The 123,400-nt window shown below is 42.7% G+C and overlaps 12 protein-coding genes across 17 annotated transcripts in view; 5 read left to right on the forward strand and 7 right to left on the reverse strand.

Moving 5' to 3' along the window:
• Window positions 1–6,457, forward strand: part of plg (plasminogen) — a 13,245-nt gene extending 6,788 nt beyond the window's left edge. The window contains exons 11-19 of the mRNA XM_020455205.2: window positions 2,781–2,974; window positions 3,081–3,229; window positions 3,456–3,549; window positions 3,691–3,805; window positions 3,934–4,008; window positions 5,407–5,547; window positions 5,643–5,749; window positions 5,912–6,057; window positions 6,208–6,457. Coding sequence (XP_020310794.1) covers window positions 2,781–2,974; window positions 3,081–3,229; window positions 3,456–3,549; window positions 3,691–3,805; window positions 3,934–4,008; window positions 5,407–5,547; window positions 5,643–5,749; window positions 5,912–6,057; window positions 6,208–6,372 — 1,186 coding nt within the window. The 3' untranslated portion in view covers window positions 6,373–6,457. The remainder of the gene's footprint in view (window positions 1–2,780; window positions 2,975–3,080; window positions 3,230–3,455; window positions 3,550–3,690; window positions 3,806–3,933; window positions 4,009–5,406; window positions 5,548–5,642; window positions 5,750–5,911; window positions 6,058–6,207) is intronic.
• Window positions 6,458–15,430: 8,973 nt separating this feature from the next.
• Window positions 15,431–16,843, reverse strand: LOC109866146 (solute carrier family 22 member 1-like). The gene is made up of 2 exons (XM_020454706.2): window positions 15,668–16,843; window positions 15,431–15,532 (listed from the first exon to the last, which is right to left on the reverse strand). The coding sequence occupies exons 1-2, from the start codon at window positions 15,884–15,886 to the stop codon at window positions 15,446–15,448; spliced, it is 306 nt and encodes a 101-aa protein (XP_020310295.1). The 5' UTR covers window positions 15,887–16,843; the 3' UTR covers window positions 15,431–15,445.
• A 5,169-nt stretch (window positions 16,844–22,012) lies between these two features.
• Window positions 22,013–25,981, reverse strand: LOC109866508 (solute carrier family 22 member 2-like). The gene is made up of 11 exons (XM_020455206.2): window positions 25,198–25,981; window positions 24,979–25,082; window positions 24,601–24,755; window positions 24,259–24,427; window positions 24,041–24,155; window positions 23,795–23,895; window positions 23,447–23,661; window positions 23,243–23,351; window positions 22,897–23,009; window positions 22,587–22,686; window positions 22,013–22,436 (listed from the first exon to the last, which is right to left on the reverse strand). The coding sequence occupies exons 1-11, from the start codon at window positions 25,618–25,620 to the stop codon at window positions 22,334–22,336; spliced, it is 1,707 nt and encodes a 568-aa protein (XP_020310795.1). The 5' UTR covers window positions 25,621–25,981; the 3' UTR covers window positions 22,013–22,333.
• Window positions 25,982–28,893: 2,912 nt separating this feature from the next.
• On the reverse strand, window positions 28,894–62,838 carry igf2r (insulin-like growth factor 2 receptor). 2 transcript variants are annotated; one of them, XM_020454704.2, is made up of 48 exons: window positions 62,427–62,838; window positions 61,150–61,289; window positions 55,823–55,947; window positions 55,182–55,280; window positions 54,527–54,659; window positions 54,304–54,415; window positions 54,007–54,112; window positions 53,656–53,815; window positions 53,264–53,459; window positions 53,048–53,151; window positions 52,772–52,939; window positions 52,398–52,544; window positions 52,050–52,199; window positions 51,758–51,895; window positions 51,496–51,646; window positions 51,156–51,333; window positions 50,892–51,007; window positions 48,921–49,080; window positions 48,439–48,615; window positions 48,207–48,308; window positions 47,790–47,891; window positions 47,513–47,687; window positions 47,171–47,344; window positions 45,868–46,017; window positions 45,381–45,556; window positions 43,298–43,385; window positions 42,968–43,177; window positions 42,718–42,848; window positions 42,510–42,613; window positions 42,251–42,381; window positions 41,865–42,061; window positions 41,628–41,754; window positions 41,307–41,438; window positions 40,760–41,022; window positions 39,895–40,110; window positions 39,601–39,750; window positions 39,248–39,406; window positions 38,918–39,119; window positions 38,531–38,683; window positions 38,185–38,419; window positions 37,913–38,049; window positions 37,299–37,416; window positions 36,725–36,871; window positions 35,983–36,167; window positions 35,553–35,739; window positions 35,180–35,323; window positions 34,978–35,047; window positions 28,894–30,869 (listed from the first exon to the last, which is right to left on the reverse strand). In XM_020454704.2, the coding sequence occupies exons 1-48, from the start codon at window positions 62,567–62,569 to the stop codon at window positions 30,429–30,431; spliced, it is 7,509 nt and encodes a 2,502-aa protein (XP_020310293.1). In that variant the 5' UTR covers window positions 62,570–62,838; the 3' UTR covers window positions 28,894–30,428. The 2 variants fall into 2 exon arrangements, with proteins under 2 accessions (XP_020310293.1, XP_031656349.1); XM_031800489.1 differs by lacking the exon at window positions 55,182–55,280.
• A 395-nt stretch (window positions 62,839–63,233) lies between these two features.
• On the forward strand, window positions 63,234–66,071 carry lg21h1orf198 (linkage group 21 C1orf198 homolog). Its single transcript, XM_020455252.2, has 4 exons — window positions 63,234–63,562; window positions 64,400–64,450; window positions 64,557–65,231; window positions 65,457–66,071. The coding sequence occupies exons 1-4, from the start codon at window positions 63,257–63,259 to the stop codon at window positions 65,511–65,513; spliced, it is 1,089 nt and encodes a 362-aa protein (XP_020310841.1). The 5' UTR covers window positions 63,234–63,256; the 3' UTR covers window positions 65,514–66,071.
• Window positions 66,072–66,790: 719 nt separating this feature from the next.
• clec11a (C-type lectin domain containing 11A) lies at window positions 66,791–68,678 on the forward strand. The gene is made up of 4 exons (XM_020455447.2): window positions 66,791–67,021; window positions 67,275–67,374; window positions 67,471–67,662; window positions 67,782–68,678. The coding sequence occupies exons 1-4, from the start codon at window positions 66,911–66,913 to the stop codon at window positions 68,180–68,182; spliced, it is 804 nt and encodes a 267-aa protein (XP_020311036.1). The 5' UTR covers window positions 66,791–66,910; the 3' UTR covers window positions 68,183–68,678.
• selenol (selenoprotein L) lies at window positions 68,526–73,275 on the reverse strand. The gene is made up of 9 exons (XM_020455444.2): window positions 73,067–73,275; window positions 72,624–72,702; window positions 72,081–72,134; window positions 71,920–71,965; window positions 71,695–71,822; window positions 70,253–70,367; window positions 69,594–69,716; window positions 69,317–69,454; window positions 68,526–69,133 (listed from the first exon to the last, which is right to left on the reverse strand). The coding sequence occupies exons 1-9, from the start codon at window positions 73,170–73,172 to the stop codon at window positions 68,999–69,001; spliced, it is 924 nt and encodes a 307-aa protein (XP_020311033.1). The 5' UTR covers window positions 73,173–73,275; the 3' UTR covers window positions 68,526–68,998.
• Window positions 73,276–73,454: 179 nt separating this feature from the next.
• Window positions 73,455–90,261, reverse strand: LOC109866392 (tetratricopeptide repeat protein 13). 4 transcript variants are annotated; one of them, XR_002251685.2, is made up of 23 exons: window positions 90,024–90,215; window positions 87,894–87,988; window positions 87,714–87,789; window positions 87,561–87,631; window positions 86,548–86,613; window positions 86,207–86,299; window positions 85,783–85,899; window positions 85,569–85,679; window positions 85,371–85,453; window positions 85,099–85,240; window positions 84,143–84,317; window positions 83,276–83,432; window positions 82,935–83,065; window positions 82,521–82,653; window positions 82,263–82,355; window positions 82,042–82,125; window positions 81,438–81,522; window positions 80,417–80,523; window positions 77,459–77,668; window positions 76,986–77,065; window positions 76,743–76,821; window positions 76,487–76,566; window positions 73,455–74,635 (listed from the first exon to the last, which is right to left on the reverse strand). XR_002251685.2 is itself a non-coding variant. In XM_020455044.2 (23 exons), the coding sequence occupies exons 1-23, from the start codon at window positions 90,187–90,189 to the stop codon at window positions 74,521–74,523; spliced, it is 2,478 nt and encodes an 825-aa protein (XP_020310633.1). In that variant the 5' UTR covers window positions 90,190–90,261; the 3' UTR covers window positions 73,455–74,520. The 4 variants fall into 4 exon arrangements, 2 of the variants coding, with proteins under 2 accessions (XP_020310633.1, XP_020310634.1); XR_004204669.1 differs by having other exon boundaries at window positions 80,417–80,526; XM_020455044.2 differs by having other exon boundaries at window positions 77,459–77,594; window positions 80,417–80,526; window positions 90,024–90,261.
• On the forward strand, window positions 88,557–98,189 carry arv1 (ARV1 homolog, fatty acid homeostasis modulator). The gene is made up of 5 exons (XM_020455046.2): window positions 88,557–90,469; window positions 90,826–90,945; window positions 91,105–91,258; window positions 91,492–91,713; window positions 95,768–98,189. The coding sequence occupies exons 1-5, from the start codon at window positions 90,377–90,379 to the stop codon at window positions 95,893–95,895; spliced, it is 717 nt and encodes a 238-aa protein (XP_020310635.1). The 5' UTR covers window positions 88,557–90,376; the 3' UTR covers window positions 95,896–98,189.
• A 7,866-nt stretch (window positions 98,190–106,055) lies between these two features.
• Window positions 106,056–110,174, reverse strand: LOC109866473 (protein FAM89A-like). The gene is made up of 2 exons (XM_020455159.2): window positions 109,575–110,174; window positions 106,056–108,331 (listed from the first exon to the last, which is right to left on the reverse strand). The coding sequence occupies exons 1-2, from the start codon at window positions 109,824–109,826 to the stop codon at window positions 108,071–108,073; spliced, it is 513 nt and encodes a 170-aa protein (XP_020310748.1). The 5' UTR covers window positions 109,827–110,174; the 3' UTR covers window positions 106,056–108,070.
• A 2,921-nt stretch (window positions 110,175–113,095) lies between these two features.
• Window positions 113,096–116,836, reverse strand: LOC109866585 (sprT-like domain-containing protein Spartan). 2 transcript variants are annotated; one of them, XM_020455331.2, is made up of 6 exons: window positions 116,574–116,836; window positions 116,136–116,452; window positions 115,850–115,949; window positions 115,590–115,718; window positions 115,191–115,509; window positions 113,096–115,066 (listed from the first exon to the last, which is right to left on the reverse strand). In XM_020455331.2, the coding sequence occupies exons 2-6, from the start codon at window positions 116,444–116,446 to the stop codon at window positions 114,078–114,080; spliced, it is 1,848 nt and encodes a 615-aa protein (XP_020310920.1). In that variant the 5' UTR covers window positions 116,447–116,452; window positions 116,574–116,836; the 3' UTR covers window positions 113,096–114,077. The 2 variants fall into 2 exon arrangements, with proteins under 2 accessions (XP_020310920.1, XP_020310919.1); XM_020455330.2 differs by having other exon boundaries at window positions 116,136–116,836.
• Window positions 116,837–116,871: 35 nt separating this feature from the next.
• Window positions 116,872–119,705, forward strand: LOC109866505 (exocyst complex component 8-like). Its single transcript, XM_020455203.2, has one exon. It carries the CDS (start codon window positions 117,284–117,286, stop codon window positions 119,351–119,353), a length of 2,070 nt encoding a protein of 689 aa, XP_020310792.1. The 5' UTR covers window positions 116,872–117,283; the 3' UTR covers window positions 119,354–119,705.
• Window positions 119,706–123,400: the final 3,695 nt, after the last annotated feature.

Below are 123,400 nucleotides of genomic sequence, written 5' to 3' on the forward strand. Positions count from 1 at the left end.
TGTTGTTCTGGAATTGATTTGCACTTTTCGCACCAAATTACACTCATCTCTAGAAGACAGAACGTGCCTCCATCCTGAGCAGTATGACGGCTGCGTGGTCCCATGGTGTTTATACTTGCGTACTATTGTTTGTACAGTTGAACGTGGTACCTTCAGGCGTTTGGAAATTGCTCCCAAGGATGAACCAGACTTGTGGAGGTCTACAATTGTTTTTCGGAGGCTGATTTATTTTGATTTTCCCATGATGTCAAGCAAAGAGGCACTGAGTTTGAAGGTAGGCCTTGAAATACATCCACAGGTACACCTCCAATTGACTCAAATGATGTCAATTAGCCTATCAGAAGCTTCTAAAGCCATGACATAATTTTCTGTTTAAAGGCACTGTCTTCTTAGTGTATGTTAACTTCTGACCCATTGGAATTGTGATATAGTGAATTATAAGTGAAATTGTTGGAAAATGTACTTGTGTCATGCACAAAGTAGATGCCCTAACCGACTTGCAAAAACTATAGTTTGTTAACAAGAAATTTGTGGAGTGGTTGAAAAACAAGTTTTAATGACTCCAACCTAAATGTATGTAAACTTCCGACTTCAACTGCATATTTTGGGGGGCAACTGCACGCAGATACATAAAAGCGTTCATCTGACTCCGGGGAAGAAGATAAAGGACCTCATTGCCAAAATCCTAAAGTATCCCATTAACTTAACTAGCGGTAGTTGGCTGTACCTGCTCAAAACCTCAGATATTTCTCCTTCTCTAGATTGATCTTCTTTTTAACTGGTGAGCGATGTTTTCAGCACTTTTATTTCCATGACTGATTGTTTTGTAATGGCTCTCTCTTGTCCCTCTGCAGCAGACATGGTGAGCAATATGTTTGGAACATCGAATCGCAATAGAATTGCAGTATTGAATCGCAGTACATACAGAATCGTGAGAATCGCAAGAATCAAATTACATATTGTATTGGCACCTACACTACCGGTCAAAAGTTTTAGAACACCTACTCATTCAAGGGTTTTTCTTTATTTTTACTATTTTCTGCATTGTGGAATAATAGTGAAGACATCAAAACTATGAAACAACACATATGGAATCATGTAGTAACCAAAAAAGTGTTAAACAAAATATATTTGAGATTTGAGTTTCTTCAAATAGCCACCCTTTGCCTTGATGACTGATTTGAACACTCTTGGCATTCTCTTAACCAGCTTCACCTGGAATGCTTTTCCTACAGTCTTGAAGGAGTTCCCACATATCGTGAGAACTTGTTGGATGCTTTTCCTTCACTCTGTGGTCCGACTCATCCCAAACCATGTCAATTGGGTTGAGTTCGGGGGATTGTGGAGGCCAGGTCATCTGATGCAGCACTCCATTACTTTCCTTCTTGGTAAAATAGCCCTTACACAGCCTGGAGGTGTGTTGGGTCATTTTCTTGTTGAAAAACAAATGATAGTCCCACTAAGCCCAAACCAGATGGGATGGCATATCGCTGCAGAATGCTGTGGTAGCCATGCTGGTTAAGTGTGCCTGTGGTTCTAAATAAAGTAGTTAACACTGCGGATAACACTGCCTGTGATTTTAAATAAATCACAGGCAGTGTTACCATTAAAGCACCCCCACACCATAACACCTCCTCCTCCATGCTTTACAGTGGGAAATTGACATGCGGAGATCATCCATTCACCCACACAGCGTCTCACAAAGACACGGCGGTTGGAACCAAAAATCTCAAATTTGGACTCTAGACCAAAGGACAAATTTCCACTGGTCTAATGTCCATTGCTCGTGTTTCTTGGCCCAAGCAAGTCTCTTCTTATTATTGGTGTCCTTTAGTAGTGGTTCCTTTGCAGCAATTTGACCATGAAGGCCTGATTCACACAGTCTCCTCTGAACAGTTGTTATTGAGATGTGTCTGTTACTTGAACTCTGTGAAGCATTTAATTGGGCTGCAATTTCTGAGGCTGGTAACTCTAACGAACTTACCCTCTGCAGCAGAGGTAACTCTGGGTCTTCCATTCCTGTGGCGGTCCTCATGAGAGCCAGTTTCATCATAGCGCTTGATGGTTTTTGCGACTGCTCTTGAAGAAACTTTCAAAGTTCTTGAAATGGTCCGTATTGACTGACCTTCATGTCTTAAAGTAATGATGGACTATCGTTTCTCTTTGCTTATTTGAGCTGTTCTTGCCATAATATGGACTTGGTCTTTTACCAAATAGGGCTATTTTCTGTATACCACCCCTATCTTGTGTTGTGACAAGGTAGGGTTGGTATACAGAAGATAACCCTATTTGGTAAAAGACCAAATATATTAAGGAAAGAAATTCCACAAATGAACTTTTAACAAGGCACACCTGCTAATAGAAATGCATTCCAGGTGACTACCTCATGAAGCTGGTTGAGAGAATGCCAAGAGTGTGCAAAGCTGTCATCAAAGCAAAGGGTGGCTATTTCAAGAATCTCAAATATATTTGGATTTTTTTTAACACTTTTTTGGTTACTACATGATTCCATATGTGTTATTTCATAGTTTTGATGTCTTCACTATTATTCTACAATGTAGAATATTATTCTACAATGTAGAATAATAGTCAAATTAAAGAAAAATCCTTGAATGAACAGGTGTTCTAAAACGTTAGACCGGTAGTGTAAGTATGATGATAATATCGTATCGTGAGATCCCTGGCAATTCCCAACCCCAATTTTAAGCCAAACAAGGTAATATGTCATTATTCAGTGTCTGAGGACATTAGATGACATGTCTTTTACCTATGTTTCACAGCGATTTGAGAAGAAACCTGTGTAGGAACCCTGATGGAGACCGTGCTCCATGGTGCTACACCACTGACCCCTCTGTTCGTTGGGAGTTCTGCGCTGTGGAGAAATGCCCAACGCCTCCCAAGCCTACTTCTAAGCCTGACAAGCCTGACAAACCCGATCAGCCCAAACCAACACCCGATCAGACACCCTTAGATGGTCATCCTTTTTAATCCTTTAATCCATCCATTCAATCTACATTGTCAATGTTCAGGGGAGCAATTGATTATATTATATACTGATATCATTTTCTGTTGACGTTCAGATTGCAAGGTGGGCAATGGGGGGACATACAGGGGTCCTACTTCTATGACCATGTTGGGTGTCACATGTCAGAGGTGGAGCTCCCAAAGCCCCCATCAGCATGCCAGTTTCAACCCTGAATCCCACCCTGACAAAGGCCTGGAGTCCAATGTAAGTCCATGGAATTTAGATGTACTGTATTTAAAGGCTCTTTTTGACCATTTTAATTGAAAACAATCACAGTAAGCTACTTAATTGTTACCCAGAGGTTATTTGATATTGAGCTGCATTGGGCCTTTAAATAATGTCAAACAATACTGTGGAAGTACTGCATATGATAGAGGAGACATTTGGGAAGATGTACTTCAATTAATTCAGCGTCTTTTTTCACTGTTAGAATTGCAGAAACCCTGACAATGACGTGAATGGACCATGGTGCTACACCACAGACAGAAACAAAAAATGGGACTACTGCCAAATCCCAGATTGCGGTATGTGGCCTACATAGAAATACAGTTTCTGTTAATCATTATACATATGGCTGTGCTGAAACAAACGTGTTACATCCAGATCAATTTGGTTACTGTGTACATGGTAGAATGCACAAATAAAACTGTCTTTTTGCTCTTCAGCTGGCTTGAAATGTGGGCAGCCGGTTACAAAACCCAAGAGGTGTTTTGGTCGCATCGTTGGAGGCTGTGTGTCCAAACCCCACTCATGGCCCTGGCAGATCAGCCTGAGGACCAAGTATGGAGGATAGCATCCCATTCCCTTTCATGAATTGTATTAATGTATTGATATTTCCATCCAGACAGATAAAACAATATATCTCTTGGATAACTAACTTCTTCACTCTTCTGTCTGTCCTCCTAAAGCACTGGTGTTCATTTCTGTGGGGGAACTCTGATCGCCCCTCAATGGGTCCTCACCGCTGCCCACTGCCTGGAGAGGTGAGAGAGCAGTCCGCATTAACTCAGTTGTCTTGAGGTTTATTACTCAATAAATGTATACCAACAAGAAGAGCAGCTGTACATACACTATACTGTCAAATCAAATCAAATCAAATTTTATTTGTCACATACACATGGTTAGCAGATGTTAATGCGAGTGTAGCGAAATGCTTGTGCTTCTAGTTCCGACAATGCAGTAATAACGAACAAGTAATCTAACTAACAATTCCAAAAAAACTACTGTCTTATACACAGTGTAAGGGGATAAGGAATATGTACATAAGGATATATGAATGAGTGATGGTACAAAGCAGCATAGGCAAGATACAGTAGATGATATCGAGTACAGTATAACATATGAGATGAGTATGTAAACAAAGTGGCATAGTTAAAGTGGCTAGTGATACATGTATTACATAAGGATGCAGTCGATGATATAGAGTACAGTATATACATATGCATATGAGATGAATAATGTAGGGTAAGTAACATTATATAAGGTAGCATTGTTTAAAGTGGCTAGTGATATATTTACATAATTTCCCATCAATTCCCATTATTAAAGTGGCTGGAGTTGAGTCAGTGTCATTAACAGTGTGTTGGCAGCAGCCACTCAATGTTAGTGGTGGCTGTTTAACAGTCTGATGGCCTTGAGATAGAAGCTGTTTTTCAGTCTCTCGGTCCCAGCTTTGATGCACCTGTACTGACCTCGCCTTCTGGATGACAGCGGGGTGAACAGGCAGTGGCTCGGGTGGTTGATGTCCTTGATGATCTTTATGGCCTTCCTGTAGCATCGGGTGGTGTAGGTGTCCTGGAGGGCAGGTAGTTTGCCCCCGGTGATGCGTTGTGCAGACCTCACTACCCTCTGGATAGCCTTACGGTTGAGGGCGGTGCAGTTGCCATACCAGGCGGTGATACACCCCGCCAGGATGCTCTCGATTGTGCATTTGTAGAAGTTTGTGAGTGCTTTTGGTGACAAGCCGAATTTCTTCAGCCTCCTGAGGTTGAAGAGGCGCTGCTGCGCCTTCTTCACGATGCTGTCTGTGTGAGTGGACCAATTCAGTTTGTCTGTGATGTGTATGCCAAGGAACTTAAAACTTGCTACCCTCTCCACTACTGTTCCATTGATGTGGATAGGGGGGTGTTCCCTCTGCTGTTTCCTGAAGTCCACAATCATCTCCTTAGTTTTGTTGACGTTGAGTGTGAGGTTATTTTCCTGACACCACACTCCGAGGGCCCTCACCTCCTCCCTGTAGGCCGTCTCGTCGTTGTGTAGTAGTGGCTGAGTGATAGCCTCTTACACAACAGAAGAAGAGCATTACTTTTTAGTAATGTTTACTGTGAGGCTCTAATTATGGATTAAATAAAAGTTTGTCTTTCTATGTTTGTGCGTATCAGATCAAAGAGGCCATCTGCCTACAAGGTGTTCATGGGAACCCACACAGAGAGGGCAAATGAGGCGACCAAGCAGGAGCGTAACCTGGAGAAACTGATCCTGGGACCTGACAGGACAGACATTGCACTGCTGAAGCTAGAAACGTGAGTGAGACCAGAAAAACTCAATAACATTTGTCACATTTGTCTTGCTGTTTGGAAGTCAGAGGCTGTAAAAACACTTGTGTGATTGGTTGCAGCCCTGCACTCATAAATGACAAGGTTTTACCAGTATGCTTACCCGAGAAGGATTACGTGGTACCACCTGGAACAGAGTGCTATGTGACAGGATGGGGAGAGACACAAGGTTCAAGAGTCATGCATGTTTTTTTACCCTTGTGATTTCTCTCATAACATTAGACAGAATTAAGTAATTCTTCTGTTCAGGACTCCATTACTTTTATTGTTGCAAATGTAGCAATTATTTTCTATATTTTCTGACATGAAACATTGATCTTTGTGTTGGTAGGAACTGGTGGAGATGGGCTCCTCAAGGAGACGGGCTTCCCTGTTATAGAAAATAAAGTGTGTAATCGTCCTGCCTACCTGAACAACAGAGTCAAGGACCATGAGATGTGTGCTGGGAACATTGAAGGGGGAACAGACAGCTGTCAGGTATACATGCTCAGCAACAACTAGTAGTCATTCAATATCAGTGAGGACTGTGTGGTTGGTTGTAAACTGCAGTTTCCACAGTGATTTTAAACATAACTGTTTTAGAGTGATGATGATAATGGTGGTGATGATGTTTTTGACCTCTTCCAGGGTGACAGTGGTGGCCCTCTGGTGTGTCATGCCCAGAACAGCTTTGTCCTCCAGGGAGTGACATCCTGGGGTCTGGGCTGTGCCAACGCCTTGAAGCCAGGAGTGTACGCCAGAGTATCAAAGTTTACGGATTGGATTAACAGTCAGATGAAGATTCATTCTTAACTCCCTACTGTGTCATTTGAGCCACAAATCTAGTTTTGTTAAGAATTGAAAGTACAAATTAAATACTTGTGGTAAGTGTCAGAAATTGCAAGGTTCATTATTTTTGTTAAGAAAACAAAATAATTCAATTGTTTAGCAATGCAATTATGTTCTAGCCTGGAAGACAGCGATGGTGTTCGGCCACAAAAATATAGAGAGGAGAGAGGAGAGAAGAGAGGAGAGGAGGACCAAGGTGCAGCGTGGATATTGTCCATATTTTAAATATTTTAATGAACACTGAAAACAAAACAATAAACAACCAACGAACAGCCCTGTAAGGTGCAACACAACACCAAACAGAAAATAACCACCCACAAAACACAATGGAAAACAGGCTACCAAAATATGGTTCTCAATCAGGGACAACGATTGACAGCTGCCTCTGATTGAGAACCATACCAGGCCAAACACAGAAATAGAAAATCATAGTCCGCACCCCCCAAAGGTGCGGACTCCGGCCGCAAAACCTGAACCTATAGGGGAGGGTCTGGGTGGGTGTCTGTCCGCAGTGGCGGATCTGGCGCGGGACGTGGACCCCACTCCACCATAGTCTTTCTCCGCCTCCTTAACCGCCTCCGTGGCCTCTTAAGAGACCACCAACCTCGGACTGGGGACCCTCGCCACGGGTCCCAAATGGACGGGAGATTCCAGCAGCGCCGGACAGGCGGGAGACTCCGGCACGTCGGACAGTCAGGAGACTCCGGCAGCTCCGGAGTGAAGGGCGATTCCGGCCTCGCCGGCGTGACAGGCGGCTCTGGCAGCTCCTGGCTGACTGACGGCTCTGGCAGCTCCTGGCTGACTGACGGCTCTGGCAGCTCCTGGCTGACTGACGGCTCTGGCAGCTCCTGGCTGACTGACGGCTCTGGCAGGTTCTGGCTGACTGACGGCTCTGGCAGCTCCTGGCTGACTGACGGCTCTGGCAGCTCCTGGCTGACTGACGGCTCTGGCAGCTCCTAGCTGACTGACGGCTCTGGCAGATCCTGGCTGACTGACGGCTCTGGCAGGTCCTGGCTGACTGACGGCTCTGGCAGTTCCTTGCTGACTGACGGCTCTGGCAGCTCCTGGCTGACTGACGGCTCTGGCAGCTCCTGGCTGACTGGCGGCTCAGGACAGACTGGCGGCTCTGGCGGCTCAGGACAGACTGGCGACTCTGGCAGCCCAGGACAGACTGGCGGCTCTGGCAGCTCAGGACAGACGGGAGACTCTGGCAGCTCAGGACAGACGGGAGACTCTGGCAGCTCATGACAGACGGGAGACTCTGGCAGCTCAGGACAGACGGGGGACTCCGGCAGCTCAGGACAGACGGGGGACTCTGGCAGCCGCTGGAGAGGAGGAAGGCTCTGGCAGCGCTGGACAGGCGGGAGCACCTGTAGGGAGGAGACAAGAGAGACAGCCTGGTGCGGGGGGCTGCCACCGGAGGGCTGGTACGTGGAGGTGGCACCAGATAGACCGGACCGTGAAGGCGCACAGGAGGTCTCGAGCACCGAGCCTGCCCAACCTTACCTGGTTGAATGCTCCCCGTAGCCAGGCCAGTGTGGCGAGGTGGAATAGCCCGCACTGGGCTGTGCTGGCGAACCGGGGACACCATGTGTAAGGCTGGTGCCATGTACACCGGCCAGAGGAGACGCACTGGAGACCAGATGCGCTGAGCCGGCTTCATGGCACCTGGCTCGATGCCCACTCTAGCCCGGCCGATACCAGGAGCTGGGATGTACCGCACCGTGCCTGCCCGGTCCCTCTCTCTCTCCGGTAAGCACGGGAAGTCGGCGCAGGTCTCCTACCTGCCTTCGCCACACTCTCCGTGTGCCCTCCCCAATACATTTTTGGGGCTGCCTCTCGGGCTTCCAGCCGCGCTGCCGTGCTGCCTCCTCATACCACCGCCTCTCAGCTTTCGCTGCCTCCAGCTCAGCCTTGGGGCAGTGATATTCTCCAGCCTGTGCCCATGGTCCCTTGCCGTCCAGAATCTCCTCCCATGTCCAGGAGTCCTGCGATTCCGGCCGCTGCTGCCCGTTACCATGCTGCTTGGTCCTTTCTTGGTGGGTGATTCTGTAACGCTTGTCGTCTGGAGATAGAGAGGAGGACCAAGGTGCAGTGTGGTAAGTGTCCATATTTTAAATATTTTTATGAACACTGAAAACAAAACAATAAACAACCAACGAACAATCCTGTAAGGTGCAACACGACACTAAACAGAAAATAACCACCCACAAAACACAATGGAAAACAGGCTACCTAAATATGGTTCTCAATCAGGGATAACAATTGACAACTGCCTCTGATTGAGAACCATACCAGGCCAAACACAGAAATAGAAAATCATAGACAAACTAACATAGACAACCCACCCAACTCACGCCTTGACAATACTAAAACAAAAGAACTAAGGTCAGAAAGTGACACCCGGTATGTATAGTGAAACATATATTTAAATACCAAAATTGCAACAACAAAAAAATAGGATTCACATCATGTTTTTGGAAACAACAAATGCAACAAACATATTGTAGGATGTAGGCTATGCTACATAGATTCATAAATATGGTATAGGAGGAAGACCAATCAGATGATTGTGGATTCTGTGTTGGTTGCCATGTTAGTGGGCAAGAGATTTGTCAGCTGTTGACTCTTCAGGTGATTTTCTTTGTTTCTGATCACCAATGGAATATGTAAATGAATTAATATTCCCCATATAACTTTCTAAAATGCAACTTAGTGTAGTTTGAACAATGTTGAAGTAATCTCACCTGTTTGGGAACTCAATGTCATCAATGGTACGCTATTGCCCCTATGTGGTACGTACAACACAACATATAAACACATTGAGTTTCACCCAGCATCTTATAACAGTTTAATTCGTGTTTTAATTATGTACTGAAGATGAGTGGCAGCTCCAGCCAGATGGCAGCGAGTCTGTAGAGCAGGAACGGGGCCACGATGCCTCCGATGTCACACAGAGTGGAGCACACTGACACAACCAGGTTCCTGAAGAAAGAAACAGTTGTCGTATTTCCAAGCAGTTTCCATACATTTTGTCCTCTCTTAGTTATTAGTTCTCCATTTTGAAATGCTACCTCTTCGTTTTGTATGTCCCCCTGGTTACACTTACCTGACAACAGTGTGGTATAATTCACTGTTCACAAACATCACCATATCAAAAGCCATGGTGATGCTCAACCGGCCTATGCGGGCCAGAACTGTCTTGACCCATGACCCTGAAATAACCTGTTAGAGAGACATTATGTACCGTATGCACACTGCACATTAAATAAGATGGGGTACTGTATTAAATCAAATCTAATTTTATTGGTCACAATCGCTGAATACCACAGGTGTAGACTTGACAGTAAAATGCTTACGAGCCCATTCCCAACAATGCAGAGTTAAAAAGACAAATATTTGTCAAATAAAAAGGAAATTGTTACACAATAAAATCAACGAGGCTATATACAAGGAGTACCAGTACCGAGTCAATGTGCAGGTGTAAGAGGTAGTTGAGGTAATACAGTATGTATAGGAGGGTAGGGGTGAACGTGACTAGGCAATCAAGATAGATAATAGTTACAGGAATTAAATTGCTCTGTTTTAACACCCAATTAAAATTAAACACTGTCACTTCATAAGGATTTGTAAGACCCTTATTCTATAATAATGGACAGAGCCCAGTCTTAAAGTCAATCAGCAGAGTTTATTCACGAGAGTACTGAACACGATACAGGTTACCACAGGTTATAAACTGAAAATGACGTCATTAGTTCCAGTACCAACCCGTCTCTTCTCCCACCCTGGTACAAAGGCAGTATCTCAAGCCTTCCCACATCGTCTCCCTACCAATTTAATATAATTTATGAGCCAAGGTCTTCTTGTGTAGATAAGCATTCTAGCCAGTCTGAAGATATCGTTCATTCATTTCTACCAAGGACCAGACAGTCATTGTTCTAATTCTTGATTATATTTACACATTATATTCAGTACTAGAATTAAGAAAGAAAATTCATACATATACAGTAACATAATAGTATTCTGATTAGTCAGTCCTGATTGAAATGTATACATAGTCATTATTGATAAAAATTCCCTTAACAGATACAGAGTAGCAGCACTGAGTGTGAAGTGTGAAAGTGAGTGTGTATAGCATGTGTGAGGGTGTGAAGCATCAATATGCTTGTGTGTGTGTGTGTGTGTATTAGAGTGTTAGTGTAGTGTGTGCATAGAGCCAGTGCAAGGGAGTCAGTGCAAAACAATTAACCTTGTACTGTAGTGGGATAAGTCAGGGTCACACAGAGTGTTTCTTGGTAGTCTTAAACAAATCTACTTTGAAACAAAAGTATTACACCTCACACACATGGTTATTGGCTTTAAAAAAATAAGTGTCACGCGGAACAGGTGAACCCAAGAGCAGACTCAGACGAGGAGACTGGGATGAGGTAACCAAGGTATTTATTGAAACACCAGGGAAGACAGAGTGCAGGCCAGGGGAAGCTCGGGCGGGTTGCTGGAAACGGGTGCGGAGGCTGAGACTGGAGCGAGAGGTGAGGGGACAGGCTAAGCAGGTCAGGAGGGGAATCCAAGGGAGTGTAGAGTGGGGAATCCAGGACAGAGTAGCAGGACTGACGAGAAGCCGGACTGGAGACAGGGACCAGAGTCAGAGCAGGCAGAACTGTAGCGGAGAGGAAAACAGCATCAGGCAAGGGAAAACAGGAACAACTGGCTAGAAACATGGACTGACTGAGCAGAGATTACGATCTGGCAGTTTGGAAGTGGCAGGATAGAGTATTTGTAGAGGTCTTGATTATGGAACAGGTTGCAGCTGGTGGGGATCTGCTGACTCCAGCATACCGGTCTCTGCCCACACAATCACATACACACGGAGAGAGAGGGAGAGGGAGAGAGCACTGGCTGCAGATCAAGGAGACCCTGGATGAGCACTAGAGGGCTTGGCAGGAGCAGATGTGACAAGACACCTGTAGCATGTCAGATATAGAATAAAAATGTATTACATTTTGAGTTTGCATCCCAATATTACACTTTATATACTGTACATCACAGAACACTGAAATATAACAAAGCCGTTTAACATAGAAACACCAGATTTGCGACATGAATACAATTATGTTTATTAATTATGAAATTATGAAAAATATTAATAACATTCCACCCACAAGGCCACTAGGTCATTTGGCTGCAGGAAAGGGCTACGATAAAGAAATCAATAATAAAAGGGGGTCAATGTAAATTGTCTGGGTTGTCATTTGATTAATTGTTCAGCAGTCGTACTGCAAGGGGGTAAAAGCTGTTCAGGTGCCTTTTGGTCCCAGACTTGGCGCTCCGATAACGCTTGCCATGCGGTAGCAGAAAGAACAGTCTGTGACTTGGGTGTCTGGAGTCTTTGACATTTTTAGGGCCTTCCTCTGACACGCTTGGTATAGAGGTCCTGGTTTGCAGGGAGTTCGGAAGTAGTGATGTACTGGGCCATACGCACTTCCCTCTGTGGCGCCTTACGGTCGGACGTCGATCAGTTGCCATACCAGGTGGTGATGCAACCGGTCAGGATGCTCTCGATGGTGCAGCTGTAGAACTTTGAGGATCTGGGGACCCATGCCAAATCTTTTCAGTCTCCTGAGAGGAAAAAGGTGTTGCATCCTCTTCACGACTGTCTTAGTGCGTTTGGACCATGATAGTTTTTTGGTGATGTGGACATCTTGAAACTCTCGACCTGCTCCACTACAGCCCTGTCGATGTGAATGGGGGCATGGTTCGGCCCTCCTTTTTCTGTAGTCCATGATCAGCTCCTTTGTCTTGCTGATGTTGAGGGAGATGTTGTCCTGGCACCTCCTCCTTATAGGCTGTCTCATCGTTTTTGGTGATCAGGCCTACCACTGTCGTGTCGTCAGCAAACTTAATGATAGTGTTGGAGTCGTGCACAGTCGTGGGTGAACAAGAAGTACAGGAGAGGACTAAGCACGAACCCTTGAGGGGCCCCTGTGTTGAGGAGCAGCGTGGCAGATGTGTTGTTGCCTACCCTTAACAACTGGGGGCGGCCCGTCAGGAAGTCCAGGATCTAGCCTTTAGCTTGGTGCGGATGTTGCCTGTAATCCACGGCTTATGGTTGGAATATGTACGTACGGTCACTGTGGGGACAACATCATCAATGCACTTATTGATGAAACAGGTGACTGAGGTGGTATACTCCTCAATGCCATTGGATGAATCCTGGAACATATTCCAGTATGTGCTTGCAAAACAGTCCTGTAGCGTAGCATCCGCGCCATCTGACCACTTCCGTATTGAGCGAGTCATTGGTACTTCCTGCTTTAGTTTTTGCTTGTAAGCAGGAATCAGGAGGACAGCATTATGGTCAGATTTGCCAAATTGAAGGTGAGGGAGAGCTTTGTATGCATCTCTGTGTGGAGTAAAGGTGGTCTAGAGTTTTTTTCCCTCTGGTTGCACATGACATGCTGGTAGAAATGAGATAAAACGGATTTAAGTTTGCCTGCATTAAAGTCCCCTTCCACTAGGAGCGCCGCTTCTGGATGAGCATTTTCTTGCTTGCTTATGGCCTTATACAGCTCGTTGAGTGTTGTCTTTGTGCCAGCATCGGTTTGTGGTTGTAAATAGACGGCTATGAAAAATATAGATGAAAACTCTCTTGGTAGATAGTGTGGCCTATAGCTTATCTTATCATGAGGTACTCTACCTCAGGTGAGCAATACCTCGAGACTTCCTTAATATTAGACATTGTGTACCAGCTGATATAGACAAATAGATACCCCAACCCCTCGTCTTACCAGACTTAGCTGCTCTGTCCTGCCGATACATGGAAAACCCAGTCAACTATATATTACCCATGTCGTTGTTCAGCCACGACTCGGTGAAACATAAGAAATTACAGTTAATGTCATGATGGTAGGATACTTGAAAAATTAAAGGAGAGCCGCACACTCTAGGTACTCAGATGCAATAATTTTATAACTAACGTTTCGACAGACAAGCTGCCTTCATTATACCCTGATCTCACGTAGGTATTTGTCACAAATCTCCCCGAAGATGGTGCCTCTTCCTGTTCAGGCGGCGCTCGGCGGTTGTCTTCGCCGGCCTATTAGCTGCCATCGATTCCCTTTCCGTTTGTTTCTGTTTATTGGGTTTAATTGGGTACACCTGTTTTGAGTTAGTGTTGTTTGGAGGCTATTTAAGGGCACTAGGCCCGCTGGGTATTTGTGCGGGCTTGTTCTCTGTTATTTTGGTGTATAAGTGTTCTCATTATTTTCCGGACAGTTTTAGTCCTGTGTATTTTGGACGGGTGGTTTCATACGCCCTAGTGTTGGCATGTCCATGTCTCCGCTGTCGTTGGAACAAATAGATTCACGTATGATATTACCTGCTCTCTGAGTTTGACTCCTCCACCGCACCATTTATAGAAGTCGTAACAGTATTCCTTTTGTCCAGGTGGGAAATGGTAGTGTGAAGTGCAATAGAGATTGAGCCATCTGTGGACCTGTTGGGGCGGTATGTGAATTGGAGTGGGTCTATGATTTCTGGGATGATGGTGTTGATGTGAGCCATGACCAGCCTTTCAAAGCATTTCATGCCAACAGATGGGAGTGCTACGGGGCGGTATTACCATTTTATATCAGGCTCTCTCAGATATTGCACACTTACCATCTTTGATCATAGCTGGGATGAAGCAGGATGCTCAACATGAGTATTTTAGAATCATGCAGTAAAGTAGGGCATTGCCCATGGACAGCAGGCCTTAACGATATATATCCTTACTAGAAGTAGGACAGAAAAAAATAAGTATGACACAGTGAAGGCCATCTGTAGCCAGTGGCAGTCAGTGATGAGGTAGGCAATGAGGGTCAGGATGAAAATGCACACACTGAAGAACATCTGTAAAAGCACACCCACCATCCTCATCTACTCAACTCCCACCAGCTCAGTGACTGAGGAGACAGAAAAGAAACTTACTTTATAGTAAAGCAAGTAACTTTAATCAAGCAAGAGTTATTACTAAAACATACCGTAATTTCACCATCCTCCTCAGTTGAATGTTGTATAAGAAATCAAATATAACTTAATATTTGCTAAAACAGACTAATTTGCTGTTAATTATTTATCAAAATCATATACTCTGTAGTTAATCTATTAACTTTTACAATATATGCCATTTAGCAGACACTTATCCAAAGCGACTTAACGTTATGCCTGCGTGCATTAACTTGTGGGACAAATTGTGTTTTTCCTACTAAGCACATATCCAGACATCCAGCCTCCCTTGACAGCAAAGCCAAAGATTGTGCAAAATACAAGCATACACTGAACAAAAATATAAATGCAACATGTAAATTGCAGGTCCCATGTTTCATGAGCTGAAATAAAAGATCCCAGAAATGTTCCATACGCACAAAAAGCTTATTTCTTTCAAATGTTGTGCACAAATTTGTTTACATCCCTGTTAGTGAGCATTTCTCCTTTGCCAAGATAATCCGTTCACCTGACAGGTGTGGCATGTCAAGAAGCTGATTAAACAGCATGATAATTACACAGATGCACCTTGTGCTGGGGACAATAAAAAGCCACTCTAAAATGTGCAGTTTTGACAGGCAACACAATACCACAGATGTCTTAAGTTGAGGGAGTGTGCAATTGGCATGCTGACTGCAGAAATGTCCACTGGGAGCTGTTTCCAGAGAATTTAACATTCATTTCTCTACCATAAGCTGTCTCCACTGTAATCTTAGAGAATTTGGCAGTACGGGGTGCTGAGGAGTATTTCTGTCTGTAATAAAGCCCTTTCGTGGGGAGAAACTCATTTTGATTGGCTGGGCCTGCCTCTCCAGTGGGTGGGTCTCGCTTCCAAGTGGGCCCCACCCCATGGCTGTGCCCCTGCCCAGTCATGTGAAATCCATAGATTAGGGCCTAATGAATTCATTTCAATTGACTGATTTCTTTATATCAACTGTAATTCAAGAAAAACTTTGAAATTGTTCTGTTTACATTTTTGGTCAGTATAGTTTGGAGCCACTGCTACAGGTATTCAAGCAACCCCATTCAAGAGGTTGAACATCAAGAAGCTGAATGTAGCTTGGTACTTCACCCAGGCATCATTACACACCAGGTCAAACTGAAATGAACAAATACCTTATAATTTACTGCCATTTGAATGTCCCAATACATTCAATTGTTCAGAGTTGCATAACAATACAAGTTATTGTCTAATCAGAAAATCGTAATCTCACTGAGTGAGTAAAGTTCTCACCTCAGTCACAAAGGACTGTCTCCCCTTGTAGTCATACTCCCATCCTTCCTTGCAGGAGGTCATGGGAGCTTTGCTGCGAAGGGCGTCAGTGAGGTCAGACTCTGGGTTGTCACAGGTCAGACCCGTAGCATTCCAGTCCAGTTCATACTGCTCACACTGGCTGTGGACCAACACTCCTGAGGTGTTGACCACCGGGACCGTGATCTTTCTAGTGTCCATCAGGTTCCAGCCACAGCTCTTCTGGATCTGACTCACCCCTGAGTCTCGGCACCAATGCTCTGGGGTGAACCCCTAGAACACAATTTTCACATAGACCCCAGAAAAAGGCAAAGACAGTACACACCAGAGAAAATACGCACTTTTGACCAAAATTCAGTGCCTGCTCCAGAATTTCATTGAAAGTGGTCATGGTTGCACAGTTATGTGTCAGAAGCAGAGACACTACATGTGAGACTGCAGTGGGATCTGTGCCGGGGTTTTAAAATCACAGATCAGATCAAGAGTCCAATCGAGAGGTTGATCAACGATGCACTGAATCGCCAACTGACTCAGCATGTTACCCTTTAAAGAGCTGGCTGCCGTTGTCTGGCTGAAGAGCTAGAGATGGCTGAAGTTATGCAATTCCACTGTGTAGCATGTCTGTATATAAGACACATTCTTACTGTTTCACTAAGAAAGAGAGCCCTTAAACTCTTAGACTTATTTACGCAAAAAATAGTTTGACATATTTATAGTATGCTCTGTCACTGAGTGTACTTTTATTATACAAATACTTTACTCTCAAAAAGTGAACTTGGAGCATAGTTTATTCCAAGTTGGGTGGTTATTGTGCAAATTGGACACTGTGGAATTCTGGGTATACTCCTGCAAGATAATAAAATAAAATAATTGTCGTGTGTGTGTGTGTTTAAAAAAACAAATAGTTAAACCTTTTAAATAGTATTAGAGTTACCATCAGTAAAGATACACATCTTAAATATTCTCTGCTCACACAGCATAATGTAAATTCACAGAAACAACACAATCCATTGACTTCTATAGAATGGCATGTAAGTAACTCAAAAATACACCCACTGTTACAGTGCATTCAGGAATGTATCACACCCCTTCCCTCTTTTCACATTTTGATACATTACAGCCTTATTCTAAATAGGATTAAATAAAAAAAATCTTATCTACACCCAATACCCCATGAGTGACAAAGCAAAAACAGGTTTTTACAAATGTTTGCAAATGTATAAAACAAAAAGAATATGAAATATCACATTTACATAACTATTCAGACCCTTTACTCAGTACTTTGTTGAAGAAACTTTGGTAGCGATTACAGCCTCAAGTCTTCTTGGGTATGACGATATAAGCTTGGCACGCCTGTATTTGGAGAGTTTCTCCTATTCTTCTCCGCAGATCTTCTCTCTTCGCCAGGCTGGATGGGGAGCGTCGCTAGCTATTTTCAGGTCTCTCCAGAGATGTTCGATCGGGTTCACATCCAGGCTCTGGCTGGGCCACTCAAGGACATTCAGAGACTTGACCCGAAGTCACTCTTGCGTTGTCTTGGCTATGTGCTTATTGTCGTTGACCTGTTGGAAGGTGAACCTTCGCCCCAGTCTGAGGTTCTGAGTGCTCTGGAGCAAGTTTTCATCAAGGATCTTTCTGTACTTTTCTCCTTTCATCTTTGCCTCGATGCTGACTAGTCTCTCAGTCCCTGCCGCTGAAAAACATCCCCACAACATGATACTGCCACCACCATGCTTTACTGTAGGGATGGTGCCAAGTTTCCTACAGACATGACACGTGGCATTCAGGCCAAAGAGTTCAATGTTGGTTTCATCAGACCAGAGAATCTTGTTTCTCATGATCTGAGAGTCCTTTAGGTGCCTTTTGGCAAACTCCAAGCTGGCTGTCATGTGCCTTTTACTGAGGTGTGGCTTCCGTCTGGCCACTCAACCATAAAGGCCTGATTGGTGGTGCTGCAGAGACTGTTGTTCTTCTGGAAGGTCCAGAAGGAACTCTGGAGCTCTGTCAGAGTGACCATCGGGTTCTTGGTCACCGCCCTCACCAAGGCCCTTCTCCCCCGATTGCTCAGTTTGGCGAGGCGGCCAGCTCTTGGAAGAGTCTTGGTGGTTCCAAACTTCTTCCATTTAAAAATGATGGAGGCCATGTGTTCTTAAGGACCTTCAGTGCTGCAGAAAGTTTTTGGTACCATTCCCCAGATCTATGCCTCTACACAATCCTGTCTCGGAGCACAACAGACAATTCCTTCGACCTCATGGCTTGGATTTTGCTCTTGAAAATAAAAGAGCCGAACACTCTAGGAGCTCAGATGCAAAAACCAACGTTTCGACAGCCAGGCTGTCTTCATCAGGTTATAATCACAAACACTGCAGGATGACTCGTTTATGTAGTGTTTGTAATCATGGCCAAGAGTGGCCTAATATCATTGGTTAATTTTTAAATATTAAAATGGCATACAAAGAACAGCATACAAACAACAAATGGATAGCATACGATCATAAATACCTTTTAGACTACACAAGCTTACAAACAATTACAATGGCAAAGTCACAATAATGGCTTCAGATCAGTCTACGTTGAGACCGAAGGGAACAAGGGTCTTTAAGTTAAAGATCCAGACAGCCTCTCGTTTTAACAATAAATTATCAAAGTCACCCCCTCTCCTAGGGAGGGTGACATGTTCGATGCCAATATAACGCAGAGACGAAATCGAGTGGCCTGCCTCCAAGAAGTGGGCCGCAACTGGGTAAGTAAAGTTTTTACACCTAATGGTGCTACAATGCTCTGAGATATGTACTTTTAATTCGCGCTTTGTTTTACCCACATAATTTTAACCACAAGGACAAGTTATAAGATAAATAACTGCCTTAGTGGAGCACGTGATAACACCTTTGATTGGGATCGATTTCCCTGTTTGTGGGTGTTTGAAGGATCTACATTTGTAAGTGCCATTGCATTGAGCACAGCCATTACATTTGTAATTTCCATCCAGTAGGGGCGCAAATAGACGTTGTTCAGGAATATCTTGGGGTGGTAAATCAGAGTGTACCAATTGGTCTCTGAGATTTCTGCCCCGCGAGAATACGACAAAGGGAAGCTCCGAAAACACATTACCGAGACTATCATCGGATTTTAGAATGTGCCAATGTTTGTGAACAATCCCCTTAATTTGTTCAGAACGCTTTGAATAGCGGGTAGTTAGAAGACAAGAATGCGTCTTTTTGCGGGACTGACCTTGAAAAAGGTAATGTCTCATTTTGTTTTGAATTTTCTCAATGGCAATATTAATCTGATATTTTTTGTAGCCCCTCTCCTTGAACTTTCTTTGCGTCTCAGCCATATTTCTGTAGAAATCTTTTTTTGCAAATTCTTCTGATTCGACCGAATTGGCTGTAGGGCAAACTATTTTTCAAGGGAAGTGGGTGACAACTATCAGCCCTCAACAAACTGTTACGATCAGTAGGTTTCCTGTAAAGATCAGTGTATAGAACATTATCTTCACACAAGAGCAGAAGATCAAGGAAACTGATTTGATGTGTGTCAGATTGCATAGTAAATCTCAGATGCTCAGAACATGAGTTAAGAAAAACATGGAACGCCTGGAGCTGTTTTGCATCACCCCTCCATAGAACAAAAATATCATCAATATACCGTTTCCAAATAATGATAGGCAAGAAAACATTTTTGAGAGGCTTGAAAATAGACTGTTTCTCCATGTAACCCACATACAAATTAGCATAGTTAGGAGCCATGGGTGATCCCATAGCAGTACCCTTCATCTGAATAAAGAAATAATTTAGAAACATTAAATAGTTATGTGTGAGCACTATTTCAGCCAATGTTATAATGCATGCACTGGAAGGTAGTTCATTAGGGTCACGTTGCAGAAGAAAATGTTTCATAGCTACAATACCGCCCTCGTGTGGAATATTTGTGTATAACGACTCAACATTAAAAGTAACTAACAAGGTATTCTCAGGGAGAGGATCAAGAGATTCAATGATAGAGATCATACTGCTGGTGTCCTTTACAACGGAGGGGAGCTGATCTGCCAGTGGTCTAATAAAAAAGTCAACAAAAGTAGATAGAGGGGCCGTTACTGCATCAATGCCCGCTACAATATGGTAGGGTCACTTCTGAGTTTCTTGTAAAAGGTGTTGTCAAGCAGCTGTCTATGACACTCATGTACATAAAATGTCCTATCCATGAGTACAACTGACCCAGACATCAGTAGGTTTATAATTGAACACATTTATGAAGATTTTACACTATTGTGGAGAGATGTACTGTTTGGATTCTTTACATACAATAGAAATAAGCGGAATCATTTTTATGTAATTAATTTCATTATTCTTTTGGCCAAATTTCATATACACAAATGTAAATTTACAAACAGAAAACCACATTTTCGTACCCTACAAAAAGAAATTGAACTGTATTTTAAGACGGTTAAATGCTCTACTAACAAAAAAGCTGTTAGAATTGTAAGTATATGCATGTCCCTTAAGGTCCTTGTGTAATTGTAATGTGATATTGTACCCCCTAGCTCGATTGTCTATTATTTGTAATCTATGTATGCTTGTGTTCCCTCATGTGCTTTATGTATTGATTTGTTGTTAATAATAAAAAAATAAAAAATAAAATAAAATAAAAATTACATAAAAATAATTTTAAAAAATATATATATATATATATATTTATTAAAAAATTTGTACAACTGACCCACCCTTATCAGCAGGACGAATAAGGACTGACGTATCGTATTGTAAATCAAGCAAAGCTTGTTTTTCACCCTTAGGTAAATTATGGAAAGATTTGGACCCCTGTTTATTCTCAAGGAGATTTTCAAAATCTTTTTCCACAAGTCTGCAATTTGTCTCGATAGAGTGATTGCGATTTGCTGGAGGTATAAAACAACTCTTGCTTCTAAAATGAGTCGGAGTATGTGCAGGAGAGCCACCTACTGGTTCAATAGAAGTGTCAGAATTAGGGGAGCTAAAATATTCCCTTAAATTTAAACATGTCTACCGTAACATCAAAATCGTTGCACTGGGTTGTAGGCACAAAAGATAACCCTTTATTAAGCAAAGAGACATGGGCAGGGCTCAATATCTTGCTTGATAAATTAAAGACACTCAGTCCCGTGGGTTCTGGAACCGTGTGAACGGTCTCCTCTGCCTCTGATAGTCGTTTCTTCTTACCCCTTCCGGTGCGACATCTCGTCGATGCGCGTGCCTGCGGCCACCTCCGCGCTTCCAGTCTCTCGTTGAATAAAAAACTGGAAGCCGATGAAGCGCTGGTTGTAGAGCGTTGATCAGACTGGGGTGGATCGAAGTAAGCGGCACCCTCCTGCGTCTGCCATGGAGACGGGGAGCAGGACCTCCCTTGCCAGGGTTTCTCCAGAAGTAGACTTTATCCTCGGCCTTGTCTTTTTTGTTTTAGTTGAATTTCTTGATTTTAAGTTCCTTTATTTCTGTAGACAACTTGTCCTGGAGCGCTTGGTTAGTTTTCATCAGTTCATTGAATATGCCATCATCATTAACAGCTATTTGTAGAGCTGTGCGTTTGTCTTTAATCGTGTTACACATTTCAATAAAATCCTTCTTCAACTGGTCAACAATTAATGTCATTAAATCAATAGAGCATTTGTTCAGGATGGCACACCAGCGCTCCCAGAAATAATCTGTGCGCTGTCCCAATGATGGTTCTTTTTGCCACCTGAGGCCCGGTGGAATAATGCCTTGACGCACATAATCACTAAGAGTGACTATATGTAGATGCATTCTCGTCTGGCGCTTAGATACATTTAACAGTTCTTTCGAGATGTCAGAATTACCTCCCGGCATGTCAAAAAGCGTCTCCAAAATAATGATCTTATCACGCTCCCTTTGGCTACATTCAAAGTAATCTTGTATGGGCCTATGACCAGTGTCAGGAAAATAATTATCATTCGGCATCGTTTAAGAGTTTTTTTTTTGTCGGTAGGGTGCTGCTCTTTTGGATTTTGCTCTGACACGCACTGTCAACTGTGGGACCTTATATAGACAGGTTTGTGCCTTTCCAAATCATGTCCAATCAATTGAATTTACCACAGGTGGACTCCAATCAAGTTGTAGAATCATCTCAAGGATGATCTATGGAAACAGGATGCACCTTTCGAGTCTCATAGCAAAGGGTCTGAATACTTGTGAAAATAAGGTATTTCTGTTATTTTTCCGCTTTGGCATCATGGGGTATTGTGTGTAGATTGATAAGGAAACATGTGTATTTAATCCATTTTAGAATAAGTCTGTAATGTAACAAAATGTGGAAAAAGGGAAGGGATCTGAATACTTTCTGAATGCGCTTTATATGACGACAATATTACCAACATTTATAAAAAAGCTTGGGCAAAAACGACGACAAAAAAAATCTGTAAATTGCTTTAAACACATGATTAAAAAAAACAACGCGCATGATCTGAGAGGAAAATCATACTGTAACTAACTGATAAGTAAAACCAGGAAACATGGTAAAGGTGAAGGAAATCCTTAATTCGTATTAGAGACAACAAATGAAACAAACAGGTCATTTTAACATAAAATAATAAAATACTGCTCATCACTACTTTCTCATACTTTCATCACAAAACGTGAAGTTCCCAGGAAGGAATCAGACAGTCTCGGGTTCTTTGTTGGTCATCGTGGTGGTGGGTAAGAGCATTATCATCTCTTTCCTCCTCAGCTCTTTACTCCTCAGAGCTTTTTCTTCGCATCTGAGACGGTAAGAGGAACACATACATACTCAATTAATAGATTGTTCACCGCTGACATTTTATTGAAATATTAACCTTACTGTTTGAAAGCATGATGTTTCAACACAGTCACTTGTAGAAATAATAGAAACGGATGGTTAGACATCTCACTTTTCTGGAAACTCAATGTCATCGATGGTGTCAGGAAGTGGCACACCTCTGGTCTCAGGCAACAGCAAGACCAAAGCTCCAGCCAGAAACGCAAGGGCCCCTGTGTTGTACAACACAAAGAAATCACCATCAGCATATGAGTGCCTGCATTCCCTAAACAGCTTGAGGCTACATTAGCCAAAAGTATTAGTTTCAAGCTCAAGATATTGAGATACTGGTACAGTACATGATTCAACTTCTTACAGCGTTGCCGTGTTAAAATATTACTGACGCATGTGTATAATCATCTTCTAACATTGTAATTAGGTACCAAAGATGATGAGTGGCAGCTCCAGCCAGATGGCAGCGAGTCTGTAGAGGAGGAACGGAGCCACGATGCCTCCGATGTCACACAGAGTGGAGCACACAGACACACCCAGGTTCCTGAGGATGGAAACAACTGTCACTGTCTGGAATTTCAGCTTTAAACTAAACTTTCTGTTATGCGTAATGTCAGTATTCAGGAAAGGATTTTAATAGAAAAAAAAAAATAGCTTCTCAGGTCATTGACAAGTCATTGGAAATGGATGCCGTTTTTTTTCCTTCAAATTTTGAATTGTTACTTCAGTTTACTTCCTGAATTGACTGCCTTCAAAAGCCCTGCGGGTTACTCTTACCTGACAAACGTAGGGTACAATTCAGTGTTCACAAACACCACCATCTCAAAAGCCATGGTGATACCCAACCGGCCTATGCAGGCCACCGCTGTTTTGAACCAGAACATGGCTGTATGTGCGAGAAAGAACAATGAGAGAAAAGTGTAACACAAATTCAACCAGGCAGGTCATTGCCATTTGACATCGACGTTATCGTAGACTCACTCTCGGGGATCATGGCAGTAATGAAGCAGGCTGCTCCAGCTACAATGTTGGCTGTGGCAAAGGGAAGACGCCGTCCGATACGATCGATGGTAAAGAGGATGAGGAAGGCAGCAGGAAATTCCACCAGACCAGAGATGAGAAAGTCAATGTAGACATTTCCTCCCAGGATTCCTAGACGCATGATAAGACCCTGGTAGACGACAGCACTAGTGAACCTGGAAGAAAGACACCAGTTATTTACTGAGGGGTCTACGGTGGCTGTAAAGGCAATATTATAGTTGTGAGCTGTGACTAATAAGGCTATTAAAGTTCCAGTAATGTTCTTGCTGTTTGTCGAATAGATTTTACCAGTTGAAACTAAGGATGAAGGTGTGTTTTCTCATTTTTGGAGTTCTGATTAGGTCCATGAACGAGGCGGTTGAGGTATCGGCATTGTCGTCTCTCATCGTCTGTAAGTACAGTAGTATTATGTAAGTTACAATACAACCTACTTTACCATGAAACGGCATCTTTGAGTATCTGTAAGATACAATGGCCAAATGTGAGTCATTTTAAACTACATTTCAGTTACTCATTTCAGCCATAATTTCTCACCTCAATGTTCTTGGAGAGGGTTTTCTTGTTTTCTTTCGCTATTGCCTCAGTGATCTCCACAGCTTTCTTTGCATTGTGCTGAGAGAGAAGCCATCTTGGAGACTCCGGGATAAACCTGGAAGTCAGAACAAAAAACTCATTATAAAAAGCTTGAAGACATGAAACATAAACTTAAATATACCTGAATATCTACAGTATGAGGCAGTTCCAGGTCTTACCAGTAGTAGGACAGGAAGAGGATATAAGGTGCAGTGATGACCACCTGCAACCAGCGCCAGTCTTTGATGAAGTAGGAGATGAGGGGCAGGATGAGAATTCCAACACTGAAGAACATCTGGTAGACGACTCCCACAGTCCTCCTGTACTCTACTCCTACCAGCTCAGTGACTGAGGAGAGGGGAGAGAAGCAGGGCATGAGGACAGGACCCCGAGAATACATAGGGAAAGTGAGGTAGCTTCTGACATGAAGCTGAAATATTATCTCCACAAGAGCAAAACTACAACTTGAAATGTAAATATTACAATTTTAGACATTGTTTAAGTAAGTAATGTTGTCTTACTCAGAACATATCCAGCCACCCAGCCTCCCTTGACACCAAAGCCATATAATGCTCGGAAGACCAGCATGGATACCCAATTTGGAGACCATGCCACAAGAATTCCAAAAATCCCATTCAAGAGGTTGGACACCAAGAAGCTCGCCTTTCTGCCAAATCTAAAATGAAAGAGAAGAAGGTAAATACGGGGATGTAAATTCAAATTTCATGTTTCCATCTCCGAACATACAGTATTTCAGAAGTTTACTTCTTTGATTCAGGGTTCACTCTTTTAGAAAGTCCATTTCCCTTCACTTTGCTGTTTTTAAGTCCTTCTAAAAGTCAGTAAGACATCTGCACTGGTGGGATCTTCTGTCTGACCATCCACATAGACTTCCTTACCTGTCAGCTAGGTATCCAATGGCTATGCTCCCTATGAAGAAGCCCACGTTGAGTGTAGCCTGGTACATGTCCACCACCCAGGCATCAGCACACACCAGGTCAAACTGAAATGAACAAATACCTTGTCATTTACTGCCATCTTAATCTGTTCTTTGTTCTGACATCCAATTTAAATTAAATGTCTTGAACATTTTCAGGAATACTTCATGGAGTTCTCACCTCAGTCACAAAGGACTGTCTCCCCTTGTAGTCATACTCCCATCCTTCCTTGCAGGAGGTCATGGGAGCTTTGCTGCGAAGGGCGTCAGTGAGGTCAGACTCTGGGTTGTCACATGTCAGACCCGTAGCATTCCAGTCCAGTTCATACTGCTCACACTGGCTGTGGACCAACACTCCTGAGGTGTTGACCACCGGGACCGTGATCTTTCTAGTGTCCATCAGGTTCCAGCCACAGCTCTTCTGGATCTGTCTCACCCCTGAGTCTCGGCACCAATGCTCTGGGGTGAACCCTTGGAATACAATACCTACGTAGACACCGGCCCATGGCATGGAGACCATGCATAGCAGGGCAAAGATACGCTTCTGCGATCGGCCGAACTTGCCCGCCTCCTCTAGGATGTCATCAAAAGTGTATGAGTACATGGTAGCAGTTATTTCGGTCTCAAAGACATTTGTGACTGCTGAGGGACCTGTGCAGGGTTTTTAACTGTGTGAAGACATCAAGGGTCCAACAGAGAAGTTGACCTTCGACCTACCAGTGACCAACAACGCATTTAGACATGTTCACTAGAGCAGGCTGCAGACATGGGGAACTTTGAACATCATTTTAGAATGATTAGCTTTTGGTTTTTGGTAAAGTTTCCAATCCAATTACATATTCACTGATGGTCCATCACAAACCACAAAGGATATCCATCAGTTTTTCATTGTTACATTATACACTGCTCAAAAAAAATAAAGGGAACACTTAAACAACACAATGTAACTCCAAGTCAATCACACTTCTGTGAAATCAAACTGTCCACTTAGGAAGCAACACTGATTGACAATAAATTTCACATGCTGTTGTGCAAATGGAATAGACAACAGGTGGAAATTATAGGCAATTAGCAAGACACCCCCAATAAAGGAGTGGTTCTGCAGGTGGGGACCACAGACCACTTCTCAGTTCCTATGCTTCCTGGCTGATGTTTTGGTCACTTTTGAATGCTGGCGGTGCTTTCACTCTAGTGGTAGCATGAGATGGAGTCTACAACCCACACAAGTGGCTCAGGTAGTGCAGCTCATCCAGGGTGGCACATCAATGCGAGCTGTGGCAAGAAGGTTTGCTGTGTCTGTCAGCGTAGTGTCCAGAGTATCAAGGCGCTACCAGGAGACAGGCCAGTACATCAGAAGACGTGGAGGAGGCCGTAGGAGGGCAACAACCCAGCAGCAGGACAGCTACCTCCGCCTTTGTGCAAGGAGGAGCACTGCCAGAGCCCTGAAAATTTACCTCCAGCAGGCCACAAATGCGCATGTGTCTGCTCAAACCATCAGAAACAGACTCCATGAGGGTGGTATGAGGGCCCGACGTCCACAGGTGGGGGTTGTGCTTACAGCCCAACACCGTGCAGGTGTTGGCGGATGCTTTAGTCCAGGTCTGGGAGGAGATCCCTCAGGAGACCATCCGTCACCTCATCAGGAGCATGCCCAGGCATTGTAGGGAGGTCATATAGGCACAAGACCACACACACTACTGAGCCTCATTTTGACTTGTTTTAAGGACATTACATCAAAGTTGGATCAGCCTGTAGTGTGGTTTTCCACTTTAATTTTGAGTGTGACTCCAAATCCAGACCTCCATGGGTTGATACATTTGATTTCCAATCACAATGTGTGATTTTGTTGTCAGCACATTCAACTATGTAAATAAAAAAGTATTTAATAAGAATATTTCATTCATTCAGATCTAGGATGTGTTATTTTAGTGTTCCCTTAATTTTTTTGAGCAGTGTACATTAGTTTTTATACTTCTCTTTGTTTACTTGCTTGATTACCTGGTCTTGGGGAGTTTTAGAAGCAACAGCAATGTAGGCCCACCTCAAGTTTGCCATGTGAGGCCTCAGTGATTTATTACAATAGGGAAACGTGTAGTGACTTAGAAACAAACAGTACTGGTGTACAGTACAGAGACTTCTGAGTTTCTGTTTAATACATGCATCAATGTGTTGAGGTCAAACGGTTGACCTTCAAAAAATCTCCACAATCCTGGAAGTGATAAATTATGTTACTCTTTAAACTGTCAGACAGCTGATCTCTTTATTTATTAAAATAATGCAATATTTTTTTTTTTACATTTGAAATATGAAAAACAGAAAAATGCAGTAAAACACATTTGAGAACATACAAGAACAAAATCACATCAGAATGGAGCTCAAGGAGCCCCTTCCCCATGTTTCGTACCCAAATAAATGAACCAAGCAGACGTGCTTTGGTGCTTACAGCAGAGCTAGACATGATGCAACAAGCATTACTCGTTGCATCATTACCACACAGGATGAGTTTCTATCGCTCCAGAGAATGTACAGTAGCAAGTGCTCTTTCCCCATATCAAAGTACCCTTGTGCAGTTGTCACAAATTCAATTCATGATCTTGGAGGTGTGGAAACATGAAAATAAATACAAAATGTGAAGAAAAAAAAAGAAAAAAAAACATGGAAAATATTGAGGCTTTTTCTTCTGCTGCGGGGAGGACCACCTCAGCAAAACCTTTCTCCTATTAATAACGTGTACAAACCTTAATACCCTGAAAGGTGAACCATCATTTTTTGGATAAGGTCGCTATGTGGCCGGCCGTTTGCTACGGTGTGAATATTAGCTTCAACACTAGTGATAAAACACTGGCATTACAAATAAACTCTCCATCTTGAAGTCTGACTTGAAGTCCAGTCCAAGAGAGAGAACTTTGTCAAAGAATCATATAGTCAGACTTGTTATTGAGGTGAGTTCCACTTCAAAAGCATTTTCTCATTTCTATTCTGTACCACTGACATTTATGAGACACTGTCCCAACTAAAGATGCATGAGAGTAGAATTAGTGACTGCCTGTGTACATATGGTTTGTGTACTGGTGTGTGTGTGTGTATATGCCAACTGATAAATGCTAAATTAATTTCAAATAATCCATACAGTGAGCTCCAAAAGTATTGGGACAGTGTTACACTTAGTTGTTGTTTTGTCTCTGTAAACTTTGGATTTGAAATTATACAATGACTGAGGTTAAAGTGCAGACTGTCAGCTTTAATTTGAGGGTATTTTCCCAAATACCATACCCCCAAGACATGCTAACCTCTCACCATTACAATAAAAGGGAAGGTTAGCATTTTTTGGGGGTATAATTGGTCTTTATTCACGATCCCGTCAAGACTCTCAATAATCATGGTAGTATCCACATTAAATGTAGAAGTGTTGAGAAACATATTCTATTATAACTTACAATAAAAGTGACTCCAAAATACATTATTACCATTCATTTCTATTGGGCAAAAAATTATCTGAAACACAACCAAAACAAACCTCAAACGCATCCAACAAGTTTGTAGAGCCATCGTGTGCTAGGAATATGGGACTAAACACTTAACTTTTTAATACTTTAATGCACACAAGTGAATATGTCACAATATTTTTGGGCCCCTAAAATGGGGGGACTATGTACAAAAAGTGCGGTAACTTCTAAATGTGCTGGAGTACTTAGCTAAAACAACAACAAAAATGTGTCCCAATACTTCGTAGCTCACTGTATTTTCCTAGAAAAATACTCACACTGCGATTGCTGCTGTAACCCCATTCCATGGAGGGCCGGGTGCCTACGGACTTTCGCTGTCTCCCTTGTACTTGATAATTAAGGTCACTAATTAGTAAAGAACTCCCCTCGCCTGGTTGTCTAGGTCTTTATTGAAAGGAAAAACCCAGACACGAGGCCCTCCATGGAATGAGTTTGACACCCCTGCAGTAGAGACTGCATGGGATAGATACTGCTGAACAAGACTGAAAGGGGATCTCAAGCTCACAAATACATTTAATCATGGCACTACAGCGTTCCTTACTCCCATTTATGAGGGATAGCACATGCAGTTTGACAAAAAGGGGAGTTGTAGCTCGACAGAAAACTTCCCTTTTCAAATAAACTTAGGTCATGACTTTGACAAGGCAACATCTAGAACCCTCAAACTCATCTCTGGACCTTGAAGCTAGATCCACTGAATTCTTTCATTGTTCCCCTCTAATCAGGGACTAATTTAGACCAGGTGGGTAGAAGAGAAAACCCAGGCTCTGAACTTCATAGGGTAAGAGTTGAATAGCCCTGCTCTAGAAGCAGAGTTAATGTTTAGCACTTAACAGATACAGCAACTAGCTGTGCCTGTGATGCATATTTGGTGCGCAAGTACAAAACCCCATAATGATTTGAGGATCTCTGAATAATAAACCTAACAATCCTATTAACCAATGCTATGATTCATGAAATGAGCACCACAGTTTTCAGTCCCTTTTTCCCCCCAATAACTTAAGAGGTTTTTCCATATATGTATAGAGATTCAATGTGAAAATCAGTCCACAAAATTAATTTAAAATGTGAATAAGTGATTCTCTGGAAAATGCAAGTGACAAATTTTAAATCCATATATGCACAGTGTCTTCAGAAGGTATTCATAACCCTTGACTTCTTCCACATTCTGTTGTGTTACAGCCTGAATTTTAAATTGATTAAATTGAGACTTTGTGTCACTGGCCTACATACAATACAAAATTATGTCAAAGTGGAATTATGTTTTTATAAATGTTTACGACTAATTAAACATAACAAGCGGAAATGTTTTGAGTCAATAAGTTTTCATTTTCCATATTACATTCCCTTTGTGATTCTTCTGAAGAAGGCCATTGAAGTCCGAAACGTCAATCTTTTTAAACTTGTCCAATAAAACTCTGTATCGCACATTTCCCTGTCCAATTACACTATGTATTTCATTTTCCAAAAATGTGCAAAAATGTCTAAAAACATGTTTTCACTTGTTCATTATGGGGTATTGTGTGTTTTTAATCCATTTTGAATTGAGGCTGTAACAACAAAGGGTGGAATAAGTCAAGGGGCATGAATACTTTCTGAAGGCACTTTATAACATTACCTATGTACATCAACTAAATCAAATAGTCCAAATACAATTATTTGATGAAAACACCATTTGTCATCAGGAAGGAATCAACTTTCTTTTGAAGAGGGGACAAAAACAAATCTGCTTTTTAAAACTGTAAAACAGCCAACAGACATTCTGCATCGTTTTCTTTAGAAAAACAAGCCTCTAAGGGTTTCTGCTTTCTTGCGTTGTCATCGTTGTGTGGAGACATTCAAAGAGAGAGGAGAGAAGAGGAGAGAGATAATAGTTTAGGTGGAAAGGGGGAGGATGGAGAGTCCCTCACACTGTCAGCAGGTCCTCATCGCTGTCATCCTGGGGGTTTTGTTGTTTCCTGTGGGGGGGTCTGTTGTTACGGCAAGGCTTAGCCCTACCCCTCCTGTCCCCGTCCCCGTCCCCCAGGAGCTCCACCAGGTCCTCGTCAATCTCCTCCTCCAACAGGGCACTGCGGTGGGGCCCCGAGGAGCGGGTCCTGGATCCTGAGGGCCGCAGGGTGGTCCGGCCACCGAGGACGCAAACCCCGGGGACGGACAAGACCTCCTCCTCGCTGTCCTCCTGCTCTTCCAGGGAAAAGGAGCGTAGGGCGTCGGCATTGACGGGCTTGGTGGTGATGTGGCCGTTTTCCTGGTGCTCCTTCCCCAGGCGGGAGGACATGGCTGGTGCCTCAATCTCCTCCATTAGCCACTCCATCTCATCCTCCCCTCCCTCATCATCCATGTTCACCTGCAGGGACAGACAAGACAGACAGGGGTGAGATTTAGCACTGGGAACTCACCACACCAACACCTACAGTCGTGGCCAAAAGTTGAGAATGACACAAATACTAATTTTCACAAAGTCTGCTGCCTCAGTTTGTATGATGGCAATTTGCATATACTCCAGAATGTTATGAAGAGTGATCAGATGAATTGCAAATAATTGCAAAGTCCCTCTTTGCCATGCAAATGAACTGAATCCCCAAAATACATTTCCACTGCATTTCAGCCCTGCCACAAAAAGGACCAGCTGACATGTCAGTGATTCTCTTGTTAACACAGGTGTGAGTGTTGACAAGGACAAGGCTGGAGATCACTCTGTCATGCTGATTGAGTTCGAATAACAGACTGGAAGCTTCAAAAGGAGGGTGGTGCTTGGAATCATTGTTCTTCCTCTGACAACCATGGTTACCTGCAAGGAAACACGTGCTGTCATAATTGCTTTGCACAAATAGGGCTTCACAGGCAAGGATATTGCTGCCGGTAAGATTGCACCTAAATCAACCATTTATCGAGACCTTAGTGCTGCTTTTGATACCATCAATCACCACATTCTTTTGGAGAGATTGGAAACCCAAATTGGTCTACACGGACAAGTTCTGGCCTGGTTTAGATCTTATCTGTCGGAAAGATATCAGTTTGTCTCTGTGGATGGTTTGTTCTCTGACAAATCAACTGTACATTTCAGTGTTCATCAAGGTTCCATTTTAGGACCACTATTGTTTTCACTATATATACACATTTTACCTCTTGGGGATGTCATTCGAAAACATAATGTTAACTTTCACTGCTATGCGGATGACACACAGCTGTACATTTCGATGAAACATGGTGAAGCCCCAAAATTGCCCTTGCTGGAAGCCTGTGTTTCAGACATAAGGAAGTGGATGGCTGTAAATGTTCTACTTTTAAACTCGGACAAAACAGAGATGCTTGTTCTAGGTCCCAAGAAACAAAGAGATCTTCTGTTGAATCTGACAATTAATCTTGATGGTTGTACAGTCGTCTCAAATAAAACTGTGAAGGACCTTGGCATTACTCTGGACCCTGAGCTCTCTTTTGACGAACATATCAAGACTGTTTCAAGGACAGCTTTTTTCCATCTACGTAACATTGCAAAAATCAGAAAGTTTGTCCAAAAATGATGCAGAAAGATGAATCCATGCTTTTGTCACTTCTAGGTTATCCGGCTACCCGGATAAAACACTAAATAAACTTAAATAGTGCTAAATACGGCTGCTAGAATCCTGACTAGAACCATTTTTACTCCAATCATATTACTCCAATGCTAGCCTTCCTACACTGACTTCCTGTTAAGGCAAGGGCTGATTTCAAGGTTGTACTGCTAACCTACAAAGCATTACATGGGCTTGTTCCTACCCATCTTTCCGATTTGGTCCTGCCGTACATACCTACACGTACGCTACAGTCACAAGACGCAGGCCTCCTATTGTCCTTAGAATTTCTAAGCAAACAGCTGGAGGCAGGGCTTTCTCCTATAGAGCTCCATTGTTATGGAATGGTCTGCCTACCCATCTCAACCTTTAAGTCTTTACTGAAGACTGATCTCTTCAGTAGGTCCTATGATTGAGTGTAGTCTGGCCCAGGAGTGTGAAGGTGAACCGAAACTGGAGCAACGAACCGCCCTTGCTGTCTCTGCCTGGCCGGTTCTCCTCGCTCCACTGGGATTCTCTGTCTCTAACCCTATTACAGGGGCTGAGTCACTGGCTTACTGGTGCTCTTCCATGCCGTCCCTAGGAGGGGTGTGTCACTTGAGGGGGTTGAGTCACTGACGTGGTCTTCCTGTCTGGGTTGGCGCCCCCCCCTTGGGTTGTGCCATGGCAGAGATCTTTGTGAGCTATACTCAGCCTTGTCTCAGGATGGTACGTTGGTGGTTGAAGATATCCCTCTAGTGGTGTGGGGGCTGTGCTTTGGCAAAGTGGGTGGGGTTATATCCTTCCTGTTTGGCCCTGTCCGGGGGTATCATCGGATGGGGCCACAGTGTCTCCTGACCCATCCTGTCTCAGCCTCCAGTATTTATGCTGCAGTAGTTTGTGTCGGGGGGCTAGGGTCAGTTTGTTATATCTGGAGTATTTCTCCAGTCTTATCCGGTGTCCTGTGTGAATTTAAGTTTTTTTTCTCTCTCTCTCTGAGGACCTGAGCCCTAGGACCATGCCCCAGGACTACCTGGCATGATGACTACTTGCTGTCCCCAGTCCACCTGGCCCTGCTGCTGCTGCAGTTTCAACTGTTCTGCCTGCAGCTATGGAACCCTGTTCACCGGACGTGCTACCTGTCCCAGACCTGCCGTTTTCAACTCTCTAGAAACAGCAGGAGCGGTTTAGATACTCTCAATGATCGGCTATGAAAAGCCTACTGACATTTACTCCTGAGGTGTTGACCTGTTGCACCCTCGACAACTACTGTGATTATTATTATTTGACCATGCTGGTCATTTATAATCTCCACCCGGCACAGCCAGAAGAGGACTGGCCACCCCTCATAGGAAGAAACCAGGCTGTTTTGACCTTTCTAGGGAGTTTTTACTAGCCACCGTGCTTCTACACCTGCATTGCTTGCTGTTTGGGGTTTTAGGATGGGTTTCTGTACAGCACTGACATATCAGCTGATGTAAGAAGGGCTATATAAATACATTTGATTTGATTTGATCAGATTATCAAGAACTTCAAGGAGAGTGGTTCAAATTTTGTGACGAAGGCTTCAGCGCTCCTAAGAGTGTCAAGCAAGCGCCAGGACCGTCTCCTAAAGTTGATTCAGCTGCGGGATGGGGGCACCACCAGTACAGAGCTTGCTCAGGAATGACAGCAGGCAGGCTGCACAGTGAGGCAAAGACATTTGGAGGATGGCCTGGTGTCCAGAAGGGCAGCAAAGAAGCCAGTTCTCTCCAGGAAAAACATCAGGGAATGACTGATATTCTGCAAAAGGTACAGGGATTGGCCTGCTGAGGACTGGGGTAAAGTCATTTTCTCTGATGAATCCCCTTTCCGATTGTTTGGGGCATCTGGAAACAAGCTTGTCCGGAGAAGACAAGGTGAGCGCTACCATCAGTCCTGTGTCATGCCAACAGTAAAGCATCCTGAGACCATTCATGTGTGGGGTTGCTTCTCAGCCAAGGGAGTGTGCGCACTCACAATTTTGTCTAAGAACACAGCCATGAATAAAGAATGGTACCAACAGAGCAACTTCCAACCATCCAGGAACAGGTTGGTGACGAACAATGCCCTTTCCATCATGATGGAGCACCTCGCCATAAAGCAGAAGTGATAACTAAGTGGCTCGCGGAACAAAACATTGATATTTTGGGTCCATGGCCAGGAAACTCCCTAGACCTTAATTCCATTGAGAACTTTTGGTCAATCCTCAAGAGGTGTGTGGACAAACAAAACCTCACAAATTCTGACAAACTCCAAGCATTGATTATGCAAGAATGGGCTGCCATCAGTGGCCCATAAGTTAATTGACAGCATGCCAGGGCAGATTGCAGAGGTCTTGAAAAAGAAGGGTCAACACTGAAAATATTGACTCTTTGCATCAACTTCATGTAATTGTCAATAAAAGCCTTTGACACTTATGAAATGCTTGTAATTATATGTCAGTTTTTTTCCATAGTAACATCGGACAAAAATATCTAAAGACACTGAAGCAGCAAACTTCGTGGAAATTAATATGTGTGTCATTCTCAAAACTTTTGGCCACAACTGTACATTGACATAGAATCAATGGCTGTGAAAAAATAAACACTGAATTGAAAGAGAAACTATAGCATACTGTGAGTTAACATAGGAGCTACTCCGGATGTGTAACGTTTGCAGAGCATGCGCCGGCTTATCAAGAGACTCGTACTGCTCTAACTTATGCTTCGGTTCCATTTTCAAGATTTCAAAGTGCAGCTCACGCCTGAGAACAATAGGATAAAGTGGCTCATGCTAGCTTCCAGTGCCCCCCCCCCACCCTAGTGTAGCTCCCATAGGCCATACAACAGGATTCTACATCTATGGAAGTACATAGCTATGTTGGTTTGATTGGTGTACTATAGTATTTATTAACATGCATACCTTTGAGTATTTATAAGAGACAGGATTTCCTCTCCTACAACATCCAGTGATTTTCTGCATCACCAGCTCCCTGGAAACAGGACATTTGAGATTTAGGAAAAGATTATAGAGGAGCTTTTTCTATATTTTGTTTTCAAACATATAGATTTTGTAATAACAGTACAAAGCTGTGGGGAGGAAAAGAATGGTAGGTATCTCTTACCTCCGCTCTCGTTTGTGCAGTAGCAGAACCAGCAGACAGATGGCCACCACAACCAATAGCATGCTCAGGACCGCCCGTCTCCTTCCAGACAAGCCTGTACTGTCCTGCCCTCCATCGTCAGTAGTCTTCTTGGACACGGAGGTTCTGTATGGCACACCAGACAAAATGTCACACCTCTTTACTTTATACAGCATCTTTCATTCAAATTCCAATTCAATGAATGGAAGAAAGAGCTTTAAAGTGTAAGATGAAAATCGTAGCATTTTTATAGGACAACTTTAGGTAGTACTTCCTCTGTTTCAAAGCCCTTTCTCCTGTATCGAGACAACTGAACACTACCCTGATGTCCGTGTGTAAAGAGTTGTCGACTCACACTAGACCACAAACAGTGGCGGTGTGCCAGGTAAAGAGGTACTGGCATCCATCCGTCTCCAACAGGAACTCTGGGATGCCCTCTCCTGCTGAGGGGTTACAGTGGAACAAGATGGCCGACGACACCATCGTGGACTTGTCCCGCCCACACACAGACTCAGATGGGACCAGCACATCCAGGTTACCATCTGAGTAGAGAGAGAGAGTCCATCTGTCAATCACAAGCAGCTTAATGGAGTGAGCTTGTTGCATTACTTGATTGCCAAGTACTGTATCTTGTGAGTGATGTTGAAATCCATTTAAATCTTTAATAAACGCAAGGTGAGACACTGAGGACAATCAAAACTATTCCCCAAACCCACTCACACTGTATTACCCAAAAGCCCAGACCACTTTGGAGTAAACCTGTGTCTGGCACGTATGTCTTTTACCTTTGATGTAGTACTTGGCCTTGCTGGAGAAGCCGATCTTCCTCCTGTGGTCTCCATTGATCTTCACCTGGCAAATGTTGGCCCCCAGACACTTGGAGGAGGAGCTGTTGGTGATGCCTGACAGTTGGATGTCATAGATGTACTTGTCCCCGTTGGCACGGATGTCCCCAGAGGCCTGGTAGAGCCTACAGAGTGGACAGGGGGACAAAAAACCTGGTCTGAGTACGTTTATAAAAGGCTTATTTCATCTTTCCTCTAGTACATTGATAAATGTTTTCTTTTTCCTGTTGCAACTGTAGAGAGGTTCAACTGTGTCCGAGGAGGCCCACTGTTGTTGTGATAGGCGTTCATGCAGTTCTGACTATCTGATATAAGAGGCTTTGACCTGTGATCTCACTCTGTCTGGGTTCAGGAAATCCTGATGTGAATCCATTCACAGGCACTCCCGACTTGAGTTTGCATTAATTTAGCAAGTGAGGTCGTTATGTGATACCGATTTGATGCAAAGAAGCTTGTTTTGCAATATATAACCTCAATGACCTGAAGAAAAACAGGTTTTTGGCCCAGCACATGAACTTGACTCATAACAGGTTTCAACATAAGATGTTTTAACTCTGGCTGAATGATGGTTCCTGTATGTCAATATCCTCATTAGTGGATCTGAAGGGTGAATGTGATAATTGGCCTGGATTGCTGTGACAAAGTGAGTTGATTGAACTGTGTTGATGATGAGAGGTTTCACCTGTGGTAGAGGGCCCCCAGGCTGAAGTTGGCCCCTGTATCGGGGACTTTGATGGTTCCATTGACCATCACCACCTCATGTTGTTGAACAGCGCATGCCGCACGCGTCTCCCAGCCCAGCACGAATTCACACGAGGCATCATCCACGCTAGGCACAAAGAGACAGAGACACTGAGAGTGTGTGTGTGTGTGTGTGTGTGTGTACTGTATGTGTGTGGTACAGAGAGAGTTAACAAACATCCTTCAAAGAGTGACAAATTAAACCATGAGAGATGGAAAAGTTTAACTAGAAAATTAAATATGACCTTTAAGTGGTCAATTTTCAACTTGAACATTCAGTAACTTTTCCTAGTGTTATTCAGTTGGATACAGGTTTATTTTGCCCACATGGCTACATCATTTTGCTGGCTGGAGGAAAGTTGGCTTTCCTCTGTAGGAGAGGTAACCTGGTCCCAGATCTGTTTGTGCTGAATAGCCAACAACAATAAAAGTTGGTTATATAAGTCACAAAGAGATCTGGGACAAGGTTACAGGAGAGGAAGCTCTCCCAGGCTAGCTACTCACAGCTCACTCACCTCAGCAGCTTGGGCTGGCCTATATTAGGACCACATGTCAGCTGGACCACTGTCTTGGCCTGGAGGCCGTTCCCACACACAGTGTCTCCCATAGCGTAGCTCACTAGGATCTTCTTATCTGGGAAAAGGAGGGTTGGTTAAAGGGGATAAGTCTACCAGAACTAATATTACTGGGATCCTTAAAGGGGATAAGTCTACCAGGACTAATATTACTGGGTTCCTTAATGGGGATAAGTATCAGGACTAATATTACTGGGTTTCTTAAAGGGGATAAGTCTACCAGGACTGATATTACTGGGTTCCTTAATGGGGATAAGTCTACCAGGACTGATATTACTGGGTTCCTTAAAGGGGATAAGTCTACCTGGACTGATATTACTGGGTTCCTTAAAGGGGATAAGTCTACCTGGACTGATATTACTGGGTTCCTTAATGGGGATAAGTCTACCAGGACTAATATTACTGGGTTTCTTAAAGGGGATAAGTCTACCAGGACTGATATTACTGGGTTCCTAACAAAACACACAAACCTAAGAAGAACGTAAGACATTTCAGTTCATTACACAAACATGCAACTTGAAGTAAGTGTCAGTAAGTAAGTCTGTAAAACCCACCAGAGACTGCCATCTTCTGGGTGTAGACGAGACCCAGGGTCTGGGTCTTCCCATCGCTGGTCTTCCGGCACACCGTGGCGCCCTCGGGGCAGTCTGGCAGGCCCCCATGGATCCCCTGGCACAGGTTGATGTAATACCTGGAGATAGCAAAATGTTTTCTAGTGCCTAACCACTACTGTGCATGTTCAAGCCTCGTCAAGTGGTACAGAGGGAGAGGAAGAAAGGGAGAGGAGGAGAGAGAAAGAGAAGCAGTAGGGAAAAGCTAAACATACGCTGCTTTGTTGTGGCTGAACTTCCACGGCTCGGTGAGAGAGGAGAGGGTGCGCAGGTTGAAGGTCTGGTGCTGGTTCACCAGCTTACACTCCATCTTCTTCGGTGGGCACACAGCCATGGTTTTCCACTGGAAGGTGGCAGCGCAGCCCCCAGTCTCACTCAGCAGCTGTGGGGTGCCATGGCCGGCTGACTGGTCACAGGTGAACAGGATGGACGACTGCCTCTTCCCTGTCACTGAGACACGACACACACATCAGTGTTGAGCACAGCTACGCCCAGAGCCCCTAAGGAGACACACACTCAAAATCGTTTCTTTTTTTACACACATTTCAACACAGTCATTACCGTGAACGCAGAATCCCCATTTCTTGTCCTTGTCAAAGTCACTGGTGGTGGCACACCATAGTCTCCCGTCCACCCTGCCCTCGGTTGTACACACCGTATACGACTTCCTCAGGAAGTTGAAGGGAAAAACGCAAACCTCCTCATTCTCAGTCACTGAAATGGAGAAATGGAAACCATATAAGGCCCAAACGAGCTTCCGTTTGAGATACAGCACAACAACAGGCTGATAAACATCGAAGCATTACAGGCTGCACTCTTATGTGATACCCTATTCCCTATAAGCCACTGCTACACTGGACAAACATTGTGCAATATATGTGGCGTGAAGGTTGTCATTTGACTTGCCCATAGACACCAGGGTGTGGTACTGAGGATAGCCTGTCTAACCTGGAGGGCAGACGTCTCCTCCTCCGTACTGCATGATGACAGCCTGCTCCTCGTGTTTGTAGTCCATAGTCATGGCCTGGCTGATGCCGTAGGAAAACGCTGATCCGCCCGGCGACTGCACACACACTGCACTGTTCTTACAGCTGGGGTCTGCCACCTCCCCACACACATTGATCTTATAGGTCTCTGAGCCGACAGGCACCTGGAAGAGAAAGACAATGGATGAAAAGGCATCATGAAAAAGGAATACTTTCCACGTATAGCTAAGTAGAACAGAATATGTAGATATGTTGAGGGTAAGAGGTCGCATATATAAAAAGGTCTACCCACCTGAATCTCCCCAGAGAGGGGTGAGAGGTCAAAGGTGAACTGCAGCTGAGAGTCTGTCAGGGTGCAGCCTTTGGTCTGTGTGGCGTCAGAACAGACCACGGGAGTGGCCCACTCAAACACATACATACACTTGTGCTTCCTGATCATCTGGGGTGAGCCCTGGGGGGGGGACAGGACAGGACAGGAGAGTGGCTTTAATACCACAAAGACTAAACATGCACAAGCTTTCCAAGACGCCAAACCTGATTTTAGAGGGAAACTATTTCAACACAAGAGTAATCAGTGAGAAAACAAGACAATGAGAGGTCTCTAATATACAGACACGTCATCTGTGCCACTGATGTGGTACCGACCAGCTCCAGGCCCCTCTGGCAGGTGAACATGATGGTGGAGGTGTAGTTCTGGGTGGGGTCAGAGGGGCAGGCGGTGGTGCTGTTGAAGGTGATTGACACCTCATTGGTCACGCTGTTGAACTCCGGACCGGAGGTGATTCGACCAATGTCCTGTTAGCAAGAGAGAGAGACACAGGGAAATGTATAATTGAACATGTTGGTTTGTAAACACAGACGGAATACTATTGATGAGTGTTAATTTCTGCTGTGTGTGTGTGTGTGTGTGCGCGCATGTTTCTGTGTTTGTCGACTCACTATGGGGGGCCCTTGGTCGGGGTCCATGCAGACAGCGGCCCCTGGGGGACAGGTGACCCCAGGGATGGGGTTTAGGGGCTGGCAGATGTTGATGTAGAAGTCAGGGGACTGGTCCTTGTCCACCAGGTCCTCGTTGGTGGCTGTGTAGTAGCCCGTCACGTGGATCAGAGGGGTCAGGTCGATTAGGGTAGAGCCGTTCAGGACTGAACACTTGACCTACGGAACACATCACGATTGTGAGACAGACGAGGGGGCTAGCAAGGACAAAAGGCATACCTCAGGCAGCAAAGTTGAAGTTTAAATATTAAAGTCGCTATTACAAAAATGTACAGATATAATACACCTATCACAGTAAACCAATTCTAATGCAAAATTGACAGCTGTTAAGATTTGTACACCTACTGTACACCACATATGTCAGGTTAAACTCAACATACAAGTAATCTCTAATGGTCTACCATTTAGCAGACTAAACATGATGTATTCACATAGCCTTTTCTCTTCCACCTCATAGTGGTAACTAACAGTAGAGTCATTTACGTAAATAGCACATTAACTACTTTGTTTAGTTAGTCAACACAGACAGTGAGCCTCAGTGATCCGTTACAGTAGATGGGGCCTCTATCTGATGTCTACCACACTGCTACTTTATCAAGCAGCACACTGACTTGTTTGAAATGACTCTACATCAAGGACTCAATCTGTATGGCATGACTGGTAAGCACGGGTGAAGAAATCCCAGCTAGCGTATCAAAAGGCAAATTGCCATAATGGTTACATCTATCCAATTCATTCAGATCTACTAAGTTTAAGGGGTAGGAGGCTACGGGTTGTTTTGGAATTGGGAAGCGCCACTGGTCATTACCTGGTGTTCACACACCAAGGGCGTATGCCAGGAGAAGAAGTGTGTGCACGTGTTCTTGTCCGAGTCCACCAGTACCGGCCCCGTGCTGGCCTCACCGTGGGCCTTGCACACAAAGCTGATGATGCTCTTGTGTGTGAGGGCGGGGTTGGCGGCACACACAGCCCCTCCCTCATAGGTTAGCTCCACCACCTGGTCCAGGTATGACAGCTCCCTGCTGGCCCGCCCGCCACTCAGAGCACTCTTGGGCTCCTTGATACACACACCTGCACACACATCAAAACGACCATAAGTGACCGTCTTCGTTGATACATTTCAAGACAATAGGGACTACATTTTATGCAGAGCCAAAGCCCATTACATAACCCAGCTGCATGAACCACCATCTTCTTGAAAAGTGGGTTTAATCTTTAAACAGCTGTCTTGGGACCCATGTCTGGTCCATGGCTCAGTGACTGTCAAATGATTGCTGTGGGAATCAGGATTTTACCAGTAAGGGGCAGAGATTTCCCAGCCAAACCAGAGCCTGTGAGATATAACATTGTTGTACCGGTGTCTGGTCCACAGCCTGCGTTGGCTATTTCCCTACACACGTTGAGCCGGAACATCTTCCTAGGGTCCAGGTTGTCGTACACAGTGTAGCCTCCCTCCTGGCTTAGTCCGTTCAGGTCAAAGAGGTGGCCTGGGGTCAGGAGGGCAGCACAGTACAGACAGGTGTCAAAACAATAGCACATGGAGAAGTTGCTCACTAACTCTTTGCAGTGGCCTGCCTGACTGCACTGAGATCCTACGTTAATCCCATGTTAATCATACTTAATGCAAATACCTTTTCAGAATGCTAACATGGCCTAGTACAGGCAGTGTGACTAACCGGTGACTGGATTGGTGACTCTGCAGTCTCCATGCTGGGTGCTGTTGAGGGGGCAGGCGGCTGCAGTGAACCACACAAAGGTGTAGACACACTCCTCTATGGCCGTTATCAGTGTAGGCCTCGAGTCCTGGGGCAGGGACGGGAGAAACATGTTCAGTCTACTCAGCTTGTGTTACGTGTGTGTGTGTGTGTGTGTGTGTGTGTGTGTGTCTGTGTGTGATGTCTATGATCCCTTACCACTTTGTCCCGGTCACATTTGAAGCGTACAATGGTACTCTTATTCCTCTGTCCACCGGGACACATCTCTCCGTTGGTGTACTTGAGTACCAGGATGTTCTGGTCCCACTGTGGCGCCGACTCGGCCTCTCCCAGACTCACATAGTGTTCCCCGCTCTTCAGACAGGACGCTGCGTTGGACGGACACTTCCAGGAGCCTACAACATGAGGAGAGGAAAGAAATATGTTTCCCATGGTTCAGAAGGCGAGCATAATTGCACCACATTCAAACTGAAGACTTTACGAGAAGGTTGATGTTTGTTCACACAAATGGGTCAATTAAAGCTACACAGGAACCACCAGTGTCCTTCATATAATGGATGCTGGTGTTGAGGATAGGCACTTACCCCCCTGTTGCACCAGAGACTTGCAGACGTTGATGTAGTAGCGCTCCTGCTTCCCAGTGCTGGGCTCCACCACCCAGTTTCTGGAGTCCAGGGCCAGAGAGGAGAGGTCGTACGAGTTCCCATTAGAATCTCTGTGTGGGGAAAAATACAGAACAGTCAGTCGGAAATAACTGACAAAGGGGGAACTAGTCATTGTCTGGGAGGAAGAGGAGGTTGTGTTGGGAAGAGAGCTCCGAGAATGGAATAGGACTATCCATACTGGTAGGAGCAGCTGGTAGTCTTGACTGGGATACAGGCGAGAGCAGTACGCCAGGTAAACAGGTAGGTGCACTCCGCAGTCTCCTTGATGAACTCTGGCACCCCCTACAGGCAGAAACACCACAACAACCCAGTAACTCCCACATTCACTTTGGGACAAGCATAGATGTCATATTACACGTTTGCTCTGTAGCTTCACTTCGACTCACAGGGTTCATTTTAGGATGACAGGAGAAGTAGATCTCTGTGGATCTCTGGTAGATCTTGTGGCACGTCTCCCCACCAGTGTAGTTGAGGACGATCTGATCTCCAACATAGCTCAGAGTCTGTGAGGCCAACCCTGTGATGAATAATCAACCAGCCGTTTCTCAGAGGTTTTATCAATTACTACCAAAAGAACATCAACGCTTTATAAAGGAGTTGAACCAACTCTAGATATTTCTGGACAGATTTACATACCAGCGATTCTGTGGGTGCTGTCTTTCACCTGACAGGCTGACACCTGGTCACTTCCTGTGTCTTTGTGTGTGCAGATCCCTCTCTTAAGCCCCCCGCAGACAGAGAAGTGGTATTGGTACTGGCCACTCTTCACCATGTAGTCCTTCCCTGACAGGGAGCTCATGTCAAACATGTAGCCACTTCTGGGGTCCTTGACTTTACAGTTTTCACCTGCAGGAGTCAGGGAGAGGAGAGTTACCTTAAGCACGATGATGACACTGGTGGAGAAAAGTACCAGTCTTAGCCAGAGCCAGGACACTAAACATGGCAGCCTCCTCCTCCAAAACCTACCCTGAGCACTGGTGAGAGGACACGCCTCGGAGGTTCTCCAGATGAACACATACTCACAGCCGTCTTGACGGTCAAATACAGGAGAGCCCTGTTGGTAAATGAACCAAACATGAAAAATATACCGTACCAGACAAAAGTTTGGACACACCTACTCATTTAAGGGTTTTTCTTTATTTGTACTATTTTCGACATTGTAGAATAATAGTGAAGACCTCAACACATATGGAATCATGTAGTAACCAACTTTTTTTTAAGAAGGTTTTTTTTGTGTAATTTCTTTCCTTCTTAATGCGTTTGAGCCAATCAGTTGTGTTGTGACAAGGTAGGGGTGGTATACAGAAGATAGCCCTATTTGGAAAAAAGACCACGCCCATATTATGGCAAGAACAGCTCAAATAGGCAAAGAGAAACAGTCCATTACTTTAAGACATGAAGGTCAGTCAATCCAGAACATTTCAAGAACTTTTAAAGTTTCTTCAAGTGCAGTTGCAAAAACCATCAAGCACTATGATGAAACTGGCTCTCATGAGGACCTCCGCAGGAAAGGAAGACCCAGAGTTATCTCTGCTGCAGAGGATAAGTTCATTAGAGTTACCAGCTTCAGAAAATGCAGCCCAAATAAATGCTTCACAGAGTTCAAGTAACAGACATATCTCAACATCAACTGTTCTGAGGGGTCTGCGTGAAATCAGGCCTTTGTGGTCAAATTGCTGCAAAGAAACCACTACTAAAGAACACCAATGAGAATAAGAGACTTACTTGGGCCAAGAAGCACAAGCAATGGACATTAGACCGGTAGAAATCTGTCTTTTGGTCTGATGAGTCCAAATTTGAGAATTTTGGTTCCAACCTCTGTGTCTTTGTGAGACGCAGAGTACTGTAGGTGAATGGATGATCTCCCTACCGTGAAGCATGGAGGAAGTGGTGTGATGGTGCTTTGCTGGTGACACTGTCAGTGATTTATTTATAATTCAAGGCACTTAACCAGCATGGCTACCATAGCATTCTGCAGTGGTACGCCATCCCATCTGCTTTGCGCTAAGTGGGACTATAATTTGCTTTTCACCAGGACAATGACCCAACACACCTTCAGGCTGTGTAAGGGCTATTTGACCAAGGAGAATGATGGAGTGCTGCATCAGACAACCTGGTCTCCACATTCACCAGACCTCAACCCAATTGAGATGGTTTGGGATGAGTTGGACTGCAGAGTGAAGGAAAAGCAGACAACAAGTGCTCAGCATAAAGCCAACAAGTGCTCAGCATAATGGGAACTCCTTCAAGACTGTTGGAAAGCATTCCAGGTGAAGCTGGTTGAGAGAATGCCAAGAGTGTGCAAAGCGGTCATCAAGGCAAATATATTTTGATTTGTTTAACACTTATTTGGTTACTACATGATTCCATGTGTTAATTCATAGTTTATGATTTTTTTTTAATCAATAATGACTAATTATGTATACATTTCAATCAGGATTGACTAATCCGGATACTATTATGTTACAGTATAGATGTATGAATTTTAATCCTAGTACTGAATATAATGTGTGTAATTATAATCAAGAATTAGAACAATGACTGTCTGTTCCTTGGTAGAAACGAATGAATTTATCGTCAGACAGGCTAGAATGCTTATCTACACAGGAAGACCTTGGCTTGGTCATAAATTATCTAAATTGGTGGGAGACGATGTAGGAAAGCTTGAGAACTATACTGCCATTGTACCGGAGTGGAGGAGAGACGGGACAGTTCGAAAACTAATGACGTGATTTTCAGTTTATAACCTGTTGTATCATGTTCAGTACTCTCGAGAATAAACGCTAGTGCTCAATTTTGAGACTGGTCTCCGTCCATTTTAATCCTTAGAAATGGGCTGACTGTATTAATTTAATTGGGTATTAAACAGAGGAATTAAATTCCTATAACAGTGTCCAAACTTTTGACTGGTACTGTAGGGATTAGGAAGGAACATATATGGTAAATGGGATCAGCAACATCGATAAGTAACATTTCAAACAGATTCTTGCCACTCTACAGCCATAACATGGAAGAGCATTCCCATAGAGAGCAAGTGTAGGTCACTCACAGGGTTGTCGTCACACTGGAAGATGATACGTGTGGAGTGGTGGCCTTTGTCACAGCGGTCCCCGTTGAGGTAGACGATGCTGATGGAGCCGTCAGAGGCCACCTGGGGGCTGGACTGGATGTAGCCCAGGTTCACACCTTTACCCTCCAAGGTACCACATGCACCCAGGAGAACATCTGCAGACGGAGGAGGACAGTTAGCAAAGGATGGCATTAACAAGGACAATACCTCACACACGGAGAGACAAACTAATCGACTCCTTCGTGGTACAAACGTATAAAAAGACAAGACACTCATCTGTTCGTATACAGTCTGACTGAAACACTTAAACACGCTTCTATACTGTACACATGCATGTAGTCAAACGCAAAAGCTGAACATCAATTAATACCGATTGACGGATGGAACAGCACCCTTTTTATCCTCGTAAAGGCCAAGCGATGACTCATTGCCTGGCCTTCACATAGGCTAATTGCATGCGACTCACCGGGGCATCCCTGGACTGGGGGCAGAGGTTTACACACGTTGATGAAGAAGCGGCGATTCTTGGCCTGCTCAGACGTGTCGATGGCCACCCAGGGACTGTCGTCACTGTCCCTGCTCAGGTGACTCAGGTCATACACGTTACCGTGGGAATCTGAAAGAGTAGAACAACAATCACTCTGTGAATCCAGGATGAGAAGCTGAACAATATCTTTCAATGAATGTGAAGACCCATTTGTATGACCAGAGTTTTCTAAAGTGAATAAAATGATATGCCACGTTAGAGCCATACTGAAGACATCGATACCGTTTTGAAGAGATTAATACAGGGGTTCTCAAAAATCAAGCGATCCCAACCACGTGAAAGAAATATGTCACTAACAGCCTATGTTAACTTTTTTATTTGGGTAGTCAATTGCTAAAAAATTATAACAGTATTTCTGATTGTCTTCTCACCTCACTATCACATACAGTACATTTAATGTGGGGCTATGACAGTCAATTGCTAATTAGTCTAACATGTCTCTAATGCCGCGTTCAAAACAACTGGGAACTAGGAAATCTCAGACTTCCGAGCATTCAAGACAACTCGTAAAAAACAAGCTCCGGCTGGGAAATATCGTTTTGAACGGTCATCGAACTCGGAATTCCAACTCGGGAACTCGTGCCTTTTTCTAAAGTTCTGACCTGAAGATCACTGATGTCATGATTTGACCTAGATGTCTTGAAAGCACCACTATCTTACCACCACTAATGAGATGGGTGTGCTTGATGCATGTCACGTCAGAGCTTCTCAAAGTCAGGGGGCGTGGTCAACAGTGCGCACCGCATCTCTGCTGTCACATCCAAACTGGATTGATACTTGCTTTTAATGCAGACCTTAGATCTGAATCCAGCTTCAGACAGATATGAGCTGGCAAAGGGTACCATGGGTTTTAACGCTCTGTGGGAGGAGGCACGGTATTATGCCCTTTGAGTCAGGAACCAAAAGTCCTCTGTAGTGACCCGTGAAACCATTGTCTGCAGCAGTCGGTCACATGACACCTTGAGAGGCCCCACTTGACTTTGCGCTTGAATCGGAATAATTAAATCGGTCAAGTTGCGGCCTTTTCCCACCATCTAAGGGCTCTCTATGGTGGAATTGTATATTTTAGATTTCAATACAAAAACAAATCTTAGATTTTGAAGGTTAACCACATTACAATGATTTTGAGATGCATTTTCTTATACAAAATATGTTTTTTGGACCCCACATGGGTTTGCGACCCCTAGTTTGGGAACTGCTGCCTTAACAGTTTTGTTCCTACCAGTGAAACGACAGTCCACAGGGGCAGGGATGCATGCCAGGGCTGTGGAAAACTCAAATAAGACATCGTGTGTGACGAGTGTGGACGAGCTGAGCTCCTCTCGGACCAGTTTCAGAGTGCCAAGGTGGGCGTCCTGGTCACAAACAAAACTAATGGTGAAGGTGTCCCTGGTGCCTGGGGGGGAGAGGGAGGAAACAAGTTAGTGCTCAGACTAAAACATTCATAACCTGACTTTAGTGTCACAACATGCATTTCGTTCAGACTTCCATATTCCAGCAATGCTAATGGAGCCCCCAGGGTTAGCCCTTAGTGAGTGATGATGGTTGGATCCATTGAATGTACCTGTAGGCTTGTTCATGTCTCCTTTGTATGTGAGTGTGAGCAGGCCATCAGTAGAGTACTGTAGAGATCTCTCCACTCCCACAGGACCAACAACCAGGCCATTGTCCAGCTCACACCCAGCTACAGGCTTCCCCTGGTCCTTCCCACACTCTGCCACCTCGCCACAGATATTCACCTGGGGGGCAAGCCCGGAGAAATGGATTGGAAAATGCACATTATTCACAATTTCTGCTATTACCCGAGGCCACAACACAGAGAGTGCTTGACTGTGACTTACCACAAAGGTTTTCCCATTGCCTTCAGCCTTGTAGCCAGTCTTGGAGGCCAGAGGAAGCAGATTGAACTCAAAGCCAGTGTTGGGATCCCTCACAGAGCAGGTCTGCCATACAATAGAACGATCAAGAAAAATGATTGATGAGACTTATCTAACAGGTCTTTACAGACATCATGCGCCCATTTCAGGGGAAATGGAAAGAGAGCCTGTGACGCAACTTCCGCTTTTGGCCGTAACAAAGCGAAACTCCATCTTAACTCCTCCACATTTACTGGATTGGTTGAACAGTGAAGAGAACCTCCCCCGACAGTTACTAGAAAGAAACCCCACTCAGGCATTTATTTTACACCTGCTATGTTAGGTTAGACATCATGACAAACACTATAATGCATCCAGTTGATGTGGAATGTAACAGCTCACCATGTTCTGGTCGTCAGCAGTACTGATGGCACAAGCTGCCCCGGTCTCCCACATGAAGTTGGCAGTACAGTTCCCATAATTGAGGAAACGAGGGCTGGATGACTGCAAATACAGAAAAAGACAAGCACATCGCAGTGTTACAATCCTAGGCAGACATAATGACATAAAAGATACAACTAAATCTGATTTCTTTTTGACACAGGGCCCTAAAAAAATATGCCATTCCACTTACCACAAATCCTCTGGAGCAGACCAGGTGGATACGTGTGGTGTAGGTGAGTTTCAGGCCGTCTGAGATGCACTCGGAGCCGTCTGAGTACTCCAGCAGCAGGCGATCCTTCTCCTCGATCGCTGGACCTCTCTTAGCCAGGCCCATATTACTGACAGACACTGTTTCAGACAGAATGCCCTGATGACAACAACACAGAGAAAGTCCAGTCACATCGAGCTACAGTCCAGTACTAAAAGACAGACCAACAGTGGATGGCTACCAGAACCAGAAGAGGGATACTACCAACCTTACCTTCAATTTATATCAACAACTAAAATTGTAATATTTTTTTAGGAATAGTCTCTGAACTTTTTAAATACTGTTTATTAATGAGCTATTGTCAGAAATTGTGAAACTGACGTTCCATGACCCAAACAGTGTTTAGCACACATCCTAGTGTGTGAAACTCATCCTACAGGATATCCCACAGCTCTGACACTAACCTGCTGAGGCTGGTATTTCATCTGGCAGACAGAGGCTCGGCGGTCACAGCCCTGCACGGCGTTCAGAGGGCGACACACGTTGATGTAGTACTTCCTCAGGTTGTTAGGGTCAGACAGGTCCATGGCCTGCCAGTTCCTCCCTCCACTAGACCGGGAGAGACTGGGAGAGAGGACAGAGAGGAGGGATACACACATTATTCCTCAAATATTGCTTAATGTCTGCCTTCTACGGACTTAACTAGGACTGGGAGTTTTTCCATGACCTGACCAGTACCAATTCTAAGCCGTAGTCATTGACCACGTTTACATGCACACAGTATTCCGAATAGTAACTCATATCCCGCTTAAGGTCTTATTCGGGATAAGCGGTTTACATGCACCTTTGATATCCCACTCACGAGAATCCCTGTATTCATGAATAAACAGAATGTTCCTCATTTAAATTCATATGGATTAAATGGAACAGTAACTGAAATATTTCAGGGAACAGGAGTGGAGAAAATGTGAATGCACATATGTGTTATCTTTGACACTTATGCAAGCAGACAGTATTTCAAAACACATAAAATATGCAGCCAAGATAAGACTTCAGGTTATCAGTAAAGTGTTTTGTTTTCTCAGCTTTTCATTTCCATAACATATTTTTTATTTATTTATTTTTATATTTTATTTCACCTTTATTTAACCAGGTAGGCAAGTTGAGAACAAGTTCTCATTTACAATTGCGACCTGGCCAAGATAAAGCAAAGCAGTTCGACAGATAAAACGACACAGAGTTACACATGGAGTAAAAACAAACATACAGTCAATAATACAGTATAAACAAGTCTATATACAATGTGAGCAAATGAGGTGAGAAGGGAGGTAAAGGCAAAAAAGGCCATGGTGGCAAAGTAAATACAATATAGCAAGTAAAACACTGGAATGGTAGTTTTGCAATGGAAGAATGACATTAGACATTTTGCACAGGAACAATCTTTTGCACAACAAAACAATCTGTTTTGGAGTTGTTGCATTCCCTAAGTGAAACAGACCAGTGTCAACTAGATCACGAATATATTCATTTTTTCAATGTAAGACGTTATTCTGGTGAACACATCTTTATTTAGTCTTCTGGGGGAACAAGTTATGACAGAAGAGAAGCTGCATATATCTAACAAACTATACTGCCCTACCAAGCAAAAAGGCAGTAACTGCTCATAGTGAGGAACTGAGAAAAATGTATTTTATTTACCTAAAAAAAAAGGTAAATAAAAGTACCTTCACTTTATGCAGGTACTGTTAACATGACCCCCATTTTCTCCAAAACACAATACGAGGCAGGATACTTGTCCACGTGATTAAGCATGTATTTAATGTAGCAAAAATGACTAACTCATTTTCGACCAAATGAGCAGTTACTGCCTTTTTGCTTGGTAGGGCAGTATAGTTGACAAACAAATGGCCAACCAAAAGTAGGAAAACATAATATGGCCTACCAAATGTCGGAAATTATAAGCAGAAACATTCCTAAATCCAGGGGGAAAGTAGCCAGTAGGCTATACGGTCCAGTAGGGAGTATGAGAAAAGTATATTATTATGGTGGATATGCAGTAACTGCGCAAGTAGCCTACTTTAAGTTATTTGTTTGACAATCAGATTAAAACATCACACAACACCCACACTATGCAAAACAGAGCCTGTTCAGACGGCGAAAAACAAGATGTTTACATGCCACAGTATCCCGTTTAAGATAGCATATCCCAGGCATCTTATCCAGGTTTCTCATAACCAGGATACAAGCTTTTTTCAGGTTACTGTAAATGGGATATGATGATTATATGCATCATTTCAAAAACAGAATAATAATGGGATATTAGTGTGCATGTCAACGTGGTTACTGTCTATACCTGGAGTTTTCCCAGATCAAGCTTTATGGTTCGGGAAGATTCCCGGCTCTAGTCATAACATATCCTTGTGCAGGGGTCTCACCTGGACAGGTCATACTGATCCAGTGTGTTGGGGTCTGTCACCACACACTCATGTGGCCTCTCTGGGCAGACGTAGGATGTATACCACCTGAAGTTATAGGTGTACTTGTCCTCAACCTGTGAGGATCAATATGGTTATGAAAGTGGTATATTCATGGTAAATGATTTTACAGTTTAATCACCGCATAAGTGAACCATACGAGGAGCTACTTATTAGAGATTGGATGAGCTCTGTCAGCAGCACATGACAGGACCCAATCTGTACCTGGAACTCAGGCTTGCCGGCGCCGGCCTCTCGGTCACAGAGGAATGAGATCATGGTGGAGCGCAGTGTGTGCTGCACGTTGTTGTACCGAGAGCCGTTGCTGTAGGACAGCTTGATCATCCCATCATAGTAGGACAGCTGAGAGTTAAACTCCCCCAGGCTCCATGAGTTAGAGCCACTGTAGCAGACAGACACACCAAACAGAAGAACAGAAGCTAAAACATTCAGTCCACCTCAAACATATTTACAAAGCCCAGATACAAGCTTTTCCTACTACTGTTAGTGGGCATGTCCACCTCCTCTATATTCATAAGGATTTATTTAGTATGATAAAACATGCCTCTGGTCCACCTGACAGGCCCCGGCTTTTAGAGGGCATTTGGCTGCAGTGACAGAGCCACAGACGTTAATGAAGTAGTCATAATCTCCGTTGGACATATTGTAAAAGCCTCCTCCAGGTTTAGACAAGGGGGACAGGTCAAATGAGAATCCTGTAAAGAGAAGACAAGAGAGTGAGTAGTATTATTGCATTAAACAACCAATAGTGTATCATATCACCATCGCTGGTAGGCATCTGGGTCCAGTGGGTCCGTGTGACCTACCAGCTTGGGGGTCTTCCACCTTGCAGTTGTCCCCGACTGTCCTGGACATAACACAGGCTGCAGCCGTGTACCACTCAAACTCATACACACAGCCATCACTGGACATGTGCCGCATGATGGGAGCACTCTCTAGATCACCTGGATAGGAGGACAGGAGGGTTGGGGGGGGGGCACACAAAGAAAGTTAGGAGGAGTTGAACAAGTAGACTGAACGCTAGCTAGCTCCACTTTCAGGCACTTCCGTGTTCACCTTCAACTCTGCAGCTAACTTACAAGTCTATCTAACGCTCACCTGGCTTGCATTTCAGAATCATGATGCTCTTCACTTTCATGTTCTTCCTACATTCATCTCCCTCTGTGTAGACCAGGCGTATGTCGTTGCTGTCATTTCTTTTTGTCGGGGAGGTGAGGAATTTGCCCAAGCTGATAACTTTGTCTTTTCCTAAAAGAGAGGATTGAATACATGTTAAGGACAACAAATATCTTTGATTCTCAGATTTGATAGAACGCTGTGTATAGATTAGCGTCTCAGAGTAGGAAAACTGATCTTTCATCATTTAAATGGCTAAACTGATCCTAGATCAGCACTCCAACTCTGAGATGCTTTATGAAAACAGACCCAGATCTTCTCCAGACTTACCCACGGCGCAGATGGCAGCGTCCTCAGGGCATGTACTGGTGGCCCCCTGCTGGAGGACTTTGTGACACACGTTGACGTAGAAGCGCATTTTGTCTGACTCGGAGGCGTTGGCGTCCACAGCCTCCCAGTTCTGGGCCGACTCAGACTCTAAAAGACAGATAACACCATGAACAGAATGTTACGTGGTTTAACCTCCATATTTAAATGTGTTAAGGCTCGGATCACTTTCACTTCAAGTGTAAAATTGGAAGTCAGGTCCTGGGCATTTACATTGATAAATAACGATGTTCAACACAATGTTTCAGTACCATGTCTGCTACAGCCCATGTGCAACATCTCTCTGTGAATAGAGATTAACCAGGACTCCATCTTACCAGGGTAGCGTGTTAAGGGGGACAGGTCATAGTGTTTATACTGGCTGACCCTGCAGAGTAGATCCTCCTCCTCCTCCTCCTCGACACAGGCGGAAGCAGTCTGCCAGTCAAAGTAATAGGTGCAGTCTGTTTCACCAGCGAACACAGGCGAGCCTCTGCCGTCGTTTCCTGTGAATCACACAAATGAGGAAATGAGGAAGAGGAATAATGAGAATGTGATGGATAAGACTTAGGCGAGTGGCCTCTACGGAAAAAAGTATTGTTCATTATGCTCACCCGCTGTTTTGTTGCACTCAAAGTTGATGATGGTCATGCGCTGAAAGCCAGAGCTGCACCTGCTCCCATCTGGATAGATCAGTGTCAGGTCGCCATCGGAGTACCTGGGATAGAGCGAAACAAAACGTTGAGTAATGTTCCAAATTACAAAGAGAAGGAGAGACAAGCTGAGATGGCGAGAGATGAAGAGGAAATATGTATTCCTATTAAAACAACCTTAGTGTTTGATTGTGGTATCTCCCTGCGATCTTTCTGCTTTGATCTCCCGTTGCTTTGACTTGGCAAGCGGACACATAGTGCGGGTCGCCACCGCACTCTCCTGCCTTGATTTCCCCGCACACATTCAGGTAGTAGAAATAGTTGTCCTTCCCATCGCTGCTCTTGGCCTCAGCCATATAGGGGTCGTCTGCAGCTACACACACAGAACGTGACACAATGATATTAGTTACGTGTATCTCAACACGTTATCATTCACTGTTAGAGGAACTGGCTTCAACTGTGAATTGAATTAGTCAGTGAGAATTAGAAAGGTCACATGATTATGCATAGCATTGCATTGCGTTGTCAAATGTTTCGCAAAGCCTGTGTGTGGGGCTGGGCGGACTCACAGCCAAGGGTGAGGTGGGTGAGGTCTATGTTGATGTCGTGCTGCTTGCTGGTCAGGGTGCAGTTGTGACTCTCTAGATAGTCTCTGTGGCAAGCATACTCCGTCACCCACTCTACCTCATACCTGCAGTTGGACTTGGCTGTCATCTTGGGGTCAGTACCCTGTAATGACAAGGTCACAAACGCAACAAGAATTAAGGAGATATTGTACTTTAATACGTGTAGGTTGACATGCGGAGCATACTTCTATTTGATGAATTACCACTATTCTATGTGTTAATTCTGTAGTATGATGAATAGTATGGTTTGATCAATGGATGATCCCACGGGTCAGACACCCAGGTCTCTCTTACCTCCTGCCTGCGTGAGGGGCAGATGAAGGTGATGGTGACAGCAGGGGTGTGGCCGCTGCAGAAGTCTGGCGTGCTGTCTGGGGCTTCCTCGTATCGCAGCCTCAATCTGGCACGGTGAGAAAACGAGAGAAATCAGCCATTCAGAAAGGCAACGCAGCTCTGGGGCCGGTCGATAACCGGTCAGCATGAAGGTCGCACAGCAATTATCAAGCTTGAGGTACGCTAGAGACAGAGGATGCTAGCTAGCAGTTAGCATGGTCTTTGTGCGTGGACAGGTTAGCATTAGCATGGCTATACCTGTCACTGGATTCCAGCTCTAGCTGGGTGGTGGGTAGGCCCATGCTGAAGGAGCCCTTGCTGGTGGTCAGGCATGCAGCAGAGCCCGCGGGGCAGAGGCTCCCTGGACGGTCTGGGGAGGAAGCAGAGCCATTTTTGACACAATACGAAGCAATAAGAAAAACCACTGGCACTAACATCTTCAATTAATCATAAGATCATTTCTACTATTAAAGAAACGTACTTAGGCTTCTGCATATGTTAATATAAAAGTGAACTTCATCATCGGAGTCATCCACCAGGTAACCATCTGTGAGTTTGATGAGTGGGTTCAGATCATGCTTTTTCCCATCCGTGTCAAAGACATAGCAGGGGACCTAGACACAGAGTTAAAAAGGTAGAATTACAACATGACAGGAAGAGTTTCAGTGTGTTTTGGCACATAATAGTGGAATGAGTTGATATTTAAATTTAAACACATTTCTTTATTCTTTTTTTTTCTCTCTACAGGTACCTAGTGGTTAGAGCGTTGGGCCAGTAACCGAAAGGTTGCTAGATCGAATCCACGAACTGACAAGGTAAAAATATGTCGTTCTTCCCCTGAACAAGGCAGTTAACCCATTGTTAACCTAGGCTGTCATTGTAAATAAGAATGTGTTCTTAACTGATTTGCCTAGTTAAATAAAAGGTTCAATAATAAATAAAAATACACAAGAGACAGCGAGGGACTTTTCCACAGTGGAGAATGTGCCAGTCACAGACTCACCTCCCCCCACACATGGAGACCACTGCGGCCTCACACACTGCCACGCGCGCGTGCCTGCATACAAACCACTAAGAAGTGACGGTGACACACACACATCCTGTTGTGTCCACTGCACTTCACTATTCAGACATACCTCTTTATCGGGCTTGTATTTATTATTTTTGCAGGCTGCATATGTTCTCCATTCAAAGTAATGAACACACTGGGCCACAGTTACAAACTCTGGTGTTCCCTGAGGTGTGTGGGGGGGGGGGGGGGGGGGGTAAGAGCAAAAACATAGTTTTAGTTGACATATGACATGACAGTTAGTTTCATCTCCTCTCTGCTACAATACATGTGATGACATACAAGGAAGTCACTACTAGAGGAACTGGGCTACCATGATAACTGTTTTTGTTCTGTTGCAAAGCTACCATTCCAGCTATGATCACTGTCAATACTGCAATCACATGGTTACACACCACTGCTTATCAATAGGCAGGCCAGGTATTCATTCTAAAGATATTACATCACTATATGCTATTTAATATCATGTTTCATTCACGCTTCTGTTTCTAGAGAGAACTTAAAAATGTTCAATAAGAGACCACCACAGTATTTGTAGTTTCATTTCACCACCAGACTGACAAAGAACAGACATGCTTTGCGGTAAAATCCTTCTCAACCTAAACCCACAAGTGTGATCTGACAGGAAAGTCATAAGCAGCCTTCAATACGTATCATTTCCACGACTACTCTTCATTTGTAATGACAGGTGCGACTGGGTGACTTTACCATTGTCTTCCCACACTGGAAACTGATGCTGCTCTGGACATTAGTCCCACTACTGCCTGGGCACTTCTCAGTGCTGTTGAAATCTATCACGCTGCTCTCAGTCGCCTTCTTCAAGGACAGATCACCTGGAAATAGAAGTGGATGAGTGAGAAACGCATGCCTCTTTAAACATGCAAACACTAAAAGATGTAATATAATTGTTTATGGATTTATTTCAGTAGGCTATACTGAACACTGCACTACCTACAAAACAAACTGTTCACCACAACCCAGAACTTTCCCAGTGGTTTCTAGCGGATGATTAATACAGATTTCAACGGAATCTGAAGCCTCCACCAACTCCCACAGTCCCTACAGTGGTGGGGTCAAAGCATTACGGCACAGGGTCAGGGAGGTTAAGTAGTCGAGGACATTTTTTCTGCCGAGCTGTCTGGCTGTGTACAGCCCAGAGAGATAAACAGCATGGGAATATGACCCATTGGACAACACTGCCTATCTCTGTCTGGTCTGCCAACAGCCCGGCCCCTGGGCAGGCTCCATACATACAGTTAAACTCCAACTAGAGAGAGAACAGAGCAGAGAGAACAAACTTTATGACCAGTTCTAACCAGTTATTCCCCTCTAACCACATTGGCTGGACTTTCTGCTTCCCAGGGGCAGAATACAGAAAGGACTAACTGCTTTTCACGGCAGAAAACTCCTTCTCAGGGATAGGTGATGAGGTTTAGGGTGCAGCACCAACTGCAAAGCTGTAGGTAACCATTTAAACATGTTCTACCGCTTGTCCCAGATAGTACTGAATAAACAGACGCCGCTATTAGCTTTTATTGATTGTACTGTAATTGGATTGCAGTGACTGTATCCACCTCTGTGTTATTGAACACGGTCACACTCACAAGTTCCATTGTAAACCCCTTACTGCACCATACTTTATCGCTCATATATCATCAGATATCTGCCGTGTCATAAACGAAAGCTACTCAGCAGAGCCTGGAGCTGACAATTTGCTACTCCGCTGACCCAGTAACATAAATTACTAGAGGTGACCTAGATTGTTTTTTTTGTTCAATTTTATATATTTTTTTTCCCTCAAACCATAAATACCATACATCAACAAAAGACAATGAACAGATGCACACAAATTTCAACTAAAATCAATGACATCACACCTGCTCAAACCCACATGTTCCCTCCGCAAGCATACACATCACGTATCTCACAACCACACTCCATCTCATCCTTCCCCTGGAACTTTCCAGTAGTTGTAGCACTCTCTCTCCTTTAAATTGCATTGTTCTAGTTTCCTCCGTAGCCCACAATTTTCAATATTTAAATAAAACTACATTTGATTAATCCACTGTTGTAGTGATGGAAGATCATTTGATTTCCAGTTTTTTTAAGTATAATTTTTTTCAAAATCGTTGACGAGAAAAGTATCTCCCTGCACCCTCATATACCATGTCTTAAAATATGCAGTTAGAGGGATTAAAAGTAAACTTGCATTGTAAAACCTCTGACAGCCAACGTTCTAACTCCACCCATAGCTGTTGGACTTTATAGCACTCCCAGAAGGCATGAATTATTGAGTCATTGTTAGTTTTACACTTAAGACATGACTCTGCCGTTGTGCTGTAGAATTTGTATAATACATTCTGTACATTAGTTATACTGGATTAAGAGTACATTTTCGTTGACTGTAATTTCGTTAGTTATGTTCCAACACTCCCTCCATTTTGTGCCTATATCAGTTATTTTTAAGTCTTGATTCCAATAGTTTCTATATAGTTTTTTTATAAGAGATTGTCAGTTGGATAGGCTCTCTGAAAGGTTTTGTTTATCTTACGTATGATACGAGTAGCTTTATCGGAGCCAAATAGGATTCCCTCAAAATTGCTCTGATGTCCAAAAGCTTTCAGGCCAAAATCATGATTTACAACATTTATAGGTGCACTATGCAGAAATTGCTCCACCATTTCCTGGTTGCTAAAATTATAACAGTTTGCCACAAAACCAGCATGCATAGTGTAGAGAATCATTGTACGCTCTAAACTGCTGTGAAATATAGCTTGTGTTCAAAACCGAAAGTAAAAGACGCAAAAACGAAACACAAGAATGGGAAGCATAGAAATAGCGCACATAGAACATATATACTTCTTTTTAGAGTTGCTACAATTACAATGACCGATCAATAACTCACATTTCTGTGTGAATTTCGTCAAGCTGCCCAAAAAGTTGAATATTGAAGCTTTAAATTATATTTCCTATTATCATGTCATTAACGGTTTGTATGCCTTTAGTTTTCCATGTGGGCCAATTTATCGGTAAATTCATAAAAGCTATCCAAGGATTGTTCCATAGGGGTGTGTTTTTAGGGAGTGATATTGGTTCTTGTAAAAATCTGATTCATTATCTTCCATGTTGTTAACTGTGAAGTTGTTAATTATCTTAGCTCCATTCTTTGATAATCTACACGCGAAAAGATTCTGGGGATGAGCATGCGCATCATCAACACATACCCATTGTTAATCTTTAGTGCATTTAACAATAAATCACAAGTAAAAGCCTTGGGTGGCAATTTGATACAATTCGAAATATGCAAGGTTAAAACCACCCTCAGATTTAGCCATTTGCAAAACTTTCCTATTTATTGTATGAGTTTTATTTGCCCATTTGAAGTTTGTTATGGACGAGTATACTTTTTAAAATAATGTCTTCATGGGGTAATAAATATAAAACTTTGTGAGCCATTCCATTCTAAAAGAGATTTGTTCTACTTGTAAGATTTATCAGGAGGTTATTCCATTTAATTAGATCTGCTTTTGTGTTGTTGAGAAATGGGATAAAGTCATTGTTATATATTTGGTTGTTTGCTGTCCCTTATCAAGCATCCTATGTATTTAATATTTTTTGTGATCCACTTAAAGTATTGCTGTAGGTCATGAGTAATTATTTTTCTTATAATATATATTTTTTAATCACGTACATTTTATATCCTGATATTTTAGACTATTTCGAAAATGATTCAACAAGGTGACTTGACAATATTAGTCACGTATATCAGGAGATTGTCGGCAAATAAGTTTAGTTTATATTCATGCTTACCAATACTGATACCAGTTAAGCTTGGGTCCTGTCTAATTCTTTCTGCAAGCGGTTTAATTGCCAGTGCAAGAAGGGAGAGAGAGGACATCCCTGTCTCGTACCCCTTTCTTAAGCAACTTCATCAGATAATGTATTATTTGCATACATTTTGATTCAGGATATTTAACAAAGATTTTTATGACATGTATTATTTTAGCCGGAAAGATTAATGCTTCCAAATAATGAATGAAAAAGGCCACTCCTCTCCAACACATATTATGCAAGGTCAATTGCCTGCATGGAAGCAACCTGGTGGAATTCAGAGCAAAGCTATGCGAGATGATTTCTATGTTCCATGCTTATCAGTGCTTCTGTGTTCCATGAAGTCACAATCATGTGAACAGGCAGCTGCTTGGGTTCACCTTTAACCTCTGTTTATTCCTACACAAAAGACAGGTTAGTCCCTACAGTAGTTATCAGCATTAGATCCCCTTCCTGTCCTACTCTCACACTGAGAGATTTTCGAGTTGAGACCATGGTGTCATAACAGCTGCAGGCATTTATCGCATGTAGACTTTAATCATGAGGTCACACGACCCAACTGTTTCTTCCTGAGCGTGACGTAACACTGATTTGTCACTGAGCGAAGGTCATGACCAAGTGCCCCGGGCCGGGACGTATAGTCATCATGTTTTGGAATAGTCTAGCCCAGTAGCCCTGTTCTCTGACATGGTCTTCTTACAAATGTACATTCATTCATAAAGGTTCATTTGAGCTTTAAAGAAATGTATGAGTCCATGTAAACCACCAAAGATTTATAGCTGAAAGAGCAAAACCACTTCTCTGAAATGCTTAGCAACATCAGCACTAAAGTGAAGCAAAGCTAAGTGCCAATCTGTGTGATTCAATTAGTTTGATATCAGTGCTTCCTCTGTTTACAGCAAAAGCTGAGGATAAGGTGTTTTCAGTTCGAGGATTTTATGACATTCATTACAAATAGTACAGGAAAAGCCAAGCTTCTGTCATCATTGAGGAACAGTCTGATCAGATAAACTCCCAGTAAAAGGTAGCCTGCCTTTTAAGTTGTTTCACTGACCAGACCTTACTCTTGACATTTTATCATTAAAGCATACTTTGTCCTTTATCACAAATTGTGTCTTCGTGGAACAGCACTAAACCGACACTGAAACAAACAAACTGAATCAAAGGACATTATGACTTGACTGGCATCTGACTGGAAGCCTTTAAGGCCCACCCTGACAAGGTGCTCATGTTGCTACTGCTGTCCCTTACTGCGTCCTGACAGCAGCATCTCCTACAGTGATCTATTTTCCATCAGAAAAATATTCTGCCTGGTCAGCAGGGCAGCTCGTCAGATGCCAACCTCACTTAATGAACCATCAGCACATCCTCCTGACAGAGCCAGTGCCCTGTACTAGACTTTGGGCCAGTTCTTTAAAGTGCGACCAATTTTGGCGGGAGCAACTACACTACCAGGCAGCCGTATTTGACATGAAACAGGTAGCAGCCCAAGCTGGTCAACAGGCAGAGCTAATTGAGATAGAAATTTAAATGAACACAGCTTACTGCATTGCCAAAAAGGAGATGTCTTTTACAAAATTCAGGCCCATGTTACCCACCCAGAAAAATGATGGATTACAAATCAACCCGACATATGGAAAGTGTCCTGCAAAAACATTATTGGTACCATCGCAGACACTATACGGGAAGAAGGTTAGTGCTATCTGGGGTCCTTTGGACATCCCTACTCAAAACCCTAACAGCAAGTTGATTAGTTATTCTGAGGGGAGATTAAACATTTATTTAATTATCCAAGTATAAGTTCTGTCAGCATGTTTCCTTGTTACAACATTAATATTATTACACTGTTTTGTATTGTTAGTTTTATGATTATTAGTTATATTAGCTGAATGCAGTAATGGATAACAGTTGCACTTTTAAATACAATTAAGGTTGTTTTAATCACCTATATAAATATAGTTGCTATTGCACTTTTGAAAAGCCTTGCTCAATCTATAGTGATGCATTCTATATCATCAAGGTAACAACTGATGACAATTAAGAATGATAGGACAGTCAGTAGGACAGTCAGTAAAAAAAATATTATTATTATACCAGACCAGGAAAAACTCTGGAGCCTTCTAAGGAGCGACAAGGGCCTGTTCCCAGTTGGTCCTGACCAAATCACCTTATCAGGGAAAACTCCTGTCCCTAAATATACTCACCCACTGACTGATTCTTTTGACTGGTGAGGTTGCGGGCACAGACAGCACTACCAGCTCCACATTCTGTGTTAGGTGAGGAATCACAGAGCTTCAGTGTGTATTTCACTTTGCTGTCCCGGTCTATAGCCTCCCATTTGTAACTTGAGCAAAAGTGGGGGGAAAAAAGAAAAGAAAAAAATCAGATTTAGAATTCCTTTGTAAACATTCACACCATCTCAAAGCTTACACAAAGCACACATTTTACTGTTTAGTTGTCTATGTGTCCTCAAAATATGGACAAAAATAAATAATACTCTTCTTGGGGTCCAAACACAACAAATAAAATACATAGCACAAAATTTACATCACAATTTAGTCATTTAGCAGATGCTCCCATCCAGAGGGACCCACAGCTAGTGCATTCATTTCAAGATAGCCAGGCTAGACAACCACCTATCACTCACTACACAATACAAAATACATAAAAGTGTCTCATAATACCCTGATCAGCCAACTGACTAGAGACACCGACTTTCTATCCAAACTGCCTTGTCAAAACTGGACCAGGAACTACGCTTGCCTAATAAATCTGACTTTTAATACCAATTGGATCTTGGATACAGTCAAACAATACACTGCAAAATCGTGGGAATGTGCCTTACAAGATAGAATGTTGAATACAATTACATTTGAACTTACTCTACCGGTTGTCCTTCAGCTGCTCGACAGAAATGTCAAGTTCAGTAGGCCTACTGGCGCTCTAAAAAGTCGGGTAAACAATATTTTCATGTGGATATTATATCACCTGGCACATGCACAAACCAATGTTAAACACCTGTTAGTATGCGTGCATGTACATATTGCGCATCTACCTCCAGTCATGAGCAAACATCTTGATTGCCACATAAATATACCCGCGTTTTGAAGTTTGTTTAATAACCATTTCCTGTGGATATGTGTCTAATTTCGACTAGCTGAAAGACCATCACCACAGACAATAGACAAAGTTCAAATATAATTGTATTCAACATTCGTGTCAGACGTGCGTGGTGTTGCCTACACAATTGAAGACATCGCCACGTTTCGTGACTAGGGTTACAACAGATGAGGAGCTGCTGACAATAGGACACACACACACACACAGAGAGAGAGAGAGAGAGAGAGAGAGAGAGAGAAACATTGTACTGTATCACTCTAAATGCACTGTATAAGCTGCGTTTGTTGCTAAATACACTTTCCATTTGCTAAGAAGCTTTATACGCCCTTGTTTATTGCCATGAGAGCGAGCAGTGCCTTACCTGCAGAGGTCTTGGTACCACTGGCTGACATCAGAGCCCGTTGTATCCGAGGGAAATGTCACCAGGACCGTTGTGATCGACACAAGTAACGCTACAACGATTTTCCAAGGCACAGCCTTGTTCCAATTGCACGGCGAGTCCATGCTTTGTATTCAGTATTAGAAACTAGACTCTAGAGCACAATGTCCGACATCATTCAGCAGAAGTCCTCGGGTCGTCGTACAGGAACTAGGTGAATCACATGATAAACTCAACACACGAAAGAAGACGTCACGTGGTATGACCTTCCATGAGTCATCGTGAAAACATATATTTGAATTTAGAGCACAACAAATGTCTGGAGGAACAAAAGATAGCCAAATGAAGTGGGGTTAAAATCACAAGTCATCTATGCTCTGTTTGTATTCTCAAAGTGCAACAAAATGAATACTAGACAGTCCATCATCAGCCTTTGATGTTGCGCTGTTACACTTTTTCCATTGTGTTATTTATTCCTACCGTAGAACTAGCCCAACTGGACACTAGATGTCGCTATTACTCCTTATGGACTACCGTAGAACAAACATTTCTACAGTGCGAGATGGCTGAACTGCAATTCAGCCGCAGAGTTTCTAAATCTGTCTTTGGTGTAGCTTTAAATGATCCACTGTTTGTTGCGATGAATGATTTTGAGAAACTACTTCCTATCCTAAAATGCACATAGGGCATCGTTTATTTCTGGCGCCAGATGGCGCTTGCACATCCGTGAAATGATCATGTTTACATGCAAACGTCATCAATGACTGCTCCATTTCAACGCCCACGGAGAGTACTGTACAGCTGGTAGAGAAATGACTGCGCCGTCGATGGAAGGAGCCGATGTCCATAGGATGGAGCAGAAAAAGTTGGAGTATTTCTCATCCATCAACTCCATGGCCAGGAAAATAATGCAAGAAAGGGAGAACATCAAGGAGAGACATGGATCCGATTGGGAGAAAATGACACCGAATGAACAAGACAGCGCAATCGACAATGGAATGATGGACCCCCATATTAGTGCTCGATATGCTATGCATAGGGTTGACCGAGAAGAAGTCATTTGTTATCCTAAGTTACTCATTCAGACAGGACAGAAAATAGTCCATTTTGGTGACGAGGTATGGACTTTTGCCCCATTTGCATTGGTAGCCACATATATTAATTTGAGAGAATTAGCTACATTTTCTTGCACGATTCCAGCTAGGTAAAATGGCTAAAGTAGCATGCTAGCTAGCCACGACGAATATTTGGGCTGGTGGTAAACTGCTCGACATTTGAGACATAAATGTCAAGTTCAGTAGGCCTACTGGCGGTCTAAAAAGTCGGGTAAACAATATTTTCATGTGGATATTATATCACCTGGCACATGCACAAACCAATGTTAAACACCTGTTAGTATGCGTGCATGTACATATTGCGCATCTACCTCCGGTCATGAGCAAACATCTTGATTGCCACATACATGTACACGCGTTTTGAAGTTGGTTTAATAACCATTTCCCGTGGATATGTGTCTAATTTCGACTAGCTGAAAGACCATCACCGTAGACAAAGTTCAAATATAATTGTATTCAACATTCGTGTCAGACGTGCGCTAAAGTAGCATGCTAGCTAGCCACGACGAATATTTGGGCTGGTGGTAAACGTCACACCAACAACACAATGCAAGAGAGCGAGTTGGATCTGATGGCAATTTTCATCATGGTCTTTGCCTTCCCCATGGGAATAATTATTTTTACGATACCATGCGCTGTCTGATTTTGACAAAGCTGGGGAAATAGACATTTATGTTGTGTACTCAATTCGCTGGATTATCAAAATATTCAGACAGCCAGGTAGTACAGTCCTATAATCCAGTAATTTGACTGGCAGACTGTTTCTGCATGTGAAGAGTAGTGGTTTATCACGAATCATCACACTTTTACGATAACATCTGTTTTTGTGTTCAATTTCAGGACATAACTTGGCAAGATGAGCACTCTTCCCCATTCTCCTGGGAGACCAAGGTGCGTATGACTGTGTTTTCTTCTATCATTCACAAGATGACCTTAAATTGATGTAGGACTACACATTTAATTTTCTGTCAACACATCATCTCCCCTCATTTTACAGAGCCAGTTGGACTTCAACCTGACAACAGGTGAATCGGTGCAGGGCATCTCCTCTTCGACAGCTGATTACAAGCCAAGCAAAGTCACCCAGTGCAGCCAGGTAGGCAAGATGACCCAGAGCAGCAAGGTGTCCAATGGCGAGAGCCTTGGCAGGAAAGAGGAGTCCTCCTCCTTCTGGAAGATCAGTGCTGAAAGATCCAGGCTGGAGGGTGAACAGGCAGACTTCCACTCCCTAACCCCCAGCCAAATCAAGTCCCTGGAGAAGGGGGAGAAGCCACTGCCCTCTTATCTCCGTCAGGAGCCCACCCCCAAGGAGACAGAGGAGACTCCACCTCGAGTAACCAAGCAGCGAGCCACCAGGCCGCCTGCGCCTCCTCCACCTGTACCCATCAGTGTGCCCCCCCTAACAGCCATAAGTGTGACCCCTATGAGCGTGACCCCTACCCCTGCTCCTATCAGTGTGTCATCCACAGTGGCTGGCTGGGAGCGTGCTCAGAGCACCCTCCCCTCAGTCAGCAACACAGTGGAGGAAGTCTTCACTTCAGGGCTGGCCAACAAATCCCCGGGGCTGCCCACCAAGTCCCCTGCCCGCTCAGGCAACACTGCCAGAGACCGAGAGGAAAAGGCTGCTGCTCAGACTGAGTCGCAACTGGCAACCAGTCCCACCTTCGCTCAGGTGAGTTTCTGGAACAACCTATTGTGAGCGTCCACTGAATGACTAAAATATAAATGTTAAAACTGATTAAAGATATTTTGATCCAGATAAATTGGCAACAGCACTTACCTGTGTATTAGCAGTCTAATTACTCTACTAACAACATTGAAATAACATGTTACATAGTACATTTACTTCAAGTTGTGTGCGCAGTTCTAATTGAGATTTCCTATTTTCTCTTACCAGTTTAATACCAGCAGTAACCTCCTGAAGACCGGATTTGACTTTCTTGACAACTGGTAACAGCAGCTTCAAGCACCACAACTTGAGTGACTGGATCAACTCAACACTAGAAGGACCCTTGTGATCACCATTTTATGGAAAGCCAACTATTGAACTGACCATGTCTATTTATCTTAAAGTGGCTTGTTATGGCATATCAGAAGGACCCTTGTGATCACCATTTTATGGAAAGCCAACTATTGAACTGACCATGTCTATTTATCTTAAAGTGGCTTGTTATGGCATATCTCACTACATGCGTGCTTTTGTTTCCCCACTGCCAGAACCCCCACCTTTCAACTGTTTCTCTACCTTTATTACTCAGACCTTGTATTAGTGCTAAGCATTACAGTAGTGTACACTAATGAGAAGCACTCAAATTGGTATGTTTAGGTAAGCCAGCATGTTAAGTGATTTATACCACTTGCAATGTAGATCTACAACCATTTTACAATACTAGAGAGTACTATTTTACTGAATTTTGTATGTAAACTATATTCATTGTATCATAATATGCTATATTGCACTCATGCATTTTGAAAACACAGATTCAAAGCAAATAAATTAAATGGAACCAGGTCATTGTTCAGGGATGAAGTTATTTTTAGACACGGTGACAATATCAGTCCACCATGTGGCAGCAGAAAACTTGTGGGTTCAGTTGAGAGAATCTCTAAATCCACAAATAGAGAATCAACTGTGAACTATTATTGCAAAGGGCAAATGTTTCAACAGAACTTCCCTTGCCCTGATGAAATTGTGTAAAACCAGCAAAGCATCAGACCTATAGGTACTTTATCTCTATTGGTCAAGTTCCTCCAATCAGAAGTATATACTGTCAAAGACATGCAGACGGAGGATACTGCAAATCCCTTTTAATTTATTTTTTGTTGTACTGAGTTATTCTCTCACAGCAATCTGAACATTTCAGTTAAGCCACACACCCAGCCCTTTCAGTGTCTGGCTGTAGCCACATCCTAGCAGACCTACCTAGCTCATATCCAAGTCCCGGGGCCTGTGGAATGTAAACTGATTTGTGTGGCATTTTACCTGGTGTTCCTCATGTCTGCCATGGCTTCAGCACATACATTCACTCTCATTTCCCCTGCAATTTAATCACCACAACCCTGCCTCTATGATTTATTTCCATTGGCAAAGCCTCAAAGGTTAGCCCTAATAAGACCATTAAAAGTGGACTGTAGGAACATGTGTGCCACCAAAGGTCCTTCTCTGTAAAAGTACACTTAATACAAAGCGTGGAAGTGGGAGGTGATAGGAAAAACAAAGAGATTTCCTGTTGTTGGGGTGGTGCGCTCAGGACAAGTCAGAACGACAGAGTGTGGAGGGAGTGAGATTGAAAAAGAGAGGGCAGGACAGAGGAGGGATACTGAGGAAAAACAACGTTATTACAGAGGAAAATGGGAATAGCAGCCATCCTAGTCACCGTCTTGTGTATGTGTTCACTCAGCTTGAGTGCTTCGGACGGCGACACCAAAGTTGGAGATCCTGTCGATGCAACACCAACTGAGGTGAGTACTCGCTTGCAAATTTTGAGCTAAGACATCAAATCAGTTGAGGTACAGCAGCACCCTGCACATAAACACAAATAGAGTACTGTAGCATCTTCGTGATATTGTCATAATTACATGGAAACCCCTAGACTAGTTTTGTGTGTTTTTAACTCGTGTCTTTTTGTGGAATAAGTATAACAATCTCACCATTATAAAGACAATCATCAAAGGAGCAGGAGTATCGGTTCCACGGTTTCACTGTTTCCTTCAGATCCCAGAGACTCAGGGGAAACAGGCAAGAGGAGATGTACCGGAGGAGCCAGAGCCAACCAGTCCTGTCTCAGATTTTGACAACACATACAACTATATTTGTACGTCTGCACTCATCAAAAGTATATGCTACACACGGTACAAATGATTGCTGAGTTGTCAGACATTAACGTCTTGCGAGGTCTTCTCTTGCACAGTGTCCAGGCTATCAGCGATGGATCAGGCCATCCACAGGCTGAATGTGGGCCACTATACACTGGACGTGAAGGTGACCCAGCTGGTGGACAGAGTGTCCCAGCTGGACGGCACCATTGGGGAGGTACAGGACACCATGCAACAGATATCCCTCCTCACCAAGGAGAACCGCAAAGAGATTGGCCGCTTGGAGGGTATGTCTTCATATACCTCCCTTTTCCTCTGTTTAGTTGAAATGTTTTACAATGGAATACTGAGAAACAATGACAAAATCATGAAAAAGGAAAGGTGAAATGTTTCCTCCACTTCCTAGGATGTCAGAAGGGCCGGCGGGTGGGGTATAAGTGCTATCTGATCTACCGCACATATGAGACGTACCCAGGTGCAGCTCAGAAGTGCATGGAGCGGGGCGGCAGGATGGCCATGCCTCAGGACAGGAAGGAACAGGAAGCCCTGGCAGACTACGTCAAGGCTTTCTTCCAGCCAGGGAACTGGCCTGTGTGGCTGGGCATCAATGACCTGCGCTCTGAGGGACTCTACCTGTTTGAGGACAACACACGAGTCACCTACTTCCAGTGGCGCAAGCACTTCCTCTCCAGCCAGCCGGACGGAGGCAAGCGGGAGAACTGTGTGGCCATGGCGTCAGATGATGGGGACTGGTGGGACAACTATTGTGACAGGAACATGTATTACCTCTGTGAGTTTGATGCCTGATCCTTTTTCTTCAAAAGTATCAGAAAAACAAATCCAGCCATGCTTGACGACAACTTTGAGTGGATAGTCTATCATGGGTAGTCATGCGTCTTATATATTTCATGTAAAATCTTTTTCTTAAAGCAATAGGGGATGCCGCTGATTGACAAAGAAAATGTTTACTAGCTGATGGTGCTCTTGTTGAATAATAATTCACAACACATTTAACATACTGTACACAAGTTAGACAGATGGTGCTCATATTAATCCACACTGAAAAAAGAAACATACAGAACTCATTACTCACAGTAAACTAAGCCAGTCTCTTTGGCTGAATACTTTGGATCAAAGACTCACACAATTGTTTTTATTATCAATATATTTATTAAAAGGTATCATGATTAAAAGTATACCATTTACTACTGTACTTTTTCACAGTTAGTGTAAACCCAAGAACAGCATAGTTCTAGTACAAATATTGTGCAATAAAATATTTGAAAAGGCTCTTTTTTTTTCACATGATCAAGATCTGGATTATTTTTACTCAGTTAATGATTATCCTTAATTATGATTTTTAAGTTCGGAATTCATTTAAATTAAATGTCAGTAAACATTAGAATCTACAATCTTAGAATTCAGTCAGGCATAATAGCAGTAGCACAGCACTGATCCCTCAGAAGGAAGGGCAGTTGTCATTGGCTTGTGAGTTCCCATCAGACACTGCTCTTCATGAGGTCATGAGTGTGATCAGTGTCTTCATCCACATAAGCCAAGGTGGTGCACTTCCTCTGAGGGGTCAGTGCCATGTCTACTCAGATGGAGTTAGTCACTACTACATTAGAAGCTGGTAGGACGGCCAACAGATGAGATGGTAGCCACCATCTGTGCTACTTCAGGCCTGTCCATTGGATTTTTGCAGGGATGAGAGAGGATCACTGTCCCGCCTTCATCCAGGACAAAGTCCCCGCCCATCTGAAATCATATCAAAAACGGAGTTAGAATGAGGACATGGATTATACAAACCTATCCCAAAATAATTGGGCATTGTATGGATATTCTTAATGGAAAGAGGAAATATTTTATGTGTTTAATGTATAGCTACTGTAGGTCGTATCTTAAGTAGGATTAAATATGTTCAGTTATATATCTGAATACCTGATAGAAGTCTTCCAGGAAACGTGGTGGGATGTCAGGAAACTCTTGGCCTAACACAACATACTCTGCATATTGAAGCAAGGAGTCGAAATTCATCACATTTGAATAGGAAGATCCCAGGCCAAATGCCTTGTAAATCTGAAACAGAGAATATGTACCCAGTTGTCTAAACATTGGCATAACACTGAGTACATAAAAGATTTACATTCAGCTACCAGAGGTCAATAGGTCATGATCAACCCTGAGTGACCCTCTATAGTGGCAGCACAGCTCTTACCTTCCTCTCTGGGTCAAGCAGCATGTCGTACTTGCAGCCCGTCTGATCGAGCCAAATCTGAGCACCTTCCCGACAGCCAAAGGAGACCACCAGTACCCGAGCTGACTGAGAATCTAGAAGTCCCTGAAAATGAAGGATGGGCATTTGAAAGAATGTCTGTGTTTCGAGTGCTCTTGTGCAAATCATTTTATGTACTCAAGTACTCGCTTGTTAACGTATAAAATGGGTTTGAAATACAAAATAAGTTTGTGCTATGCTATCGGTTGTTCCAATTAGGTCTACAGGTTGTTCCGATACACACCTGAAAACGAAATGTAAAATGTTTTCATTGCATTTTACATACTCCACAAACAATAAACATCTTAGAGATTGACATTTTGTCAGTGCTTATTAATTCAACCTGCTAAATAGTTGCATTTGTACATTGAGTACTTGTACTTGATCATTAGCAATCGAATACAAATCTTGAATCGAGTACTCAAAAATATTTTAGTACTCGCGCCCATCCCTACTGAAGATACATAGTACAATAAGGGCACTGACACTAGGCTGCTAGAGGACGTTACAAGTTAAGGGCACTGAAAGAGGATAGGTGATGTTACATGAAGTCAGAAGCACTGAGAGATGATAGGAGACACGCTCCTCTCAGGTTGACTGACCTGTTGGGTCGCAAGCTCAGCCACGTGCTCGCGTCACGGGAGTCATCCAAAGTGTCGGATCAGGACCAGCAGCAGATTCTCCCCTTTCCCAAAGTACATTCCCAGAGTTACATTCCTGCACAACACAGAGGGTTTGTTGGGTAATTTCTGTCTAAATAGCAGACATGATTTTCTCTGTAACTTTCTCCTAGTTCTTTGGAGAGGTTATTTAAAAAATATATATATATATATATATATATATATATATATATATATATATATATATACTTAACAAAAATATAAACGCAACATGTAAAGTGTTGTCCCCGTGCTACATGAGCAGAAATAAAATATCTAAAAAAATGTTATATGCACAAAAAGCTTATTTCTAGTTTACATCCCTGTTAGTGGGCATTTCTCCTTTGCCAAGATAATCCATCTACCTGACAGGTGTGGCATATCAAGCAGCGTATTAAACAGCATGATCATTACACAGGTGCACATTGTGCTGAGGACAATAAAAGGCCCCTCTAAAAATGTGCAGTTTTGTCACACAACACAACGCCATAGACTCATGTTTTGAGGGAGCGTGCAATTGGCATGCTGACTGCAGGAATGTCCACCAGAACTGTTGCCAGAGAATTTAATGTTAATTTCTCTACCATAAGTCACCTCCAATGTCGCTTTAGAGAATTTGGCAGTACGTCTAACCAACCTCATAACCACAGACCATGTGTATGGTGTCGTGTGGACGAGCAGTTTGCTGATGACACGTTGTGAACAGAGTGCCCCATGGTGTTGGTGGGGTTATGGTATGGGCAGGCATAAGCTATGGACAATGAACACAATTGCATTTTATCGATGGCAATTTGAAGACACAGAGATACCGTAATGAGATCCTGAGGCCCATTGTCGGGCCATTTATCCGCCACCATCACCTCATGTTTCAGTATAATGCACAGCCCCATGTCGTAAGGATCTGTACACAATTCCTGGAAGCTGAAAATGTCCCAGTTCTTCCATGGTCTGCATACTCACCAGACACCAATTGAGCACGTTCGGGATGCTCTGGATCGACGTGTACAACAGCGTGTCCCAGTTCCCGCCAATATCCAGCAACTTCGCACAGCCAGGCATTTAAGAGGAGTGTGACAACATTCCACAGACCACAATCAACAGCCTGATCAACTCCATGCGAAGGAGATTTGTCATGCTGCATGAAGCAAATGGTGGTCACACCAGATACTGACTGGTTCTGATCCATGCCCCTATCCTTTTTAAAGGTATCTGTGACCAGTAGATGCATACCTGTACTCCCATTCATGTGAAATCCATAGATTAGGGCCTCATTTAATAATTTGAATTGACTGATTTCCTTATATGAACTGTAATTCAGTAAAACCTTTGAAATTATTGCATGTTGCATTTATATTTTTGTTCAGTATCTATCTATGGTGACTCACTCTCCACTCCTGGCATCTGTGAGGGGTGTATCAGCACTCAGATTCTGTGAAGTTGGGCCTCCTGTGAGCCGTTTGTCACTTGTCTTCAGCTCAGTGTCTATGCGGTCCAGAAAGGCATCCCATTCCTCCTTTAGGAGCAAAAGCACACACACACATCCTCATGTCTTTCCAAGGGTACACCTCAACCACATAACAATGGACCATTGTGCAGACTGGAAGACTAACCTCCAACTGCAGGAGCTCCTCTACTTGCTCTTGCACCTTGGCATGGCTGGTGAAATATGGGAGAGAGAGGTCTGTCAAAGAGGTGTCAGTTTCTTCTAAAATAACATTTGTTTTGTAGATTTGAGTCACACAGTTCTTTGATACTTGATCTTCAAACTCACTGATAAGACTTCTTCCACACGTCTTCAGCGTCGATCCTCTTCTTCACACCAATACTAACAAATGTTAACAAAATTATTCAGCAGAATTGAACCAAAATGACCCCAACCCTCAGTATGTCAGCAAAACAAATGAGGAAAATAAAATTAGGCCAAACTTCTCTAAAATGCACCCACCTGTTGTAGAAGTTGGCATCAAGTCTCTAAAATGCACCCACCTGCTGTAGAAGTTTGCATCACATCTCTAAAATGCACCCACCTGCTGTAGAAGTTTGCATCACATCTCTAAAATGCACCCACCTGCTGTAGAAGTTGGCATCAAGTCTCTAAAATGCACCCACCTGCTGTAGAAGTTTGCATCACATCTCTAAAATGCACCCACCTGCTGTAGAAGTTTGCATCACATCTCTAAAATGCACCCACCTGCTGTAGAAGTTGGCATCAAGTCTCTAAAATGCACCCACCTGCTGTAGAAGTTTGCATCACATCTCTAAAATGCACCCACCTGTTGTAGAAGTTTGCATCACATCTCTAAAATGCACCCACCTGCTGTAGAAGTTGGCAGCACAAGTCATTAGTCCAAATAAAGTTGTAATTTTATTTGGGACAAAATCTTCAATGGAACCTGAGGAATGACAAAGGAACAATGCAGCCAGCCGATTGTGCAAACGTCAGTGTTGGCAAACGCATGACAGGGCTTAGTTCCCCATTGTTCAATTATTAATCCCTAACACACGTTCTTACTTAAAGAACATGCCCTGTAGGCTACATGTAATGTATCAGGAGATTTCTGGGGAATAAAAATTAAAAAAAATTGATGGTAGCAAAATTCACTCTAGTGCTTAGACACCACACTGTCAATATTAATAGCTATTTATAGTCTACTGCTTTTGCCTTACTTTACAATTTTGCGTAGGTTACATGCGAGTTAGCTAGATAATGTAACAAGATAGATACAGAAATCCTGGTAGTAACGTTATATACTGTACCTGCTGCTTCTTGCTTGCCATTTTCAAGTAGGATTCTTCCCATAGTATTCAAGCCTGTTAAACCATAAATAAGAGTATCCTCTGCCTCACTAATATCTTCAGCCATGTATGGACCCGATCAGCCTCCTCCAGCAGAGCAGAATCACTAGTGTTGAACTGCTACTGTGCAGCAAGCAAGCGAACCATATCCTTGCTTATCGAACGTCACATGACTTGGCTAAAGGACGGTGGTTTACAGTATTTAGGAGCACTTGTGAGACATCTAGTGTGTTGGAAAGGTTAAGCAAGCAAGATCATTAAATTAAACATCTTTGTGGGTGATGTGGCACAACTGTAAATAAACATGTAATTATCACCTCTGGTTGAATTGAAATAAGAAACAAACCACTAATTTGTCAACCAATTGTATTGAACATACCAATTCCCCAAAATCTCCAGATTTCATTCCTTCAAGTTTAAAACTTCAAGATGGGACATATTGCTCACTTAAAAATCCACATTTGAGCTGTAATAAACATAGCAAATTCACCCAGTGCTAAAATAAAATAAAAAAATCCCAGCAATTCAGCACAATCATTGATATGGAAACATTATTAAACAGTAGTTCTGCCAAAAAAAGACAATTAAGCAGTGATCCCTGTTGTGATCCTCTGGAGCTCATTCAATAAGGACCCATGCAGGCAATGCATATTCTATCCTGTCATTAACAGTAAAAGGGTAAGTGGGGAACATAAACTGAAAACCAAAGCTTGTCCTGACATGAGGTTCTTCAGAGCAATTGAACAAAATCCCCAAAATGAATCCCTGAACGTTTGTTCTAATGTTGTGTCTATAAGACCATGGTCAAATTATTCAAACATTTTACAAAAAAAAGAAAAGCAACAATGAAAATCACAGAGGTCTCAAAATAAACCCAGAGGAATGATATCATGGCACAATGTGTTCTTTTCCCAAAACAAGTTGGACACAACCTGAAACCAACCCTTCCTCGTGCCCTTTTTGGGTCAAGATAAAAACAATTCCAGAAAATGGCAATGGCACAGAGCAACACTGTCCAATATCAACAAGACTAAATAAAAGGATTGCTTCACTTTTCTAAATGTTCAAGTATCCCAAGTGGAACTGCATAGCCCTGAAGTTAAGTTTACATCTTAGAATCTCATCCCACACTTTCTCTGCTTAGACTGAATAGCTGTGAGGGTTGTTAAAAACAGAATTGTGGCAATCACAATCGAGAGATTACCTATCATTCAAATGAATGTAATTAGTTACATTTCGTAGCTTTTACATACTAGACACTAGGGTTTTGCTGGTATTGCATACATAGGGCCATACCTGAACAACATGTAGTTGCTCTGAATCATTTTTAGACAGACATTGTGCTTTGGGGGTTGAGCTTGGCCAGAGACTATGAGCAGACAGACAGGCCCTTGTTCTCATCAGAAGAAGTGGTGTTAGGACTTCTTTGGACAGTGCGATGTGGAGTCCGTGTTGAGGACCTCAATCATGGTTCTAGTCGTTGGGAAGGTTCCTGCTACTGACGGAAGACTCTGGTACCACACTGGTAGGCTAAGAGAATAAATATTAAAAAATAAATATCTACACAGTACCACACCTACTCATTCAAGGGTTTTTCTTATTTTTTCTTATTTTCTACATTGCAGAATAATAGTGAAGACTATGAAATAACACATATGGAATCATGTAGTAAGCAAAAAAAGTTAATAAATCAAAATATATTTCAGATTCTTCAAAGTAGCCATCCTTTGCCTTGACAGCTTTGCATTTTCTCAACCAGCTTCATGAGGCAGTTAGCAGGAATTCATTTTCAATTAACAGGTGTGCCTTGTTAAAAGTTAATTTGTGGAATGGTGTGCCTTGTTAAAAGTTAATTTGTGGAATTAATTTCCTTCTTCATGTGTTTGAGCCAATCAGTTGTGTTGTGACAAGGTAGGGGTGGTATACAGAAGATAGCCCTATTTGGTAAAATACCAAGTCCATATTATGGCAAGAACAGCTCAAATAAGCAAAGAGAACAGTCCACCATTGCGTTAAGACATGAAGGTCAGTCAATCTGGAACATTTCAAGAACTTTGAAAGTTTCTTCAAGTGCAGATGCAAAAACCATCAAGCACTATGATGAAACTGGCTCTCATGAGGACTGCCACAGGAATGGAAGACTCAGAGTTACCTCTGCTGCAGAGGATAAGTTCATTAGAGTTAACTGCACCTCAGATTGCAGCCCAAATAAATGCTTCAGAGTTCAAGTAACAGACACATCTCAACATCAACTGTTCAGAGGAGACTGTGGGAATCAGGCCTTCATGATTGAATTGCTGCAAAGAAACCACTACTAAAGGATACCAATAATAAGACTTGCTTGGGCCAAGAAACATGAGCAATGGACATTAGACCGGTGGAAATCTGTCCTTTGGTCTGATGAGTCCAAATTTTAGATTTTTGGTTCAAACCGCTGTGTCTTTGTGAAATGGAGAGTAGGTCAATGGATGATTTCCGCATGTGTGGTTCCCACCGTGAAGCATGGCGGTGGTGGTGCGATGGTGCTTTGCTGGTGACACAGTCTGATTTATTTAGAATTCCAGCATGGCAACCACAGCATTCTGCAGTGATACGACATCCCATCTGGTTTGAGCTTAGTGGGACTATCAGTGGGACAATGACCCAACACACCTCCAGGCTGTGTAAGGGCTATTTGACCAAGAAGAAGAGTGATAGAGTGCTGCATCAGATTTTTTTAATTTAACTAGGCAAGTCAGTTAAGAACAAATCCCTATTTACAATGACAGCCTACCGGGGAACAATGGGTTAACTGCCTTAACTGTTCAGGGGCAGAACAACAGATTTTTTTACTTTGGCAGTTCGGGGATTTTATCCAGCAACCTTTCGGTTACTGGCCCAATGCTCTAACCACTAGGCTACCTGCAGCCCCCAGATGACCTGGCCTCCACAATCCCCCAACCTCAACCCAATTGAGATGGTTTGGGATGAGTTGGACCGCAGAGTGAAGGAAAAGCACCAAACAAGTGTTCAGTATATGTGGGAACTCCTTCAAGACTGTTGGAAAATCATTCCTTATGAAGCTGGTTGAGAGAATGCCAAGAGAGTGCAACGCTGTCATCAAGGCAAAGGGTTGCTACTTTGAAGAATCTAAAACATAACATATATTTTGATTTGTTTAACACTTTTTTAGTGACTACATGATTCCATATGTGTTATTTCATAGTTTTGATATCTTCACTATTATTCTACAATGTGGAAAATAGTCAAAATAAAGAAAATGAGTAGGTGTCTCCAAACTTTTGACTGATACTGTATATGGTTATCAATACACATAGAAATAAATAATTGGCCAACTTATGTGTTTAAAGGTGATGCAAGTGGATATGCCGAGCTACTCACCTCTTTAAATTCATCCAGTTTTTTGCTGTTTTACTAAAGCTGTCAGGACTGTGTGTTGTCATGGCTTCAAAATCAACCAACTGGAGGAATAAAAATAATAAAAATAATCATAAACAAGGAAAATGCTTAAAAACAGGCTCATTGATAACTACATATAATATACATGATTATGAATAACACATTTTCCACCACTGGAAAATGTAATGTATTATAATGATGTGGTGTAAAGTAGAGCAAAACTATTCAGCAATATTACCTTCCCTTTGGGGATTCTGCCTATCACCTCCTTTCCACTGGCCATCAGTGCTCCCATGACAACAGAGTATGCCACAACACTGTAAAGGGAAACGGGGACAAAATATAGAGAAATTAGACAGATTTCATAACTAAAAAAAGTAAAAGTAAAATCACAATTCAGACCGAACCAAACTGAAAACTGTGTCGTTACATCATGTCTTGACGGTCACAGCAGAAGAAAATGACTTGGATAACACCTTACCTAGACCCTCTGGAGAGGGGCATGAGATTACAGAAGTAGTAAACCAGGGAGAGAATTAAATTACACACTGCATCTGCATCCTGAAAGAGAGAAAACAAAACCAATTCATACTACAGGGTCCACGTAGAGGTAATATCATTATACAACAATGGGAAACTGATACTGCATGTGGGCCGTCATGATTAAGTCATGTCTGAAGTTTGTTAACTGAATTTTAACTTGGGAGGGATCTACTAAGTCCGATAAGGAACGGAATAATGTGCAAAACTGTCCGCTCCCAATTTTTCAGGGGTAGAGAGTGAATCTATCAACACGACAAAAGGACAGTTTTGGATTTACATCAGATAGTAGAGCAACATTATGGATCGGATTGTTGAGATGGCAATTCATTTCACAACTGGAAGCCAAAACTGACAGTCAGACAAAAGAAAAAACAGAGGCAATGGAAAACAAGTGATGGAGAGAGAGCATACCCCAAGTTCAGTGGACAGCATGAGAGCCTTGCCCTTGGCAGTCAGGTCTTTATAGATGGACTCAATCTCAGACTGGTACTGCTGAGTGCGTTCCTCTGTGGTCTGGGTCTCCACTGAGAACAGCATGTTGCCCACTCTAAGGCCACACAAATACACACCGTCTGAACAAACACTGTGGTCTGTAACATGGTCCATACAACCGCCGTGGTGCTGTACATCAACATTCATCAAGGGGCAGACAACAAGGTGCACTTTAGTGAAAGCTGAATCATAGTATATTCAAGCCTTGCATTCCAAGGTGTCTTAGAAAGCTTGAGCTGAATGAAAAAAAGAATTCATATCGGTTCAAATGATTTAACTAGGCAAGTCAGTTACAATGATGGCCTACACCATAGGGGCTAGGCTGTTTATACACTGCTCAAAAAAATAAAGGGAACACTTAAACAACACATTAACTCCAAATCAAACTGTCCACTTAGGAAGCAATACTGATTGACAATAAATTTCACATGCTGTTGTGCAAATGGAATAGACAACAGTTGGAAATGATAGGCAATTAGCAAGACACCCCCAATAAAGGAGTGGTTCTGCAGGTGGTGACCACAGACCACTTCTCAGTTCCTATGCTTCCTGGCTGATGTTTTGGTCACTTTTGAATGCTGGCGGTGCTTTCACTCTAGTGGTAGCATGAGACGGAGTCTACAACCCACACAAGTGGCTCAGGTAGTGCAGCTCATCCAGGATGGCACATCAATGCGAGCTGTGGCAAGGTTTGCTGTGTCTGTCAGCGTAGTGTCCAGAGCATGGAGGCGCTACCAGGAGACAGGCCAGTACATCAGGAGACATGGAGGCCGTAGGAGGGCAACAACCCAGCAGCAGGACCGCTACCTCCGCCTTTGTGCAAGGAGGAGCACTGCCAGAGCCCTGCAAAATGACTTCCAGCAGGCCACAAATGTGCATGTGTCTGCTCAAACGGTCAGAAACAGACTCCATGAGGGTGGTATGAGGGCCCGACGTCCACAGGTGGGGGTTGTGCTTACAGCCCAACACCGTGCAGGACGTTTGGCATTTGCCAGAGAACACCAAGATTGGCGAATTCGCCACTGGCGCCCTGTGCTCTTCACAGATGAAAGCAGGTTCACACTGAGCACATGTGACAGACGTGACAGAGTCTGGAGACGCCGTAGAGAACGTTCTGCTGCCTGCAACATCCTCCAGCATGACCGGTTTGGCGGTGGGTCAGTCATGGTCTTTGGGGGGCCGCACAGCCCTCCATGTGCTCGCCAGAGGTAGCCTGACTGCCATTAGGTACCGAGATGAGATCCCCAGACCCCTTGTGAGACTATATGCTGGTGCGGTTGGCCCTGGGTTCCTCCTAATTCAAGCCAATGCTAGACCTCATGTGGCTGGAGTGTGTCAGCAGTTCCTGCAAGAGGAAGCCATTGATGCTATGGACTGGCCTGCCCGTTCCCCAGACCTGAATCTAATTGAGCACATCTGGGACATTATGTCTCGCTCCATCCACCAACGCCACGTTGTACCACAGACTGTCCAGGAGTTGGCGGATGCTTTAGTCCAGGTCTGGGAGGAGATCCCTCAGGAGACCATCCGTCACCTCATCAGGAGCATGCCCAGGCATTGTAGGGAGGTCATACAGGCACGTGGAGGCCACACACACTACTGAGCCTCATTTTGACTTGTTTTAAGGACATTACATCAAAGTTGGATCAGCCTGTAGTGTGGTTTTCCACTTGAATTTTGAGTGTGACTCCAAATCCAGACCTCCATGGGTTGATACATTTGATTTCCATTGATAATTTGTGTGATTTTGTTGTCAGCACATTCAACTATGTAAAGAAAAAAGTATTTAATAAGAATATTTCATTCGTTCAGATCTAGGATGTTATTTTAGTGTTCCCTTTATTTTTTTAGCAGTGTATTTCATTTCTCAAGCGCAACTATTTATTTTTTTGATGATGTTCCACACTTGAGGAATCCTATACAATAGGTTTCTCACTGCAGCTCTTGCCTCTTGCAGTTTGTGTTTTTGTTCTGCAACCCCAAATGGACTGATTGTCTGGTTCTTTCCCATCACGGGGCTTTTTGGGAAAGGTAGATTTTATTTCCCTGTTCAACATGGTTTTAGCAAGGAAAGGATTAGTTGTTTCTACTACATAATGTAACTGGAATGCAATGTCAACAAACAGACCTAGAACATTTGTTAAAAAGTTCCCTGACAGAAACATCTGAGCTGTGAATTCAAATAACAAAAATGTTATTCATTGAAGCACAGGTAACTGCCAAAATAAAGGAAACACCAACATAAAGCGTCTACATAGGGCGTTGGGCCACCACGAGCCGGTGAACAGCTTCACAGCACCTCGGCATAGATTCTACAAGTGTCTGGAACTCTATTGGAGGGACGCGACACCATTCTTCCACAAGGAATTCCATCATTTGGTGTTTTGTTGATGGTGGTGGAAAACCCTGTCTCGGGCTCCACTCCAGATTCTCCCATTAGTGTTCAATTGGGTTGAGATCTGGTGACTGAAACGGCCATGGATTATGGTTTACATCATTTACATGCTTGTCTAACCAATCAGCGACCACTCGTGCCCTGTGGATGGGGGCATTGTCATCCTATGGGGGCATAGTCTTTGGTAGCCAAAATAATGGCCTGACAGCTGTGTGGAACCACCGGCTTTCAATATACTTTGTATCCCTCATTTACTCAAGTGTTTACATTATGTTGGCAGTTACATGTATTTAACTGCTTTCAACGAACCCAAGTTGACATACCAAACCCTGCCATTTTCACACAATAAATGATGTTCCATGATGGGAAAAATTCTCAAATTTCCATTTGATTGGAAAATCTTAGGTAAACCACTGATGGAGGTAGACTATAATGTCAAGAGCTCAGTTCTTTATTCATGTATTAGAACCAAATAAACTGACCTGTCTCCTGTTATGGTGATTGTGAAGCCGTCATATTCTTTGCCAGGGTCTTTTAGACTGGGCACTTTGGAGTTAACTGTGAAGCCATCTCTCGTTTTACTGTTAAACTGCTTCAGGATAGAAATGCAAAACAGCAGCAAATCAGACATTCTATCAGCGTTGAAACACAAGCCAAGCATTGACATTCACATTATGTTTACATTCTAAAATATGTCAGAATAATGTGGGCATTGACTGACTAAATACAGCAATAGATTATCCTGACACAAACACACTAATGAAGTCTGTCCATGTGGTAGCTTTACTCAGTCTTGCCATTTGAGAAGAGTTATTGAGGGGTTATTGTATCATGTTCTAAAACGAGAAAGCGAAATAAAAATGAGTACCCTTTGTAATTAAACGCTTTGTATGGAAAAGCAAGTTGTGGCCAACATTTGACATGGTCTCTCTTGCTCATAATGCTCGGCTTTACCTTATTAACGAAAGCAACAGACTAGCGCAACACCCGTCAATTGAAACAAACAAAAGCGGCAACATCTCTTAAAAACCGATCAGAAATTAAATCCCGGAATAAGTATATTGCTACAAGTGTCTGGAAGCATATTCAATGATTCCTTCATTGTGCATCGCAAATATTCAACCAAGACTTTAAACTTCAAAAGCCTTGCCTTAGCGTTTACTGGTGAGCTAGATATCATAACTTGGAACATCTTTCCTACCCCTACTGTATCACTGTCGGTCTTTGATGAGCTGCTCCACCAAACAACCAGCTGTTTGAGAGCTGTGCACCCTCTCTGCCTGACAAATTATCTAGGCTGTGCAACGCGCATGTGATAAATAATCAACAAACTAACAGCTTCGGGAATTTCGTTTTTTGAATCAATTATATAGCCTAGATTAAAAATAGCATTATTACAACAACAAAAATCACTAGCCCATGCGGGCCACTGACGGGTATTGTCGACTGGCCCAGAGGGTTTCCTCAACCCCCCCTGTATGTCTAACCCTGTGTTCTTATTACCTTCATTATGGGGAGAAGGTCTTCCACCGTGTTCACATTTTCCAGTGCTTGTCTGACTTCCAGTAGGCCTCTTGGGTTGTATGCCCTGAGGACAATGCATCAGTAAGTCAACATACAGTGCATTCTGAAAGTATTCAGACCCTTTCCCTTTTTCCACATTTTCTTAAGTTACAGCCTTATTCTAAAATGGATTATATTATCCCCCCCATAAATCTACACACAATACCCCGGAGACCGGAAAATAGCTGTGCAGCGTCCAAGATCTGCAGAGAATAATGGGAGAAACTCCCCAAATACAGGTGTGCCAAGCTTGTAGTGTCTTACCCAAGAAGACTTGCGGCTGTAATCGCACACAAAGGTGCTTCAATAAAGTACTGAGTAAAGGGTCTTGTATACGTTTACTTTGTATACATGTGCTTTGTCATTATGGGGTTTTGTGTGTAGATTGATGAGGAAAACAATTGAATCCATTTCAGAATAAGGCTGTAACGTAACTAAATGTGGAAAAAGTCAAGGGGTCTGAATACTTTCTGAATGCACTGTATATCACCGTGTAAAAAATATTTCTCTAATAAACCATCTGTATTTTCTTTAAAAGGCACACCTGTGGTAAACCAATATTCTGTCTTTGATGAAATTGAGTATGTTGTCAAAGTAGGCCAAGTATCTTATGTTGATGATTTGTCCTCTGTGGAAACAAACAAAACAGGAAAACCACATAATGAAAAGGAATATCTAAAAATACAACTTGACTCAACAGTTGTGTGTCAGATTTATACAGCGACTATCTTTGAGACGATTTGATGTCATTTTCCTTTAGGTTACCTGATGAGGTTAATGTGGTTATTGAACCCTCGGCTGAGACTTCTGGCAGGCATCTGGTCCAGCCACAGAACAGGCTGGTCTGGATCAGCGATCCTTCAGAGGGACAGAATACCACAATGACTTGAAACATGTACCAAACCTCCGACTGACAATACAGAAACAGACAGGGTGGTGATTGACACTGCAGATGCCCATTGTGGTAATAACATTTTGTTTAAAAAAAAGTTACTATAAAACAATCTCACACCCAAGCCTCACCTCCTCCATTTGACGGCAATATCGAACATGTCTCTCCACTGCATCTGCCTGGTTTTGCCGTTGACTCGCACCTTTGAATTGCTCCAGGTGCGCTGCATAGCCTGCATGACCTCCAGGGTTGCTAGGCCCATGGCTATTGAGGTGAAACACAGCACACATTTAATTTACTGTTATGGAGCTACTGGATTAAAGCCATAGGATGGGGTGAGACAATATGTATACTAGAAAGACCAACATGTACAATAGTTTGTTATGTTGAAATGAGTTCCAGCATGCACATTGTTTTTAAACAAAGGACATGTTGTTCAGGGCTGATAGTCATATTGAAACTGACAGAATTACTTCATCTGATTTCAGCCAAGAATGTACAACAGATTTGAGGCTGAACTCAAATGTGCTCGGGATCTCACCCACCTCTGTGTATTCTGCGATTGGGAAGAAATCCTGGTGTGTCGTATTGCATAAGGGCACCAAGGTGATCAGCAGCGCAAATGAGCTTCTGAACTTCAATGTTGTAGCTTTCAAAGTTCTGAGGTAGAACATCCCTACAACGGCAAGGCACGAAAAAAGATAAGTTGGGCAGGTTACAAATGGGTTGAATAGCACAAACACTCAGTAGGTCAAAGTCATCTACTGTAAATGAGCCTGCTCCATTACCCATCAGTTAGCCTATACTACTATTATACTACCTATACCTGGCAGAAAATACTGAACTATGTTCAGTCAGAAGCAGGTTTATATCCCTTTAAACTCACTTAATATGAGGCTGCAGTCCTGGCTGCTCCTCATAGTCCTCTATAAGGAAAGGAAGGTGTTTTGCCCAGTGGTTTTTGAAGTTCCCTGGAAGATCCTGATCAACATTGTATTCTGCCACAGGTTTGTCGAGATGTGAGTGCAAGTAGCGAGAGTATTCTGTGGGGGGGAAATGACATGAGGAAAATTCTAACCATATCTCCATAGGCAAGAAATTATCAAAGACACAACATTCCGCTCCAGATTGAAATGTTAGTTCGGGAGGTCACTATAGCTGGCTAAACTCCTCGGTGAAGGAAGTTTCTGATGAACTCCACCAAAGGAGTGGAGCTGAGACCAGGCTTTGTGGAATTCAACTTAGGCTACATCGACTCGCTCAAGGTCAATATTTACATTTCAATGATGAAATGCTTACCTTGTACCCATGTTTGTCCTCCGTAGTCACGTGACTTTCTTCGTTTGCTGAAATCCACACTTTTTCAATAAACAATCAAATACAACCGCCGACTGTTTGCTCATTGCTGTTGCTCTAAAATGGCAACTCAGCGCAAATGCGGCAATTGAATCTCAACAAGGAAACAGTCGGTGGCTGTATTTGATTAACGTTTACAGAAAAAGCATGAATTTCAGCAAAGAAAGGCACGCAACTACAGAGGACAAACATAGGTAGTACACATAGTAAGAATTTCATATTTTTTTAATTTCTTTCTCTTAAAAAAAAAGAAAAAAGAATTGACCTTGGGTGAATCGATTTTAGGTAAGCTGAATTCCAGAAAGCCTGGTCTCTTCTCCACTCCGTTGGTGAAGTTCATCAGAAACTTCCTTCACTGTGGAGTTTAGTCAGCTAAGGTCCCTAATGCTACGCTCACCTCGGAGGTATTTCACTTTGAGATATTCCGAGCTTGCCTTCTGGCCCAGCAGAGGGTCATTCAACATGACTTTAGTCTGAGCCTTGATGCCTTCATAGAACTGCCCCATGGACACGTGGCTCAGACCCTTCATGTACTGACATACCTCGTTGTAGGGCTCCAACTGTAGACACCTCTGAAAAACACAACACGGAGATGTTACACATCAAGTCCAATGACACACATAGGTGTAAGAATTAAAAAACGGAGGGAGGGAACCTCAAATTAACTCTGACTCAAAGTGGATGTCACTGCAGTCACTTAACCTTTCGGTGTTGACTGTGTGAACAGCCTGAGGCTAACAGCTCTAGCCTGGTGAGTCATGACCCCCACCAAAACACATTCTCCACAGGCATCCTGGGAAGCACATGACAAAGTCATGCAAGGTGATGTAACAGTAACCGTCATAGTAACGCGTGAGGCCTACTGAGTCGTCACAGCGGGGCTGCTGATGGGACAGTAGGCAAATAGGCAGGGCGTTTACACTGCCAAATGACATCATGGGGACAGAGAGAGGATTTGGAATGATGACGACAGTCAAAGTGTGGCCTACGTGACACGAGTCTGATCAGGGGCAGTTCGTTAGACTGCGATGCCATCAACCGCCTGATGCCACAGTGAAAACAAAGCAATCGCAGAATCGCTTGTAACGGCTGGATTGATATTATAAAGCGAGTGGGACAAGTATTGATCCGAAGGGGTTCTCTCTAGGCAGCATGCTTAGAAAAACTGATGCAAATGAGAATCATTTGAATGGCAGGCCAGCCCCACCCTAGCCAGTACTATTACACATACAGCCCACAGTAAAGCAGTCTGTTATCATGAGAGGGGAGATGCAGAATAACTAATTCAGCTGTACTGTAATTGGTAGACTGATATCGAGTCCGGAGAAAGAAGCTGTGCGACGCGGCCATTACCTTGAAGTTGCCAACTGCCTCCTGGAGACTGCCATGGTGGTACAGCATCATGCCTCTCAGCTGCAGAGACTGGATGTGGTTCTGGTTGAGCATCAGGGCTTTCTGGAAGCTCTCCATAGCTGCCTCAAAGTCTCCAAGCTCCCTACAGACAGGACACAGGGATCACTCACTGCATTGGCCCCATGAGTACTAAGGCCCTGACCTTTTCCTGACCAACGATGTGAACTGACCAGGTTGAAACCAAAGCAGGTCATAGAGCCTCCCCACTGTACCTGTAGGCCTGTCCGAGACTTTTGTACGCATCTATGAAGTCAGATTTTAATTTCAGGGCCTCCTTGAATGTTTCGATGGCTTCCTGAATGGGGGACAAGATTGTGTCGTAAACATGCAGTGATTTAACCAAAAAAAACAGGCTACACTGGCAGTACTCAAAGTTGAGCAACTATGATTTTCTACAAAAATGTCTATACCTTTAGCATTCCTCTGTGGAAGAATGTTAGACCTTTGTATAGCATGGCAATGGGCTGATTTTTCTTCAGATCCAAAGACTGTTGAAAATCCTCCATAGCTGCCACATAATCCTATTTGGGGAAAAACGACATCAGAAAACCAACTATGAGAACTTTATATATCAACACCACCAATCAGAGACCCCATATACAGATCATGGTTTGTCAGTCTGACCTCTGCGATAAAGAGCAGAGTTCCTCTGTGTCTGTAGAGGCGGGCGGAGGGCTGGAGCTGGATGGCTTTGGAGAGATCACTCAGAGCCTCACTGATCCTCCCAAGCGGAGAAAGGATCTGCAAGTATATTATCCAAAAGGTCTAATGGTCTAGTAACTAGACTACTTCAAGGCATAGCGTTAATACAACAGCAGTTGCCTCCTGTGTAAGATTTATTTTTAAAGCCTGCTTAAGAGAATAACACTGCCCTCACTCATTTGTAACCATTTTGCATGGGGTGACACAGAAACTTGCCCCATTTAAAAACAGACATGCAATTCAAGCATGATAGTAAACACCAATGAAAACCAATACCCTAACGCAAGGTATAACACAAACAGCGGGTTAACCCATGAAGCATTAACAGGCCTAGCATTATCCTCACCTCTGCCCGCTGTTCGTATACCTCAGGGCGGTTGGGCTCCAGAGTGATGACTCGGCTCAACTCGAACAGTGCCAAGTCTGCATTCTTGATGTCCTTCCATAGGAGAAAAGAAGAGAGACAGTGTGACCCCTATTGGACACACCAGGACACAAAAAAAAGAAAAAAAGAAGGCCACTCGCAGCCTTCATCAATCACATCCACTGACAAGCACATATACTAACTGCTGAGCATTGCAGATTAGATTTTTATTTATGATGTGTCATCCTGAAAACATTTGCTGTGAATAAAACTGCTGGTATCAACATTCTGTGAACTAGTATCATGCCGCTGTGATCACTTACCTGCAGACTCTTTTTCCCGTATGCTATCCCTCTCCCGTAGATGGCACTGACTACCTCTGGATCCCCCTAGTAGAGGACAACACACACTGATATGTCCTCCATTGCAAACTGCACAACATATTCAAAGCAGGGAGAAAAGAGGGGAAGCACTGTAACGTAAACAAGGCAACAGTAAACATGTCGTCCCCCACGAATGATGCAATTAGTGACAACAATTCAAAGCAGACTACACTGACAGTAACAAAATGTGTGCCCGTTATAGCGCCATGAATGTTCTCGTCGATATGAATGTTCTTGCATATGTTGTGTCTTGACAGTGTTTGCAACATGTGTACCAAATGTTGTTAAAGTATGATTATCTGTGACTGATTTAGATGCATTTATGTGCCAGACCACGCCCACGTGAATGTTCATTGGTCAATAGCGGCCATGTTATTTTAGGTACTAGTCTGGAAAATATTGCATTGAGAGACCTTTGTCCTTAGATGCCGCATAACAAGTTTCATGCGGATTGGTCATTCTTTGCTAGAAGAGTACCGTTTTAAGTGTTTAAAAAATTCAAAATGGTGGAAAAGCCATCATGGCGGGCCATAGGGGTCCCTGGGGCGCATTTGTTCCTTGTGAGGAGAGGGACCTACATACTGAATTTCATGACTTTATCTCAAATGGGGTGAGGGGCGTGACCTTTCAAAGTTTGCATTTTCAATCGCTTGTTATAGCGCCACCATATGGCCAATCAGTGTAATTTATTAAATGCAGGATCTCTACGGCAAGACGCATCATTCACCCAAGTTTAGTCAAAATCGCACCAGTGCTGTCTGAGAGATTGAGTGAGACGAACGGAGACAGATCGACAGTTCGGGGGCCGATGAAGTCTGTACGTCTGTCTCTCTACTATTAATATATTTGTCTAAACAAAAAAACATGCATTATTCAAAACTGTCAAGAAGGCCAGACCAAGACATGTACAAAGATGAGTGTTGTAATTCATGCATCTATGAATGTTAACCAACCTGTAGTAACAAGGAGAAGTGTTTGATGGCTTCATCGTACAGGCCATTGCCAATAAGAACATATCCTATAGCTGCAATGAAATGAATAATGAGAGTCAAGCAATGTATAGCTAACACTCCACAAACCAAACTCTTTCAGGAATAACTTCTTACCAAGCTCCTCATTTGTGTTGTGGTTGTCCACTGCAAAAGGGAATCGCTTCTGCTCTATGAACAACTTGGCTTGTCTCTGTTTGAACGAAGACAATGGTAGTTATTCCACTACAATAAGTCAGTCAAACAGAAATGCCCAGGCAAAAGCACTGAGATCTCAGTGAATTTGCTGCATCTCACCAGGATTTTCTCTGCGTTGAGAGAGAAGACAGACTCGCATGGTGGGTTGCTTCCTTCCTCACAGTCTGGGTCCTCCAACTGTAGAATAAAGGACTCTGTAGGGAAATATACAGCATCAGACAACAAAGCACCCAGACTGCTGCCAACTTGGTCATTATGGTGACACACACACAAACTCAGGTGTGATGTTCGGATGTACCGATCCTGTGCAAGTGTTGTTACACGTGGTCTGCCACTGCGAGGACGATCAGCTGTCTGTCCTGTCTCCCTTTAGCTCTGTCTTAGATGTCTCACAGTAAGGACATTGGGATTTATTGCCCTGGCCACATCTGCAGTCCTCATGCCTCCTTGCAGCATGCCTAAGGCACATTCACGCAGATGAGCAGGGACCTTGGGCATCTTTCTTTTGGTGTTTTTCAGAGTCAGTAGAAAGGCCTCTTTAGTGTCCTAAGTTTTCATAACTTTGACCTTAATTGCCTACCGTCTGTAAGATGTTAGTGTCTTAACGACCGTTCCACAGGTGCATGTTCATTAATTGTTTATGGTTCATTGAACAAGCATGGGAAACAGTGTTTAAACCCTTTACAATGAAGATCTGTGAAGTTATTTGGATTTTTACAAATTATCTTTGAAAGACAGGGTCCTGAAAAGGGGACGTTTCTTTTTTTTGCTGACTTTGTGTGTGTATAGTGTATATATATATATATATATATATATATATATATAAAACCACAGACACACACACACTAGTTTATTAGGTACAGCCATCTAGTGGGTTGGACCCCCTTTTGCCTCCAAAACAGACTGAATTTTTCAGGGCATGGAAATGTTGCTCAATTGGTATCAAGCGACCTAACGCGTGCCAGGAAACATTCCCCGCACAATTACACCACCAGCACTAGCTTGTACTGTTGACACCAGGCAGAATGGGGCCATGGACTCATGCTGCTTAGGCCAAATCCTGACTCCATCAGCATGACGCAACAAGAACCGGTATTCGTCGGACCAGGGCATATGTTTTTCCATTCCTCATCTGTCCAGTTTTGGTGATTGCGTGCCCAGGAGCTGCTTCTTCTTGTTTTTAGCTGATAGGAGTGAAACCCGGTGTGGTCGTCTACTGCAATAGCCCATACGTGACAAGGGCAGACGAGTTGTGAAAATCGGCATCTCGGAACGCACACCACTGTCGTACTGTTATTTGCCTGTTTGTGACCAGCATGTTAGCTTGCTCCATTCTTGGCCATTCTCCTTCCGTTTTCACCCACAGGACTGCTGCCGACTGGATGTTTTTTGTTTGTCGCACCATTCTTGGTAAACTCTAGACACTGTCATGCGTGTCATCTGTTTCTGAGATACTGGAACCAGGGCACCTGGCACCGACGATCATACCAAGCTCAAAGTCGCTTAAGTCACTCGTTTTGTCCAGTCTAACGTTGAATCAAACAGTAACACAATGCCTGCTTTATATAGCAAGCCATGGCCAAATGACACTGTAGAAGTGAACCATTTTCGTGAACAAGGTGGTGTACCCAATAAACTGGCAGGCTTCAAGGCTTCTTTCTGCCTGCAATGAAGGGACTGCTCATCAAATACTAATCCTGTATTGTTGATTGAGTCATAAAAGCCTCAACAAGTTGTGACAGTTCAGTGGGAAACCCATAGGATGATCTCATTCATTCATTCAGCAGGATATGTTTTATTCATTTGCAAAGTAATTTGATTTTCTTTCGCTACAATGCACATTCCAATACATAACCTGTTCCAACAAAACAATGAATGAGTCAGCGGGAGTTTTGAGTTGCGCTCTGGGTTACGTTCACGCTCAGGAAAGGCGTGTACTTGCTGACATCGTGTTAAAAACTTAGATACATAAGGATATCATAGCACTGCATTATTCGGGGAAACTGGGGACCTTGTCGAAGTACTTTCTGTTAGTCTTGAAAGATTAGTTGCGGGGTCTCTGATTCCACCCTGACCTTTACAATCAAATCCTAACCTCTACGAGTTCTCTCTCGCTTGCTATGTAACTTCCTGTTAACGGGTGCGGAAGAATAGGTTTGGTTAGTTTAGCTAGCTGCCTACACAGCGAGTTACGAGGACGTGGCAAAACTGTGTTAAAAGACCGCTTACCGCAATCCGTTGTGTATTCCTCCCACTCTGACGGAGAGCTGCAACCATGTTTGTGCAGTTCGCTATTGAAGAAAGTGAGCGTAGAGAGGTATTCCGTGGAAAATATAGCACGGGATAAGTACAGAAGTGAGAGAGCTACCACAACAACACTGCCAGCAGGTGCCATGTTGTGTTTGATGTGTAGGTGAGGAGCGCTGGAGCTTTGGTAATGTAGTTCCCGTGTTCCTACTCCCCACCGTGAACTGAACTACCAGTCAAACTGTAAACGACTACAACTCCCAACCTATCACGCACAAATCAAGGAAGTCAGGTTTTTCAAGCCGGTTTCTCCATCGTTGCCAACCTAAAACAGAATGGCAAAGCGGTTTAGATGTGTTGAATGCAATAAGGACGCCCACGAGCTTCACAGAGATTACAGTAATGGGATCTTGAAGATAACCATATGTGTGAGTTGACTAGCTGGCTCATGTTGATTTATTGGTTAAGATATTAGCTAGCTAACTGGTGATGCTAGGCTTAGCTAGAAATTAAGCCAAAGGGACCTGTGACTGCCAGCTGTGTAATTTAGCTAGCTGGGTTTCTCTGCTGTTTCTATTCAAGTTATGCCTGATGATGGATTGCTAGCTGAAATGTATATAGACTTAGTGGTTGGGTCTCTACCCTTATAACAGAGTAAACAGTAAGCTAGCTATTTAGTTTAGCCATAAAAGCTGAAGAAATGTTTTTTTTTCTTTAAAAATGTTTTTGAACCTTTATTTAACTAGGCAAGTCAGTGCTTGTGGTCTGTCTCTATTTATTTCAGGGATCCTGCCAAAAGCCTGTAGACAAGTACATTGAATATGATCCCGTCATTATTCTGATTGATGCCATTTTATGCAAAACTCAAGCATTCAGACACATTCTGTTCAACACTACATTGAACGTAAGTACAGTGAGACACTGAAAAACTATTCACTAGAGTCAGAGTACAGAGCACGCTTTAGACAATGTATGCAGCTTCATCTACATTGCATTGCATTTACTCTGCAGGACAGAGGACTCAAGAAATTATGCCATGTCTTGTTGATGGTTTCTTCCACAGATTCACTGGAAGTTGTGTGTGTTTTGCCTACTGTGTGAGGCCTACCTGAGGTGGTCACAACTTCAGGGATCTGAGCAGAGCAATGACCCTGCAGACATCATTAGATACACCAAGGAATGGGATTTCTATGGCATGTTTGGGGTGGCAGCTCTTGGTGGGTATATAAAGCATGGAAAAAGGACAGTCACATTATTATTATTATTATTATTATTACTACAACTCATGCATTGTCATATGCATGTTTGCTAATGAAATGTTAATAGCAATGTTATAACAATGTTTCCAAGTGTCGTGGAAGTGACAAATCCTGCTTTCTTTACACATTGATTCCATACAAATGACAGCCTTCTGATGGTTTGTACTGATTTCATGTTCATTTGTCCACAGAATTGGGTGCGTTTTCTGTCGGAGTGCTGTCCTTCCTGTGGCTGGTTCAGTGGTTGCTTGGCTTTGACTTTGAACTGAGCTTACTGCTGAAAGCCCTCCTGCTGTCCAGCTATGGCAAAGTCCTGCTCATCCCTGCAGTCATATGGGAGCATGACTACTCCCCGCTCTGCTTCAGCCTCATCAAGCTGTTTGTGCTCACATCCAACTCTCAAGCCATAAGAGGTACGTTAAACAATTCCTCCATCAGTGTTGAAATGCTCCCATTAGTCACTCACATCTAGCTCCATCTCTATTCTTGACAATTCAGCGAGGGCTTTGGAGGGGAAACTGATTGAAAAGTTCTAATTTCTCATTATTGATACTAGAATATAACCTATTTCATACGTGACACAGACCAAAAGTATGTGGACACCTGCTCGTTGAACATCTCATTCCAAAATCATGGGCATTAATATGGAGTTGGTCCCCCCTTTTGCTGCTATAACAGCCTCCTCTCGTCTGGGAATGCTTTCCACTAGATGTGTGAACATTGTCTGCGGGACTTTCTTCCATTCAGCCACAAGAGCATTAGGTAGGTTGGCCACTGATGTTGGGTGATTAGGCCTGGCTCGCAGTCGGCATTCCAATTCATCCCAAAGGTGTTCGATGGTGTTGAGGTCAGGACTCAGTCAAGTTCTTCCACACCGATCTCATCAAACCATTTCTCTATGGACCTCGCTTTGTACACGGGAACATTATCATGCTGTAACAGGAAATGGCCTTACCCAGACTGTTGCCACAAAGTTGGAAGCACAGAATCATCTAGAATGTCATTATATGCTGTGTTGTTAAGATTTCCCTTGACTGGAACTAAAGGGCCTTAGCCCGAACCATGAAAAACAGCCCCAGACCATTATTTCAACTCCACCAAACTGTACAATTGGCACCATGCATTGGGACAGGTAGCGTTCCCCTGGTGTCCGACAAACCCAGATTCACCATCTGCCAGATAAAGAAGCGTGATTCATCACTCCAGAGAACGCGTTTCCACTGCTCCATTATCCAATGGCAGCGAGCTTTACACCACTCCAGCCGACACTTGGCATTCTACATGGTGATACCCCTCATTTGAAGGGGTGTCCACATACTTTTGTATATATAGTGTAAAAAAATCACCATAGATATCACTTTTTCAATTAAAGGGTAAATGGACGGCTCACAGGGTATTGATTGGGAGGCTAGGAGCACTAGTGTGCACCAGCAGATGGCAGCTCTTACTCCTAGCTTGAATCTATGTTAGAACATGAATTTAGTTGTTCTCTAGAGTTACTAAAATAGGCAGTTTATAAATTGTTCCAAAACTGTCCAAAGCTAATCCATTAATTAACTGGCTTACTCTTGCATTATGCTTTTTTTTGTTGTTAACCAATCAGCCGTGCAAGGCAAGCATTTGTCTCTGTGTGCCGCTGTGATTTGTCACATTTCACAGGATAATGGCCTATTGGATTTTTGTATCTGTTTATTGCACTGATGGGTTATTCAGTTTCCTGACGATAATGATTAAATGGAACTATTTCTGCAATGGATTGGATAAGGTGATTTAATCATTCGACCCTATTTGTATGGGATTCGTTTTACTGGGGGGGACGTTGGGTAATGTAACTGTGTGCACGAGCACAAAACACCACGTATGTCATTTTAGTCCCGTCCAAATCTGCCGTGTCAGTAATTTATGGGTGGCAGGAGAGTAACAATTCCAGACAGAATAACCTACTGTTTTTTGGTCAACTCCAAAGTCCTCTGATAATACTAGTCCCTTGCGAATAGACGTCCCTGTGTTTTGAGAGTAATGTCTGAGTTTGACAGGTGTTGCTCACAGTTTGAGCAAGAAAACAATAACTGATTTGATAAATTGAACAAAGTGCTGCACATAGTTTATATATGAACGGCTTACATGTATCAACATTCACAGTGAATGCTTTTATGTACTATGCCTTCAGAAACTATTCAGACCCCTTGTTGACTTTTTCCACATTTTGTTAGGTTACAGCCTTTTCCTAAAATTGATTCAAAAGTTTTTTCCCCCCATCAATCTACACACAATACCCCAATGATAAGCAAAAACAGGTTTTTAGACATTTTTGCTAATTTATAAAAAATAAACTGAAATATCACATTTAAATAACTATTCAGACTCTTTACTCAGTACTTTGTTGAAGCACCTTTGGCAACGATTACAGCCTTGACTTCTTGGGTATGATGCTACAAGCTTGGTAGACCTGTATTTGGGGAGTTTCTCTCATTCTTCTCTGCAGATTCTCTCAAGCTCTATCAGTTTGGATAGGGAGCATTGCGGCACATCTATTTTCAGGTCTCTCCAGAGATGTTCGATTGTGTTGAAGTCCGGGCTTTGGCTGGGCCATTCAAGGACATTCAGAGACTTGTCCCGAAGCCACTCCTGTGTTGTCTTTCTGCAGCATGATGCTGCCACCCATGCTTCACCGTAGGGATGGTGCCAGGTTTCCTCCAGACGCGATGCTTGGTATTCAGGCCAAAGAGTTCAATCTTGGTTTCATCAGACCAGAGAATCTTGTTTCTCAAGGTCTGAAAGTCTTTAGATGCCTTTTGGCAAACTCCAAGCAGGCTGTCATGCCTTTTACTGAGGAGTGGCTTCCGTCTGGCCACTCTACCATAAAGGCCTGAATGGTGGAGTGCTGCAGAAATGGTTGTCCTTCTGGAAGGTTCTCCCATCTCCACTGAGAAACTCTAGAGTTCTGTCAGAGTGACCATCAGGTTCTTGGTCACCTCCCTGACCAAGGCCCTTCTCCCCCGATTGCTCAGTTTGGCTGAGCGGCCAGCTCCAGAGAGAGTTTTGGTGGTTCCGAACTTCTTCCATTTAAGAATGATCTGTGCCTCGACACAATCCTGTCTGAGCTCTACGGACAATTCCTTCGACCTCATGGCTTGGTTTTTGCTCTGACAACTGTGGGACCTTTTTATATAGACATGTGTCTGCCTTTCCAAGTCATGTCCAATCTATTGAATTTACCACAGGTGGACTCCAATCAAGTTGTAGAAACATCTCAAGGATGATCAATGGAAATAGGATGCACCTAAGCTCAATTTCGAGTCTCATAGCTCCCGAGTGGCGCAGCGGTCTAAGGCACTGCATCTCAGTGCTAGAGGAATCACTGCAGACCCTGGTTCGATTACAGGCTGTATCGCAACCGGCCGTGATTGGGAGTCCCATAGGGCGGCACACAGTTGTCCCAGCGTAGGCCGTCATTGTAAATAAGAATTTGTTCTTAACTGGCTGCCTAGTTAAATAAATAAACAAAAATACAATTAAAAATCAAATCAGAGCAAAGGGTCTGAATACTTATGAAAATAAGGTATTTCCGGTTTTTATTTGTAACAAATTTGCAAAAATTTCTATAAACCTGTTTTTGCTTTGTCATTATGGGGTATTGTGTGTAGATTGCTGAGGACTTTAAAAACATTTAAATCCATTTTAGATTTAAGACTGTAAAAACAAAATGTGGAAAAAGTCAACGGGTCTGAATACTTTCCGATGTTTTGGGCATATTAATTGAATACTACCAAATGCATCAGTTAAAAAATATTGTGCCTATTAAAAATAACCCTTGCTGTTAATAGATGGCAATGCAGCATACAACTGACCTAAACTTTTTGAAATTATACATTTACTTTTTCATCCATAAAACGCATCTCAAGTGCATGTGCACTGTTTAGCTCACGCCTGAAGCCTGGGGGGCATTTAGGACGACATCTACTGCAGATCGCTAAAATATCCGAATGATTATGTTCCCACTGCCTCAATTCAAATATTATGGCAACACTATACCAATGATGGCTGGTATGGTTTAGAAACTTGGGAACCAAGCTCAAGTTATCAGTGTAGCCCTGTTATGGCCTGGACCTATTGAAATATCTTCACACCTAGAAAAAAAAAACTCCAGGTTTCCATCATAACTGTCAATATATTGAAAAAAGAATTAAGAATTACAGGCTGCAGTTTGGAAAAAAACTAATCCTGTCCGAATCGTCCTCTCGAATAACGGACATTCTGTGGTAATAATTACATAATCAACGTTCTCTAGTAATACAAGTCCCGAGGGAATAGGGCTTTAATCTCATTCGTATAAATGTTTTTCTATTCTACACCAAGTAGGAGTTTAACATGATTCCAAAGATGTTCAGAAGAAGTACTTTTCCTGCATATTGTCATGTTTGTGTCCTTGTAAGACGTGATCATTTTCTCTCCTCTCTTTTCCAGTCATTCTAAACTGCAGCAGAAGACTCTCCCTGATGGCTGTGTGTGTGGGTCTGCTGTTAGAAACGTGCGTAGCCCAGGCGTTGCAGACGCTTCCATGGAGCATACAGGACATCCTGCCGTTCCAGTGACCTGTTTCAGGCCAGTCCTGAAGAACACACTGTTACAATGGCACCTATTACACCCTGGACCATAGTGGTGAGGAGAGACTGGCAGTGCTGTGTGGAGTGTGCCTAGTGATATACAGTGATTTCCAAAAGTATTTGGACAGTGACAGTTCTTTTTTTTGGGGGGGGGGGGATTTGAAATTATACAATGACTGATGTTAAAGGCCTAGTGCAGTGAAATAATTTTTTTCCTGTTTTGTATCATATTGTACAACAGCTGATGAAACTGACACTGTAATAATGTAAACAATTTTATCAGTGTTATTTCCTGATTTGTTTCTGGTTGGAAATAAAAATCTACACATGACCTTCTAAATCAGCAGGTTTGCATGAGCGGGAGCTTTGGCTTGCCTGGTGACATCAGCAGGTGGTAATTGGTTAATAAACCAACAACAAAGAATTCCAAACATTTCTGCCAGTAACAGCTAGTTTTCAGTTTTCTCTTCGCTACTCAGACCACTCCCAGATTGTCCTAGCACAATTCCTGCTTGAGAAATATTTGTTTGCTAAAAAAACTATTTTTGTTAATTTTGATGGAAAACTAATACAGTAAGGTACCTAATTGTTACCCAGAAATGATTTGATATTGTTATAAAAATAGTTGCATTGGGCCTTTTAAAGTTCAGACTGTCAGCTTTAATTTGAGGCCATTTTCATAGCAGTTGAACCGTTCAGAAATTACAGAACTTTTTGTACATTGTCCCCCCCCATTTTAGGAAACCAAAAGTAATTGGACAAATTCACTTATGTGTATTAAGGTATTCAAAACTTCAGTAATTGTTCCCATATTCCTAGCATGATATGACTAGATCAAGCTTGTGACTCTACCAACTTGTTGGATGCATTTGCCGTTTGTTTTGGTTGTGTTTCAGATTATTTTGTGCCCAATAGAAATTAATGGTAAATAACGTATTGTCATTTTGGAGTCACTTTTATTGTAAATAAGAATAGAATATGTTTCGGAACAGGTCTACATTATTGTGGATGCTAACATGATTATAGATAATCTTCATCGTAATTAATCGTAAATAATGATGAATGAGAGTTACAGAAGAACAAATATCATACCCCCCAAGACAACCTCTGAACATTACAATAATAGGGCAGGTCAGCATTTTTGGGGGGGGGGGTATGATATTTATGCCTCTAACTTTCTCACTCATCATTATTCACGATTCATTCAGGATTATCTGTAATCATGGTAGCATCCACATGAATGTAGAAGTGTTTAGAAACATATTCTATTCTTATTTACAATAAGAGACTCCAAAATGACACAATACATTATTTACCCTTCATTTCTATTGAAGCACAACCAAAACAAACTGCAAATGCATCCAACAAGTTTGTAGAGTCACAAGCTTAATGTAGTTAGTCATTGAGTGCTAGGAATATTGTACCAAATACTAAACTGCTGATACACATATAAGTGAATTTGTCCAAATACATTGGTTCCCTACAAGGGAGGGACTATGTACAAAAAGTGCTGTAATTTTGAAACGGTTCACCCAAAACATTTATAATAATCAAATAAAAAAGCTGATAGTCTACATTAACTGCAATTTAACCTCATAGTCATTGTATCATTTCTAATCCAAAGTGCTGGAGTACAGAGCCAAAACAACAAAACATGTGTCACTGTCCAAACACTGCTAGGAAAATACTGACACTATGGACCTGACAACAACCTCTCTGTTGGGATTAGAGTTACTGAGGCCACGGGACATTCCTGAGGCTATTTGTCAAAATATCTACCACTATAGAAAGCGAGGTAGCACATCGTGAATGTATTCTTAATTCCATGCAATGCCAAAAACCACAAACTGTGTATAAGCAAAACCTACTTTGATATGGAACAGGTGTGTGTGTGTGTTACAGAAAGAATTTGCATTGATGGGCTTTACAGTAATCACATTTATTGTCTTAAATCGTTTTGAATTTAAGCTGTAAAAAAAGAGCAATACTCTCTTGGTGATCAAGCCTGTATGATTACGACTAGGAACCGTGGAATGATAAGCATTTGACACACATGCTCACAGAGGCTGGCTTTATGTGCTAAGGCCCCTTGAGACCATCTAATCGGTAATGTAGTGCATAGCCAGATATCAGTCTGCATATTTCCTGACCAAAGCCAGCTGCTTTGTTGGTATTTCTTAACTGTATAAAGCACATAAATCTGTCCACTGGGAATGCTGTTGTTGTATGCAGACAGAGCCTAAAGTCAGTGTGAATAAAGTATATTTTTGATAACTCACTGATTTTTTTCCAGCAGGTCTCATTTGTTGTTTCTCTCTTCCTTTTTTTTACAGTGATAAAAAAGTATAAAAAAATACATGTTTCTCATTCCTGCCATAACTCGGGTTCAAATGTAATGCCAAGATGCATGGTGTGTTCACAAGTTGTAACAGGACTTTACATTGTTGAGTGAACTTTGCCTTGGAATGTTTTGTTTGGTATCTTTACCCGGAGATACCTCAACTGGATCTGAGCATCTGTCAGTCTGAATGGTCCAGGATGACAAACAGTCATTGTTTTTAGACCGCACGCCTTGCAAGCAAATGTGGAATGAGAGGAGAGAAGATTTAAAAGGTGTATCCTGAATAAATACTGAGTATCAGTATCTTATCCAATCAAGAAGGCATGTCAAGTAGAAGCTAACAACCTGTAGCCTGCAGTGCTAGAACAGAGACTCATCCCCACATGTTTTCAGGGCACATACTGTTAAAACCAATAAACAGAGACCTCCTAAAGCCTTGCGTGCTGACCCAGCCCAGTGCTTTCAAACAGTGGGAACGTGTTATGAAAGGCCTCAGGTGGTCGCGGGTAATTGTATATCCATGCTTTGAAAGATTCCACTGCTTGTGAAATTGACCGATGTGCCTTAAGGACATGTCAAAACTGGTTTTAAACCCCTGTAATAATCCTTCCAAATAAAAAACACATACCTAGCTCAGTGTTGGTAATTGAGAAAGTCAAAGTGTTCCAGCAAGCTGGTGGGTGAGATTAGCAAGCTTGTAGTGAGTGTTGTACGAGCATTATTCAACCTGAGGGGTATACTACAAAGCAGCATCAAGCAGCATCGAGTTAGCCAGCTATCTTGCCTAAATATTCTGATATATATATACAGTGTATTCGGAAAATATTCAGACCCCTTGACTTTTTCCACATTTTGTTATGTTACAGCCTTATTCTAAAATATATAATTTTTTTTATCCTCATAAATGTACACACAAAACCCCATAATGACAAAGAGAAATCAGAGTTTTAGACATTTTGCGAATTTACTCTATTTTGCGAATGAGTCATTAAAACTCATTTTTCAACCACTCCACTAGTTTCTTGTTAACAAACTATTGTTTTGTCAAATCTGTTAGGACATCTACGTTGTGCATGACACAAGTCATTTTTCCAACAATTGTTTTACAGTCAGATTATTTCACTTATAATTCACTCTATCACAATTCCAGTGGTTCAGAAGTTTACATACACTACTATGCCTTTAACAGTGTGGAAAATCTCAGAAAATGATTTCATGGCTTTAGAAGATTGGAGGTGTACCTTTGGGTGTATTTCAAGGCCTACCTTCAAACTCAGTGCCTCTTTGCTTGGCATCATGGGAAATTCAAAAGAAATCAGCCAAGACCTCAGAAAATAAATTGTAGACCTCAACAAGTCTGGTTCATCCTTGGGAGCAATTTCCAAACGCCTGAAGGTACCACGTTCATCTGTACAAACAATAGTATGTAAGTTTAAACACTATGGGTCAACACAGCCGTCATACCGCTCAGGAAGGAGACGTGTTCTGTCTCCTAGAGATGAACCTACCTTGGTGCGAGAAGTGCAAATCAATCCCAGAACAACAGCAAAGGACCTTGTGAAGATGCTGGAGGAAACCGATACAAAAGTATCTATATCCACAGTAAAACGAGTCCAACATCGACATAACCTGAAAGGCCGCTCTGCAAGGAAGAAGCCACTGCTCCAAAACCGCCATAAAAATACCAGACTACAGTTTGGAACTGCAAATGGGGACAAAGATTGTACTTTTTGGAGAATTGTCCTCTGGTCTGATGAAAAAAAATAGAACTGTTTGGCCATAATGACCATTGTTATGTTTGGAGGAAACGGGGGGATGCTTGCAAGCCGAAGAACACCATCCCAACCGTGAAGCACGGGGGTGGCAGAATCATGTTGTGGGGGTGCTTTGCTGCAGGAGGGACTGGTGCACTTCACAAAATAGATGGCATCATGAGGATAGAAAATTATGTGGATATATTGAAGCAACATCTCAAGACATCAGTCAGGAAGTTAAAGCGTGGTCGCAAATGGGTCTTCCAAATGAACAATGACCCCAAGCATACTTCCAAAGTTGTGGCAAAATGGCTTAAGGACAACAAAGTCAAAGTATTGGAGTGGCCATCACAAAGCCCTGACCTCAATCCTATAGAAAATGTGTGGGCAGAACTGAAAAAGCGTGTGCGAGCAAGGAGGCCTACAAACCTGAGTCAGTTACACCAGCTCTGTCAGGAGGAATGGGCCAAAATTCACCCAACTTATTGTGGGAAGCTTGTGGAAGGCTACCCTAAACGTTTGACCCAAGTTAAAAAATGTAAAGGCAATGCTACCAAATACTAATTGAGTGTAAGTAAACTAATGACCCACTGTGATGAAATAAATAAATAAAAGCTGAAATAAATGATTATTTCTACTATTATTCGGACATTTCACATTCTTAAAATAAAGTGGTGATCCTAACTGACCTAAGACAGGGAATTTTTATTAGGATTAAATATCAGGAATTGTGAACAACTGAGTTTAAATCTATTTGGCTAAGGTGTATGTAAGCTTCCGACTTCAACTGTAAGTATTCAGGCCCTTTGCTATGAGACTCGAAACTGAGCTCAGGTGAATCCTGTTTCCATTGAATGTCTTTGAAATGTGTCTACAACTTCATTGGAGTCCACTTGTGGTACATTCAATTGATTGCAGATGATTTGGAAAGGCGTACATCTGTCTATATATGGTTCCACAATTGACAGTGCATGTCAGAGCAAAAACCAAGCCATGAGGTCGAAGGAATTGTTTGTTGAGCTCCAAGACAATATTCTGTCGATGCACATATCTGGGGAAGGGTACCAAAAAATATCTGCAGCATTGAAGGTCCCCAAGAACACAATCGCCCCCATCATTCTTAAATGGATGGAGTGTGGAACCACCAAGACTCTTTCTGGAGCTGGTTGCCCGGCCAAACTGAGCAATCGGGGGAGAAGGGTGGTCAGGGAGGTGACCAAGAACCCGTTGGTCACTCTGACATAGCTCTATAGTTCCTCTGGAGATGGGTGAACCTTCTAGAAGGACAACCATTTATGCAGCACTCCACCAATCAGGCCTTTATGGTAGATTGGCAAGATGGAAGCCACTCCTCAGTAAAAGGCACGTAACAGCCCTCTTGGAGTTTGCCAAAAGGCTCCTAAAGACTCTCAGACCATGAGAAATAAGATTCTCTGAATCTTGACCTGAATGCCAAACATCACGTGTGGAGGAAACCTGGCACCATCCCTACAGTGAAGCTTGGTGGTTGCAGCTTGGTGGTGGCAGCTTGGTGGTGGCAGCTTGGTGGTGGCATATACAGTATACAGTAGCAGTCAAAACTTTTGACACACCCATTGTAGAATAATAATTGTGAAGACATAAAAACTATGAAATAACACATATGGAATCATGTAGTAACCCAAAAAAATGTTCAACAAATTCTTCAAAGTAGCCACACTTTGCCTTGATGACAGCTTTGCACACTCTTGGTATTCTCTCAACCAGCTTAATTTGAAATGCTTTTCCTACAGTCTTGAAGGAGTTCCCACCATATACTGAGCACTTGTTGGCTGCTTTTCATTCACTCTGCAGTCCAACTCATCCCAAACCATCTTAAACCATAATCTTACACAGCCTGAAGGTGTGAAGGTGTGAAGGTGTGTTGGGACATTGTCCTGTTGAAAAACAAATGATAGTCCCAATAAGCGCAAACCAGATGGGATGGCGTATCGCTTCAGAATGCTGTGGTAGCCATGCTGGTTAAGTGTGCCTTGAATTATATATACCCCCAAACCATCTCACTTCCTCCTCCATGCTTCATGGTGGGAACCACGCATGCGGAGATGATCTGTTCACCTACTTTGCGTCTCACAAAGACACGGCAGTTGGAACCAACAGTCTCAAATTTGGAATCATCAGACCAAAGGACAGATTTCCACCGGTCTAATCTCCATTGCTTGTGTTTCTTGGCCCAAGCAAGTTTCTTCTTCTTATTGGTGTCCATTAGTAGTGGTTTCTTTGCAGCAATTTGACCATGAAGGCCTGATTCATGCAGCCTCGTCTGAACAGTTCATGTTGAGGTGTGTCTGTTGTTTGAGCTCTGTGAAGCATTTATTTGGGATGCAATCTGAGGTGCAGATAACTCTAATGAACTAATGAACTTATCCTTTGCAGCAGAGGTAACTCTGGGTCTTCCTATCCTGTGGCAGTCCTCATGAGAGCCAGTTTCATCATAGTGCTTGATGGTTTTTGCATCTGCACTTGAAGAAACTGTCAAAGTTCTTCAAATTTTCCCGGATTGATTGACCTTCATGTCTTAACGTAATAATGGACTGTTGTTTCTCTTTGTCTACTTGAGCTGTTCTTGCCATAATATGGACTTGGTCTTTTACCAAATAGGGCTATCTTCTGTATACCTTGTCACAACACAACTGATTGGCTCAAACACATTAAGAAGGAAAGAAATTCCACAAAAGGGTGGCTACTTTGAAGAATCTCTAATATATATTTAGATTTGTTCAACACACAAGATTCCATGTGTGTTATTCCATCGTTTTGATGTCTTCACTGTTATCCTACAATGTATAAAAAATAGTCAAATAAAGAAAAACCCTTGAATGAGTAGGTGTGTCCAAACTTTTGACTGGTACTGTATATTTTTTAAGATAAGATTAAAATGGGTATGGTCTAATTGATAAAAAAACAAAAACATGTACACTATATATACAAAAGTATGTGGACACCCTTTCAAATTGGTAGATTTAGCTATTTCAGTCACACCCGTTCCTGACAGGTGTATAACATCTACCATACAGCCATGTAATCTCCATAGACAATCTTCAGACATTGGCTGGAGAATGGCCTTACTGATGAGCTCAGTGACTTTCAACGTGGCACCATCATAGGATGACACCTTTCCAACAAGTCAGTTCGTCTAATTTTGGCCCTGCTAGAGCTGCCCTGTTCAACTGTAAGTGCTGTTATTGTGAAGTGAAAACATCTAGGATCAACAACAGCTCAGCTTTGAAGTGGTAGGCCACACAAGCTCACAGAACGGGACCGCCGAGGGCTGAAGTGCGTAACGAGTAAAAAGTGTCTGTCCTTCATTGCAACACTCACTACTGAGTTCCAAACTGCCTCTGGATGCAACGTCAGCACAAGAACTGGTCGTCGAGAGCTTCATGGAATGGGTTTCCATGGCCGAGCAGCTGCCCACAAGCCTAAGATCACCATGAGCAAAGCCAAGTGTCGGCTGGAGTGGTGTAAAGCTCGCCGCCACTGGAGCAGTGGAAAAGCGTTCTCCGGAGTGATGAATCACGCTTCACAATCTGGCAGTCCGACGGACGAATCTGGATTTGGTGGATGCCAGGGGAACTCTACCTGCCCCAATGCATAGTGCCAATTGTAAAGTTTGGTGGAGGAGGTATAATGGTCTGGGGCTGTTTTACATGGTTCGGGCTAGGCTCCTTAGTTCCAGTGAAGGGAAATCTTAATGCTACAGCATACAATGACATTCTAGATGATTCTGTGCTTCTAACTTTGTGGCAACAGTTTGGAGAACACCCTTTCCTGTTTCAGCATAACAATGCCCCCATGCTCAAAGCTAGGTCCATACAAAAATGGTTTGTCAAGATCGGTGTGAAAGAAAATGACTGGCCTGCACAGAGTCCTGACCTCAACCCCATCAAACACCTTTGGGATGAATTGGAACGCCGACTACGAGCCAGGCCTAACTGCCCAACATCAGTGCCCGACCTCACTAACGCTCTTGTGGCGGAATGGAAGCATTTCCCGCAGCAATGTTTCAACAGCTAGTGGAAAGCGTCGAGTGTAGGCTGTTATAGCAGCAAAAGGGGGACCAATTCTATATTAATGCCAATTGGAATGAGATATTCAACAAGCAGCTGTCCACATACTTAGCAGCTGTCCACATACTTTTGGTTATATAGTGTATCTAAGTTTAGCTTTGTTAATGAATCAGAAAATCAATAGTAATTTCTGGTTGCTTGTCAACATTAGCTAGCATATTGATCCTGCTTTTCAGTATACCCCTTTGGTGAAGTGATTGATCATGAGTCTGGATAATCAGATTAGTATAACAAGAATCACATCAGAGGCATTACAATTTTGAGACCAGTGTATAAATGTGCCCTTAAAGGGAAATAACATTTGATTCATAGGGACAAAAGATGTCATAAAGAATAGATAATGTGTGATTTATAATTCTCTATGTCAACAAGTGCTCAGTGTAAGCTCATGATCATAATTCCAGCCAGGTCCAGGGCTCAGAGAGTAAAGGTCAGACAGGATCACTGAAGCAGAGCTGACTGTTCTGTGCCATAGCCAAGCTGTGAGCTCTAGACAAGTTAACCGAGGACGGTAGGTAGCAAGGCCCTTAACCCTAATTGCTATGCTTAATTAACTTGGTCTCATAGACTAGACATAACATAGTAAATCTAAATCCGGGACACTCAAATTAGTATGATATGGTAACATAAAAAAGAGGGTACTAAAGGCAGAAACAAAAGGAGGACGGCTTGTGGTAATGGCTTAAGCGGAATTAGTGGAATGGTATCAAATATATCAAACACATAGCTTCCATGTGTTTGATGCCACTCCATTCTTAACTCTATTGCAGCCCAATGCTAGAAATGTGAAATAAGCAATAGGTTGTGTGCTCCATTATTGTGATCCTACACAAAACACAGCCCTTATTTGAAGTGTTTGTAAAATCCCCTATGGGAAAAATGAATGATCTATACTACTTCATCTGAAAACTCCTAAACTGTACTAGTTACATGGTTTATACTTCAAAGTGTTTAATGGCGTAAGTAAAACCACAGGAATTTAATTGTGTTTTTTCCCATTTATTGATTAAGCTTTGAGGTGAGTAGTGTGTTTGTGGTCTGAGTGTTGGCACAGCCCGTTTGCACATAGCCCAGTGCTTGTGTGGCAGAGTCACGCATACTGTACCTTGGATTTTCTTTCAATCAAGATTATGTTAAGCCACCACAATCTCCTAAACAAATGCTCAGCCCAGCACAGCACAGCACAGCTCAGCACAGCACAGAGGCGTGTTCAGTACAGGCTGCATTCCAAAAGGTCACTTCTCATCTGAATAAATGCAGCCCATACTGTACTCTGAGGAACAAGCGTAAGTCTGAGTGTGTGGAGAGGGGATTAGTTCTGCCCTGATTTTAACTGACCAGCTGGGTTGCTTGGTATATGACAACGACGGTTGCCGCTCACTACCTGTGAGAAGATACAGTAACAGGGAAACTATCCGAGGGTCCACCAGTGTTGTTCACATGATTTGTCTACGGAGCCTTGACCTAAGAAGAAAACACTTGCAGAGCCAGATTGTGCAATAGCTCGCTACATTATCTGAGTGGGACATTCCAGAAGCTTTGCTTCTCAGTTTTCACTATGAGATAGAAACAATGTTATCTTCAGCAGTACATATACAGTAGATGTCTAGTTACATGTCACACTTCATATACATTAATTGGTGCTTATTTTGAACAAGACAATCATTCTTTAAACTGTCAAACAGCAATAGAGTTGAAATAGCGCACAATTCTCCAAACACAGTCAAAGAAGAATGTCTCTATGGCAGCTATAATAAATTATCCAAAGTCACTCTAAAGTGCAATGATGCAATGTTCTGTTGGTGCCAAAGGTGGCATTTGATCAATACCCTATCAAGTGGTGCATGCTGACCTGTAAAGCCAAAGCTAATTTTAGAGCTACAAAGTAGACAGTTATGTTCCGTTGCCTGTGAATGACAGTTTCATGCAGGAATAACAGACAAATTTGAGTAAAGTAATTTTATTAAATCCATAAGTATAACTATTACATAAAAGAGCATAAAACCAATTTTCCAAAAACAGTAGTATGGTCATTCACTAAAAATAACAAATATGAGGAATGGATTGAAACTAAACAAACCCTTCAAATATTGTCTTTGAGTTCTGTCAGAGGGAACAATCAAATTTACATCATAGATGAAAATCATATTACATAGATAACAGATTCATTCATCTTGACCTTTTTCACTCAAAATATGGACTGAAATCATTGGGCCAACTCCTTGAAATGACTGTGGTAAAAGAACAGCTTTCTGATTGGATGAAATCAAGACCAATCAAATGTATTTATAAAGCCCTTTTTTACATCTGTAGATGTCACTAAGGGCTATACAGAAGCCCAGCCTAAAACCCCAAACAGCAAGCAATGTAGATGCACAAAGACATTGTTCATCTGAATATCGCCACATGAAACCAAATCTCATCGGGATGCAGTTGAATACATTTCACTTCTGTATTATTGACACTAGTGAAGAAACATTTTTTCCTTTTAAAAGGTAGGAATTGAACAAGTAACTATGCTGTAGTTACAGCATACTATGCACCACGTGTGCCATCAGACCATCCGAAGGACATGACCAGGTTGAGAAAAGTGCTGTGAGATGAAGGGACAGATAACAGCAATAGCCAAGGTTGGAGACCTAAAGGGCACGAAAGGCACTAATTGTGGCGATTTCTGTTTAGTGTGATGCAGAAAAATAAGACTGATATCCTGTAATACTGACTTTCAATGTGGGGCTGGTGGCAGCAATATATACATTTTACGGTGAAGCTGGAGGTAGAATATTCAGTACATAGCACATTGAGGCATAGGAGTTCCCGAGGACATTTTCTTTTAACTCCCCATTTTGAAAGCTTTCTGTAGCTGACCTCCAGTCAGCCGCTGGTGTGTATATTGTCAAATGGCATTAATCATAGTCAAGAAAACACATGTCTAAACAGATCAACCTCCTGTACTACAACACATTCATTATATTGTGTAACATCGGAGAAAAATTAACCGACTAGGAGCATCTAGAAGAACATTGCACAGTATCATTCCTAAAACCCATTACAAATCAACCCAGGTGTGTCAATTATACTCTTTGGTTTGCGTACCACAAACACATGAATTGTGGACCAGTTAACACAACAAAAAGTCTGGATACAAAAGCAAAATTTTTCTCCTCGAGTAGACTTCCTAGCCTATATTATTTTGATGAGCAGTCTATGCAGCTAAATGTTGAGAGTGCAGACTTGGTGTCAGTTGGCTGTGGAACACCGTAATGGACACAACTGCCATACATGCATGTCCTAGCGGGGGTCAATATATGAATTCATGAGTACCCTGTATTGATTTGTTAAATGAAAACAATGGTTATGATGGTGATAACTGTACTTAAGTCAACAATCTAGTTTCATTGAAGAACTGTTAACTGAAAAGGTATGGAGCGCCACAGCACAATATGAAATTAAGCATACCATTGGGCTTCAAAGAAGCACATGCGTATTTACCCTGGTATAAAACCATTCCAGAAGTAAGCATTTCCAGCATTTTAACACTTTTTCACATTTCTATACTTTTCTCCAGCCTACTCCACCCAGACCACAAATCCGTAACAGTCAACATTGCCACTACATGCCATCTAAAAGTTAATTTCCTCCCTCACTGATTGCAGGGACAGGAATCCCATCCCTTTAGTTTATTAAGACCTTCCCAGTCTCCGGATTTAAACCCTGTAAACATTGTGTTGACAGAGCTTGGAAGTACTCACAACAAATCATTAAACTCAACTAAAAATGTCCATAGTTATAGGAGAAAAAAAACATAATTTATAATAAATAATGAACCTTTGTTTATATATTTTTATGAAAAGGTCTGCTGAGAAAGTACTATAAGCCAATGCATGGCAAAGCTCTTTATTAAAAAAAGCATATTGCCTCAAATGTGTGGAGTCAAGCAAGCTCAACTCTTGAGTCTCTCAGATGGTGATGTGGAAAGAGTCTCCTAACCAAGAGTCCTTGCTAGTCCCATTTTTGGGAGCTGTCGCCTCACTTCCCTCCGGTTGGTCAGTTGGTGTTGTGCTCGTCTCCTGGTAGTATTCATCATCTTCATCAAAGTAGCCATTCTCTATCCCGTGCCCGGCACTGAGGTCATGGCAGCTGCCCTTGTACTCCTGGATTGACTCGTGAAGGGACCAGAGCTGACACAGCAAAGACATATCCTGTTGACGCAACCCCACCTGGAAAATACAAAATTAATCTAGAATTATTTTAAGCGCTCAAAAGGGTGTTTTATACTATACCTAAAACTTTAGAGATTAGACAAAAGAGCAGATGGTGCTTAATGCCTAGCCCAATATTGGACTAAAAAGAGCCTAACATTGCTTCTTCTCTACCCAACTACTAAGGAGTAAAGGTGCAGTCTATGCATCTAATGTTCTGTTTAAAGGGTGAATTGGCTCAGGAAGCTAACAACTCCATCGAAAAGGTGAATCAGTTGCCAATTGTAGATTGGTTCTTGAAACAAATCCCTCTACTTCTATAATACATCTAAATAATTTCCCAAGTGCAAAACACACTTACTGCTCACTTAACCGATTTTAACAGTTGCAGCAGACAGTATTTCAGTGACAACATGTGTATGGCTTCGGTCTTCTGCAGACAGCCAATTAGACCCGGATAGCTAATTAGAACAGGTAGTTAACTCTATTCCATCTGTTTTCGTAAACAAGTGCTGTAGCATAAAATATGGCCGTGTGGGAACCCTACCACAATAAAGTGGTATCTCAATACAAAACATGTTGCATTATGTTTCGCCGACAATAGCTCCTTCATATTATAAAATGAGAAAGTCCTTATGCTTCCAAAACCGTACTGCAAGCGATACCTGTTAATGTTCAGACCGAGCGTCGCGGCTCCCACCCTACAGAAGATTGCTTCATCCAGTGAGTTGTGTAGTGTAATGGAACAGTCATGATCAAGGGCTACTTCCTGCATTCAGCTAGAAATATTTGTTTCTATCCATTCAAATCAATATTTTATGGGATACAATATTCATCATAAAATAGGCCTACAGTGAGGCTGAACGTTCGATTTGTAAGCCTTCAAATAGCTACTCATAAAGACTCATATGTTCACAAATCAAAGTCACAAATTTAGTATAGACTGTAGGCTATCAAAGAAATCCAAACTGGCATCAAATCCTACAAGCAACAACGTATCGTGTTTCATCGTGGTCTTGCCACCGTTGAGTATTGGCTACAGTGTTGCAAATCTTATCACAGAAATTGGCAACTGCCAGTGTCAAATTTCTGTTAATGTTTCAGCGGACTATAAGAGCTACGGTACTAATTAGACCATGAATTAATGAAGTCATTGAGTAATTTCGTGATTGGTGAAATCATGAGAACAGCTGTTCTGACATTCTGCGTTGTAAAATGAGAAGGAAAACAACCCATCACAAATCACATCCCCTCCACTTACCATTTCTTTTCGGAGGAGTGCTAAAGCCGCATCAAGGTTGGCCGGTTTATTCGCAAGCAGATTGTCGGAATGATTTCGCCCACGACTAAGGTCGTCTTGGATCATGGTTTTCTTTGCATACATCCTTTCCATCTCTCTCCAAGACCCGCCGCTTGAATTCAGCAAGCCGCTTAGGCTCTTCGGCAGTGGTGGTAGCCCCTCAATGAAGGCCAGTGTTCCGCCCGCTGTGCCGTTCGCCGATTTACCGTTCATCGTTATACCTTTACCTTAAATTCAATACTTTAGTGGGAAGAAGTTTTAGTGGTTATAAAAACCACATTCGGTAAAGAAATTCGCCTCTCCGACGAGCACCATGCAACAGTAGAATTATTCGTTGACGCCAACAGCCGTAATCTCCTTTATGACTCTGGCTTGCACTTCCTGTCCCTTTAACACAGTTCGAGTTGGATTGGGCGTCACCCACGGTGACGGACAGGAAAGTGTGGTTGAATATTTACAACCTTCGACAGTATTTTTTTTGGGGGGGGGGGGGGGGGGGGGTTAGACGCTCCTATCTAATTCATGCTGTTTATTGCTAAAGTGAGTCACAGCTCTACAGTGTGAGGATTTGATTTACTTCTAAGACAATTGTCTGGATTCACACAGATAGTCCAATTCTGATATTTGTTTTCACTAATTGGTATTTTGACCAATCAGATCAGCTCTGAAAAACAGCTGCTGTGAAAATATCTGATGTGATTGGGCAAAAGGCCATGCAGATCTCCTCTATAGCAGTGATGTTTTGGGGCTGTTGCTGGGCAACACGGACTTTCAACTCCCTCCAAAGATTTTCTATGGGTTGAGATCTGGAGACTGGCTAGGCCACTCCAGGACGTTGAAATGCTTCTTACGAAGCCACTCCTTCGTTGCCCGGGCGGTGTGTTTGGGATCATGTATTGTGAAAAATGTGTAAACGCAACCAATAATGATGAGGAACCACCAAATAGCCATGATTTAATATTTTATCAAATGAAAGTTATCAAGCTTATTTTCTTGCAATTCTCCAATTGTGGGATACAAGTGCATTGATATAATGTTGTTTAGTATAATGGCACACTTCGCAAAGAAACAAACATGACATATGCTACATGAATACGGCTGAGAATAGTTCAAAAGGCATTACTTAGGCTGAGGTCTTCATGACATGTGTCTGCAGAACAAAGGTTTTCCGTATGAAGGACAGATGGTGGGATTTCCAACCATGGTCCTGTTTCATCAACAGCCCCTCAACAAAGAGACAAAGCCCACCCAACAGAGGCACATGTGGCCTATACAAGGGCAGATGTCATTGAAGAAGCAAGGTCTCAACAAATGATGTGTAATTGTAAATGTGAAAAACTAAATAAATCGATGTATTCCCTTAAAAAAAACACTTTATAGTCTATGAATTGGCAGTGTGTTAATAAGAGTTGAAATGTACTCACAGTGTGTTTTTGATGATACACTGCACAGTTAAGACAAGGACACCCCATTAGGCCTTCCTAAGTGTTGGTGCCTTTTGACTGCAGTGCACTCAAGATGAACGGATTATGAATTTACCCCTGTGGACATGTGCTTTAAATACAGGCTAGAGGAAACAGGTACAACTTATCTTCAAGCTTCTCATTTGTGTGTCTTCTCACTAAATTGTATTGTATGCTATTTTTCACTGTGCTAATCATCTGGGATGTCCTCAGAATCTAGCAGGTCAGGATGAGCAGAAGTTGTGGCATACAGTTGCCTGCCTCATTGTTGTGCCTTGAACTCTACTGCCCTCCCTCTCTGCCCGTCTGCCATGACATATCTCACCCCACTGCCCCTGCATCATCCTTCCCTAAATAACATATGCCTTGATTTTATTCCAGAATGAACCAGAAACCATTCAGGGAAAACCTTCCTTTGTACATGTAAGACCACAGACAAAAATAGTACTATTGGTATTATATTGCACAAGCAGTTTCTTTTCAGAAACTGTCATTGCTCTCTTGGCCCGGTCTAGTTAGGTCCCCATAAAATCTTCCTGTACTCTTTGAATGTGAATCAAAAGAAAATTCTCAACAATGCTCTATGCCCTTGGGAGGGCAGGAAATCTATTCAAATGTGTCTAAGCATGTAAGGGTATTGAAGTATGTTTCTGAGAATTATGTCATTTTTCAGTTAATTGAATTAGTATAGTTATAGTGGGGCAAAAAAGTATTTAGTCAGCCACCAATTGTGCAAGTTCTCCCACTTAAAAAGATGAGAGAGGCCTGTAATTTTCATCATAGGTACACTTCAACTATGACAGACAAAATGAGGGGGAAAAAATCCAGAGAAATCACATTGTAGGATTTTTTATGAATTTATTTGCAAATTATGGTGGAAAATAAGTATTTGGTCAATAACAAAAGTTTCTCAATACTTTGTTATGTACCCTTTGTTGGCAATGACAGAGGTCAAAAGTTTTCTGTAAGTCTTCACAAGGTTTTCATACACTGTTGCTGGTATTTTGGCCCATTCCTCCATGCAGATCTCCTCTATAGCAGTGATGTTTTGGGGCTGTTGCTGGGCAACACGGACTTTCAACTCCTTCCAAAGATTTTCTATGGGTTGAGATCTGGAGACTGGCTAGGCCACTCCAGGACGTTGAAATGCTTCTTACGAAGCCACTCCTTCGTTGCCCGGGCGGTGTGTTTGGGAACATTGTCATGCTGAAAGACCCAGCCACGTTTCATCTTCAATGCCCTTGCTGATGGTAGGCTTTGTTACTTTGGTCCCAGCTCTCTGCAGGTCATTCACTAGGTCCCCCCGTGTGGTTCTGGGATTTTTGCTCACCGTTCTTGTGATCATTTTGACCCCACGGGGTGAGATCTTGCGTGGAGCCCCAGATCGAGGGAGATTATCAGTGGTCTTGTATGTCTTCCATTTCATAATAATTGCTCCCACAGTTGATTTCTATAAACCAAGCTGCTTACCTATTGCAGATTCAGTCTTCCCAGCCTGGTGCAGGTCTACAATTTTGTTTCTGGTGTCCTTTGACAGCTCTTTGGTCTTGGTCATAGTGGAGTTTGGCGTGTGACTGTTTGAGGTTGTGGACAGGTGTCTTTTATACTGATAACAACTTCAAACAGGTGCCATTAATACAGGTAACAAGTGGAGGACAGAGGAGCTTCTTAAAGAAGAAGTTACAGGTCTGTGAGACAGAAATCTTGCTTGTTTGTAGGTGACCAAATACTTATTTTCCACCATAGTTTGCAAATAAATTCATAAAAAATCCTACAATGTGATTTTCTGTTTTTTTTTCTTCTCATTTTGTCTGTCATAGTTGAAGTGTACCTATGATGAAAATTACAGGCCTCTCTCATCTTTTTAAGTGGGAGAACTTGCACAATTGGTGGCTGACTAAATACTTTTTTGCCCCACTGTATATGATGAAATGGTATTTGAGACCATCTTATTGATTGGTATTAGTCTGCCATTGAGGAAGGAGGACTATTAAGTCACATTCAGTCAAAAGACACATAAAAGGTATGAAAGAACATTTTATTTTCCCTTTATAAACATTCCTATTAAAACATGAATGTTGGTCTTACTTCATCAGAAACAAAACAAATCCAACATTCAACTTAACATTTATACCAGCAGCACACATGCAGAAAATAATCTGCAAATACATTAATACTATTCAATGATGGTATTACTAATGACAATAAAAAAAACAAGACAACTAAAACACTAAATATATTCAATAACAGCCTTGTTACTGGTTGGCTACACACTTCTCCTACAGGTAATTTACAGAGGCTTAAGATAAATTCACATTAGTGCTTTCCATTGAACAAGGCATTAAACTATTATTGATGACATGAGTCAGCACATGCCCTTGTAAAACACTTGACCCTGTCGAATGTGACAAATTCTAAGGCCTAGAGAAGTGAATAGCAAGCACGTGTGAAATTCAATACTGCCCGATCAGCATACGAGGAAGACACTTTCCAAATTCAAGACCGCAGCAAATTGCTTATGTAATGGCAACATTGCCTTGACCCATTAAGTCAAAGTGGCACCAATGAAATCAATTATACATGAGCGAAGACCAATGCTAAAACATTTGGAACATTTTCTTAAACATGGTTATCTGAGGCAGCATGTCACAATTGATCAATGTTTTTGGAAATATTTACATGGATCTACTAAGGCACAAGTCTCTCTGCCAACTACCATAAACGTAACAACCCGGTGCAGTCCAGATGTTGTTCTTTAAGACTTAAACCAACAGGCTTTTTCCAGAGGGTTTTACATGATGTAGGAGATGCAAACTGGAAAACCTCAAAACTGTATCTCTAATTACAGCAGTACTACATGAGATACAAATGAAATTTAGACTTATTAGCAAAACCGTCTTTCAGGGAAACAAACTCTATACAACTTTACCTACGCTTAGACCTGTTAGAGGTTGTGCAATATAAAACAGCTGCAGGGCATTCTCCTCACATTTCAGTTCTCTCACAAGAGACAGGAATCTAAATGTTGATTGATTTTTGACTCTTGCACCATGGCTTGGCATACAGGGCAGCTGACGTTCACAGTAGGGCTTGCAGAGCTGGCAGAGTTGTTCTGAACTGCAGGATGGGCTGTTGGGGTAGTCGGCATGTCAATGTCCTGCCTTGTACTCCTTGACGTTGATGGTGATGACTCACCAATTGTCTGCTGAAAGAAGTCAAAGATGTGAGCAGAGGTGCGGTCTTCCCAAGGCCTCTTCCTAGAAACTGGAATGTTGACTCCATTAGGCTTTTTAGGGCCTTTGAAATATTTGGAGGGGTGAGGCTCGGTGGACACGCCAGGTTTTGATGTGGCCGGAACAACAGAATGATGGCTGTCCAGTTGTCTGGTGTCTGAGGAACTGACAGCTTTGGCTGGTTGTCCAAAGTTCAAACCACCCACAGATGAAAATGCACTTTTAGTCTCATCTGGAGGTTTTGAGACAGTGGAGGTACTAGAACTAGCTGCACTTCCAGACTTCCAGCCACTGGCATTAAAGAGGTCTTGGACAGACCTTTGCTCTGTTTTGGTCTTGAAAGTGTCTGAGGAGTTACTATCTGGCTTGGACACAGTGGTGTTGGATTTGTAAATCCTAACAGGTGAGCCACCGATGTTGACAAATGCCTTGGTGTTGCTGACAGATTTTTTAACAGGGGGTTTAGGTCCTCTGAATGGACCGTGTGCTCCCCCTGCTATGGAGGTTGTGGTGCTTGTGCTCCCCTTCTTCTGTGGGCAGCTCAGACCTGGCCGTCCAGGCGAGTCAATTCCTTTTGCCGTCGCCTGAGCTGGAGGTGACAGCACAAGCCTGGGGGACACAGAAGTAGTGAAGGGTGTTGTGGGACTGTTGACAATAGGTTTCTTGAGTTGAAATGATGATGGCTGCGAACTCCCTCCAAGCAGAAAGCCTTTGCCACTGAATGGGATGATATTCCTTATGTCCTGTAAACCAGAGCCTGAGACAAAAACATTGGAAATAAAATGTAGATTCACCAAAACACATTCACTAAGCCATATTTTGAATTATAAATGATATTACTGCTCTCAGCATTCATCAAACGAGAAAGAGACTTGTATTACCTGCAATAGATGTACTGGAAGGCTTGCTGTTGCTTGTGGGCTTGTCTGTAGGCTTCTTGTCTTTGCTGGTGTCTGTCTTGCCTTGGCTGGTGTCTGTCTTCTTGCCTTTCTTTCCATAACCCTCCGGCTCCTTGACCTTGGTATAAGTGCCCCCACAGGAGCGCAGGTGGTCCCCCCACCATGTGTCTTGGGCTGAGGGGGCACGGTTCATTGCCCTCTTCACGTATCCAAAGTAAGGCTTGCGAGTTCGACAGGGCCCATCACAGCGCCACCAGTGCTGACGGTAGAGATCCACTTCATCGTGGAACGTGTGATAGACCTGGTGGAACACCGTTGATTCAGAAGTCAGATGCATATCAACACAAAGTACACTTTGACTGGACACAGAGAAGAACCTACTGTGATTTTAGTGCCAGTAGCTTGATTGATTCTGTCCATGTGCTTGCAGAACTCAGGTCCATGTCCATCACGATCCCTGTTGTTTAGAGTCACGAAGAGCAGTGCATGGATCATCTCATGCAGAAGTGTCTGGAAAAATTAACAGAGTATTTTTCATGTTATGCTATACTGAAGAAATTCCACCACAGCCACTTTGCATGTGTTAAATCTTATAGAATTGTAATCAATCTGAGAAGGTTCAGGTTGGTTAGTCAAAGTACCTGTACAAGATCCCGACGGGGTCTGAGTTTTAGTAAAGGTTCACTGAGTCGAATAGAACACAGTCCACCTCGTCCTTCATAAGAACACACACCTGCACACCTATAATTTAAGATTTTATGAGGGGACAGGCATTGAACAATATAACATAAGGGAATAGTCTAACCACAAGAAAACAATCACAGTTCGAGTTATACATGGATAGTGAATAGGCAACATGTTCTAATGTAAGAGCTCCAATAAGAAACACGTGAATCATATCTGATGATGGATACAACAATGACTTACAGTGTCATTCGGGGGCTCCATTTGACTTCAACACCACTGAGCTTTCCCCAGAAGAATGTGTCATTGAACTCAAGGAACATCGCCCTCACATCTGGGCTTGGGTCAAGCGTCTCCCACGACTCATCCACGATTGACATTGGTTTCTCTGGAGCAATAGATGGACGTGAATAGGGGATGACATCGCTGCTAGACTCAACTTTCCGTTTTTTGGTGGTTTGGCCATAGCTGTTGTCATCATTTGTTGAATTTGTGGATGCCTCGGAATTAAATTGCTCTTGCAGCTGAATGGCAAGCAGGAAATCGTCGTCCATGTTCAACTATTGATGGATGAACATATAATTCAAGTTAGATGGATATAAGATAGCTAAATTAGATAGCTTGTGATGTAACGTTGACTAGCTAAATAGCTAACGTTAGCCAGTAGGCTAATGAACGCACCAAAACCCAATCATATGATTTGGCGCTGGATAGCTCTAACTTTAGCAACCATCAGATGACTGTCATCGCGGTCTAATCAATTTGATTGTCATATAGCTATATCTACGTAAGAGTATATCAATATTCAGCTTAAGTTAAATGTAGATTCATTTCTGTAATTATTTAGATAGTTAACGGGAAATACTACAGAAAAAATGTTTTCGCTCTTTTTCAAAATACTTCCTGTTTACGTGCTTTCCTAGTTTACGGTGATATCCTTCATTCTATGGTACTGTTGGGAACTCTGGGATACGTTATTCCGCCACAGTGGCACTCGCGAATAAATGTTGTCCAACTAAATAGTTCCTCGGGATTTTATATAAATACGCTGAAATGAAAGAACATTTATAAAATACAAATGTTGATTGTAATTTTGATCTCTCAATATGACTATAACTTAAATAGCTATGCGCACATTTTATTTTTATTTATTTTATTTTACATTCATTTTTTAACCCATAGACGTTCTATTAGCCACCTAATTTCCGTCTCGTGACGTTTTGGGCAAAGATGTTGTTCTGTCTGTGTTTTGGGTGTTAACATATTTCCTGTTATCGCAGCAGCTAAAAAACATCACATATTCATGTATATTAATCAGAAGAAGACACCTTTTTTTAATCAGAAGAAGACACCTTTTTTTAATCAGAAGAAGACACGCAGTAACCTGGGAGATGGCAGAGCAGGCGAACAGACTGCGCAAGCAATTAGAATCAGCTAATTTCGACCCGCAGAATTATGTCAAGAATCTCTCACAACAATCTGATGGCGACAGAGATTTGCAAGAACATCGTCAAAAAATACAGACCCTGGCAGATGAAACGGCTCAAAACCTGAAGAAAAATGTCTACAAGAATTACAGACAGTTCATCGAAACTGCCAAAGAGATTTCATACTTGGAGAGTGAGATGTACCAACTGAGTCATATTTTGACAGAGCAGAAAAGTATAATGGAGAGCATTACCCAGTCTTTGCTCTCAACAGATAAGGATGAAACTGCGAAGGAGATGCTGGCAGCATTCCCTAAAGACACAGAGGAAGTGAAACAGAGAACACTGACTACACTGCTTGAGAAAGTGGAGGGGTGCAAAAACATTATGGACACCCCAGGCAGGTATTTAGTGTACAATGGCGACCTGGTTGAGTATGATGTGGACAACATGGCACAACTTCAAAAAGTGCATGCCTTCCTGATGAATGACTGCCTTCTTATTGCCACCTGGTTAGCAAATCGCCGTGGTACAGTGAAGTACAAATACAATGCACTGTATGATCTGGAGAGCTTTGCCATTGTCAACGTGAAGGACCACCCCCCAATGAAAGACATGTTCAAAATCCTGATGTTCCCAGAAAGCCGCATATTTCAGGCAGAAAACAGCAAGATTAAAAAGGAGTGGCTGGAGATCCTTGATGAGACCAAGAAAAACAAAGTGACAAAAGAAAAACACAAGAAGGAAGAGGTAGAGGTTCCCAACTCACCAGTGAGACCAGAAGTCTCGGTTTCGACCAACCCTTTTGATGACAAAGAGACCAACCCTTTTGACTCAGAGGAGGCAGTGGATCTGAGCTTGGAGTGGATCCAGGAGCTTCCCGAGGACCTGGACGTGTGCATTGCCCAGCGGGACTTTGAAGGTGGTGTGGACCTCCTGGACAAGCTGAATGACTACCTGAAGGACCAGCCTGTCAATCTGAGGGTGAAAAACCTCAGGGTGAAGGTGGATGAGCGTGTCCGACAGCTGACAGAGGTGCTGGTGTTTGAGCTTTCTCCTGACCGTTCCCTCCGCGGAGGGCCCAAAGCGACCCGTCGGGCCGTGTCTCAGTTAATCCGGCTGGGGCAGCCCACCAAAGCCTGTGAGCTCTTCCTTAAGAACCGAGCCGCTGCTGTCAGGACCGCCATCCGCCAGCTGCGCATTGAGGGGGCTACTCTGCTCTACATACACAAGCTTTGCAACATCTTCTTCACTAGCTTGCTGGAGACAGCCAAAGAATTTGAGATGGACTTTGCTGGTAACACAGGCTGCTACTCTGCATTTGTGGTCTGGTCCCGGTCATCCATGAAGATGTTTGTGAATGCATTCAGTGGGCAGGTGTTTGACAGCAAAGAGAGCCTCTCCACTGCAGCTGAGTGTGTCAAGGTGGCCAAGGAGCACTGCAAGCAGCTCAGTGAGATTGGCCTGGACCTCACCTTCACACTGCAGTCCCTCTTGGTTAAAGACATCAAGTCAGCCTTGCAAAGCTACAAGGAGATCATCATTGAGGCCACCAAGCACCGCAACTCTGAGGAGATGTGGAGGAAGATGAACCTGATGACTCCAGAGGCTCTCACAAAGCTGAAGGAGGAAATGTGCAGCTGCGGCATGAGCAGCTTCAATCAGTATACAGGAGACGACTGCTGGGTCAACCTCAGCTACACCCTCGTGGCCTTCACCAAACAGATGATGGCTTTCCTAGAGGAGGGGCTGAAGCTCTACTTCCCAGAGCTGCACATGGTGCTGCTGGAGAGCCTGAGGGAGATCATTCTTGTGGCTGTACAGCACGTCGATTACAGCCTGCGGTGTGAACAGGAGGCAGAGAAGAAAGCTTTCATTCTACAAAATGCGTCCTTCCTACACGATACTGTACTCCCTGTGGTGGAGAAGAGGTTTGAGGAAGGAGTGGGGAAACCTGCTAAGCAGTTACAAGACTTGAGAAAGAGTGCACGGACCATTCGTGTCAATCCTGATAGTACTATGTCTCAGGTCTAGTGGGTGGATTATTACCTGGTGTGAACAGCACCTTGATGACACTGTTGAACTTCAAATCTTTGGCCAGAATTGATGAAATCTATTATTTCTGTCATATAGCCTATTCAGTGATGATTCTTTCTGTTTAATATGATGTTGAAGAGAATTACATCGAGATAGTTTGTCATTTGTAATTTCCCTTATTTTTTCTATGCTTGATGATATAGCATTATGAATAGTAGGCTAACTGCAATAGGATGACTGATTGTTTTATCCTAATGCATTGACAATGTTATTGATTTGTACAAATACGCTCTGACACTGGTTTCACACAAATTCTCTCACAAAATAAAAAGGGAATGCATTATAACAATTTTGTCCAGTTTATTGAAAAAAACATTGTTTATATATACTGTTTGATTTTTGTAAAACAATTAGTAACCGAAAGGTTGTAAGTTCAAACCCCTGAGCTGACAAGGTACAAAATCGTACAAAATGCCCCTGAACAGGCAGTTAACCCACTGTTCCTAGGCCGTCATTGAAAATAAGAATTTGTTCTTAACTGACTTGCCTAGTAAAATAAAGGTAAAATAAATAAAAATTGAAATTGTAAGGATTATTGAGCCAAATGGTGAAAAAGGATTTAGACTTTATAATATAGCTTTGGACCTAGGCTTTGCAAAATCTCATGATTTTCAAATAGGTAATGGATTGGATATTTAAAATATTTCAATTGGTTGAAATTTGTGCCCTGCCTTGAACTACATGCTGGGATTAGGCTATGGGAGTGAAGCTTTTGGGGATAACCTCACCCCACCCATTAAAATCTTCTAACTGCAGATCTGAGAAAGGTTTCAAGTTTTATCAGTTGTATGTATGGGATACGCATGGTATTAATCATCCAACAAAATGCTTACTTGCAGGTTCCTACTCGACAATGCAACAACAATAAGAAATAGTCAAATATAAGAATACGAACATATACAGTTGAAGTCAGAAGTTTACATACACCTTAGCCAAATACATTTAAACTCAGTTTTTCACAAATCCTGACATTTAATCCTAATAAAAATTCTCTGTCTTATGTCAGTTGGGACCACCACTTTATTTTGAGAATGTGAAATGTCAGAATAATAGTTGAGAGAATGATTTATTTCAGCTTTTATTTATTTCATTCCCAGTGGGTCAGAAGTGTACATGCCTTTAAATTGTTTAACTTGGGTCAAACGTTTCTGGTAGCCTTCCACAAGCTTCCCAAAATAAGTTGAGTGAATTTTGGCCCATTCCTCCTGACAGCTGGTGTAACTGAGTCAGATTTGTAAGCCTCCTTGCTTGCACACACTTTTTCAGTTCTGCTCACAAAGTATCTATAGGATTGAGGTCAGGGCTTTGTGATGGCCACTCCAATACCTTGACTTTGTTGTCCTTAAGCCATTTTGTCACAACTTTGGAAGTCTGCTTGGGGTCATTGTCCATTTGGAAGACCCATTTGCGACCAAGCTTTAACTTCCTGACTGATGTCTTGAGATGTTGCTTCAATATATCCACATAATTTTCTATCTTCATGATGCCATCTATTTTGTGAAATGCACCAGACCCTCCTGTAGCAAAGCACCCCCACAACATGATGCTGCCACCCCGTGCTTCATGGATGTAATGGTGTTCTTCGGGCCTGCAAGCATCCCCCTTTTTCCTCCAAACATAATGATGGTGATTATGGCCAAACAGTTCTATTTTTGTTTTATCAGACCAGAGGACATTTCTCCAAAAAGTGCGATCTTTGTCCCCATGTGCAGTTGCAAACCGTAGTCTGGCTTTTTTTATGGCGGTTTTGGAGCAGTGGCTGCTTCCTTGCTGAGCGGCCTTTCAGGTTATGTCGATATAGGACTCGTTCTACTGTGGATATACATACTTTTGTATCTGTTTCCTCCAGCATCTTCACAAGGTCCTTTGCTGTTCTGGGATTGATTTGCACTTTTCGCACCAAAGTACATTCATCTCTAAGAGACAGAACGCGTCTCCTTCCTGAGCGGTATGACGGCTGCGTGATCCCATGGTATTTATACTTGCGTACTATTGTTTGAACAGATGAACGTGGTACCTTCAGGCGTTTGGAGATTGTTCCCAAGGATGAACCAGATTTGTGGAGGTCTACAATTTATTTTCTGAGGTCTTGGCTGATTTATTTTGGTTTTCCCATGATGTCAAGCAAAGAGGTACTGAGTTTGAAGGTAGGCCTTGAAATACATCCACAGGTACACCTCCAATTGACTCAAATGATGTCAATTAGCCTATCAGAAGCTTCTAAAGCCATGACATAATTTTCTGGAATTTTCCAAGCTGTTTAAAGGCACAGTCAACTTAATGTATGTAAACTTCTGACCCACTGGAATTGTGATAGAGTGTATTATAAGTGAAATAATCTGTCTGAAAACAATTGTTGGAAAAATTACTTGTCATGCACAAAGTAGATGTCCTAACTGACTTGCCAAAACTATAGTTTGTTAACAAGAATTTGTGGAGTGGTTGAAAAATGTGTTTTAATGACTCTAACCTAAGTGTATGTAAACTTCCGACTTCAACTGTAGGTATAATACAGGAAGGCACAATTTATCGTCCAATATTTACAAGTGTTTTGGGGAAAGGACACGAAGAGTGCAGATTTTTCAAGGATGCTCTTCAGCCACTTGCTGAGTGGTTAATTTAGAGCAAACCAAATGAACCAGTGAAACTTATTGTAACAAACTCACATAGTAGGCTAGGTGATAAATCATATTCTGTGTGATGAAGCTTTTCGAGAGACAATTATTTTCCATTTGAAATAACTGCTATGGATATGATTGACATTTTGGGGGGGAGAGTTGTGACAGCTACCATATTTCCTGCATAATTGGAATCAAATATTACTCTTGAAATCATTAAATTAAAGATAGCCTAGTCTTTTTTTGATGGTCTAATTTGGGATTGTGTCATACAAAGCATTAATTATGAATTGTTCATGTTGTGATGTTTTTCCCATTGCATGAAGCAATTAGAATCCTAATATGACACCCCTTTGATTAGATCTCAGGTAATCTGAGACCAATTGATTTATAAACTGCCACAATGGATGTAACTGCTCCAATGCACATGTTAGGGCCAGGGGACACATTATATTGGTTAATTATGCCTGACAGTTGCACATTTCAATGACAGTGACACAGTAATGCCAACCAATTTGGCAAGAACAACGGGTGCGTATGCAAAGCATGTGAATCATGGATAGATATACAGTACATGAAGTATGTGGACACCTACTTGTTGAACATCTCATTCCTATATCATGGGCATTAATATGGAGTTGGTCACCCTTGCTGCCATAACAGCCTCCACTCTTCTAGGAAGGCTTTCCACTAGATGTTGGAACATTGTTGCCGGGACTTGCTTCCACTCAGGCACAAGAGTACTAGTGAGTTCGGGCTACTAATGTTGGACGATTAGGCCTGGCTTGAAGTTCAATTCATCCGAAAGGTGTTCGATGGGGTTGAGTTCAGGACTCTGTGCAGGCCAGTCAAGTTCTTCCACACCAATCTCGACAAACCATTTCTGTATGGACTTTGCTTTGAGCATGGGGGCATTGTCATGCTGAAACAGGAAAGGGTCCTTCACCAAACACTTGCACAGAATAGTCTAGAATGTAATTGTATGCTGTAGCATTAAGATTTCCCTTCACTGGAACTAAGGGACCCTAACCGTAAAAAACAGCCCCAGACCATTATTCCTCATCCACCAAACTTTACAGTTGGCACTATGCATTGGGGCAGGCAGCGTTCTCCTGGCATCTGCCAAACCCATATTCGTCCATTGGACTGCCAGATGGTGAAGCCTGATTCATCACACCAGAGAACGTGTTTCCACTGCTTGTGTGCTGCTGCTCGGCCAGTTCTTGTGCTGACGTTGCTTCCAGAGGCAGTTTGGAACTCGGGAGTGAGTGTTGCAATGGAGAACAGACTATTTTTATGTGCTACACGCTTCAGCACTCAGTGGTCCCATTCTGTGAGCTTGTGTGTCCTACCACCTTGCGGCTGA

The sequence above is a fragment of the Oncorhynchus kisutch genome, linkage group LG21 (genome assembly GCF_002021735.2).
Source record: "Oncorhynchus kisutch isolate 150728-3 linkage group LG21, Okis_V2, whole genome shotgun sequence".
NCBI classification, from domain to species: Eukaryota; Metazoa; Chordata; class Actinopteri; order Salmoniformes; family Salmonidae; genus Oncorhynchus; species Oncorhynchus kisutch.

What these genes read in the sequence shown, in the direction of transcription:
- LOC109866146 (XM_020454706.2), bottom strand. Translation starts at nt 15,886, where the DNA reads ATGGACACTAGAAAGATCACGGTCCCGGTGGTCAACACCTCAGGAGTG. An exon ending in GACAGTCCTTTGTGACTGAG is followed by an intron (nt 15,533 to 15,667) that starts GTGAGAACTTTA and finishes TGTTCATTTCAG; the next exon opens with TTTGACCTGGTGTGTAATGA.
- LOC109866508 (XM_020455206.2), bottom strand. Translation starts at nt 25,620, where the DNA reads ATGTACTCATACACTTTTGATGACATCCTAGAGGAGGCGGGCAAGTTC. An exon ending in ATTGGATACCTAGCTGACAG is followed by an intron (nt 24,756 to 24,978) that starts GTAAGGAAGTCT and finishes CTTTCATTTTAG; the next exon opens with ATTTGGCAGAAAGGCGAGCT. An exon ending in TTGTACCCTACGTTTGTCAG is followed by an intron (nt 23,010 to 23,242) that starts GTAAGAGTAACC and finishes TTCCATCCTCAG; the next exon opens with GAACCTGGGTGTGTCTGTGT.
- igf2r (XM_020454704.2), bottom strand. Translation starts at nt 62,569, where the DNA reads ATGGACTCGCCGTGCAATTGGAACAAGGCTGTGCCTTGGAAAATCGTT. An exon ending in GCCCCTCACGCAGGCAGGAG is followed by an intron (nt 53,816 to 54,006) that starts GTAAGAGAGACC and finishes TTGTCATTACAG; the next exon opens with GGTACTGACCCCAAGATGAC. An exon ending in TCCTCTCACCAGTGCTCAGG is followed by an intron (nt 43,178 to 43,297) that starts GTAGGTTTTGGA and finishes TGACTCCTGCAG; the next exon opens with GTGAAAACTGTAAAGTCAAG.
- lg21h1orf198 (XM_020455252.2), top strand. Translation starts at nt 63,257, where the DNA reads ATGACTGCGCCGTCGATGGAAGGAGCCGATGTCCATAGGATGGAGCAG. An exon ending in CATTCTCCTGGGAGACCAAG is followed by an intron (nt 64,451 to 64,556) that starts GTGCGTATGACT and finishes CTCATTTTACAG; the next exon opens with AGCCAGTTGGACTTCAACCT. An exon ending in CCAGTCCCACCTTCGCTCAG is followed by an intron (nt 65,232 to 65,456) that starts GTGAGTTTCTGG and finishes TTCTCTTACCAG; the next exon opens with TTTAATACCAGCAGTAACCT.
- clec11a (XM_020455447.2), top strand. Translation starts at nt 66,911, where the DNA reads ATGGGAATAGCAGCCATCCTAGTCACCGTCTTGTGTATGTGTTCACTC. An exon ending in TCGATGCAACACCAACTGAG is followed by an intron (nt 67,022 to 67,274) that starts GTGAGTACTCGC and finishes TGTTTCCTTCAG; the next exon opens with ATCCCAGAGACTCAGGGGAA. An exon ending in CAACACATACAACTATATTT is followed by an intron (nt 67,375 to 67,470) that starts GTACGTCTGCAC and finishes TCTCTTGCACAG; the next exon opens with TGTCCAGGCTATCAGCGATG.
- LOC109866392 (XM_020455044.2), bottom strand. Translation starts at nt 90,189, where the DNA reads ATGGCACCTGCTGGCAGTGTTGTTGTGGTAGCTCTCTCACTTCTGTAC. An exon ending in CTCTGCTCTTTATCGCAGAG is followed by an intron (nt 85,680 to 85,782) that starts GTCAGACTGACA and finishes TTCCCCAAATAG; the next exon opens with GATTATGTGGCAGCTATGGA. An exon ending in AACTGGATGAATTTAAAGAG is followed by an intron (nt 74,636 to 76,486) that starts GTGAGTAGCTCG and finishes TTATTCTCTTAG; the next exon opens with CCTACCAGTGTGGTACCAGA.
- arv1 (XM_020455046.2), top strand. Translation starts at nt 90,377, where the DNA reads ATGGCAAAGCGGTTTAGATGTGTTGAATGCAATAAGGACGCCCACGAG. An exon ending in TGTTCAACACTACATTGAAC is followed by an intron (nt 90,946 to 91,104) that starts GTAAGTACAGTG and finishes TTTCTTCCACAG; the next exon opens with ATTCACTGGAAGTTGTGTGT. An exon ending in GTTTGGGGTGGCAGCTCTTG is followed by an intron (nt 91,259 to 91,491) that starts GTGGGTATATAA and finishes ATTTGTCCACAG; the next exon opens with AATTGGGTGCGTTTTCTGTC.
- LOC109866473 (XM_020455159.2), bottom strand. Translation starts at nt 109,826, where the DNA reads ATGAACGGTAAATCGGCGAACGGCACAGCGGGCGGAACACTGGCCTTC. An exon ending in CACTCCTCCGAAAAGAAATG is followed by an intron (nt 108,332 to 109,574) that starts GTAAGTGGAGGG and finishes TGTATTTTCCAG; the next exon opens with GTGGGGTTGCGTCAACAGGA.
- LOC109866585 (XM_020455331.2), bottom strand. Translation starts at nt 116,446, where the DNA reads ATGGACGACGATTTCCTGCTTGCCATTCAGCTGCAAGAGCAATTTAAT. An exon ending in CCCGTCGGGATCTTGTACAG is followed by an intron (nt 115,719 to 115,849) that starts GTACTTTGACTA and finishes TAATTTTTCCAG; the next exon opens with ACACTTCTGCATGAGATGAT. An exon ending in TTCCAGTACATCTATTGCAG is followed by an intron (nt 115,067 to 115,190) that starts GTAATACAAGTC and finishes TTTTTGTCTCAG; the next exon opens with GCTCTGGTTTACAGGACATA.
- LOC109866505 (XM_020455203.2), top strand. Translation starts at nt 117,284, where the DNA reads ATGGCAGAGCAGGCGAACAGACTGCGCAAGCAATTAGAATCAGCTAAT.